The sequence below is a fragment of the Elephantulus edwardii genome, unplaced genomic scaffold, assembly GCF_000299155.1.
Source record: "Elephantulus edwardii isolate Elephantulus edwardi_28Jun2011 unplaced genomic scaffold, EleEdw1.0 scaffold00171, whole genome shotgun sequence".
Classification (NCBI taxonomy): Eukaryota; Metazoa; Chordata; class Mammalia; order Macroscelidea; family Macroscelididae; genus Elephantulus; species Elephantulus edwardii.
Window position 1 is genome coordinate 5724494 of NW_006399921.1, and position 144179 is coordinate 5868672.

The following is a 144179-nucleotide window of genomic DNA, read 5'->3' on the forward strand; positions in this document are numbered from 1 at the left end:
TTATCTCTAATGCCCATCACCCTCTTTTCTACTCCACCCACCAGACCCCTAGTCACGATTTCTCTAGGATATCAGCTACCTGGTCCCTTAGTAACTCACTTTACCCCTATAATCCTCTGTTCCCTCGTGTTTTTAGTGTTTGTAGCTACCTTCTCTCTCCACTGGAAAGTCTGCGTGATTTCTGGAGAGCACTGTACAGTCAGCGTCAATTTAGGGGAATCGATTGTTACACTTCCAGCAATTTTGCAAGCTGTTTGATAAATGCAACCATTATTACAAATTAAATTATATTAACTTACAATTAAGTAAGTTATATTAAACACAAGGGTAATAAATACCCAAAGCACATCACTTCCTAATTATTTTATTGCATTTATCTATGTGCTTGAGATTATTTACATCTATTACATGGGCATATTGGAAAGATGATACACCGTAATTTTGCCTATAACATACCCACACCAATAACACACACATGCATATAATGTGCACAACTTAATACAAACAGTGTGCCAAGGAAACTAATGGTCCAGGGAGCTGCAAAGTTTGCAAAGACTGTATGACTCCATTTTTGCATAAATCACAGTAATGGCATGCTACTGCTAGAAGCCTACTAGGTATCACTTCTTAACTCCATATTCAGTGATATCTCTCATGTTGGTACCTAAGTTTACAACAAAAGAACTGGCAGATGCTAGAAACCAAGACTTCATCTATTGTTTTGTTGGTTTTCTAGTTTTTAAAGAGTTAGAGCCTATCTTAATAATGCAGATTAAATTTGAAATTGTGTGTATGAGGCTGTTACATTATAAACAGCACAGAAACCTGGTAAAAAAAAAATTAAAAAAATTCTTTCAGTAACTGAGTTTACCAATGCAGCAACTAAGAAGTTGCTCAAACTATTGACAAATGAATGAAGTGCTAACATTCGAACATCTTTGGTCGATTCACTTTTACCTTATCTTTTAATGTAAATGAAACTATGAACCTCATTCCTGTTGGAGTTAGAATGCCACTCATTTGTCAACTGGAATAAATTGGCAGCAGAGTCAACAGTTCTGCAAAAATCAAGGTACGTATGCTATGACAATCTGTTTGCTCTACGGAATTAGCAATGAAGTATTGTTGTTGTTGTTAAGTGCCGTGGAGTCGCAGGTGACTCATAGAGACCCTATGAAGGAGAGTCCTCGACACTTGGGTGCCTTTCATCCTCTATCCAGGTTCATAGGGTTTCCGGAGGCAAGCTATTATGGAAGTGGATGCCACTCCTCCTTCCAAGCTTGTTTTAATTGGGGAGCTCCACTCCACTCCACTCTCTGTCTGCATTGGGTAGCCAACCATTAACACATTTGACACATCAGTGTCACAGTGTTCAGCCTCATAGCAACCAAAAGTGACCGCGGGATGGCAACTTGTACACCAGGACTATACGACCTAGAGGAATGTCTGAACAGAAATAATGAAAGACTTTTGGACTTGAAGCTGCCTTAAACCCTAGGCCAAGTCTGGCTTGCCTGGCTCCTGGAGGCAGAGTAGTCCTTCACGTCTGAAAACTGCCACAACACCTGCGCACACAGCCAATGAAATATAGTATACATTTTATTATCAGTGTACATTTTATGCTCTGTATTATTTTATAGGGAACAGCGACGGCATTTAACAACAGCAACAACACGGTGGCCTAGTGGGTTAGGAGCTGCACTGCCAACCTGAAGGCACACAGTTTGAATCTACCTGTCACTCTGTGGGAGAAAGATGGGCAATCTCTTCCTATACAATTAAACTGGCTCTGAAAATCTGTTGGAGGGTCAGCTATGGGTTGGTTCCAACTCAACTGTATATTAACAAGAACATATCTTTCATATGAATAAATTTACATGCACAATAAAATGATAGAGACAGCAAACTTATATGCACACATGCATTTGGTAAAATAAAATTTTATTTTAATTGTAGAAAAAATATTTTCATTGTAATTTTAATGAATGTTTACAGGGAAGTTAAATTTTAATTTAACTTGTTGCACCTGTATTTTTACCCAGAGAGCCAATTGTTTAACAATTGTATCACTGGCTTGCTCATGGGAGAAACCATGATAGCTTTCTTCTTAAGTGCTTCCAACCCCAGCTCCAGGACTTTGCATGGTGCAATCAGCATTTATTGTCAGCACTAAGTATTGGATGGTGATATTAAAGGCACCAATGACAGCACCCACTAGAATAAGATTATTTCCTTGGTGATTCTGGGAAAGCAATTATTCTTAAGTTTCTTCCCGATATTTATATATATTATGTGTTTGTGTGTGTGTGTATACACACACACACACAGCCATTTATATGTGTATATTGTTTACCATGGAGTTAAAATCGACCCATAGCTGACCCTCCAGTGGGCTGCAGATTTTCAGAGGCAGTTAATAATATGGAAGGGGACTGCCCATCCTCCTCTCGTGGGTTTTGCATAAGCACATTCAAGTGTTCTGGGATTCCCATTCTTCTCAGAGTTAGCCACAGCTTGTTTTGATCCACACAGTTAAATGTCTTTGCATGGTCAATGAAACAGATAGATATTCCTCTGGTACTCTCTGCTTTCAGCCAAGATCCATCTGACATCATTAGCTATAATATCCCTACTACCACAGCCTCTTCTAAATCCAGCCTACACATCTGACAGTATTTGTTGATGTGCTGTTCCAGTCACTTTCGGATAATTTTCAGCAGACTCTTGCTTCCAGGTGTTAATAATGATATTTTCAATAACTTCTGCACTCTGTCGGGTCATTTTTCTTTGGAATGGGGACAAATATGAATCTCTTCCAGTCAGTTGGCCAGGTGTCCTCTAGATTTCTTGGCACAACTTGGTGAGCACATCCAGGGCAGCGTCTGTTTGTTGAAATAGGGCAATTGGTATGCCATCAACTCCTGGGTCCTTGTCTTCGCCAGTTCCTTCAGAGTAGCTTGAACGTCTTCCTTCATCACCATAGGCTTTTGCTCATACGTTGTTTTATGAAATTTTTCTGTGTCTGCCAATTCTTTTTGGTTCAGTGACTCTGTATACTTCTTTCATCTTCTTTTAATGCTTCCTGGATCATTTAATATTCTTCCCAAAGCATCCTTAAGTATTGTAACTTGAGGCTTGAATTTGTTCTTCAGTTCCTTTAGCTTAAGAAATGCCAAGCAAATTCGGTCCTTTTGATTTTTTGAGTCCAGCTCTTTGCACATTTCATTATAATACTTTATTTTGTCTTCCCATGCTGCCTTTTGAATTCTTCTGTTTAGCTCCCTAATTTCTTGATTTCCTCCCTTTTGGCTTCTCAGCGTTCTAGTGCAATATTCAGAGTCTCATCAGGCATCCATCTTGGTATTTTCTTCCTCCTCTATCTTTGAAATTACTTTTTGCATTCTTAATGAATGATACTCTTGATATCCTCCCACAGCTCATCTGGTCTTCACTCATTAGTGTTCAAGTCCTCAAACCTGAGTGGTTCTGAAATTCAAGTGGGATAGAATGAGGGTCATACTGTGGTTCCTGTGGATTAGATTTCATTTTCTTTAGCTTCAGCTTGAACTTGTTTATGAGTAGTTGGTGGTCTGTTCCACAATCAGTACTTGGCATAGTTTTCACAGCTGATGTGAAGCTTCTCCAGAGATTTTCCCCCCACAGATGTAGTCTATCTGATGCCTATGCATACCATCAGGTGAAATCCATATACACACAAAATTATCTAAGGTGTTGTCAAGTCTGCTACTATTCATTGCAACCCTGCACACAGCAGCTCTGAACCTTGCCCTGTCCTGCGACATCCTTACAGTCTTTGTCACGCTCAATCCAGAGAACCCATCATTTGACTGTGGCCTGAAGGGCCATTGTTGAAGTCAATGTATCAATCCATCTAATTGAAGGTCTTCTTCTCTTTCACTGGCCCTCTACTTCTCCCAGCTTGATGTCTTTTTTCTAAGGACTAGAACCTCCTGACAACATGTCTAAAGTGAGATGAAAATTCACCATCCCTGCCACAGAGGAGCACCTGGGTTGTAGTTCCTCCAAGACAGATTAGCTTATTCTCTTGCCAATTCCATGGTACATTCAGTATCTTTCACCAACACCACAGTTCAAAAGTATCACTTCTCCTATGATTTTCCTTATTTTTTAATTGGCTTTCACAAGCATATGAAGCAACTAAGAATACCTTGGCTTGGATCAGGTGCACCTTAATTTTAAACCAGCGTCCTTGCTCTTTAGCACTTTAAGGAGGTCTTTGACTGCATATTTGCCCAATATAACACTTCTTTCGATTCCTTAACTGCTACTGCTGTGGGTGTTTGTTGTTGATCTAAATAAAATTACATCGTTGACAGCTTCATTTTTTTCTCTCCATATAGCATGATGTTGTCTATTATTAGTCCAGTGGTGAGAACTTCTGTTTTCTTGATGTTGAAGTGTAACCCATAATGAAGGCTGTAATCTTTGGTCTTTCTTATTTAAATACCTCAAGTCTTTTTTACTTTTTGCAAACATGTTTGTATTATCTGCATAACATAGGTTGTTGATGAATCTTCCTCCAATCCTGGTGTCATAGTCTTTTTCATGTAATCTAGTTTCACAATTTATTTACACAGAATACATATTGAATAGGTATGAAGAAAGGATACAACTGTGACACAGAGCATTTTAAGCCACACAATATCTCCTTTTTTTTCTATTTGAATGACTGCCTCTTGGTCTATGTACTGGTTTCTCCTGATACAATTAAGTATCCTGGGACCCCCCCCCCCATTCTGCTTAGTATTAGCTAGAAATAGCTCATATGCTTGTAGAGGAATTGTAAGCCCCAGGGTTTTGGACCCAGGAGAGGAGAGGTGTCTGGTGAGGCTTAAGGGTGCACAATCGGGGCCCCAGATCACTGGCTTTGGAAACTGATGGTTGGCAGGCAGTGCTGCCTTTGGAAGATAATAAAACTAAAGTCAACAAGTATGTTCGAGTCTGGAGGTGACAAGTCAAAGGCAGGACTGGGCCCAAAGCTAGCTAAGTTTGCCTGAGTCCACACGTAGATTCAGTGCAAGCCACACACCTTAAGAGAAACTTCCCATATGTCAGATCAAGACGATCACATCATTATCTAACTACCTCTAATTCTTCCTTGTTAACATCATAGAGGCTAAGATTTTATATAGCTACATTATCCTGAATGTCAAGGTCACGCTGACAGGTACTATTACCCCTCATATCAGGTCATGACAATCTCTCATCTACTTTCTGTCTCTTACACACTTGCTGGTCCTAGATCCTTATCGAAGTGAGATCATGCAATCATCGTCTTATTGAACCTGAATTCTCACACTTAACATAATGTTTTCAAGGCTCAGCCAATACCATGACATATATCAGAATGTCATTCCTTTCTTTGGCTAAATAATATTCTGTTGTTTGAATATACCAACCCCTCTTCCCGCAAAACAACAACAATAGCAACCCAACCCATAAAGAACAATCCAAAGCTTTTTGCTGTAAAGTCAATTCAGCCTCCTAGTGAAAGAGTAGCCCAGAGGGTTTCCAAGTCTGTCTTCTCTATTAGCAAAGCTGTTGGTGGTTTGAACTGTCAACCTTTTGATTCACAGCTGAGCACTTTAACTGTAGCTGCACAGGATTATTTCTCCTTACAATTGGATTTTGACAACAGCTCCAACTGGTGTCTGCTTCTATTCTCACTCTGCCTGCACTGCAATTTTCAACAAGTATCCAAAAAACTCCCAAAAAACCAAACTTATTGCCATTGAGTCAATGCTGACTCGTAGTGACCCTGTTGGACCGAGTGAAATTGCCTTGAAGACTTTCCAAAATTATAAATCAGTCTGGAAGTTGACTCTCATACCTTTCTCCTGTGCATTGGCTGATGGGTTCGGAGCACTGACCTTTTGGTTAGCACCTGAGAGCTTTAACCACAGCATCACCAGTTCCCGTTCATTACAGCATTAGTAAATACAATGGAAAAGGCCCATAAAGCGTGATCTGGGAGGGTTGCCAGTACTCAGCTTCCATGTTCCCAGCAGGGATTCATTCACTCTCACTCGCGCTCTCTCTCGTTATTTTCCTGTGCCTTTCAGTGGTTTCTTCCTCCCAGGAAGCCCATGGAGCTTAGCACTCCTTACACAGTCATGATTGATCAATTGAGCTCCAGCCTTCATCTTAGTCCCTCAGTGGCATCATCTTTCAGGTATGATCTGGAAGTATAGATGACAGAGGCATCTTAGTTATTCCAAAACTCCCAAAGCTGGAGTGCTACCTTTCAGGAATCAAATTACTTAGGGTAAATGAAATTATTTTACCCTGCAAAGGGGATTAATTGGACCCCAAGCTTCCTTACTGTCTGAAGTACGCTTCTCTAGCCCATCTTTTCTTCCTGGCCCAATGTGGTTGGGAATTATAAATGAGAAGGCATTGACCTTGGACCAGATTCCCTTCCTTGCCCCTCTTGTCCCCTCTGCCCAGTCACTGGCAAAGACAACATTCAGGTAGAAACTTGCCCTGCTGGATTGCCAAGACACCACTGCCGTCCACTGTCTGGCTCTGAGAGGTATTTGGCACGAATGGGTATGAATGCCTATGCCATGACACTGGGTGCTGAAAGCACAGGGTGTTCACAGCACAGGGCCTCTCAGGAATCACAGGACTAATGGGAAAGCTGCACTGGGGTGGGGAAAGTAAATACCCAAGAGGTAGGCAGGCGCACAGTCTCGTCCTTCCATACCACGCCAGTGGCACAGGGCATGAGCACACCTTGGGATTGCCACACCCTGAGTCTCATCCTTGGCAGAAGTTTGTGTTGGGGTGGGGAGGGGTCAGGTCAGGGGGTGAACAGGAAGCTGCTTGGTTTCATGAACCTTTTATGGTGGGACTGGTTCATTTACTCATGCATTGATCTGATAGTTAATTATTGAGAACCTGCACTGTCCTTTCTAACACTTTAGATGTGAAGTCCCAAGCATCCACCAGTGCTGCAGTGGAGTTCACACTGTGCTGGAGAGACAACTGCCTACATGTGAGCAACTGGGAAGAAGACAATGCATCTGCATTTTGACCTCAGATGCACCACTTAGTAGCTGTGAGTAAGTTACTTAGTTGCTCTGATCTCATCTTTATAATCAGGAGAGTAATCATACTTATTTTATAGGGCCTTTGTGAGAATTGTTTGAGAATATAAAGTACACAATAGAGGGTTTGGCTCAGAGGAGATGCTGAATGAGTAGATGGACTCATAATTGTCATCATTATTATTACTGATGTTGTTGTTTGCCAGTGAGTTGATTCTGACTCAGTGGCGAGCCCATGTGTGTCCAGTAGGACCACTCCTTAGAGTTTTCAAGGTGGTAATCTTTTGGAAGCAGGTCTCAAAAGCTGTTTCCCAGGACACCTTTGGGTGAATGCAGTCGTCAGACTTTCGGTTCATTTGTGCTAAGCCAGGACTCCTCTTGCTAATGTTACATAGCCATAAATGGAAGCAGCAGAGACCAACATGCTGCATCCAGCAAGATGACACTCTGGGAGAGGTGACTCAAAATCTGTTTCATACAGCCTCACAGCCTCTGGTTGATAAAAACGTCAATTCAGCCAACACCGTAAGTGTTTAGTCAACACTATCTCTAGCAACTAATTCCCCGCCCCGTTAGTGGGATCAGGTGGTTGTTTGAATTGGATGAGCTAATTGGTTGCTCTAACTGGATGAATCAATTCATTGTCCTGGCATTTGGGTGACCCAATTGAAAATTGGTCACAATTTCACCCAAGGCCCTGAGTGCTTTCTCTTTCACAATGAGCCTTTTGGCCTGGTTCCTTCATTATATGATTGTTAAGAATATATAAGATTGAGCATAAGGATACGCACACACAGAGAGAGAAATCAAGCCAACTTACGATTCTCCCTGTAGAGTTGAGACCAAGAGAACCCAAACTTCATGTTTTGCCAAGAACTTGTACCTCTTCTCAGCCAGTTCTTTTCCGCAGTCGAAGCCAACAAACCAAATGGCGTCATCACAGTTTGGTCACTTTCCTGCCAGCCACTGAGCAAGGCTCTGGCTGCTGGCAGACAGCTCTGCTGCCCATTGTGAGAGAGCATCAGCTCTGTCTGGCATGGAAAGGAGAGAGTTGGCACTGCCCAGTGTAGGTGCCTGGGGAAGAGGAGGTAGAGGATGTTGGGTACTGGCAGGAAAACCTGTTGCCACGAAAACTTGGCATGTGTGAGCCGCTTAGCAGCCCAGATAGAATTAGTATGGAGGAAGGGCCTCCATGGCAAGACCCACCTGGCTCCGTGGTGCTGCTCATGCAAAGATGTTCTTCCTTGGCAGAGAGCTTGGTATATCCCAGAGGTGGTATCAGTGGTAGGATACGTCTAAAGATAATCCTGGAATGGCTGTGACTGCATCATCCAGGAGAGGTTCGCTTGGCTGCTTTTGGCCTTATATATGAGGAATCTGACTTTTTCTTGTCAAGATAATAAATATGGTTTCTGAGCTCTTGAAAAAGGTCAGGTGATGATGTCTTAAGCATTGTTGCTGCTCGCTGTGGGGACACTGTATCACATCACCCTCATCCTGAGCTGTTGGTGGAGAGAGGTGGGAAAGAAAGAATCCTGTAAGGCCTCTGCATTTTGTAGCTGTTGGTGGACCCCCGGCTCAAGGAGGCTTGATGTTAAATGGAGCAAAACTTTCCAGTGTGATCAGATCATTAGGATTCAGAGGTTTTTCAGCCTCTTAGTCTAGAAGTTCTATTGAAGTCTGCTTATTGTTGTCTACCATAGAGTTGGAACCAACCCACAGCTGACCCTCCATCTGGTTTCCAAAGGCAGTTAATCACACAGGAGGAAATTGAAATTGGCCATCCTTCTCCTGTGGAGCAGCTGGTGGCCTCGAACTGTGTGTCTTTGGTATTGCAGTGCAGCTTCTTGCCACTAGGCTACCCCTTAAAAAAACCACCCCAAACCCTCACTGCTGTCATCACCCTCCAGCAGGTTTCTGATGCTATAAATCTTTAGAGGTGGAAGCTGTCAATGTTTCTGGTGGGTCTGAACAGCTGACCTTTTAGGTAGCAACCCAACACATTAAATACTATACCACCAGGGCTCCTTATTAGCATAATAAACAAAACAAAACACAAAACTCAAGCCCTTTGCCCTTGTGTTAAAATGGACCCAGCTGACCTCCATCAGATTTCAGAGACTGAATTGCACTGGAGGTAATCACCCATTTTTCTCCCTCAGAGCAGCTGGTGGGTTTGAACCTTTAGCTTGGCAGCACATTTCCTTACCCTTCAGGCCACCAGAACTCCCTTATCAGCATCATAGCCACAGGTCAACATCCACTGACAGGTGTTGACTGGGAATTGAACCTGATCCTGCAAGAGAGGCAAGAATTCTACCTAGACTGCTTTCCAGAAACCTTTCTTTCCCTCTCCCGACAACTCAAGAGCTCTGGCTGCGGATCCTGCACCCAGGCTTCCGGAATCCACAGCGCCTTTTATCAAGCTGTGGATGTCACCCCACTTAATGCCACTTACCTTCCTGGGCATCCACCTGCCCATCACTGAGAGGATCAAATGAAGGACAGCAGGTGAAAGCACGCTGCAAACTGACAAACCTAGAGCAAATGCAAGCTATTGCATGAATGATGCTCTCTGCACAGCGGTCCACCAGCATAGCTGCCCGGGATGATTTTTCCCCCATTCCATCTTGTGAGAAGAAAGCTGCTTACTTGAACCAAACCCTCAAGAGAAGCAAGAAGTCCATCTTGGGGGCCCTACCTTCCCCTCCCCCCACTCCGGTCCATCGGATGTGTCTGATCTCCAGCTGTGTCTGATCCCTACTTGTCTTTCCATTGGGATGCTTTCCTCCTGCTCCAAAGCCAGTCCCTGAGCAAGCCTAGACTTGAGGAGGTGAAGGCAGCCCAGGTACAAGCGCAGAAAAGAAAGATCAAGGATTCTCTTTCTGTTCCTCCCTTGGTTTCCTGTTCTGCAATGGGCACAGCTGCTTGATTTATTTTTGACAAACATATCTGCATTATGAATTATATCGGGGATGGAATCGTTCCATTAAATCAAAGTTAATTTTCAACTTCTGTTCAGGGCGCCATCAATAATCAACTCCAGGGTAAGGTTATGGACTGAAGTCGGCCAAATTATGCTAATGAGGATGATTAAACTTTTGAATTCTAAGTTTCTGTAAGAATAACAATCAGCTAGCATTTACATTTCTGCCATGCCCTAGGATCTGCGGCTTTTTCTGCAGCAGCTATTAAATATAAATAACAATACCATTTTTTAAAAGCCAAGTTGAGCCCTTTGGGGCATTTTCTATTCTCTTTCGGGTTCTCAGCTCCTGCAGATGCAGAGCTGGGCTTAGGCTTCTTGTCTGAGGCAACCAGAGGTGAACGGGAGGGTAGGATAGATTGTCACAGAAGCTGTGCATTTGCATTTGTCTTATAACTGCAAAGGGATTTTGAAGTTCTAACTGAGACAGTAATTAAATTTTGCCTTGGTCCATTTGGGAAGGAATGCCAGGAACCTTGTTGAGGAAGGTGTGCAGCCAGAATGCTTATTTGGAAGTCAGGATGGTGAGCCATGGTTTGGGTGTGTTGGCCAATCCTTGGGAAAGGATGACAGGCTTGGGACAGTGGAAGGTCAACAGGGACATTATGCTGAGTGAAATATCTCAGTCACAAATGGACAAATACTGCACAGCACCATTGTTAGAAAGTAGGATTGATATGGGGACTTGGGAGGAGAATAGCATAAGAGTGGATAGATAATGAACACTGCATTGGAACAGATGAAGGAAAGAACTGTTTAAAGGGAATATATGGTTAAGCATTATAAGTATGACAAGAGCCCAGAATAAGAGATCTGTTGCAAAGAGGACGGAGGGAGGGAGGTAATTGTGCAACACTGAATAAATATTTTTTTTAAAAAAGTGAGCTGGTGGAGGGGGAAGGGAGGGAGAGATGGAGAGAATGTGCAACAATGAATGAATGACAATTCAACTTTTCTGTAAGCTTTCATGAAAATCACAATTAGAAAAAGAATTTTATTAAAAAAAAAAAGAAGGAAGACTGTCAATGAGATGACAGCAAAGAGGTCAAGCACAGCATCGACTGTGAGGATTGTGCAGGGCCAGACATGAGCTTGTTTGGTGGTACATCGGATTGCCATGAGCCAGAATTATCTGGGTGGCACCTAGCAACAACAGCAACAACATCCCCCGGGGCACCATGATTCCCAGGGGACTCTGAGTTTGGGATGAGGAACTGCTGATGGCTGTGTGTTCTTGGGCCCACGGTGTTAGCTTTCTGTCCTCTGCCTCCTCCACTCCATCGTTCAGCTCAAGAAGGAGGGGAAAAGACCCAGTTGGTTTCCAGCTTCTGTTCTGCCCCCTGTTATCAAAGGCTGCCCTGGGAGATGCTCATCTCCGGACGTCTTCGGGAGGCCTGGGCAGCTGCTAGCATAATGACAGGTCAGCGGAGAGGTTAGGATGCTGGCTGAGTGGCTATTGTTTATCCCAGTTTCAATTTCATCGTCATGACAACCCACACAAGTCATTGTCCGAGTGGGTGCCTCGTGGGGGCTCTTGAAGGTGTGTGCTGAGCTGTCCTGGTCCCCCGCTCGCCCCTCTACTATCGCTGTCCCTGCCTGATGGGATGAGGGCCCCTCGTTGTGCTCCCGTGGCTGCTCCTTTCTTCCCTCCAGGTGCTGAGGGTGTTCTTATTTTCTCCACCACTTACCCGGAAATTGTTTTTCAAAAGTGTCTCATTTCAACTGAATTTGGTTCGGAGTGGCTGATGCGTGGCTCAGTGAGGAGTTCTTCTCATGTCAAGTCTCCCTCCTCTTTTGTATTCTTGCAGGCCTGCCTGGCTCCCCTGGGATTCCAGCACTGCTGTGCCCACTGCAGAGATCGCGGGGGCAGGGCGGGAGTGGGGGAGCTGCCTGCTTCATGCTCCCAGCAGCCACCACAAGCCCTTGAGAAAGTCCTGCTTCCACAGCTGCAGGTGTCTTAAATGCAAAACTCTAAGGTGTCTTTAAAGGTAAGGGGTGGCCCCCTTGCTTGGAAATTTCAGGAGACAGATGGCTGCTGTTTCTGTTTTGCTCTATTGCTCAGAGAAACCCTGATGTCTGTCTACACGGCTGTGGAGACACCAGCTCTGGATGCTAACATCTGTGAGCCTTGAAAGAATTGCCTGGGAAGAATGGGACAGGAGGGTATTGGATTTCTCTTTCAAGTCTTTATGGGCTTCATGATTCTGAAAAGATCTGTTCCAGTGATTTAGGGAGCAGACTAAAAAGATAGACTCCTCTCCTTGCTGGTGCAGTGATGAGCCAGCGGAGAAGAGGCCTAGGACCAGGTTTGTACTGTTATTAAGAGCTAAGAGGCCAGATAAAATGGCCCTGTCTCCAACAAACCTTCTATTGGAGGATTTCTTCATGCCGTCACCTATTTTACCCAAATGAATGATTTATTTACCTGAACATAATAGTATAGAGGGGTTTTGGGTTGGGTTTGTTTGGGGTTCTTTTTGTTCCCCCCCCCCCCAATTAAGATATTGGGATTGCTTTGTCTGAAAGAGGTAGCTGGAGGTGTTGGGAAACTAATTTAAAAAAAAAAATCAAACCAGTGACTGCTGAGTTGCTTCTGACTTATGATGCCTGTGTGCTGTTGTATAGAACTGTGTTCCATTGGGTTTTAAAGGCTACAATCTTTTGGAAATAGATCACCAGACTTTTCTTCCAAGGCACCCCGTGTGTGGGGGTTCTAATCAACCCCTTTCCATTGTCGGTCAAATGCTTCATTGTCTGTGCTCCCCAGGAGCCCCAGGGGGATGAATTGTTGTTATTGTGTGTCAGCAGGTCAAACTTCTATATGCTTGTGACAGAGGAGAACTGCTCTGTAGGGTCTGTGGTTGTTGTGAGGTGTGGATGGGTCAGATCTGAGTCATAGTGACCCAGTGTACAAGAGAAGAAAGCGCTGTCTGATTTTGTATCATAATTGCTGCTGTGTGTGAACCCACTTTTGCAGCCTCTGTGCCAATCGATTTCATTGAGGATCTTCCTCTTTTTCCCTGACCCTCAGCTTTCCCAAGCACGATGTCCTTCTCCAGGCACTGGTTCCTCCTGGTAACATGTCCAGAGCATACAAGGCACAGTTTTCACTATCCTCGCTTCTAAAGGGCATTCTGGCCATAGTTCTTCGGAGACAGATTTGTTCATTCTTCTGGAAGCCCATGGTATATATAGTCAGTGTTCGCTGCCAACACCATAATTCAAAAGCATCATTCTGCTTTGATTCTCCTTATTCGCTGTGCAGCTTTTGCATGCTCACAACGTGATTGAAAACAGCATGGCTTGGTCAGGCACACCTTAGTCCTCGACAGTGCACTTGCTCTCACCCCAATGATTGTGCACATGGCACAGGCCTGGTCAGTTTCATTCTGTTGTACATGTGATGACCATGTGTTGGCGCCAACTCCACAATAATTAACAAAATTCTTGTCTCTCTCCAAGGGAAGAAGGTGTTTACAGGCTGTGTCACGGAAGCCTGGCCCTTTAAGTAAACAGCTCTTTCCTCTAAACTTGAGGGTCTAACCCAGGTCTTCTCATTGTCCAGGGATGTCACCTGTGGGACCTTCCATGTCCAATGGAGCATCCCAACTTTGGACATTAGCAGAACTTATCTCCTTGGCTTTACTGGGAATTTTAATTCAAGAAGTTCAAGGCCTACCCATCAGACCTAAGGGTGCTTTTCATTGCTTGTTCCATGACCTCAAAAGCTAGGAATGTTGGTTCTACGCCCCAGGAACACATCATCCTTGTTCAGACTTCTGCTCTACAAGGAGGAAGGGAAGATGGAATCAAGAGAGGGCCTGTTGGGTGGGTACCTAGGTCTATAGGACCCTTCCCTCTTTAATATTCAGTGAGTATATGTGAGATCACTTGTGGGTTTCAAAGAATGGGAATTTACTCTCCTGTTCACAGATGCGGATCTGGAGGTATATTTAAGGACCCTCCAAAGGGAATCTTTTCCACATCACTGCCAGCAAGTCTTTGTGAGTTCCCGACTGAGGAGTGATCCGAGCTGGCAGTATCAAAGGAAGCAGGTTTAGGAAAGGATCCAAATTGCATTGAGGACGATCCCACTGCTGTTCCGAGCAGTCCAATGCCTCCTTTTGATTGCATAGGCTTGTTATTAAAAATGCATTTTAAAAAATGAAATTGAAAGCAAATCCCTTCAAATAAGATTTCAGACTGGTCTCAAATCCGGGGGTTTATTCACAAGGTCCGTCTTCTCACACTGTACTCAGCTGGGCTGTGGAGGTGACAGCCTCCAATCCAGAGCATGAAGAAGCATGAAGACAGACAATAGCCATGCTTGTTGAAACGAACACGTAACACCACTCCCGTGGTTATTTTCAGGGTTATTTATGCAGAGGTGGAGGTCACTTGGTGTCACGTTGCCCGTATTCTCATTTCTCTTAGGCCTGAGTTAATGTTGAAATGGTGAGTCACTACCAGTTTTCTGCTACCCCTTCTGTTCTGCCCCTACCCACTCCATCCCCTAAGTTTGGGCCAACCTGTTGCTTCCTATGTGTCTGCCCCATTGCCTCCTGTCTTGCCAGAAAACAACAGAACTGTGTGCACCGCTTGTTTTCAATGATCAGCCTTTTAGATGCAGATTGGGAAGCCTTTCTTTTGAGGTACCACAGGTACATTTGAATTTCAGCCCTTTTGGTTAACATAATTTTTTATGTTAGTCATCTGCACCCTCCAGAGTCTCCCTCTCTTCTCCTGCAGCCTGAGCTGCAACCCTGAGACACGATGGTGAAAGTGGTCGGAGTAAACTGATTTGGCTGCATTGGACCCCTGGTCACCAGGGCTGCATTTAACTCTGGCAAAGTGGATGTTGTTGCCGTCAATGATCCCTTCATTGACCTCAGCTACATGGTCTATATGTTCCAGTAGGATTCCACTCATGGCAAGTTCAATGGTACTGTCAAGGCTGAGAATGGGAAGCTGGTCATCGATGGGAAAGCCTTCCAGAGCAAGATCCCACCAACATCAAGTAGGGTGATGCTGGGGCTGAGTTTGTTGTGGAGCCCACTGGTGTCTTCACTACCTTGGAAAAGGCTGGGGCTCATTTGAAGGGTGGTACCAAATGGGTAACCATCTGTGCTCCTTCTACTGATGCCCCCAAGTTTGTGATGGGCATGAACCATGCGAAGTGTGACAACTCTTTTAAGATTGTCAGCAATGCCTCCTGTACCACCAACTGCTTGTCCCCCATAGCCAAGGTCATCCATGATAACTTTGGCATCATAGAGGAACTCATGATCACAGTCCATGCCACCACTGCCACTCAGAAAACTGTGGATGGCCCCTCTGGAAAGCTGTGGCTTGGTGGGCATGGAGCTGCCCAGAACATCATCCCTGCATCTACTGGTGCTGCCAAGGCCATGTGCAAAGTCATCCCTGAACTGAATGGGAAACTTCCTGGCACGGCTTACCCTGTCCACACCACCATGGTGTCTTCTCTCTAGACCACTTCCAACAAGGAGCTTTTCCCACTATGTTTGAAGAAAGATCAATCTGCTCTTCTACAACTTGTAACTGACTCATTTATCGCGTTTGAGTCAGAACTCCCATGAAGTAGTTGGTGGATTTGCACTGGCTGCCTTTGGGTTGGCAACACAATTCCTCATCACTAAGCCACGACAGCTTCCTACAATGTGTACCCACCCTTAATCCTCTAACCCTTAAAGACAGGAAGGAGCCAGGAAGGTATGTTAGCTAGGACAGTGTTAACTTTAATCCTGTGTAATACCAGTTCTACAATGAAAGACTTACTTTGAGATTTGATTGAGGTGAGTTTAGGTCAAATAAGAAGAGGTTTCATTCAGTCACATACTCATTTATTCATCAAGCACCCATACAGCCAGGCACAGAACTTGGGCTGAGAATCAGAGGAACAATACTTGGTCCTTCTCTTTTAGGGAGACAAATAGAAACAAAAAGAAAATAATCACAATACACCCAATCAGTTCTGAAATAAATTCTGAAGAGAATAAATGAGGGACTGCTGTGGCTCTGAGAGAGGGCATAGAGGTGAGAGGGGTTAGTGAAGAAACGGACTCTGGAGTTGGGTTTCAAAGGCTGAGTAATGAACTCATAGAAACAAAATTATAGAACTCTTTACCTCCTAGTGAAATTACTAGCAGGAGTCGTAAATAGATACGGATGTGGAGAATGTGTGTAGGTGTCTCAGGAGAAAACCTTGGCTTGATGCTGGAGATGAAGGTCAAGTTTTGTTTGCCAGGATGTGACCCACGGCAAGTGCCTGATTTTCTCTGGGGCTCGACTTTTCCCCAACTGCAAAATGGTTAATATGGTCACCATACCTGCACATGGTGAGTTGGTCACCATGCCTCATCTGCCCACCTCATGCTGGGAGGCTCAGAAGCAGCAATGCATACAACATGCAAACATGCCAAAGTCAAGTGTGAGGCAAATGTAAAGATATCTTAAAACGTCTAATTAAGAGCTAATTTCCAATTTGTAAGAAATAATAAAGCTAAAAATAGTACCAAGCATATCTGTATACATTTTACGTCTACTACCTACCAGCTATAGATTATCTTTTGTTTTTTATCTTTCCTGTACATATATGTTTTTATATACACCCCCCAACCATCTGTGGGTAAATTACTCTTTTTTTTAATCGCTCTTTATCCTGAAACATAAGGATATTCTCTTGCAAATCTTTAATATACTTATAAACTTCATCGATTTCCATTGATATATTACTGTTATCTTCTATTTGACCCATATTTCAACTTTTCTTGATCAAGTAATACCCTTCACAGCGTTTTACTGTCCAGTTCAGGCTCAGGTTTAAGGTTCTAGATGTATGTTATTTTTAAATTTCTTTAGCTTCCTTTAACCGGAAACATTTCTGCAGCCTTTTGTTGCCTTTTATGATACTGATATATTTGAAGATTACGGTCTCCCGTGTTCTACTAGAATGCTTTTCAGGTTGGGATTGATGTTTCTTTGAGATTAGGTTGGGGTTGTACATTCTCAATTAACATTACAGCACAGAGGGCTCAGCACTTCTTAGGATATCACATCTGGGAGCCAAAGACCCTCTCTGTCTGAGGTGATCTTCAGACCTTGATCAGCCTGTCAAGGTCTTGTCTGATTTCTTTACCATTAATTACTGTATTTTTCTTCCCTTGAAACTAGTAAACAGTCTATGGGGAATGTCTTAAAATCATGAAAGTATTCTAATTCTCATAAAAATTTCCTGCTATATTTAATAAATAACTATTGGTTATTCTTGACCGATATAATCCTTACCCAAATGGTTACATTTCGGTCTTCCAACTCCAACATTCTCTACACAATTTGACTAGTTAGCCCTCTGCATTCTGAAAGCATGGGTCTTTCATTTTTACTTATCTATATGTTGTTGTTGTTATATGCCGTCAAGTCGCCTGCGACTCATAGCAACCCTATGTACAACAGCTCTAAACCCTACCCTATCCTGTACCAATCTCACTGTCTTCGACACACCTACCCCCATAGATTTATTTTTGTTATGAACTCATGAATTCCTATTTTTTGATAGTCTACAGTTCATTATTGTAGATAATTATTTTGTGCTCAAATTGTCCCAGATTGGGCCTCAAAGGAGCCCATCCAAAATAACTTCTCTGTTGTGTGACATTCCTTATCAATTTGTTTTTTAGTAATTCTTAATTTCCTGGCACACACACAAAAAAAGACGTTTCAGGCTTGTTTCTTATCTAATTTGCCTTAGTCATAAAACCTGACATTTTTCTGAAGACTCTTGGTTCCTTGCAGCAAGAAACGGTGTTAGAGACCAAGCTTCAGGTTCTTTGTGGATGCATTGTTAATAGAGTATCTTTTATATTGGCCCTTTCATTGGTCAGAGCTAGGAAATATATGTATGCATGTTGCTGTTTTTGTTATTTGCCATCAAGTCACCTGTGACTCATAGCAACCCTATGTACAAAAGCCCTAAACCCTGCTCTATCCTGTGCTAATCTTATTGTCTGTCACACACCTACCCCTGTTACCCCTGCCACTGAATCAAACCACTTAATCAACGGTCTTCCTCTCCTGCACTGTCCCTCCACCCTCCCAAGCATGACATCCCTCTCCAAGGACAGGTCCCTCCTTGTAACATGTCCAAAGTATGTCAGACAAAACTTAAGAATCCTTGCTTCCAAGGAGCAGCCTGGCTTCACCCTCTCCGGGATGAACCTGTTTGTTCTCCTAGCAGTCCACGGTTTATTCAACATTCTTTTCCAACACCGCAGTTCAAAGACATCAGTTCTTCTATCATCCCTAGTCATTGTCCAGCTCTCTGATGCATAGTGAGTGATTGCATGCACATATGCAAATATAGCCCTAGTGGCTCAGTGCCATACATATTGAACTGTCAACCGAGAGTGTATTGGTTCAAATCCACCAGCTGCCTCCTGGGAAAAGATAGGCAGTACCCTCCCATAAAGATTTAGAGTCTCAGAAACCACTAGAAGTTGTCATGGATTACAATCCACTTGAGGTCAGTAGGGTGGAATAGGAAAATATACATATACATTTACCTTAGAAAAAAAGTATGGCCAGAGAAAAGACTATTTCCACCTGCTACTCCCACACGAGTATCTGGGTGGTCAAAGAGTTTTTCCTGCCTGTGCTTATTTTTGTAAAAATAGATATAGGTATAATTTTTTAATCACCCCATTTTTTATACAAAAGGTAACATCCATATACATATATGTTCTTGGCACTTAGCATTTTTTTTTTACTCAGTAACATCTGGAAATCACTCTCTATTAGTTCAGAGTGAGTTCCCCTGCTGTTGCAGCTGCGTGTTACTCCCCAGAGTGGTGTACCAGAGTACATCTGGTCATCCTGTATAAAGGTGTTTTCATTTTTGAGATGACAACAGTCATCGAGAAACCTTGATCTACACCCATAACTATGATCCCAGCTGCAGTCATTGGCTTATCTAAATGTACATCATACAACTGGACTTTTCTTTAACTTCCTGGCTGAGCTCTCCCAACAACTATGTGTTTATTTGCGTTGGTGTTTGGCCATTTCTTAGAACTGGACAAGTTGGGTAGTACTTCCTCTAACAGCATCTTCTGACTTACAGAAAGATGGGAAGCTTCCCAGGAGAACAAACTTAAAGCTTTGTCCACAGTTGGGACATGATCACAAAAATGGCTAATGCATGGGGGTGGGCTCCGTGGGAGGGCCAGAATACAGAAAAACCCAGGCACCATGGACTCAGTTCTGACTCAAGGAGAAGCATCTGTACATCTTGTTACTGCAACGTTGCTGGTGGATCTGAATCAACAGGGATGCACAGCCTTCAGGTTAGGAGTGCATCTCTCTATAGGCTCCTCCACCAGGCTCCTTACTCTCATAAGAAGTATTGACACTTCACATGGTCCTGACCTCCAGTCACCAGGTAACATGTACGTGCCTTGAGATAAATGAGCTCTGTGCCCATAAACTGACACATCTGTTGATATTGGGGGACACAAGTGTTTCTGCTGAGTGCCATCGAGTTGACCCCCACCATAGCAACACCAAGGGAAAGAGAAGAACTTCTCTACAGGGTTTTCTTGGGTATAATCTTTATTGCATTCTCCCATGGAGTGATTAGGGAGTTTTAACTGTTGATGATTTGGTTAGCAACCAAGCACTTACCCACTGCACTACCCGGGGGTGATGGATGCAGACTTCTGCTGAGGTGGGTCAGTAGCTGTGCTTGGAGAAGAAGCAGGGGTGACTGCACTGAAGTATTACCTATCCTGGACTAAAAGCACTGGCCTGGCCACCAGTCCTGGAGGTAATGAGAGCAAGTGTTGGGCATCACCAAGGGAGCAAGTGGCCTGATCAGTGAATCCACTTTAGGGCCCCAGCTTGACTCACCACAGAGGGTTTGTAAGAATTGTTTGACTTAACTGCATGTTATTTTGAGGTGCCAACATTACTTCTAAGCTATAAATATTTTCTCCATCTCATTTTGCAAGAAGGACAGTACCAAATTTCAGATTTCTAAGTGATGACAAAAATCATCTGCAGCAACATTTCTATTCTCTGTGTTGGGCTGTCCTGCATTGGGAATGGACTGCCAGGGACAAGACCTGGCACTAGAGTGAATCTTGGTAGTGGCACCTTGGGGATGCTTTTGGAGCTGGGACTGCAGTGATAAGAGTGGACAAAAATGCCAGGCAGGTCCACATGTGACCTCCTCAAAGTATCTTGGAAATATCGGGAGCAATGACTCCCTAAAAGTCTGCACTTTCTGTTATCACGTAGATAGGGGCTTGGATCACCAAGACCCAATGATAAATGTTAATGGGGCCTTTTTCCTTCTTGGCTGGTGAAGCTGAGGACGATTTGTGTTTGTACAGAACCATTGCAAAGACTGCTGTCCTCTATCCCTGATGCAGCATCCCCTGGTAGCACCCTGAACAGATGGCCGGTTTGCATCAATTAATTGACATTTTTTCCTCTACGCTGAGTACATGCCTGTGCCCTTTTGTGTTCTCATTCCCAGTCCCTGAAGGCAGTGGCTGTCTCATTGCTGTTGCTAGTGCTTCAGACATGCCTCTGAGCCAAGGAGAGAGTTGGGTTGAGGACCTAACAAATCCACCCTTTTCCCAAACTCCTAGTAATCAGTGTTCACTGGATTAGAGTCTTTGTGTTTCAGACAGTAGGTGGCCTGGACATCCTGAGCAAAGGAGCTATGATGTTGGGCACTCAACTCCCATGTCACCTCTTCACAGAAGCCCTCCTTGATACTATGCATTGAACTGTGTCCCTCCAAAAGATGTGTTGAAGTAAGAGCTCTGGTGCTGTAGTGTGTAGCATTTTGCACTACTTACCAAAAGATATGTTGAAGTTCTCACTCCTGGCATATGTGAAAGGTTTAACGTTTGAATCTACCTAAAGATCCCTTGAAGTAAAGGCCTAGTGATCTACTTTTTAAAACACACACACACACACACACACACACACACACACCCTAGCACCACCTCAGTCATTGAAAACCCTAATGAAGACAGTTTGACTCTGACAAATAGGAGGTCACCATCACTCAGAGTTGACTTGACCACTCCAAGAGGTACCAGGTGCAATTTGAAACTCTTACCTTTGCAGTATTTCATATTCTTGTGTTCAAACAATAGAATCTCAATCAGAGGTGACAGCATGGAGGGCATAAAGCAGAAATGAATCTTGAGTTATTTCCTTTATGTCATTAAATGGAATCACTTGGAATTTTTATTTGTGTTTACAATGTAAAACAATTGAACTAAGAAGCTGTGCTGCAGTCCCAAAGGCAAGCAGCTCGAATCCACCAGCTGCTCCAAAGCAAAAGGAAGGGCAGTCTCCTCCTAATCAATTAACTGCTTCTGAAAGTCCAGCAGGAGGGTCAGCTGTGGGTCAGTTCTGACTCGACGGTTTTCTAACAACAGTAATGACAATGTTGTTGTGAGGTGCCATCAACTTAGCTCCCACTCATAGATTTCACGACAACAGATCTGAACCTTGCCTTGTCCTACATCGCCCCTGTGACCTCTGTTACGCCACTATGTAAGTTCATCTTGTTGAAGGTCTTTCTCTCTTTCACTACAAGCAACATTGTGTCATCTGCATAATGCAAGTTGTTAATGAGTCTTCTTCCAATCTTGATGCCACATTCTTCTTCATGTGGTCCAGCTCCTTGAATGATTTGCTTTGCATACAGATTAAATAAGTATGGAGAAAACATACAACCTTGACACAAACATTTATTGATTTTAGTATTCCCTTGTTCTGTTCAGATAACTGCTTTTTGGTTCATGTCTAGGTTTCACATGAGCATAACTAAGTATCATTCTAAGATTCCCATTCTTCTCAATATTAACCATAATTTGTTATGGTCTACAGAGTCAAAAGCCTTTGCATAATCAATAAAGCACAGGCAAACGTTTCTCAGGTTCTCTGCTTTTAGCCAAAATCCATCTGATATCAGCAATAATATCCCTCATACCACAACCTCTTCCGAATTCAAGTTGAATTTATGACAGTTTCATGTGAATGTATTGTTTTTTTTGCAAGATTTTGCTTTCAGATGATAATAATGATAGGATTCAATCTTTTCCAGTCTGTGGGATTATATTTTTAGGGAATGAGAACAAATGTAGAACTCCTCCAGTCAATTGGCTGGGTCTTCCATGTTTGTTGACAGAGACTGGTGGGCATGTTCAAGGTTGCGTCTGTTTCTTGAAACACTTCAGTTTGTATCCCATCACTTCCTGGGGCCTTATTTTTTGCTGATGCCTTTACTGTAGCTTGGACTTCTTCCTTCTGTACTATTGGTTCTTGATCATTTATTGCTTCCTGAAATGATTGCATCATCTAATTCTTTAACTACAATGACTCTGTATGCCTCAGATCTTCTTTTGAGGCTTCCTACATCAGTCAAGATTTTGCCAAGAGAATCCTTTTGTGTTGCAACTCTAAGCTTGAATATATTCTTCAGTTCTCTCAGCTTGAGAAATGCTGAGCGTGTTTTTCCCTTTTGATTTTATAGTGGCAGGTCTTTGCACATTTCCCTATACTTTGCTTTGTTTTCTGAAGCTGCTGTTTGAAATATTTTACCTCACCATGCCTTTGTCTAGGCTTCTTTGCTTTCCAGTGCAAATTCAGTGTCTGTTGACATTCATTTTGGTTTTTCCTTCCTTCCTCTCTACCATCTTAGTAATGACCTTTTATTTTCTTAATATATAATGTCCTTCCACACCTCATTTGGTCTTCAGTCATTAGTGTTCAAGTACATCAGATCTATTCGTAATATGGTTATTAAATTCAGTCGTGATAAGCTCAAAGTCATATTCTGGATCTTACAGACTTGTTTAAATGTTCTTCAACTTCAATTTGAACTTATATTTAAGTTCTAAAGTCAGCACTGGGGTTGGTTTTGATTGTTGATAATGAGCTTCTGCAATGTCTCCTTCCACAGATGTAATTCACAGATCTGATTCCTGTGCAGTCTCTCAGATGAAGTCCATGTGTACAGTCATTGCTTATGCTTTTGTAAGAACATATTTGAAAGGAATAAATCATTCGTAGTACAAAATTCTATCATTTGATCTCCAGCCCCATTTCTGTCACCAAATTAATCTTTTCCAACTACCAGTCCTTCTTTGTTTCCAACTTATGCATTCCAGTCACCAGTTATTATTAATATATCCTGATTGCCTGTTCAATCACTCTCAGACTACAAAAGTTGGTGAAAATCCTCAATTTCTTCATTTTTTGCCCTTTGTGGCTGATAATAGTTTTGAATAATAGCTGTATTTCTAGGACTTCCTTGTATGTATTTGGAGAGTATCTTATCACTCACAGCATTGTATTTCAGAATAGATCTTGAAATGCTTTTTTTGAAGATGAATGCTACCTCATCAGCAAACTTTAAAGCATAAGGTCTTTGTTTGACACATGTAAATTTTAGTTTATACATGAAATGTTTTGTTTAGTTTGAATATTGTTGTTTCTTCTATGTGCCATCAAGCTGGAATCAACTTGTAGGTTACCTTTCATCATGTTTGCAGTGGCTGTAAATTGCATGGGAAGACATTCCTATCTTTCTCTTAGCTGGTGGATTTAAACCATGATGGATCTTGGCTGAAAGCAGAGCAGACCAGAGGAATGTCTATCTGTGTTTTATTGACTATGCAAAGGCAATTGACTGTGTGGATCACAACAAACTGTGGCTGACTCTGAGAAGAATGGGAATCCCAGACCACTTGATTATGCTTATGCAAAACCTATACTTGGACCAGGAGGCAGTCATCAGAAAAGAGCAAGAAAACCCTACATGATTAAAAAATTAGGAAAGGTGTATGGCAGAGATGTATCCTATCTCCATATCTTTTCAACCTATATGCAGAATAAGGGATAGATCATCTGGGAGGCTAGGCTCTATGATGAGGAACATGGGATCAGGATTGGAGGGAGACTCATCAACAACCAGAATTATGCAGATAACACAAGCTTGCTTGCTGAAACTGAGGAGGATGTGAGGCATTTGCTGCAAAAGGTCAAGGAGTATAGTCTTCAACATGGATTGAAGCTCAACATCAAAAAGAAAGATTCTCACCACTGGGCTGATTGGCAGCATCATGATAGATGGTGAAGAGACAGATTGTTAACAGCTTTAGTTAGTTTGCTGAGCTCCACAATCAACATCCTTGGTACCAGCAGCCAGGAAATCAAAAGATAAATTGCACTGGGAAAGTCTGCTGTCAGAGACCTTTCCAGAGTACTGAAGAGGAATGATTTCAGTCTGGAGACTAAGGGGTGCCTGATTCAGGCAATGGTCTTTGCAATTACTTGCTATGAATCAGAAAGCTGGACAATGACTAAGGATGATAGAAAAATCAATGCCTTTGAGTTGTGGTACTGAAGGGTATTGAATATACCATGAGTTGCTAGGAGAACAAACAGATTTGTCGTAGAGAGGGTGAGACCAGGCTGTTCCTTAGAGGCAAGGATTCTGAAGCTCTGTTTGACATACTTTGGGTATGTTGCAAGGGAGGGACCAGTCCTTGGACATCATGCTTTGGAGGGGTGGAGGGACAGCACAAGAGAGGAAGACCCTAGATGAGACAGATTAACTCAATGATTGGGATAATGGGGGTCAGAGACAATGAGATTGGCTCAAGATAGAGCAGAGTTCAGAGCTGTTGTACACAGAATCACTATGAGTTGCAAACAACTCAATAGCACATAACAACAACAAACAACACTTTTAATATTAAAATGTGTTGTTGTTTTGTGCCATAGAGTTGCTTGCGACTCATAGCGACCCTATGTACAACAGCCCTAAACCCTGCTCTATCCTGTGCTAATCTCACTGCCTCTGACACACCCATCCTGATTACCCCAGTCACTGAATCAATCCACCTCATAGAGGGTCTTCCCCTCCTGAGCCATCCCTCCACCCTCCCAAGCATGATGTCCCTCTCCAAGGACCTGTCCCTCCTTACAACATGTCCAAAGTATGTCAGACGAAGCCTCAGAATCCTTGCCTCCAAGGAGCAGCCTGGTTTAACCCTCTCCAGAATTATTCCTTTAAATTATTAATAGTTGATTGATTGATTTAAAATGAAAGAATCCAGATGATAAAATATAATATCGTTTTTACAATTTACTATTTGCTCAGATTTTGCCATTTGTGTTTTGGTTTTATTGAAATGTCTTTGTTAATTACTTACCAATTATTTTAAAATTTTTATTATTTATTGGAATGATTATATATGAGGTTCAGTAAAACACATTGTCACTGTTTGTGTTTCTTATTGGCAGTATTATTATTGTTTGTTTCATCCCATGATTATTATTGAAATAGTTTAGTCAAATGGAGGAAAAAGTTTTTACAAAAAATTAATATGCTAGGATGCAACTGTCTAAGGCTTTGAGAGGCAGCCTGCGCTTCTGCTTTTGGGCCCCAGAGACAACGATCTGTGAAATACAGGACCTGCTCTTAGAGTTAGATGAGGAGTCATTGAGCCTTGTCATGAGGTGGGACAACTTGTAGGTAGAGAATAGGGAAGACATGAAAAGTTATTCTGTGGAAGAATTCCTGTCCCGGAAAGGTCACTGGCACCATGCCCATCCAGTGACATCTATTCTGAAGGAAATAGCTCCAACTGTTGGACTGAACCTGCCCTGGGGCTGGGGAAGAATAGAGGGAGGAAGAAATCTGTGCAGCACTATCCCCAAATGGGCAATTTCCCTCTTTTTAAAAAGCATTAATATTGCACATTCAATTCAACAGGCTCATGTGGTTAAATTAAGGGAGAGGAGAATACATCAATGTTATGGATTAAACTATGTCCCTTGAAAGCATGACTTTTAAAGTCTCATTCTGAGAGAGGATATGGAAATGGTAACCAGAACAAACTCTTCCACCCGGGAGAGTGCAGCTCAGGAACAGCCAGTGGGGTAGGTCTCAGTCCCACCTTGTCCAGTCACCTCTCCTTCTGCTCCGGCAGCCACCAGCCACGCAGCCTTCTCTGCCTTGTACACGTGGTGCACGAATGCCCAGATCCACAGAGCTGCTCTGGAAGAGTTAATAAAAGGGATTATGATCCACAAGTCCTCTTATTGCGATGAAGAAATGGACATGATTGAGTCTCCCTACCTGTTAGGAAGAGAGAGGAAACCAATCGGAAAATGTTCTTGCCAGCCACCGTCGGAGTTGCAGTTCCCCATCTCGCCGCTGTGGGGAGCTGCTACCAGGCAGCTGAGAAGCAAGCTCCAGCCAGGTCTCGCCCAGGTCTGAGTCCTGCCCTCACAACACCCTTGCCTGCTCCAAGGCTGGCAACAAGTGTCGGTCCTCGCCTCCCTGTAGACAAGCAGGGCGATCTGTCCTTCCCAGCCCATTAACACAGTGCACGCAGAGTGAGGTTAATGGAATTGAGATGGAGCTGGCAGGAGAGGGAGTGCCCGGGGGACACGCAGCCCACAGCCCACGGATCTCTCAACTCACGCCCTCCCTCTTTCCCTGGCTCAGGGCGCATCCCAAGCCTGTGTCCATCTCGGCACCTCTGCTTCAGAGAGACTGAGGTGGGCGGTGGGGAGAATGGAGGAACATTCAAGGGGAGCAGGGTCCTCCGTCTCCAGCACTCTCACCCACAGGGCCCCAGGGAGGGCAGCCATCAGCTCAGTTAAGAGAGTCATTAGGAGAGAAAATCAGGTTTTTATGACCACAGACAGGGCTGCATGATTGAATTGTGGGTGAAGACAGAGGCAGGCTGCATAACTCTGCTTGTGGGAGCTTCTGTGTTTGCCAGGCGAGCTCCCCGAAGGGCAAGAGAGAAGGAGTGACACCCGCGTGTGTGAGCATTGCAATGCCATCAGCAGCCCCCCCCCCCCCCCCCCCCCCCCCCCCCCCACCCCCCTGATTGACTCCTGAGAAAGGCAGACTGGGCGAGGCCCGTGGCACAAGCAGACGCAGAGTTAATCCGAGGTAGGAGGCGAGAAAGTTCCCCATCTTCAGAGGGGACTGGAGGGCAGTGGGTGCAAGTTTCACAGATGAAAATGACATCTTTTATAACCTAAGTTCTGGGTGGATTTTTACACCCATTGATTTGAAAAACATTGAAGCTACTCAGTCTGCTTTCCTTTGACAAGGAAAGTGAAGAAACCTTCCAGTAGTCTCACATCACGCTGGCTTTTGGGCTGTGGGGAGGGTGGCTGTTTAGAGCGTCTCATGGCCCAGACAGGGGCTGGGAGTGTGTATGGGTGTGTGTGGGGGGGTGGTGGTGTGGGGGTGGTGGTGATGGTGGTGTGGTGTGTGGGGGATGGGGAGGGCGACAGAGAACTTAGCATGTTCTACCCTTGCTTCCCACATTCACACCCTCCTAACAGTGGTCCCACTCTGAGCAGAAGGGATAGACTGGCTGTCACAGAGAAATAAACTCAGGTCCACTTAGGATCTGTGACATAAAAACCGTTTCAGAAGGACTTCAGTTTGGATACCAAGAAGGATTTTCCCAAGAGTTCTGAGACAATGGCAGCTGTATGGGGAAAGCACAGAACTTCTGGCTTTGACAACAGTTACAAACAGGGTTGTGAATGACACCAATCAGTTGCTGTTGAGTCAATCCCAACTCATAGTGACTCCTCGTATGTCAGAATAGGACTGTGATCCACAGATTTCCAGTGGCTGATTTTTTTTCTGAAGTAGATGGCCAAGGCTTGCTTCTGAGGAACCTCTTGGTAAACGGGATCCTCCAGCCTTTTTTGATTAATAGTCAAGTGTATTAACCTTTTGCCAAGACCTTTAATGTATCACCTTTCCTAGGCCTTTGGAATTTATGAAACATTTTTGAAACTGGGCTGCTCCTTGGAGGCAAGGATTCTGAAGCTTTATCTGGCATACTTTGGGCATGTTGCAAGGAGGGAGCAGTCCTTGGAGAGGGACAACATGCTTGGGAGGGTAGAGGGATGGCGCAGGAGAGGAAGACCCTCGATGAGATGGATCGATACAATGATGGGGTGATGGGAATAGGTGTGTCAGAGACAGTAAGGTTGGTACAGGATAGAGCAGGGTTTAGGGCTCTTGCACAGACAAGAGTTGCAAGCAACTTGATAGCACATAACAACAACAATAACAACAATAATCCTCTTTGTTCCTATAGGGAAGACATATTTGGTTAACTTTATTTTAGGAGGCTTAGAAGTTTGTTGAAACAGTAGCTTGGAATCTAGGATCACAGCTAAACTTTCCATACTCTTGATTCTCTGGACATCTGATACTGGCTTTGGCCAAGAGCTGCCCTAGACTAGGAACTGTGAAGTTCCTGCCTGACATAGGGGATGGGAAACTGGTGTCTTGTATTAGCATTTTCCCATCCCTTTGGTTCTTCATTGCCCACCATCACCACCAGTTGACACTAATCCATGGTAACCCCATGTGTCTCAAAGTGGAACTGGCCCCAGACAATTATCAAAGGATGATTTTTCAGAAGTAGATCACTTGGTCAGGCCTCCTGCTGAGTCGCTGGGTGAACGTGAACAATCAATGCAGTCCAGTGCATTAACTGTTTTTCTCCATCCAAGGACTCTGTTCATACCCCAGGGCCCCGAACTGAAATGAAACCCAGACCTGGATTTGGAACCACCACTGTCTTGAAATTCTTCTAGGTAAGCAGTTGCAATTGTTTCGTATGCATCAGAAAGTTAGACAATGAAGAAGCCCGAAGAAGAATCGATGCCTTTGAATTGTGGTGTTGAAGAATAATACTAAATATCCCGTGGACTGTAAAAAGAACAAACACATCTATCATGCAGGATGTGCAACCAGGGTGCTCCTTGGGGCCAAGGATGGTGACATTTCAGTTTATTGTCAGGAGGGGCCAGTCCTTGGAAAAAAGGTATGAAAAGGTGGGGTGGAGGTGATGAGTTGGCTTGACCCAGAGATTGTAATAATGGGCTTGAGTATGACAGAGACAAGAATGGTGAGGATAGAGCAAGGTTTCCAGCTTCTGTTCATAGGGTGGCTATGAGTTATGGTCCACCTGCTGGCACCTAACAACAACAACAATAACAACAACAGGCCACAGAGGAGGAGGCTGCCAGGATGCCAACTTCCTTGAGTAGAAACAGCATTTTGCTTGCTTCTTCGCAGTTTCTGCAAGTTCTTCCTTGGCTGCCCTTCTTGGGCCATTTCTCAGCAGATAGTAAGTAGAGATGATAGAAAAAGTGTCCCCTAACTTTTGGTGCTTGGGGCTGTTGCATCTTCAGAGTTTGGAGAGGTATTATATTCAGAGTTGGTGGTGGGGTGTGTGGATGCGCCTGTGTGTCTACGTGTGTGATTTAGGAACAGGCCACCTCTGCTACCTAATGAAAAAACAAAAGCTTAAAAGGGATTTGTTAAATCAACGCAACAGAAGCTCTGGGATCTCTACCTCTCTTAGGCACAAGCCCTCTCCCAGAGTGTAAACGCTCCAGGAACACATGGATCCGATTTCACTCAGAAACTCTGTTGGCTTATAAAACCCAGAGAGGAAAATCACCAAGGGCCAAGTTTGTTTTCATCTTGTCCACAGCTCCCCAGAAGCTTCACCCAGCCTTCCCACTCTTGGGGGAGGTGCAGTGTTTGCATGTTTGGATAGGAGGAGGCTAGAGAACTCCCATCAAGAATCTATCAATCTCAGGCCATAGGCATGCTGGGAGTATCTGGGACTAGGTACCATATTAACCCAAACAAGGGCCAGACCCTGCCCCTCAAAGATAAAGTTCAATCTGGAACATGTAGAGGAAATAGATGCTTAAAATCTAGAGAAAAAGAATTCCAAATAGGCAGGATGGTAACTGTTAGGATTGAAGTGTGCCCTCAGAATTGATGTGGAATCATAATCTCTGGTACCTGTGAATTAGACACTGTTTGGAAACAGAGTATTTGAAGATGTTATCAGGTCAGATTGCGATGATGGCCCAGGATAGGGCAAGATTTCCAGCTGGGAATTCCATACGATCACTTTGAGTTGTAGGGGATGGTACCTAACAATATCTGTTAACTTGACACATTGGAATAGTATGTTGTTGTTGTATACTATCAAGTCAGACTGATCCACAGCTTATAATCCACCAGTGAGTTTTCAGAGGTAATTTAATTACATGAAAGAAGATTGCCCATATTTGAACTGTGTGCCTTCAGGATTGCAGCCCAGCTCCTTACCACTAAAATACCAGAGCTCCTTAAGCAGGGTAGAGTGGGTCCTAGTGTAACCTGGATGGTATAAGAGGAGGCAACACCGACAGAAAGATAGACAGAGGGAAGATGGACGTCTGATGCCGATGCCAGCAATTGCAAACAGAAAGGATGCCTGGGAATCTCTGGATGGCACAAGTGGTTAACACACTTGGCTGCTGACCAAGAAGTTTGAGGTTCAAGTCTACCCAGTAACACTGCAGAGAAAGGCCTTGCTGAAAAACCAAGCAATGAGCGCCCCGAGGAGCACATTTCTACACACTTGGAATCATCATAGGTTGAAACCATGGCAGCAGCAACTGGGTCTCCTGGAGCTCAGTGAGACAAGAAAGGTATTTTTTTCCCTGGCTCTGACAGTACCCTGAATTTGTGTCTAGCCCCCAAAGCTTATGCGAAGATAAATATCAGTTGTTTAAAGCTGCACACTGCATGGTTCCTTGTTGTGGTGGCCCTAAGCCTTTAATCCAATAGCCCTACCCTCCTTTCCCTCTCTCTGGGTTCCATCCTCAGGGCTGAACATTTATCAATGGGATGTGCAGTGTGAGGCTGTCCCAGAAAATACTTCACTCAAAGGAACCCAGCATCTGCCAAGTGGCCCACACTCCTGATGTCCATCAGGGGAATCTTGGAGTCAGAAACCCACGCTCAGCCTAGCTTTTTAGCCTTACCCTCTGAAGGCCATAGAGGTGACCTTACAGGTTGCTAGACCTTAGTCCTGTCAGGATCTATGTACTACTGACACTGACCTAAGCACGGATAAGTTCCAGAGAATGACTCATTAGATGAGTGGACACCTTAGAAAGGGCAGTCACGAAGGTCTCCTGCAGGTGGTAATGTCTGAACTAACACCAGAATGGAGAAAAGAAACTAGCCACATGCAGATAGAGTCAGTGTAAGAAGTTTCCAGATAATAGAGACAAAAAGAGCAAAGGTTCTGAGGAGGAAATGAGGTTTGCCTGTTCACGGACCACCACATAGAGGCCACTAGGGATTCAGTGAGGTAATGGGAAGGGGTATGAGAAAATATTGGAGAGAAGAGTCTGGTGGGTCAAATTGAAGAATTAAGATTGGAGGAGATGCTGAGAGAACAGTTTGCAAGTCACTACAATTGTTCCTTCCGGTCTACAGCTACTGAAGGATGACTTCAGGGTTATTAGCAGAAGTAGTGAGAAGAATTAGGAGCCATTTGGAAGCTAAAACTGGCAGACGTTTCTGGAGGACTAGAAATGAAAGCTGAGGGAGATGAGAACATCATGACACACCCTGGGGTTTCAGACCTGTTGGAACCATTGGAAAGAGCCTGGTGACTCAGTGATTAAGAGCTTGGCTGCTAACCAAAAAGATTGCGGGTTTGAATCTACCAGTTGCCCTGTGAAGAAAGCTGTGGTGTGAAGATTACAGCCTGCGCAAGCCTGTGGAGTGGGACTGCTTTTCCCCACACGATGGACAGGAGTTGGGATTGACTTGGTCGTGATGGATTTGGCTTTTGTTTTTGATAGAATTCTTCAAACAATAAAAAAAATTCCTAATTTAGAAACATAAATCAAGGTTTGGAGGGATTAGTTTGTCACCCTCTATTGTGGTTGTTGTTGTTATGTGCTGTCGAGTCACCTACGACCCATAGCGACACTATGTCCAGCAGTCCTGAAGCCTGCCCTGTCCTGAGCCAGTCTCACTGATTACCCCTCATTGCCCCAGTTACTATATCAATCCATCTCATCCAGAGTCTTCATCTCATCTTAGAACAATTAAAAAGTTATTCTTAGTTTAGAAAAATAACCCGAGGTTTGGGGAGATTCGTTTGCCACATTCTATTGTGGTAGGCAGAATAAAGGCCACCCCAAAATATCCCTGTCTTATCCCTAGGACCTATGAATATGCTATGCTACCCACCAAGGTTTCAGATGGAATTGAAGTGGCTAACCAGCTGACCCTGAGATGGGGAGATTGTTTTAGATTGTCCAGGTAGACCCAATTTAATCACAAGTGCTCTTCTGAGTTAGAGTGGGAGGCTAGAGAGTCCGAGAGCTATCTGAAGATGCTTTGCGGAGTAGGCAACCCCGCAAAGCTGAAAGGAGCAAGGAAACCCTCTGGAGCCTCAAAGGACACATGCCTGCTTATCCCTTGATTTTACCTCAGGGAGACCAAGTTGGTCTAACCTCCACCCTGTAAGTAATAATTTGTGTTATTTTAAGCCACTAAGGTTGTACTAATAGGAAGAGTGAAGAAGAATCCATGCTGTTGAACTATGGCATTAGAGAAGAGTGTTGAATATCCCATGGACTACCAAGAGAACAAACAAGTCTGTCCTGGAGAAAGGGCAACCAGGATGCTCCTTAGAGGCAAGGATGGGAAAACTTCATCTCATGTACTTGGACATGACGTCAGGAAGGGCCAGTCCTTGAACTAAGATACCATGCTATGAGAGGTGAAGGGTCAGAGAAAGAGAGGAAGACTCTGAAAGGGATGGATTGACACAACAAGGATGACGCTGGATAGGACAAAGTTTGTAGCTGACTCATAGCTACTGTGTAAGATCGAGTAGAACTGCCAAGGGGGTGGCTTTAAGTCTTTCAGTTAGCATCCTAAGGCTCGAATCACTCCTTGGGGCAGTACACAAAAAACTCAGAGTCACTGCTGTTGAGTTTGACCCTCTGTGGGGTTTCCAAGGCTGTACATCTTAATGCAGGAGGATTATCATAATCTTCCTGTGGTAGATTCGAACTACTGGGGATGTGGGGCCTTTTGACTGGCAGAGCAACATGCTGCAGACTTCACCACAGAGTTCTACGGGGGAGGGGGGGTACATAGTAGGTGCTTAATTAGCTCTTACTAAGAAAAATGGCAACTCCTGGAAAGCAGAAACATTGCCAATTTTCAACCTACTTCTTATCTTGTGACTCAGTTTCCTCATCTGTAAAATGGAGATAATAGTTGTTTCTATGTCTTAGGTTTGTGATACGAAGAAAAAAATGTTCATTGTTATAATGTGGAATGTTTAGAGCAGAGGCTGGGTCAAAAGTAGGTCTGACTGAGTGCTGGTGTTTGCTGTTCCCTTTTCCTTTTTGACGTAAAGTGTTCAGAGTGACTCTCTGTGGGACAAAGCCCCTTCCTGAGTGGTGTTTAAGTTAAGGAAGTGGGGAGGAGTGAGCAGGGAGTCAATGGTATGGGACTCAGGCTTGATAGGGCCTGTCCTTGGCCGGCAGAGGCTGCAGAGGGCGGGCTAGCTTGCCTCACATAGTGAAGGATGTCTGTCTTCCAGAGGGAAGCAAAAGTCCCCTATACTCAGCCTTGCAGGTGCCAAGACACCAGCCACATCTTCACATTTGGGAGAGAGAGAAGGCTTGATGACGGCTTTGTCCTTTCTGCCTCTGCCTGTTTCTCAAGCCTTCTTTCAAGAGAAAAGCTGAAGCCCAGACAAGTTGCACAGATAGCTTAAGATTGCCCAGCCATGGTGGCTATTTCTGGGAAGAAAGTCCATGTCTCCTGTGTCCTGAAAAAGATCTTCACTCTTCTCTGAAGAGGATGGAATCCTGACACCATGAATCTCCCTCTCCCCACCTGCCTCTTTCTTTCCTATGTTGAACCTGGGGCCAGGACTTTGTAAGGTCCCCTAGAAATGCTTGATACCTAAAAAAAAACCCCAAAACCCACAAAACAAAAACCCAGTTAGCTCTAAGATGCAAAAAAGAAAACTACAAAATCAAAATTAATGAATGTTTGATTATATGTCTACAAAACATGTCAACCAGTCAACCACCACTTGACTCAATTCCTAGTTATATCTAAATGATAATGAGTGTGGAGTGGGCGTGCAGTTTAAGGTGATTGACACTGTGCATTGTGGGGCCTCCAAACACCAGAATGAAAAGTCCACGAAACTTGTCAAGTTCCTTGTCCTCCTCCTCTTTTCCTCTGAAGGAGGACAGGAAAGGTGAGGCACCCCAGGGGGTGAGACGCAGGTCTGCTGTGGGTACAGAGACACCTGGTTAAAGCCTCTAGACTCGCCATTCTATCTTCCAGGTTGACAGAGTTATTGTTGTCTTTAGATTCTGGTGAACAGACCAGAACCTTGCGCTATCCTGCACCATCCTCAGAATCGCCCACATGCTTGGGCTCCTTGTTAACGTCACTGGACCAATCCATTTTGTTGAAGATCTTTCTCCACTTTGCTGACTTTGTACCTTTCCCAGCATGACATCATTTTCTAGGGACTGACCTCTTCTGACAACATGCCCAAAGTATGTGGAGAGAAATTTCACCATTCTTGCATCTAAGTGTAATCGTGTTTGCACTTCTTCCCAGAGAAATTCGTTCATTCTTTCGGAAGTACATGAATTGTCACTTTTCCTTGCCAGCACCACAAGTCAAAGGCATTGATTCTTCTTCTGTCGTCCTTAATTCATTGTCCAGCTTTCTGATGCTTGGGAAGTAATGGAAAAAGCCCTAGCTTGGCTCAGGCCACTTTGAAACGATGGCCAGTCCAGCATCATTCTCAGGTGTCTTTGGAGAAGGATTGCACACTCTTGGTTTGGACCTCCAGCATTCTCAGGCTCAGCCTCTCTGTGAATGGTTGTTGATTTCTAGGATTGTGAAGAATCCACATGAATGAAACTATTTTCACCCAGTAGTTCTGTTGGACATTTTGTTATGTGCTGGAGGGGAGAAAGCACAAATCCTTGGGTGGTGTCAATGGTTAACACGCTTGGCTGCTAACTGAAAGGTGGAAGTTTGAGTCCGCCCAAAGGCACGTTGGAAGAAAGACACGGAAATTTATTTCCCAAAATAATCCCTCAAAACAAAAACGCAAATGCCCACATTGCCATTGTGTCAGTTCACAGATGACACTTCGTGGGAGGAGACCGCCCTTTTTTCTTCCTTAGAGCCAAAAGTGAATGCCAACCACCATCAGCCAGAGAAGGGTGGCTCTTGGGTTAGCAGTGTGGCTCCTTGTGCGGTCGGCCCCAAGAACACCCCCCCACACACACACACACAAGTCAATCATCCCTGTGGAGCACAGCTGTGCTGTGACAAACACAAGGACTCTCCGTGATTGAGAATCGACTCCATAACCGCGAGTTTCAGTGGTTAGTGTCTAATGACTAAGCTCATGGACGTTAGAGTCTAATGAACAACACAATTGTCAGTATTTGTACCATTGACTTTTCCTAGAGTTTATCTCACAAAGCCTTAAAAGGAGTCAGGGCAGGCCTAAGGTTAGTCTCATCTTATTATTTAGCGGAGACATCCGGCTCTCAGAGAAACCATTTAAAGCTATCTGTCGTGGCCGCTACAGGGTTGCACTGAGACCGCAGGGTTGTCTTCCACACGCCGTGCTCCTGCCCTGACGCCACAGCGCCTGTCAGAGACCTCTCCACACACCACCACGTAGAAACATTTGGGCGGCTTCCCAGCCTGAGCCCCGTGCACTCTCAGCGGGTCACCGTCTGTCCCATGGGAGGAGAGCCGCGTCCAGCAGGGGTGGCTGGTGGCTGCCGGCCTACTGCACTGCTCAGCACGCTCCCTCCTTCCAGCTTCTGATGCTATCTGGAACTAATTAGCTATTTATTTCAGCCAATTCATTATGTTCTCTTTGAACCACGCTTCCCTTTCCCGGAGAAAAGCTGCCCTGGAATTTGTTTGAATGTTGCAGGCAGAATGTGCTTGCGGGCTGCATTCCGGGCAGGCTTTATGCTCCCGCGCTCGCCGCCCCCTCCTCCCCGGGCTCCTCCGTCACCGCCTTCAGCGCGGAATGGATGGGAGCAGCCCGCGGCTTGGCCCCTCAGCGCAGGTCCTGCCTGCACTGTCTTCCAGGGTGCTAAATCACCCTCCGCCTCCACCCGGGCCCTGCCGCAGCCCTGTATCTCCTGCATCAAAGCGTCCCCCGCGCTCCATCAGGGCTCTGGGCTCTGCAGCAAATCCTTTGTCTCGCGCTTCAATCCCTCTCGAGCCTCTGTTCAATCATCCCCCTGCTCCCGGCTTAGCCAGGCTCCAGCCCTCTCTGTGGGCCCAGTCACCCCATCGCCCTGCCCTGATCCTGTCATCTGTCCATCAGCCCCTCCTGTCACTTCAGCCACCCAGATGAAATCCTGCTTTCTCCTGTCACTTCCCCCTGACTGTCCTAACATCAGATTTCTTCACTCAGGGTGCCTGGTTCGCCTGACCCTAGTTACTCTTTGACTCTGGGAGGGGACAGTGAAAAGATGAAGACAAGAGGACATTCTCCTTTTCTGACTCTTGTCAGGGTGCTGGCCAAGGTGATGACCTCACCAAATCAAGCGGTGGTGTTGTATGCCATTCAATTGGAGCAAACTCATAGCTGACCGTCCAGTGGGTTTTCAGAGGGAGTAAGTCGCACAGTAGGAGACTGCCCATTCTTCTCCCATGTAACTGCTGGTAGATTCAAACCACATGCCTTTGGGATTGCAGTGCAGCTTCTTACCACTAGGCCATCAGAACTCCCTAAAGTGGGGAGATCTCCAAGACCTTTCCTATGCCCCCAATACATCCAAACCAAAGAAGGCTTTCCTCCACAGGGTGTCCTGTCCTTCCAGCTTCAGTAGTCCTATGCTGGAACGCCACCATCAGACTTGGGAGAAATAAAGCAATCTTAACAACATATGCAGCCAGCAGAGCCCCACGATGGTGGCCAGGACCCACAAGCCGGCCTTGGGAATCCAGTTGCCTTGGCCACAGGAAAACCTGGCCCACAGGTTGCCAGGGTGAGAGCTGGAGAGTGCAGAATCACGCAGTTCTCTGTGCTGTGCCGTTAACACTTTGCCCCATCTAGACAGATGGCTGTTCTAGTGCACAACTCGACAGGTGACTAGAGGTAAGTAAGGAGGCCAAACCAGGCTTCTCTTGGTGGGAATGGTGAGAAATGGTGGAGAGGTACCCCTAGAAATTCAAGCAATTGTTGTGGGAAGCCTTGGGATGCAGAGCACAGAAAAGGAAAAATCATTTCCAAGTCCAGATCCATGATGCATCTGTGTGGCCAATGCCTATCTACGCCAGCTGTGAGTTATCAAGATATTTTTCTGAGAAAGGCTTTACCTTAGAAGCTGTCACTCTTGGAGTTAGGATTGCACCCTGACATCTGCCACTTCCTTAACAGCCCCTTAGAGCCATCATTCATGAGCATCTTACTCTCCTGTAGCCTATTTATATGTTCAGACTGTGACACCTCTTAGGGAAATGAGCTCCCTGAATCTATTACCAGCTGCACCGAGAAGCATTTCTCCGTCTGCCTTACAACTGCCTGATGTCAGCTTGAAGGGAATCTCCCAGTTTCAGTATTTTGAGACTTGAGAAACGTAACTCTTTTCACTCTATTCTTACAAACTTCATGGTATCATATTGTTGAATTTAAAAAATGAAGAAGAGGACCCTTAACAAGATGATTGGTAACAATGGGCTCAAGTTTGTCAGAGATAATGTTGATGGCATAGAAGAGGGCAAAGTCCAGATCTGTAATTTATAGGTTGTTGTGAATCATAGTTGACTGGATAGTACCCACCAACAACAACAACATTGTGTACTATCTGGAACCTTAATGGCATTGTTGTTGTTATTATATGCTGTCAAGTCACGTACAACTCATAGAGACCTTCTGTACAACAGCCCTAAACCCTGCTCTATCCAGTTCCAATCTCACTGTCACCGATACACTTACCCCAATTACCCCAGTCAATCAAACCATCTCATCGAGGGGCTTCCTCTCCTGCGCTGTCCATCCACCCTCCCAAGCATGACATCCCTCTCCAAGGACTGGTCCTTCCTTGCAATATGTCCAAAGTATGTCAGACAAAGTTTTAGAATCCTTGCCTCCAAGGAGCAGGCTGGTTTAACTCTCTCTAGGATGAACCTGTTTGTCAGGATGTACCTGTTTGTTCTTTTAGCAGTCCGTTATATTCAGTACTCTTCTCCAATACCACAGCTCAAAGGCATCAATTCTCCTTCTATCATCCCTCGTCATTGTCCAGCTCTCTGATGCATAACAAGTGATTGCAAGGACCATGGCCTGGATCAGGTACACCTTTGTCCCCAGACTGACATCGTTGCTCTTCAGTACTTTGGAGAGGTCTCTGACAGCAGACTTCCAAATACAATATATCTTTTAATTTCCTGGTTGCTGGTGCTAAGAGTGTTGATTGTGGAGCCAAGCAAACTAAAGGTGTTAACAATCTCAATCTCTACCATTTATCACAGTGCTGCCAATTAGCCCAATGGAATAGTAGTTTATAAAGTGTAACATATCAGGCTGCTAACTGAAAGGTTAACAGTTCAAGTCTACTGGCCTCATTTCAGAACAAAGATGGGCAGTTTCCTCTTGTAAAGATATACAGCCTCAGAAACCTGACAGAGGGCCACTCAGAATTGGTTTGATAGAAGTAGGCTTGATTTTGTTATGCTACTGAAAGACCAGTACTTCAAATGTACCTGGCAACTCTTTGGGAGAAAAGACCTGGTGATCTGTTCTTATAAAGATTATAGTAGTTCTATTCTGGCACCCGGAGTTGCAATTAGTGGAAAAAATCTACTCAGTGGTACCTAACAAAAACGACAACTGCAAGCCAGTTGATTTTTAAATATTGTTTTATCTATTTCTTAAAACTCTTTGAGCCAACAATTATTATCCTCATTTCAAAGATGAGGAAAGAAACTTAGAGGGAGGAGTATACTTGTGTACCCTGCTAGCCCATGGCAGAGTTGGGATTTGAACCCAGGTCTGAAGTTGTTGTTGTTGTTCTTTGGTGCTGTGGAGTCGTAGATGACTCATAGCGACCCTATGAACGAACAGCCTGAGCACTATTTGTACATAGAGTTTCCGGAGGCAAGCCATTTCAGAAGTGGATGCCACTCCTGCTTCCAGGCTTGATTTAGCCAGGAAGCTCCAGCTAACACTGTATACCATGGGTACCCTTTACCATGACTGACACATCACTGTCACAGGCTTCAGCATCATAGCAACCATGAGTTACCTCTGTACAGCAACACTCAGACCAGTGTTATACCACCTAGAAGAATGATAGGAAAACAATTTGAACCTGGCCGAGGGCCACAGATGAAAATCACCCACCTTCGCGGCTTGGTAGCATAACTTCCTTTCTACTAGGCCAACGTAGCTCTCTCTTTGTCGTTGTTATTGTTGTTTGGTGCCATCGAGTCATAGACGACTCATACCGACCCTATGAACAAACAGCCTGAGCACTGTTTGTACATAGTTTCCGGAGGCAAGCCATTTTGGAAGTGGATGCCGCTCTTGCTTCCAGGCTTGATTTAGTTGGGAAGCTCCAGCCAACACTGTCCACCATGAGTACCCATTACCACAATTGGCTTCCTCTCCCAGTTGCCTTTGGGCGTAAGGCCTCCTTCTGGTTCAAACCCTAGGCCCAGGCTGGCTAGCCTCACTCCCGGGGACAGAGCAAACTGCACATAACAAACACATGCCCGGAAAATCAGTTGACTCCAAAAGCTTGCCACGATTCCTGTGCTCACACCACCATGCTCCTTCTGGCAAGGAGACCTTCTGAAGAGGTCAGTGATTTTTTCTGTAATCAACCAGCTTCTTCTGAGCTTGTTGGTCCCTGCTTTGTCTCTTTAAGAATAAATTACAGGGTTTTGTTGGGCTTTCCCCCCCCCCCCAAAAAAAAAAAGACAACCACGTGACACGCGGGCCCCCGCAACCGGCACGCCCCGGTCCGGCCCCCACCGTAACACCCCCATGCTCCTTCTGGCAAGGAGACCTTCTGAAGAGGTCAGTGATTTTTTCTGTAATCAACCAGCTTCTTCTGAGCTTGTTGGTCCCTGCTTTGTCTCTTTAAGAATAAATTACAGGGTTTTGTTGGGCTTCCCCCCCCCCCCAAAAAAAAAATCTTTTTAGAGTCCAGTCTTTTAACTCTGTTCTTTTCACCCTTCACACTTTCTTGAGGACTTCAAACTCTCAGACCTTCAGGGTGCTGCTCCTCAGGGCAGGCCTTCCATTCTGAACAGAGCCTTGCTCATGTGTCAATGAGGAGTCCCGGTGGTGTAATGTGTTATGTGTTGTGCTGTCACCAAAATGCCAGTGGAGGGAGATGGACAGTTTCCTCTTTAAGGTTTATAGCCTCAGAAAAGTCAGAACCATCTCAACGGTAGTGGATTTGGTTCTGGTGGGTTAACCACCTCCAGCCCCTGAATAGAGTTGACTTGGTAGCAAATGGTGGTGGTGGTGTGTTAATAATGGCAGACTGTTGGCCCATCCAATGTTTGAATGTAGGGTTCAACTTTAGTGCACAGAACTGCTGATTTGAGGAACCTTAATTGATTACATACTTTGGGCATGTTGTCAGAAAGCATCATTTCCTGAAAAATAGGGCATCATTCTGGAAAAGGTACAGGGTCAATGTAAGAGAAGAAATCCTGTAACCAGACAGCCTGACACCATGACTCAGGCATGGCGGAGATGGTGAGGATGACAGGAAGGACCGGGCAAAGGTTTGATCTGTTGTTCTTAGGGTCTCTTTGAGTCATACTTGACTCAATGGCATGTGACGATTGGTCAGTAGAAGAATTACATGAGAATGTCTAGATATACGGATGTCACATCCATCTTCCAAAAACCTTCAAAGTCAGGAGATAAAGCCAGAACTTAATCATTTGGAGACTATACATTGGCACTTCCAGCTCAGGCTCTCACTTTCCTTCTCATTTATCTCTCCTCTTCCTGTCCGACATCATCACTAAATGATGCATCTGGTGAGCATGCACCAGCTCACATCATTCTCTCCAAGCCTGCAATGCTTCCTCTTCAAGCCTGACTCAAGTGACTCTCCTCCTGGAAGACTTCTTGAGCTGGAAGCACCTCCAGTGCAGACCACCTTGGCATAGCCCTCGTCTCACCACTGGGTCTCAGTTGTTCTCTGCAGTACACTTTGTTTTTTTTTTAGTACACTTTGTTTTGAGCACATGACCCCACCATCCCTCGCTGCCCCTTGCACAGGTCATACCTGACCACTGAAGACAATTTTCAAGCAGTAGCAGCCTCAGCGCTCCACAATGTCTGGCACTGGGTTTCTGGGCCTAAATTTCCCCAAAAAGGAGTAGCTGAGAGGCTTGGTACTCCTTATTCCTCTGCTATTGGAGGACCACTGACCCTTTCCCAGCTAATCATCAGGTGGAAATGTAGCTGTCCCCACTGGGCCACCCAGTGCACAAGCCCTTCTTGCTCTCTTTCTTGCTCCAGAGTAATAAACAGAGTCGTTACCTGGTGCCTCTTGCAGCCTCTCGTGCTGGCAGGTTATTTATATGCAAATTTGCCTGTCTGTGGTTGTGGAGCCTCATAAACATGATAACAGAAGCTTCTGTAGGGGCTGGGACGTGATGGAGGGTGGGGAGAGGCCCTCTAGCTTCTGCAGGGAGAGTTAATATGGGATTAGCCACAACCAATTAGATGATATCAAACCCAAAGGGATCCAGCAGTTTAACTAAACAGAAGATCAATCAGGCTGAGGGAGGGAATGGCTGTTGTCAGGAGGGTCTTGGACACAGGCAGAGCCACTCTTAGGAAGCCAAGCTTGGGGGCCACGTCCCCAGACAGGCCTTTCTGGGCACTAGTGTAGACTTGGCTCTGAAAGTGGTCAGGGGAGGAGGCATCCCTGACCTTTGCACTAGCCTTGGCATCTGCAGTTGCTGGGAGGGGGAAAAACCCAAACTACACTTGTACCTCCCTGTACTTCTCACTTTTCCCAAAAAAATCCAAATAAATTTCCCTCAAGTTGATTCTGACGCAGGAAAATCCCAAGTGTTTCAGAGTAGAACTGAGCTCCACAGCATTTTCCTTTCCATGGGTTGTGACTTCTGGATGGGTTCAAACCACTAACCTTTTGATTGCTAGTCAAGTGCTGAATAGTTTGAGCCATCCAAGGACTGTTTAACTCCAGGAACCTTTGTGTTTAGTGACTCTTTAGCCAGTATATACTTCCTCTACCTTCCATTGGTAGGTGCCGTTGAGCTAAGTATGTCTCATAATCTTGCCCTATGCTGTACCATCCTCATCATCTCTGACATAAGAAAGCCCATTGCTAAAGTTACCATGTCAATCAATCTCTTAGGGGTCTTCCTCTCTTTTACTCACCCTCCACCTTCCCACGTATGATGTCCCTGTCAAAGGAATAGCCTTGCTTACTTACATGTCCAAAGTATAAAAGACGAAGCCATATTTGCCTCCAAGAAGCACTCTGTCTGCACCTTTTCCAAGTTATATCTATTTGTTCTTTTGTCAGTCCATGGGATGTGCAGTGCTCTTCTCCAACAGTACAACTCAAAGGCATCAATTTTTCTTCTGTCATCCTTCTTCAAATCCAGTGTAGCAGGTGATAGAAAAGACCTTAGCCTGAATCAGATGCACCTTAGTCTTAAAATTGATATCATTGCTCTTTAGCATTTTGGATAGAATTTATCCTCTGACACTCCCAGGGTTGTCTCTTGAAGCCTGTTTCTGGTTTATAAAACAATGAGTTTGTGTGATGACAACAATGGACTGGAGCATGGCAGAGTTTGTCATGATGATGCAAGATGGGACAAGGTTCCAGTCTGTTGTTCAAAGGCTCACCATGAGTCATAATCAACTCAATGGCACCTGACAACTGCTTTGTATACAGGAGGACTCTGACCACTTGTCACAATGTTTGCTCACTTGTCTATTGTCCGTTGAGACTGCAAACACTTGAAAGTGACAGCACTATTTCACTCATCTTAGAATTCCCAGTGCTTGGTTGTGTTTTATATAAAATAAAATAAAGCATGAAAGTAAAGACAAAAAAAGCCAAGAATATTTGGTCTTAAATCTTGACTTACATTGCTTTTGTGCTCTCGGCAAGTTATTACGCTTTTTGAGACCCAGCTTTCTGGTCTATAAATTGGGGCTAACAAGACCTGTGGTGACTTTACCCAAGGCATGGCTACTGTGAAGCCTGACCCTTAGCAGGTGCTCAGTAATGTTAGTTATATTAGTTATTAACTGCTTCTGCACGCCCTCTTCCCAGAGTAATAGGCTATTGGTCAAACATGATCTTATCTCTTAGGGGATTCCATCTCTGGGGATGGTAATCAGGAATGTTGAAGTTAGGTAACAGGAAAGAAGAGTGTGTGTGTGTGATACAGAGTGGAGACAGAGATTTGGCTGGAGAAGGGAGAATGAAACACTGACTTGGGAATCTCCATTCATTGTGAGACCTCCCTGAGAGCAGTGGGAAACATGCAGATATGCTCGGTGCTTAGCTTAAGAGAAGGCATGTTGAGTTTGGCATCAGGTACAGAAATGCTGGTCTACAAATTCAGTGCCTCCTGGGCCCTTCACCTTACCAGGCAGCTGTCTTAGACACAATGAGCAACTGAAGAAGAGGCTGCTGGGGAGTGGTCGCTGACTTCAATATATTTACAAACCAGGGACCCACTGCTGGCTCAACACAGTCATTGTCACTCTGCTGTATTAGGGGTAGGTAACTTGCATGTTGCTGCGATACTGCCTGTTTTATAGTTTGTGTTTGCTTGCATGTTTACAGTTTGCTCTTATGAGTATAGCACTTGTCTGTCAATTTGCTGTTCTGGGATGACTTGTGTGTTGCTGTAATACTGGAAGCTATACCACTGGGTGCAGTGGGACTTTGAGACCAAGACAGACTAAGAAGCAAGACTGGAAATCCATGAACATAGTTGGATACAGTAGTGGAAGTAGAGCACCTCAGACTGAAATACACTAAAAAAGGGAGGAGAAACAATGGGAATATCCTTCAGTTATTGAAATATGGCATGCACAAAACATAAATCTAGGAAAATTGGAAGGTATCAAAAGAAAATGTAATGCAAAAATGAATGGGCATCCTAGGCATTGGTGAGTTTAGATGCACTGGTCTTGATCACTTTGAACTAGACAATCATATGAGCAATTATACCAGGAATAACAAATTCAAGAGGAATGGTGTCACATTCATCATCAGAAAGAACATTTTAAAAATCATCCAGAAGTGCAATGCTATGAGTGATAGAATACTACCCATACTCATATAAGGAAGAATCCATTTCCTAAGCAACATGCCTCTGGAAACTCTATGAACTTTGATAAATGTCTATAGTTGTAGAGGGGCTTCAGGACTTTTGTTCATAGGATCGCTATGAGTCGTGCTCGACTTGAAGACAATCAACAACAACAACGATATTACAACTAATATATATACACCAACCATGAAAGTAGAAGAAGAAACTGAGGCCTTTTACCCAACTTATGCAGTCTGTAATTGACTGAACATGAAACTAAACAGCATTACCAAAAACTGGTGACTGGAATGAATAAGTTGGAAATAAAGAAGGACTGGTAGTTGGAAAATACAGACTTTGTGACAGAAATGAGGCTGGAGAGCAAACAATTGATGTTATGCAATCAATTATTTATTCATTGCAAATACTCTTTTTTAAAAATGTAAATAGTGACTATATACATGGACTTCACTTGATGGACTGCACAGGAACCAGGTGGATGATATCTGGGAAAGAGACATTGGAGAAGCTCAGTATCAGCAGTCAAACCCAGGCCTGGTGCTGACTGTAGAATGGCCCATCAGCTACTCATGTTGTTATTGTTGTTAGGTGCCATTGAGAGATGTATGACTCATAGCAACTCACATGCAAATTCAAATTGAAGTTGAAGAAAATGAAAACAATTTCATGAGAACTAGAATATGACCTTGAGTCTATCCCACCTGAATTTAGAATCACAAAGAATAGGTTTGAGGCATTGAACACTAATGATTGAAGATCAGATGAAGTGTGGAATGACATCAAAGACATTATCCAGGAATAAAGAAAAAGTTCATTACAAAGACAGAGGAGAAAGAAAAAGGCCAAAAGGGATGTTAAAAGGGACTGTGAAACTTGCACTAGAATGCAGAAAAGGAAAAAAAAGGGTAGGAAATTGTGAAGTAAGAAAAATGAACAGAATATTTCAAAAGGCAACTCTAGAAAACAAAGCAAAATATAAAGAAAAGTGTAAAGATCTGGAGTTAGAAGATCAAAAGGGAAGAACACAGCATTTATCAAGCTGAAAGAACTGAAGAATAAATTCAAGCCTCGAGTTGCAGTACTTTAGAATTTTACTGACAAAATCTTCAGTGATGTAGGGAACATCAAAAGGAGATAGAAGGAATACACAGAGTCACTGTTCCAAAAAGAATTGATTAATACGGAAACATTTTAGGAAGCAGCACATGCTAAAAATGGTAATGAAGGAAGAAGGGCAAAAAAGGAGACCCCAGAAATTGATGGGATACCAATTTAGGTGTTTTAAAAAAAACTTTGCAGCCCCAGATTTGCTCACCAGATTATGCCAAGAAATATGGAAGACAGCTACCTGGCCAAGACAGGAAGAGATCTATATTTGTTCCCATTTTCAAGAAGGGTGATCCAAGAGACTGTGGAAATATATTGCTAAATAATATATTAATATCACATGCAAGTAAAACCTTGAAATTATTTTAAAATGGCTGGAATTTACCATTGACAGAGAACGGTCAGAAATTAAAGCTGGATTCAAAAGAGGCTATGGAACTAAGGGTATCATTGCTGATGTCAGATGAATCTTGGTTGCAGGCAGAGAATGCCATAAAGATGTTTGTTTACTTGTATTTTATTCACTAACTCAAAGGCATTTGACTGTGTTGACAATATAAAATTATGGCTACCAAAGAGAAGAATAAGAATACCAGAATACTTAACTGTTCTCAGGTGAAACCTATACATAGACCAAGAAGTAGTTGTTGAAATAGAAAACAGCATGGAAAGTAGAACAAGGGAGTACAGCATGGTTAAAAATCAAGACAGATGTGTGTCAATGTTGTATCCTTTCTCCATACTTATTCAGTCTGTATGCTGAGAAAATCATTCGAGAAACTGGACTGTATGAAGAAAAATGTCACATAAGTATTGGAGAAAGACTCATCAACAGCCTGAGCTGTGCTGATAACATAATCTTGTTTAAAAAGAAAATGAAAAAGACTTGAGGCACTTCCTGCAGAAGATCTGACTATAATCTTCAATATGGATTATATCTCAGCATCAAGAAAACAAAAATCCTCGCTGCTGGACTCATAGGTAGCATCATGATGTGGTTAGGTGTCATTGAGTCACAGTGACCCTATGAACCTTATACTAGTTTATGCCAGGAAATTTGTAGCACAGCTGCTTAGCCAACTCACTGGAAGAGATTTGTATTTGTTCCCATTCCCAAGAAAGGTGCTCCAATAGAATGTGGAAATTATCAAGCAATGTCATAATTATCATATGCAAGCAAAATATTGCTGAAGATAATCCAAAATGGCTAGAACAGCATATGACAGAGAACTGCCAGAAGTTCAAGCTGGGTTTAGAAGAGGCCATGACACCAATGATATCATTGCCAATGTTAAATGGATTCTGTCTGAAAGCATATAATACCAGAACATTGTCTATTTTTGTTTTATTGACTATTCAAAGACATTTAACTGTATGAATCATAACAACCCATAGGGTTGGGTTTTTTTGTTTTTTTGTTTTTTTTTTTAAGATTGAGGATTACAGAACACTTGATTATGCTCAAATAAAGCCTATATCTAGGTCAAGAACTGTCATCCTAAAACACGGCATAGTTTAAAATCAGGAAAAGTATATGTCAGAATTATATCCTTTATCTATCCCTATTTGATCTGCATGCTTGGCAAATCATTTGAGAAGCTAGACTCTGAAGAAGAATGCTCCTTCAGCATCGGAAGAAGACTCATCACCATCATGGTGTTATTGTTAGATGCCGTCTGGTCAAGTACAACCCATAATGACCCTAGGGATAACAGATCTGAACTCTGTCCCATCCTTTGCCATCCTCACAGGTCCCGACACACCAGAGCGCATTGCAGTAGTCACTGTGTCAATCTACCTGGCTGATGGTCTTCCTCTCTTTTGCCCACCCTCCACCTTTCCAAGCATGACATTCCTCTCCAAGGACTAGCTTCTTCTAGCAACATGAGAGAAGTATGTGAGATGAAGCTTTATCATTTTTGCCTCCAAGGCAAAAATGTCTCCAAGACATACTTGTTTGTTCTCTTAGCAGTCCATGGGATATTCAGTACTCTTCTCCAGCACCACAACTCAAAGGTGCCAATGTCAGATGGATCCTGGCTGAAAGCATAGAATATCAGAAGAATGTCTCTTTGTGTTTTATTGACTTTTCAAATACATTTGACTGGGTGAATCATAACAACATCATGATCGATAGAGAAAAGATTGAAGTTGTCAGTGATTGCATTTTACTAGGATTCACAATCTATATTTGTGTTAACAGATTTCATTTCATTAGGATTCACGATCTATATCTGTGTTAACAGTAACCAAGAAATCAAAAGATGTGAAAATCTGCATTGGGAAAATCTGCTGTCAAGGACCTCTACAAGATGCTAAAGAGTAAGGATGCCACTTTAAAGACTAAAATGTATCTGCTCCAAGCCATAGTATTTTCAATTACTTTGTATGCTTCTGAAAGTTGAACAAGGAATAAAGAACTGATATCTTTGAATTGTGGTGTTGGAGATAAGTTCTGAATATTCCATGGACTGCAAAAAGAACAAACAAGTCTGTCCTGGAGTTAGAGCAACCGTGTTGCTCCTCAGAAGCAAAGATGGTAAAACTTTGTCTCATATACTTTGGGCATGTTGTCAGGAAGGACCAGTGCTTGTGAAAAGACAGTGTACTGGGAAAAGCAGAGGGTCAGAGGAGGAGGAAAACCCTCAGTAAGATGAACTGACACAATGACTATAATAATGGGTTCGAGTGTATCAGAGGTCATGAAGATGGTGCAGGATAGGTGGGCTTCAGATCTATTGTTCATAGGGTGGCTGAATTGTAGTTAATTCAAGATCATCTAACAACATCAACTATAACTATTGGCTCCAAGACTCTTTCCCTGATGCCCCCTCTGGATCTGAACCCTCACAGCTACTGTTGTCGCTGTGACCATGTGCTCTTCTCCCTCTAGCGCAAGTGTGTCCTCACGGGTTCGCAGATGTCTAGGCCAGAAGGAGTCATATGGAACATCAAGTCCAGAGCACTCCTTTTACCAAGGAGGAGAAAGAGGCACCCTGGGCACTCACTGTGTACCTCAGCCTCTTAACCTCACTTGGGAGCTCGCTCTGTTTCCCACCTGGGGAGTGTTCAGCTAGCCCCTATCCTAGTTTCCAGGGCTGCGCTCACATCTCTGACTCAAGTAGGGACTCTAAAGGACATAAATTTATTTCCACATAGTTCTCCAAATCACATCTCAGCTGTGTTAACTCTTTCCTAACTGGTAGTCTGGATGTTTGTTCCTTGACTTTTGGACTTGTAGATGATCCTTGAGCAGCCTCTGTCTTCTGTTTGTGCAGATTTCTGTGTCAATGCTCTTCTTTTTATAATTCAGAGGTGGTTAAGGTTCAGAACCACCCTATCCAGGTATGACTTCAACTGATGGAATTATATTCTATTAGATAGAATATGGAAGGAGGTCCCATGGCCTTGGATTGATTAGATTACATACACAGCTAAGGAGTTAGGATTAGAACACATATTTGAGTGGAACACAATTCAATAACTCTCTCCAACACCACCCTCAGCAATGTTCTTACTGGTGAAGGTCAGGACAGGAAAGAACAAAAGCAAGGTAGACACGAGATTTCTGTCTCCCTCCGAAGATTGTTGAGATGCCAGTTTGATGCTCAGATTTTTAGAAATTTGTTCTTCCTGAGAAATAAACATCTCTCATCTATTCTATGACTAACCACCCATCTTTCTAGCTTTTCAGTTAGAAACCTGGCAGACATTTTTAACATCTTCTCCTTACCCTCATAGCTAACCAGTCACCAAGTCCCGATGACCTCAGTATCTCCTGAGGCTACACCCTTCCCATAATCTCTCAGAGTCTAATAATCTTTGTCTTCAGTAATCAGTCCAGTCCAATATTCCATGGTTGGAACAATCTTCTGAAACAGACAGACTCACTTGGCAACTTTGCTCGATTTTGCCTTAAAACACTCAAAAACAATGTTGGTTTTCTCATAATCAGGAAAATCCCAGATCCCACAGATATAAAGACTTGGCTCCCTTCCTGGGATGGGAGGAGGGGAGAAGGAGGAGTGAAATACTTATCATTCTTTACTGAGGAGCTTATAATGGAGAAGCAAGACACAGCTAGTCTCTCAATAGGCTACTCTGCCACATTTCATTCTTAATAAACCACCCTGTTACATTTCCAAAACAAATCTGATCATGTCTCGTCTCAGTTTAAAATCTTTCAATGGCTCTCTATTGCCCTCTGGATAAAACCCAAGCTCTTTACCACATAAGGAATGCTAAGATCTGATTGGAGCTTCCTTCTCCAGCCTTGGAGTAGCCACCTTCCTCCCTCTCTCTGTTTTGGCCCAACTGATCTAGAATTTAACCGTGTTTAAACCTGATGACATGTGGTGCTTTCTTTACCTGTTTCCTTGGACGTGTCATCTCCCAGTCTGGAATGCTTCTTGCCCTTTCCTCTGTTGTTGTTGGGTTGTGGTGTTTTTGTTGTGTGGTTTTTTGTTTGTTTGTTTGTTTTTAATTTCCTACTAGTTTATTTACAAAAGTCAAATACATTGTTTTCAAGAACAAATTACTTCAATTTCCTTTAACACCCCCCCCCATCAAATTGTACAACCCCATGATTAATCCCCCTCTCTCTGCACATCTTCATCCCTCTGCTTCCAACCTCTCCCACCACTCTTGGATCCTTACTCATTCTACAATAATGGTTTTAAACAATATTCATCCTTGTGGGACTGACTTAGTTTACTCAGCATAATGTTCTTCAGTCCCTCCCAAGTTAGGTAATAATTTACAAAATCATTGCTCCTGCGTGCTGCATAGTATTCCATTGTGTGAATGTATCATGATTTCTTAATCCATTCATTTGTGGTTGGACATTTGGGCTGTTTCCATGTTCTTGTGATGGTGAATAATACTGCTATGTGCATTGATGTACAAGTATCCATTTGTGCCTCATTTCTCATTTTCACAGGGTATATTCCAAGTTGTGGAATAGTTGGGTCATATGGAATTTCTATGTTCAGCTTTTTGAGGAAGTGCCAAACTGCCTTCCAGAATGGTTGTACCATTTTACAATCCCACAAACAATGTATAAGAGTTCCTTTCTTGCCACATCCTCTCCAACATTTATTACTTGCTGCTCTGTTAAACTTTGCCACTGATACTGGAATGAGATGGTACCTCATTGTAGTTTTGATTTGCATCTCTCTTATAGCCAGCGATTTGGAGCATTTCTTCATGTGTATGTTTGCCATTCGAATATCATCCTCTGTGAAAATTCTTTCCATGTCTTTTGCCCATGTTGTAATTGGGTATCAATTCTTTTCTTGTGGAGGCCCAGGAGTATTCTGAAAACTTTTGTTATAAGACTCTTGTCTGAGCTGATATAACCAAATGTTTGTTCCCAGTCTGTAGCTTTTCAACCTGTTGGAAAAAGATTTTTATGCACACATGGATTTAATCTTTTGAAGGACCCATGCATTAATTTTATCCTCTTCAGATTGTGCATTTCTGGTTGTATTTGGCAGTCTCTTTAATCCCAATCCAGATACCAAATTCATTTTTCAAGGAGATTGAAAGGGAAATTATCAAATTTATCTGGAGAGGTGAGAAACCCTGAATAAGCAGAACACTTCTGAGTAACAAAAATGGTGTTGGAGACCCAGCACTCCCTGATCTCAAAACCTATTACTCAGCAGTAGCAACCAAAACAGCATGGTACTGTTACAATGACAGGCCCATACACCAATGGAACAGAATTGAGAAGCCAGAAATAGACTCAGTTATCCATGGTCAACTGATACTCGACAAGGAAATAAAAGCTATCAAATGGAGAAATGGTGCTGGCAAAACTGGACTTCTACCTGCAGAACGCTGAAACAGGATCCATATCTCACACCATACACAAAAATCAACTCAAGGTGGATCAGAGACCTGGGAGTAAAGCCCAAAATCATAACGATCCTAAGAGACAAACTGAGATCAAACTTAGAAGCACCAGTCCAAGGTATTTCCTTTGTTGTTAGCTGTTGTGTGTTTGACCTAGAGTGACCATGACTAAATTATTATGATCCATACATCATTGGCTGTTTCTCAAAAGTCTATTGCCTACTTTCTTCTAAGTCTCTGAGTCTAGAAGTGCTGCTGAAATGTCTACAGCATCATAGCAACACACAAGCATTCACCGACAGATGAATAGTTGCTGTGCATGAGGTCCATTGGCCACTAGGTCTCCTTCACTAGAGAATTCTACCAAAAAAATTCAAAGAATTCTACCAAACCATCACTTTCCTTGTTGTTGTTGTTGTTAGGTGTGATCGAGTTGAGTATGTCTCAACTATATTAACAACAGACCTGAATCCCATCCTTTCCTGTGTCATCCTCATCATACACTTGAGGCCATTGCTACAGTCACCAAGTCAAACTACCTTGTTAGGGGTCTTCCTTTCTTTCACTGACCCTCCACTTTTCTAAAGCATGATATCCCTATCCAAAGAATAGTCTCTCCTAACAACATGCCCAAAATATGAAAGATGAAGCTTCACAAGCTTTGCTTCCAAAGAGCACTGTGGTTGCACCTTTCCTAAGACGTATCTATTTGTTCTTTTGACCATGCATAGGTTTTTCAGTATTCTTCTCCAACACCACAACTTAATGGCATTAATTCTTCTGTCATCCTTATTCATTGTCTAGATCTCAGAAACATAGTAATTGAAAAGACCATGGCCTGAATCAGGCACATTTTAGTCTTCAAACTGACATTGTTGCTCTTCAATATTTTGGAGAGATCCCTAACAGCAGACTTGCCCAAAGCAATATGTCTCCTGACTGCTGGTACCAAGAGTGTTGCTTGTGGATCCAAGTAAGATGAAATCATTGACAGTTTCAATCCTTTCTCCATCTAATTTTTTTAAATTAGTAAGTTTGTATACATTCTTTTTCACACTAAAACTTTCTCATTTCCTTAACCCACCACTCTCTCCACTCATCAAATTGTGTGACCCTATGATTATCCCTCTCCTTACCAATTTGCTCCCCCTCCTCCCTTTAGATCCTCATATACATTTTACTATTTATCTATTTCTACAACAATGGTCTCATACAGTATTTGTCCTTATGGGAATGAGTTAGTTCACTTAGCATTATGCTTTCCAGTTTCTCCCAAATTAAGTAGTTATTTATAAAATCTTTGTTCCTGCATGCTGCCTAGTATTCCTTCGTGTGAATGTACCATGATTTCTCAATTTATTCAATTGTGGTTGGGCGTTTGGGCTGTTTCCATGTTCAAGAACATGGCAAATAACCTACTATGAACATTGGTGTACAAGTCTCCATTTGTGCCACAGTTCTCATTCTTTTGGGGTATATTTCAAGCAATGAAAGAGATGGGTCATGAGGAATTTCTATGTTCAATTTTCTGAGGAAGTGCCAGATTGCTTTTGAGAGTGATTGTACCACTTTACAATCCCACCAACAATGTGTAAGAATTCCTATCTCACCTCATCTTCTCCTACATTTGTTACTTGCTGCTCTGTTAAACTTTACCACTGCTAGTGGAATAAGATGGTATCTTATTGTGATTTTGATTTGCATCTATCTTATTGCCAGTGATTTTGTGCATTTCTTCATGTGTCTATTGACCAATCGAATATCTTCCTCTGTGGAAATTCTTTCCATGTCTTTTGTCCAGTTTGTAATTGTGTCATCAGTCTTTTTCTTGTGGAGGCCCTTTAGGATTATCACTTATGAACATAGATGCAAACATCCTTAGCAAAATCCTAGCCAATAGAATCCAAAAGCACTTAAAAAAAATCCATCATTACCAAGTGAGATTCATAACAGGTATGCAAGGATGGTTCAACAGAAGACAAACAATCAAAGTAATTTAACATATTAACAAAGCAAATAACAAGAACCATATGATCTTAGCAATTGATGCAGAAAAGGCGTTTGACAAAATCTAACACCCCTTTCTGATAAAGACACTAAGCAAAATTGGAATAGAAGGGGATTTCTTCAATATAGTGAAAAGTATATATGCAAAACAAGAGCCAATATCATTCTCCATCTACGTTGGTGTTGCCTATTGACCCAGTGGTAAGCATCTTTGCTTATTGATGTTGAGCTGTAATTCATCATCACTGTGCCTAATCTTTGTCTCCTCTTTATCCTTCAAGACTCAGAGCAGTCCAACAAGGTATAAAGAAAACTCACAGACTGGGAAAAAATATTTGGCAATGACATATCTGATAAGGGACTCAGATATAAAATTTGTATAATACCCCAGCACTTCAACAAGAAAAATAGTAAACAACCCAATAGCAAAATGGGCATAGGATATGAATACATACTTCACCAAAGAAGACATCCAGATGGCAAACATGTACATGAAGAAATATTCAAAGTCACTAGCTATCAGAGAGATGCAAATTAAAATAACTGTGAGATATCATCTCACTCCAGTAATGAAAATAAAGTTCAACAGGGTAGCAAACAACAGAAGCTGTAAGATGGTGGAGAGATTGGAACCTTATTCACTGCAGGTGGGTGTGTGAAATGGTGTAACCACTATGGAAGGTGGTCTTGCACTTTCTCAAAAATTTGGAAATAGAAATACCATTGACCCAGTAATTCCACTATTGGGAATATACTCTCAAGAAACCAGAGGTGCCCCTCAAACAGATGTATGTACATACACTTTTATTGCAGCATTGTTCACAATAGCAAAGAGATGAAAGCAACTCAAGTGCTCATCAACAAACGAATAGCTTGAAAAGCTACTGTGTGTTCACACAATAGAACACTACACGGCACTGAAAAACAATGAACTCGTAAAACATTACACAATGTGGGTGATTCTGGAGGACATTATGGTCAGTGGAAAGTCTTAGTCACAAAAGGATAAATACTGTGTATCACTATTGTTATAAAGCAGGACTAACATGGGGGTTGTGGGAAATTAGGAAGAGAGTGGCTAGATAATGAGCACTGCACTGGAATAGATGAGGGAAAGAACTGTTTAAAAAGAATAGATGATTAGGCATTATATGTATTACAACAGTCCAGAAAAAGAGGTGAATTGCAAAAGTGGACTTGGGGAGAGAGGAAATTATGCAACAATGAATGAATATTTAAAAAGAAATTAAATTGGGGGAGAGAGAAAGGAGGGGAAGGGAGAAAAATGTGGAACAATGAATGAAAATACAACTTTTTAAATTCAACCAAAAGTAAACGTTGGTTAAAATTACAATTTAATAAAAAAAGGGAGGAGGGGGGAATCTCAGAGTTTAACTCCATCAGGAGATGGGTTTCCTTCTAGATATGTTAGATGCCAAAACTCCCAAAGCACTTGTTCACTTTTTGTTGGGTTCATTAAATATCTATTGACCTGTCCATCTCCTCCACTAGACCACAAGTTCCATGATGCCAGGAACTAAGTCTTCCCAGCTCTGTCGTCTCAACATTAAGCATAGGGCCAGTTTGATGCATAGCAAAATCCACTGCTACTGAGTTAGTTCCAGCTTATGTTGACCCTCCAATCAGGTTTCCATTGGATTTCCAAAATGGTGTATCTTAACAGGAAGTGACCTTCTCATCCCTTCTCCTGTGTAACAACTGGTGAGTTCAAACTGCTGAGCTTTTGGTTAGCAGCACAACACTTATTACTGCAACATAACTTAGTGTTAAACAAATTCCATCTCTGAGATGGCCTAGAAATCCAGGATTTACCCCCCAAATCCACCCCAAGTCATCATGTAGCTGCTTTATTATAGTATTATTTAGTTCAAATGTCAGAAGTTGTTAAGCTCCATCTATGAGATTTAGTTTTTTATTTCATCTTTGAAGCAATTTTTTTGGAGGACAATATCTATTCAGAGATAGCTGATGGACCAGTAGTCCTTGTTCTTAATGACCGGGTAATTGATGTTCCCCTTAGTGTCTGCAGAAAAACAAAACAAAGCAAGATCTCACCATCACTGTTCAGAAGTCTCTCACATGTTCACACAGCAGCTACTGGCCTCGGAGAGCATCAGGTCCAGCCCAAAGAGTTTCTGGAACAGTGTTCCTGCCTCTTGGGACTGGTGGTTGTCTGAGATGTGAAAATAATGAGCCATTTCCAAAATCCTTTTCATTTTTCTTGTCCTGAAAATCAATTTCCATGCAAGCCAAGAGGGGACTAAATAAAAGCCTCCACGGAGGGCTTTGAGTGGCAGTTCAGCTTCATGATGACCAATAAACCAAGTAGATTAGAATCCCAGAGGGAGGCCTTTGAGGTAGAGTGCACGGGAAGGACATGACTTACAGACAGACATGTATTGCTGTTGGGAACAGCATCCTTCTTCCTAGAGTGCTCACTGAAATTCAGAATATTCTTTTTACTTAGACAATTTCTTGATCACCTTAACGATGGACAGTAAGCAAGGCATGATGGCCACACCCATAATTGAGGGTAACTTGGATGTGTGCTATGTGCCAGGATGGTTTGGAGACGAGCCACCACATCATGACCCCAGTGTGCTGGGCCCAGTGCCAGTTAATAGGATTCTTGAGGCTGATCTGGTCACTCAGGGATCCTGACACTTCATGGGAAAGAGAAGGCACCTTTGGGCTCAATTATTGTCTTATCACCCCCAGGCACCATATGAAAGCTGGCCCAGCTGACCATAGAGTCTCTGAGACAAAATTGAGTTATGGACGTATCTTAGGCACTGTGAAAGGAGAGGCGGAGATCTGAATTTGAAAGTTTGTACAGAGTTGGTACGCTGGCTGTAACAATGGGTTTAAGCATGGCTGAGGTGGTGAGGGTGGTGCAGGGTTGGGTTTGGCTTTGATATGTTGTTATAAATAGGATCACAGTGAGTGGGAGTCAATTCAATAACATCTAAAACCAAACAAATACACCTAGAAAGAGCCCTGGACATGTGGCCAGGCATTTTGGGACTGGCATTCCTGTATTATGTTCTTTAGGAAGCATTCATGGATAAACCTACCCACGGTACATTTATCTGTTCTCAAAATATCCCATTGCTGTGGAATTAGAAACAATTGATAACTGATCCTCCAGCAGTCTTCAGAGGTTATAATTTGCATGGAAAGAGATTGTCCTTCTTGCTCCCTCATGCACCTTGGTAGATTTGAATAATCTGAGAAATATCATCTTTGAGTCAACAGTGCAACTCCCTATGGATTAGGCCAACAGAGTTCTGTTAGAAATTCACAAAACAGTAGACTCAATGCTACTTCCACTCACCAACACCAATTTCTGTCTTGAGTTATTTCAGTATTTACTTTATATATTTGGGTGACTAGATGTATTGATGTTGGTTTAAAGACTAAAGTGCATCTGATTCAGGTCACAGTTTTTCTGTCACCTGCTATGCATCTGCGAGCTGGACAGTAAGTAAGAATGACAGGAGAACTGATGCATTTGCATTGTGGTATTAGAGAAGAGTACTGAATATCCCATGGACTGTCAAGAGAGCAAACAGATGTATCTTGGAGTAAGTGCAGCCAGAGTGTTCCTTGGAGGCAAAAATGTGAAGTTTTATCTCACATATTCTTAGGACAGGCTAGTCCTTGGAAAGATATCATATTTGGAAATGACAATGAAAGAGAGGATGAACCTCAATGAGATAGATTGATATAGTATCTACAGCAATGGACTCAAATGTGTCAAGGATGGTAAGGATGGCACAGGATAGGACAAAGTTCAGATCTATTGTTTATGCAGACCCTGTGAGTCATACTTGACAGCACTTAACAACTACTGTGTATTTTTGTGTTTTGTTAATTTATTGAAGGAAATAATTTTGGTTCTCTTCATATAAGTTTTAAATGTATTTTGTAAATGGTTACCATGAGGATTATATTTAACAGCTTATATTGATAATATTCTGTGGTATATATTCTATGATAGCACTGGTGGCCCAGTGGCAAGATGTGCTGCAATACCAAAGGCATGCAGTTCGAGGCCACTAGCTACTCCACATGGGAAGGATGGGAAATCTCCTGTGCTATTAACTGCCTCTGAAAACTTGCTGGAGAGTCAGCTATGGGTCTGTTCTGACTCAACGGTATACAACAGCAACAATGGGATGTTGGTACCATGCAGTTTGAATTCACCACCTGCTCCATGGGAGAAAGATGGACAATCTCCTCCCATGCTATTTACTGTTTCTGAAAACCTGCTGGAGGATCAGCTATAAGTCAGTTCTGACTCAATGATAAATAACAATAATAACTTTAGTAACAAACAAGACATTTTATATCTAAGCCATTCCCACCACCTACTATCTTGTTTTTTTGTTGCTATTATCAATAATTCTGTCTTTTTAAAACTAAATATTTTTTCATTCATATAATTTGTATTTAATGCATCTACATCGTATTTTATACAATCTTTCATTTATATTATCTTTTGTTCATGTATATTGTGGATTTGCCCCCTATAATCATCTTACTAATATCTACATTCATGCAAGTATGTAAGCTTTCATGCCTTATGCCATAATATCTCCCTTTCATATAGACAATTTCTTATTTGTTCATCCATATGAAATCAATTGGCAGCACCATAATAGATGGAGAAAAGACTCAGGTTGTTAACAATCACAGCTTGCTTAGCTCCACAATCAACACCTGTCACCAGCAGTCATAAAATCAAGAGATGAATTGCTCTGGGAAAATCTGTTATCAGGGACCTCTCCAGAGTACTGAGAAGCAATGATGCCAGTCTAGAAAGTAAAGTGTGCTTGATCCACAATTTCTTGCTATGCATCAGAGAGCTAGACAATGAGTAAGAATGACAGAATTGATGCTTTTGAGTTGTGGTGCTGAAGAAAGTCTTGAACATACTATGTACTGCCAAGAAAACAAATAGATCTTTCTTGAAGAGGGTGAAATAAAGTTTCTCCTTAAAGGCTAGGATTTTCAAGCTCCATCTACATACTTTGGGCATGTGGCCAGGAGGGACTGATCCTTGGAGGAGGACATCACACTTGGAAGGGTGGAGGGACAGCATAGAAGAGGAAGACGCTAGATGAGATGGATTTTTACAGTAACTGGGTAAACAGGGGTGGGTGTGTTGAAGTCAGTGAGACTGGCTCAGGACAGGGCAGGCTTCAGAGCTGTTGTACATGGGGTAGCTATGAGTTATAGGTGACTTGATGGCACATAACAACAATAACAACAACAATCAAAACCATACTCTGAGGCAACAATTATATCTCTTTTGCTGTAGAATCCTCTGTTGAACTTAGCAAATTTGAGCATCTTCATCCACAAGCAAAGTCCAATGAACAGCAAGTCATCAGGTTGCAGCAGTCAATAGTAGCTAACAGCATGGATCATCTTTCTTTCGTCTGGTTGGGTTGTGGTCAACTCATCCCCAACCATCCATAGCTAGGTTCAAATGGGCATCAGCTACAAACTTAGGAGGTCACACTATTCCCTGCATTTCAGACTTATTGGTCTCCTCACTCAAAACTAGGCCCCAGATGGGGCCAACTCAACAAGGCAGGGGTCTTTATGACTCCCTGCTCCTCAGGCCAACAAGCCTTCACTAATCATCCACACTTCTGTGCATGCTAGGTGGGCAGCACTGAAAGAATACGTCCAAGCTCAGCTTGTTTTGCCCTTGTATTTCTCTCACTTCCACCTCTGTGGATCCAGCTGATTGCTATGAATGAACGCACACCAACCTCAAGTCTTGGAAATGGGCTCAGATGGGTACGCACTTTACCTTGAGTAATTATGTCTTTACAGTTAATGTTGTACATAGGGTTTTCAGTACAACATTTCAGTGACTGGGGTAATCGGAATGGGTGTGTCAGAGGCAATGAGATTGGCACAGGATAGAGCACAGTTTAGGGCTGTTGTACATAGGGTCGCTATGAGTCTCAAATGACTCCACGGCACATAACAACAACAACAGTTAATGTGTCCTTTAATATAATCTTATCTTTGATTTGTGTACATTTGTCATGGAAAACCATGAAAAAAACCACAATTAAAATTAGTAAGCATGGATATCTCGAGCAAGGCCATGCTAATCTTCTCTGTATCATTCCAATTTTAGTATATGTGCTGCTGAAGTGAGCACTAAGCATGGCTATCTTAGTAGCCTTTATCATTGCCTTTACAATTCTCTCAGTTAAGGATTTTTATTTTCATATGTAGCTTTAGATTGCTTTCTAGTTAGTGTCTTTTCCCTTCCATCTTTAGAATTCCTATTAGTATTTTATGTAGGGCTTATCTGGTCAATATCACTGTTGCTAGTTTCTGGAAATGTTTCAATTTTATCATCTTTCTTGAAGGATATTTTTCTGGATATAATATTCTTGGTTGACGGGGTTTTTGTTTGATTTTTGTTTTGTTTTCCTCTAAGCACTTTAAAAAATATTGTTCTATTTTCTTCTGGACTCCAATGTTTCTAAGAAGAAGTCAGCATATATAGTCTTGTTGGGGATCCTTTATATAGGACCATTTGTTTTGTCTCACTACTTTCAAGGCAGGAGAACTCTCATGGTAGTTTGTAGAGAGCTTTCCTGCCAACTCAAACCTCTCTGGTGAGTTCGTTCTGACTTCGTAGCAATGACGTTGATGTCAGCACTCTTTTTTGATCCTTACTTTTTAAAAGCTTTATTTGATCCTAATCTTTGGATTTATTGTACTTGGAATTCTTTGTGCTTCTTGGATTTGTAAATTCATGATCTTTGTCTAATTTGGACCATTTTCTACCAATATTTATTAAATTATTCTTTCTGTGTCTTTCACTCTCCCATCTCTTCTGGAATTAGGTCTTTTGATGCCATTCTGTAATTTCAGTAAAATTTGTCTAGGCTACTTGAGCCTCTGTTTTTACTGCTCTTTAGCATTGAGAATTTAAATTGGCTTAGCCTCTACTTCTTATATTGCTTTTTCTACCTGATAGTATCCACTATTACCTCTTCCATTGTGTTTCTTATTTCAATTATTAACTTTTTCCATTGCAAAATTTCTGAATTTTTTTCTTTCTTTCCTTCTTTATCTAGATCTTAGTATTTTCTTTTATACTATTATCTTGTTCCTTAATTCTTTAATTATGTTACTCATTATATTATGCACTTTTATGATGTTCGTTAGGCCATTGTTCTCTTTATTTGTGTGTTTTATGTTTTATTGTTGGGGCACTAGAATTCTAGAGAGTGTTAACTTTCTCAGTTCTCCCCAGTATTTGAAATTTTTGTCAGTACTACTTTCTGCAGAGTAACTCTTAAGTAGCCAGAGTCTTCAACCATGTTAATAATTTCCTCTCCCTCTCTGTGATAGTTTCTTCTCCTTCTCTGGTTTAGTTAAGATTTACATATTCCAGCTCTTAGTTTTCAACTCTCAGTGCTTGCCAGATATGCCATAGAATACACCAGTGTTGAACTGTGCATCAGGCAAAGGCACTTAGGTGAGATATTGCTTACTAATTCGTCCGTCCACTGGAGGGACCATTCTCTCTTTAGTAATTGTTGCTGTTTTTATGTGCCGTCAAGTTGCTTGCGCCTCATAGTGACCCTATGTACAATAGCCCTAAACTCTGCTCTGTCCTGTGCCAATCTCACCGTCTCTGACACACACCCCCATCCCAATTACCCCAGCCACTGAATCAATCCACCTCCTAGAGGGCCTTTCCTCCTGTGCTGTCCCCCCACCCTACCAAGCATGATGTCCTTCTCCAAGGACTGGTCTCTCCTTACAATATGTCCAAAGTATGCCAGATGAAACCTCAGAATCCTTGCCTCCAAGGAGCAGCTGGTTTAACCCTCTCCAGGATGAATCTGTTTATTTTCTTAGCAGTATGGTACCTTCAGTACTCTTCTCCAACACCAAAGCTCAAAGGCATCAATTCTCCTTCTATCCTTCCTAGTCAGTGTCCAACTCTCTGATGCATAACAAGTGATTGCAAAGACCATGGTCTGTATCAGAGACACCTATTAATCTATTTCTAGTAATTCTCAATCATCTTCTTTCAAGTTTTCCATTGAAAATATGCTCATTGAGCCTCCTTATAGTGTGATTGTTGAAGTCTAGTTTCCCCCCAGGCTTCTTTCCTGGGTTTGTGGAGACTGTTTATATCTCAGCTAGAATTCAGGGGAATGATAGGTAAACATATTTTCTATTTCAGTAGGAAGAGAGGCAGGCACTACCAAGAAGAATCTGAGATCTGTCTTTTTTGTTTCAGAGCCTCAATGACCTCATGGCACGTAGGGGAGCCATCACACCTTACGTTACTTACTTTTTTGGTGAACTGTAGAAAAGGTTCTGTAGGAGTTCACATCAACCCAGCAACTCAGTTACTGGGTTATCACATTCCAAATGAGTTACCAAGGAGGTCTGCTGCCATCTGAAGCTCCCATCCCACTATAATATGATGGCTATGGATGTAACCTCCACCCAAGGCATCAGTTTCCTCACACATAGCACCCTCAGTGAGCAGTCATCAGCTCAGATGGTAAAAGGGAGTAGACAAACCTAAGGATCAGTCCTGTTGGTTTTAGAAACCTGAGCTATGGAGTGCTCAAGGAAGTGGATAGAGTTCTTATAATAGGAGCAAACACCACTGCTGGGTAGGGGTATATTGTGTAGTGATTAGTAAAACATCTGGCAGCTGCCTGTAACCAGTATGGTGGGTGGAGGTATTTCACACTCTGATTGAATCACTAGAGAGATCTATTTTGTTGTTATCTAAATTCCCTTCCTAGATTATAGGCTGTGAGTGCAGTCTCTACTCAACACACTTGTTTCGTAGTCCTCAGTACCAACCAGAAGGGGGGACACATAGACCCAAACTGACAGAGAGTGCTGTTAGTTTTTGGGGTCCTTATTTACGGTATGTGCAAAGAGGCAGGTAGCTTGCTTCCCATGGGAGAAATCACTACTACTGCTGGGGCCTACTATAGCACTTCACAGCAATCTGGTAACCAGCAGCCACCAAGTGAGAAACAGGTGTCATGTTCTGAACAGGCTCTATGGAAGGTCTGCCTTGTCACTGTCAAAACCTTCCCTATAGTATATTGGCTATAGTTTGGCCGCCATTCACAATGCCTTCCTAGCACCAGTAACCTTAGTAAGCAGTTATCTGTGTCAACCAGAAGTGGAGGCAGACAGACCAGAAATGACCTTCAGGGAGATTTGTCTTTTTGATTATAGAGGTCTGAACTGTGGTGATGAACGGAGAGGAAGGTAGATTGTTGACTGTGGGAAGAGATTCCACTGTAAGAGTCTTCTGTTGCAATTTGCAGCAGCCTTGGAAGTGACAGTATCTGATGTATTTGTGTGTGCTTGTACACAAGGTCTGCCTTGTTGATTTTATAGCAAAAGGTTTGAGTCCTGTCCCTTTATACAGGTAAGAAAAACGGTGAGTAGGGAAGCAGGCTTTAATGTTAGGATACTTTCTCTAGTTCACAGAGGCTAGAGACTATGTGACTGTGGGGAAGGAGCAAGGATGGCAAAACCCAAAACATTTCTTCAGTATGTGACTCATTGTTGATTTATTGATTCTTGACTGTCTACTGTTTATCCCTACTGTCCTCTACTTCCCAAGTCAGAGTCTGTCAAGACCAAAGGTTGCTCTTTGTTACATATGTGGGGGAGGGTTGGAAGAATGATCTGTTTATGTTACCATCTTTCCAGAATCCTCTAGGTATGTATGTTCTTGTGACCAATTGTTGAAATGTGAGCAGAAGTAACATACACTTTTCCAGGGCCTTTAAAGGGCAGGGTGTTACCTTCTTTTTGCCCAATTAATCCCCTTTTATGGCTTGAAATGCAGGTAATTGTGAACAATTTTGGACCATACAAGTGTAACAAAACAGTAAGAGCTTAGGCCCTGGACTTTGGAACTGCCAAAAAGCAGACCTGGATTGCTTCTGGTTTAGAGAAAAAAGGGGAAACTTCCTTAAGTCATTGCTATTTTGGCCTTGGTACACCAACTTAGTTTGTATATCGTGTCAAATATTAGTTTCATGGAGTACTCTAGTCTAGATTTCTCGAAACCATATACACACTCACCCTCTAAAACCACTACCAATAAGCTTGTGAGCCAGAATCTATTGTATATGCCCTCCTACCAAGAATTACCAAGATAAGGACGGGAAATCCTCACGTATATGATTAACTGCCTCTGAAAACCTTCCGGAGAGTCAGCTAGGGTTGATTCCAAGTTGATGGTATACAACAACAATAACTACCATGGATAACAGAAGAAGAATCAATGCCTTTGAGTTGTGGTGCTAGAGAAGAGTATTTACTATGCCATGGACTACCAAGAAAACAAGCAGGTCTGCCCTGGACAGAATGCAGTCAGATTGCTCCTAGGAGGCAAAGAGTGTGAAGATCCAGTTCATATAGTTTGGGCATGTTGCCAAGAGGAACTAGTGCTTGGAGAAGTACATCATGCTTGGAAGGGTAGAGGGTCAGTGAAGGAGAGGAAGACCCTGGTTGAGATGTATTAATACAGAGACTGTGGCAATGGGATCAGCTGTGTCAGAGATGGTGAGGGTGGCTAAGGTTCAGAGCCATTGTTCATAGGATTGCTATGGGTCATAGTCAAGTTGATAGCACACAACAAGAACAGCAACAACCATGGTTAGGGTGCTTTGATGGCCTACTGGCAAAAAGGTGAGTGGCAAACCCAAAGGCACATGGTTTGAATCCAGGAGAAGGATAGGCAATCTCCTCCTGTGCAATTTACTGTCTCTGAAAACCACTGGAGATCAGCTATGTGTTCATTCTGACTCCATGGCACACAACAACAATCATGTTTGATCCATTCCTTTCTTGTCGCTGGGCTTATAAGACTGTTTATCTGACACAGAACATAATTATTTACATGTTGTTTTTGTTGTTATGTGCTGTCAAGTCAACTATGACTCATAGTGATCATATGCACAATAAAGCTGAACCCTGCTCTATCCTGAGCCAATCTCACTGTATTAGATACACCTATTCTCATTACCACAGGGTATTAATTATATGAATGAAGTGTTTTGTTTTTGATTAATGGTGAAGGGGTAAAACTCTTTTTGTGCCAGTCAAGAGAGGTTGAAGAAGGTGATTAGGCAATGGAGGAAATGGCATAATGCGATGCCTCCACTGGACCTCTTGGGCTGATTTGGAGCTCTGATGCAGAGAAGGGTTGGGGGTTGATGCTAAAGAAGCTGTTTCTCTGGGCACATTGTGAGACTTTGGATACTGCTGAGATGCTTCAGACCTTTGTAATAGAGTGCAGGACAGAGGTGGAGGGTGAGTCTTCTTTCTGTGTATTCTCTGCTATGGAATTTCAAGGATGGTTGGAACAGAGCATCAGGTGAAGCATTTTTGGAATGGACATGATACTTTTGTAATAATCATAGGGTCATACAATTTGATGGGTAGAGTGGGGGTGGTAAAGGAAATGGGAAATATCCAGTATAAAAAACAATGTTTATGAACTTTGTAAGTAAAGCAGTATAAAATGAAAAACAAACAAAGAACATTGGTATTAGGGCCAAGTAGGAAAGATCTTTATGGTAGAAACAATGCTATATAGCATACAGGAGCACCATATTCTTTGTCCTTTCCATCTAGGTGAGACCATGTTTCCAAGTTATAATTAAGGAATGTGGGCAGAAGTGATATGCTAAACTTCCAGACCTTATCTCACTTTTACCTGTTCAAATACACCCTCTCTCTTTCCTAGGTTTGCTAGCTACATACAACTTTGGGGCTGTAAGATGGTCTTTGGAGGCCTTCTTATTCATCTTTTGCTCATTATTAAATTAGGCTGGGTCTCCTTTTATTGAGTTTTTTACATATTCTAAGTAAAAGTCCTTTATGAAATATGTAATTTGCAAATACTTTCTCTGATTATGGAGTTATCTTTTCACTTTCTTGGTGGTGTCCTTGGAAGCACATAAATTTTTAATTTTTACAATGTCTAATTTATATAATTTTGTTGTTGTTGCTCATGCTGTAGGCATCATATTTAGCACATTATCACATACTCTGTGAAATTCACACCTATGTTTTCTTCTAAGAGATTTCTACAGTTGCCAATAGTGCATAGATTTTTAGTTCATATTGAGTTAAGTTTTATACATGGCGTGAGGTAAGGATCCAACTGCATTCTTTTGTGTATCAATATCCAGTTCCCATTTGTTGAAAAAGTCTAGTCTTTCACCACTGAATTATCTTGGAAACCTTTTCAAAAGTCAACACACTACAAATGTTTGTTTCTAGAGTCCAAATTCAAGTCCATTGATCTATATGTTTATTATATTTTAGACTCCTTAAGGGAGGGCCATGCCTTATTCATCCTCACATTCCTGATATTTGCTAAGGTTTTGGTAAATGTCTGTTGAACTAAATTAGAAACAGGCAGGAGGAGTGCTTTCCTGGCACCTGTGAAGGAGAAGAGGCTACTACAGCTGAGCATCTGCTGCCTGCAACGCAGCTGCAATATGCCTGGCAAATGTGGGTCAGTCTGAGAAGTTAGCCAGGTCAAGTGAGGGACAAGAGGATAAGAGACAAAAGAATGCAGTGCCTGGCTGTTTTATTCCTGTGGAGTGGTGGTTATGACAGAGAGAAGTACATGTAAGAGGGTTCACTTCTAAGAGGCTGCGAGAGACGTGTGCTGTGTATACTTGAGTGGAGAATGTGTGAAAGGAAACATACTCCCCAGCACCTGAGAAAGCTGAGAGTGGTCTGGGTGACAATTATATTCCCTACAGTGATTTCTACTTATTGTTGTTAAACAATTGCTGTGAGAATTCATGGGGTAGCCTCAACAAACCAGGCCTTGGCAGGACACATATGCAGAGCTCCTCACACACAGATAGGGGTCCTTTTTGCAGGAAGGAGCTTGTACTGTAGGGACGCTGAGTGTTTTTTTGTGCATTCCTGGTAGTTTTCTAGGCTTTTATACATTTTCTATTTTCATTGTTCTGCTGCAGGCATAGGGCAGTGGAGCCTGGGAAAGTACCTCATAGAGATACAGCTTTGCTATAGAAGCATAAAATAATTGTCTCCAACTTTTCAGCCCATACACTTTTAAAGACCCTTAACTTGCAGTCTCAGTATGGAGAACAAAAGGGATGGGGGAGGGGAATTGGGGAGGCAAGCTGAGCCTGAGCAGATAAAAAAGAATGGGAGCAATCAAGTGGAAGGAATCTTCAGTGCCCCTAAAACTGGGACCAATGTCCTGTTATTATTCCTGGTGGAAGCCCAGACAACATTATTGCAATGCAATAACATCAGAAGACTCAGCAGTGAGCCATCAAAATAGTTTTCATTGATTACGCCTTCAAACACACTCACTGCCTTTTAGGAAGTTCATATTAGGGATAGGAGTTGAGTCAGGTAGAAGGATTGGAGGGCTGGGGAAGTATGTTCAGAACTTTGTGTAGTCCATTCTAAATGGACATGACTTGGACAATGGGATGACCCGGGGATCAAAGCAAATATCCCCCTTACACAACTCAGATGTTATGGTTAATTTCATTCCCCTGGGCCACAGAGATGGGCTGCAGGCCTGGAGTCCCACAGGCTGGAATGGATCAGAGGAACCTAATTTACCATCTCCTATTTCCTTTGGTGGTGCTCCCTGATTAAAACAAGCTCAGAAGCAGGAGTGGCATCCATTTCTGAAATAGCTTGCCTCTGGAAACCCTATGAGCTTGGAGAAATGAAGAAAGTTATACAAGTGTTCAGGTCTTTCGTTCATAGGGTCACTATGAGTTGTCTACAACTTGATGGCAATTAACAACAACTACCTGCTTCCTTGGGTGAGGGTGGGAGCTTTCTCAGCCTAATTTCTGCGTTCATCCCATGCTGTAATAATATGACTTCTGAAATGATTTCTCAATTCATAACACTCAGCTATAGGGAAGATATTTTATCACTTAGATCCTTCCCTTCTACCTCCTATCCTCTTCTTGGTGGATGGTTACGATGGCACAGAGCCGGGTGTGCTTCCTGCCATACATGTTTGGAGTGTTTGCTGCCTTTCATAATAGCATTTTCTCCTGTCCTCATGGCACATACTGATACCACACCACTGGTCTGATGATGGAGAAAACTGATTAGACTCTTCAGATCAGAAATCAAACTCTAGGCAACCAGTTTCTCCTTCTGCCAGTAAAATCCATTATGCAGTTGGGAATACATGCTATAAAAAAATCCCACCAAATCCTGTTCATTTTTATCCAGTCTTCATTCCTTGTCCTTCCCCTCTCCCACCAGTGGAGCTTAGCTGGGTTTTTAAGAATGGAGGACATACTGCTGGAAAGCACCTCCTTTGCAAGTCTTTCTTCTCATTCGTACTCAACTGTCTTTGAATTGGAAAGGGCACACAGCTGAGGCTGTAAATCATGTGGGAGGAGACTGAGCATCTTTTTCCTATGGAGTCACTGGTGGATTTGAACCACCAGAGAGGAGTGACCTTTAGGTTAGCAGAACATATTCCTAAGAACTTCCCAGCCTTTTCTTAGCAGTCTAGGATTTAAAGTAGCACTCTTCCTGTCTGAAGGGTCAAGGTTTTGGACAACATGAACATCAAAAAGAATGAGTGAAGTGATTGAAAGTGGAGCAAACGAATAGTCATTGGACAAAAATGATAAATAAGTAAATACCTGAACGAGGTGGGGAGGGTATTGATTGAGAGAATGGTGACTATTGAACCAATTCTTAGTTAGGAAATTAGTAATTAAAAAGGAAGAATTAAGCATTTACCTTGCTTTTGAAAGAGAAACTGTATCTCATTTCTGCTTTGTAAAAAAAAATTAAAAATATCAATAAACATAGAAGGAAAGATAGAATTAGAAAATCATTGTTCTTCAAGATCCAAGGAGATAATTGATTGAGGCAAAAGCATCAATGAATGTTAAAACCATGAGATAAAAGGTCACAGGGAAACAAGATGTTCTAAGAATCAAAGTATTGTCCTGTAGAAAACCTGCTGTTTGCAAACCAGACTGTGGACTTTTACAACAGTGACATCTGGATATTGTCATTTTAACTAAGTAAATAAGATATTGTGGTGAATATAGTTTCCAATGTGATGAAGTATGACATTCACAGCATTACTTATTTGTATTTGTTATCTATTATTGCAAAAGAAAATACCGTAAGGCTTTGTGGCTTAAAATAACATGCACTTTATTACCTCACAGTTTCTCTGGATTAGGAATCTTAGGGATAGGTTAGTGAAATATCTCTGGCTCAGAGTCTCTCATGAGGTTGTTGTCAAGTATTGGCAAGAACTGCAGTCTCATCTGAAGATTCACTCAGGGGACAAGCTAGAGGGGACGTCTGCTCCCCAGCTGACTCTGTGGGCCTGAGATCCCTCACCACATGAGCCTTTCCACAAGGATGTCTCCTCAGGAGACAGCCTTCCCTTGGGAAAAACAATCCAAGGGTGAAAGAGAGAGCAAGTAGCCAGCATAGAAGTCACAGTTCTTCATAATTTAATCTCAGAGTGACATCTCATCACTTCTGCCACAAAATAATCATTAGAAGCAAGTCACAAAGCCCAGACCACATTCACAGGGAGAGATTACAGGGACTGAGTTAAATGTTACTTACTGTACAAATATTACCAAATTTTTAAAAATGTGAATCTAATAAAATTCAAGATCTACTAATTTATAGGAAGTACAGGGATTAAAGGGACAGGTTAATAATATAATAATCTGAAAATCCCAGAAAATGAGATATTTTACAAGCCAACCAGCTTGATGTCTTAAAAAAGCCAATGCCAGGACAAGAAAAAAAAAAAATAAAAAGTACATGTGAGGAGGGAGACTTATTTTAGATAGAACAGATAAACACATCTGTTGTGGGGTAGACGTAACAACAAAATACAGTTCATTGCCTTTGACTGGTATCTGGTATTAAAAAAAAATCTGTGAAAGACATTTCTGGGACAATTGTAGCAATTTGAAGACTCAAATTTTATTAGATGATATTAGAAGAAGTTATTGTTAATTCTTTTTAGATGTGTGTGGTGAAATGAATTTCTTTATATGGCTTTTTACTTTGGGTCTATAGAAAAGAGAAATAAAGAAAACAGTGTGGGAGATTTCCCCTGGGCCCTTAAAGAGCTGTTATAGTTGCCCATGTGACAGTTACTCAGTCCCTATCAGCAGAAAATGTCCGTTATTATGTAAATGAAGCTACCTGTGAGGGCAACAGTTCATTTAGTCTAGCAAGGGGATTGGTCAGTTATTATGTAAATAAGGCTCATAAATTCCACCCAATACGATTGCACTACTTGCCTATATAAGCAGCCATTCCATAGATATTGAGTGGGGATCTCACTATCAATAAGAAGATGACTCTGTGTGCTTTGGTGCATTTACTGATAACTTCCTACAGAAAGAACTGTATTGTCAGAGTGATGGCAGCAGAATCTGGAGACAGGAGATACCAAGATGTGCTTCCTGGTCCATGTAACTGGGTGGTTACAGTGGACCTGCTCACTCGTAGAATAAGAGAGCTGAGCACTTTCAGGCAGGAGGGTTGGTGGTGGAGTGGGGTGCTTCTGAGCACTTGTTGGTGAAGCTGAATGAGTTTGTAACAGTTGGCTGAAGGAAAGTCTGTCATGAGTGAGTACAGTTCGGTCCACCTCAGGACTAGGAGAATGAGTGGAAAACCTGATCTACATGAAAGAAGGTAAGATGTGCTGTCTATTTTGGCATCCAGATCTTGCCTGCATGCTTCTTGATATTGACCCTATTCCTGATACTTCAAGGTAATCCTGATCCCATCTTTTCTAAGAAACCATAACTGAGTAGTCTGTGAGGTCTGTGTGGCCACTGCAATGAATTAAGAAGAGTCTGAGAGAGGGCAGCTGGTGTTGGAATTGGTAAAAGTTTTGGAGAGTGGAGTGATGTCTGACCTCTAATCTGAGAAGCAGCTTTGGGCTGCTGTACTTTCTTTTCTCCTATTCCCCAGAGTTAACATAACTGCTACTACAGTTACAGTGCAAGAATGGCATTTTTATTTAAGAATGTTCCTATTTTTAAGAGCTGTAGGGCCTGAAATACCTTGGAGTAAGATCTTGATGTCTGCAACTTGTTGTTGTTATGTGCTGTCGAGTCACTTGTGACTCATAGCAGCCCTATGTACAACAGCTCTAAACTCTGCTCTGTCCTGTGCCAATCTCACTGTCTCTGACACCTTCATCCTGATTGCCCCAGTCACTGAATCAATCCATCTCCCAGAGGGCCTTCCCCTCCTGCGCCTGCCCTCTACCCTCCCAAGCATGATGTCTTTCTCCAAGAACCGGTCTCTTCCTTACAACATGACCAAAGTATGCCAGATGAAGTCTCAGAATCCTTGCCTCCAAAGAGCAGCCGGGTTTAACCCTCTCCAGGATGAATCTGTTTGTTTTCTTAGCAGTCCATGGCACCCTCAGCACTCTTCTCCAACACCAAAGCTCAAAAGCATCAATTCTCCTTCTGTCCTCCCTGGTCATTGTCCAGCTCTCTGATGCATAACAAGTGATTGCAAAGACCATGGCCTGTACCAGACGCACCTTAGTCTCCAGAGACACACCGTTGCTCTTGAGTACTTTAGAGAGGTCCCTAACAGCAGACTTTACCATCGCAATACGTCTTTTAATTTCCTGGCTGCTGGTGTCAAGAGTGTTGATTGTGGAGCCAAGCAGACTAAAGCTGTGAACAATCTCAATCTCTTCACCATCCATCCTGATGCTGCCAATTGGTCCAGTGGTGAGAATCTTTGCCTTCTTGACATTGAGCCTCAATCCATATTGAAGGCTGTGGTCCTTGACCCTCTGCAGCAAGCGCTTCAGGTCCTCCGGTTGTGTCATCTGCATAACGTAGATTATTGATAGATCTTCCACCAATCTTGACCCCACATTTCTCCTCACAGAGCCCAGCCTCCCGGATGATCTGTTCTGCATACAGGTTGAAAAGGTATAGAGACAGGGCACATCCCTGGCATATGGCCTTCCTAATTTTGAACCTTGCAGTGTTTCCCTGCTCTGTTCTGATGACTGCCTCTTGGTCCAAGTATGTCGCATTAGCATGATCAAGTGTTCTGGGATTCCCATTCTTCTCAGAGTCAGCCACAGCTGTTATGGTCCACACAGTCAAACGCCTTTTCATAATCAATGAAGCACAGATAGACATTCTTCTGGTACTCCCTGCTTTCAGCCAATATCCATCTGACATAAGCTACAATATCCCTAGTACCACCACCCCTTCTAAACCCAGCCTGGACTTCTGTCAGTTCTCTGCTAATGTGTTGTTCCAGTCATTTTTTTTATAATCTTCAGCAGAATCTTACTTGCATGTGACATCAACGATATTGTTCTATAGTTTCCACACTCTGTTGGGTCATCCTTCTTTGGAATGGGAACAAATATAGATCTTCAAATAAAAAAAATTAACCAATGTTAATTGAAGAATATGAGTGTATATGGACTTTTATTAATGGACAATATTGTATTAATCTTGGAATTTTAGTTGCTGTGCTATTTTTTTTTCTTTTTGTAAAGACATTTGTCAAACTCTGTACAGCACTGTTTAATCTTCTGGGATGAACGTCAATGCATTTCTCATATGTTAAGAAAAGTGGCCTAATTTTTTTTTCTTATCTGTATACTTAGTGTTTGCTTATTTTCATTATGCCATGTTTTGTTCTAGAAAAGACTTAAGGTGACTTGTTCCCATGCTTTTTGCTTCTGGAAGGAAGAGGGGGCTGGTCAGAGTAGAGGCAGAGTGGAGAAAACTTGGATGGATCCACATTTGGGAATTGTCGCTGACTCTGCTGCCAACATCAGTTGGACAACCTTCCTGAGACCTTGTATTGCCAGCTGTTGTCAGGACACCATTCAGCATAGAGATGGTGGGGAGGGCTGGAAGGTGGCTATGGGGAAGGACATATGTAGATTGGTTGTCAGGGAAGGCTCTAAGCTCTGGTCTCTTCATAAAGGTTCATGTTCAAGCTTGAGGTTTTCAAGTCTGGCACTAGAATCAAACCTCTCTCTCTGGTGATGTGGCTGGAGAGAGGTGCGGAGTGGTGGAGGTGGTAGGTGACTGAGAGTGCCTCAAAAGTGGGGACTCAAAAGTATGAGATGAGGGGTCCTCAGTAGACAGGTGCCATGGGGGTGCTGGTGGTACAGTATATTAGCATTGCAGTGGTGCTCTGCTGAGATCAGTTGGACTTCATCAGATCCTGAGGAGAAAGATAGGCACAGTTTTTTCAGATGCAGAGCCTCAGAAAGCCCTGAAAGATTGCAATGAATGAACCACAGACTGGACCATAGGGAATTTTTTGAGTCTCTGGGCCCTGACATCAGCGTGTGTAACTCATGGAACTACACAAGCTACAAGACTATTCTCTTTCCCACTAGTGTTTTATTTTGGAATCACTTGTACAAGTTACACAATCATATTCACTCAGGATCAGAGGTGTTTGGACGCCTGTCACCCTCAGGCCTTTCTTGTGGCCAGCTTCTCTCAGAAGGTGGCTTGGCTGGGTTATAGACCACACCAAGACTTTTCAAAGCCAGCCAGCTGCTGCCCTTGTCTCGCTGAACAAAGCCTCTTGTGACAGAAAACACAGTGGGGAGATTATCTATAGAAGGGGATGCTCTGCACCTAACTGCTCATCAGCTCAAAATCCACAGGAGCGAGTCAGCATACCTCAGCCACAGGCAGCCTCCTCAAGACTCCACCCAGAGACACCATCAGCCTGGCAAAGCTCTGGAAGAGGCTGCTAAATGAGATACCCCAAGTCCATAGTTGCTTTCATCCATAATCTAGAAATCCATTAGCCTTGAGATGACAGATGAATGTAGCCTGGAGCTTCAAGTTTAGCTGGAAGAGGAGGATGGGAAAGGCAATCTTAGACTTTTCACGGAGAACCACTTAGAACACAGGCCTGAGGAGGCCAGTGTTTTCTGAATGGGAATGACAAAATGCCCCTCTTGGAGCATACAGATAACGAACCCCTGGCTATTTGAAAAGTTTCAGGAAGCCACCTCCAGCCATAATGTCTTAAGTCCCACTACTAACTGCTTACCTCTGGGTTACCAAGGAACCTTGGTAGCACTGTGGTTAAGTGGCCAGCTTCTAATGACTGTTCAAACTCATCAGCTGCTCCATAGGAGAAAGATGTGGTGATCTGCTTGTGTTAAGATTACAGCCTTGGCAATTCTATGGGCAACTCGACACTGTTTTATAGTGTTGCCAAACAAGAACTGACTTGATGGCACACGACAACCCCCACTTCTGGTTAAGGAATTGGCTTTAAAATTGGCAGGCCTTAAGAGTAAGGAATGATTGGGTTGTACAATTTGATGGGGAGGGGCATCAAGGACGACATTAGAACTAACCTGGAGGACTCTGGTGGGCATGGGTCATTCAGAGGGCAGCAAGGGTTGCAGCCTGCAGAGCACTTGGAAAGAAGGGAAATGAGGCAGTCTGCTGCAGGGTTCTTGCCAAGGGCAATCCCCTTGCTGTCTGGATAAGGAAGAGCCATCAAGTGGCAGCCTCACTCTGAGATCAGAGCTCAGGAAAATCTCCCCACATCAATCCTGACAGAGGCTGGCTTGATCCATCCTGGGCTTTCGAGAAATCCTACCTTGGATCAAGAGCAGCAATGGGGAGGACTTCAGGGCTGGGGTGGGGGAGGCGAGAACAAAAGAAGGTGGGGGAGGGAGTGCCAAGGATGGGGGCTGTGGGGAGACAGGATATGCCTCCTTTCTCCCTGAACACACATTTGTCGCATCAGAGCAGTGGTTTCACCCTTCCATGACCTCCTCAGCCTTGCCTTTGTTGCCCCCTCACACTGCCCACTCTGCTGCTTTTCCCCATGATTCCCTTTGAATGTTTCCCTGCATCCCTTTCACCTGTTCAAACTTTCCCCCTCTTTGAGTTCCATGTCTTCAGTGAAGCTTTCCCGTATAACTTTATCCTTTATTTTCAGTCAATCATTCGTTTCACAAAGTTTTTATTTTGAACCACCAGAGGCCAGAAAATAGAGATGAAGTAAAATCTTTGCTGGTACGGAACTCAGTCTAAAGAGGCGACTGATATGTAAATAAATAAAATTACCTGGCAAAGGTGGGACTCAAAGCAGTCCTGAAAGCTTGAGTGACTGGCTGAGGGAAGTGACACTTGGACACTTTTGGGAAATAGATCAGTGGATGTTCTGGAAGTTTTGAAAAAAACAAACTAAAAATAGTATGTCAGGGTAGAACTGTGCTCCATAGGGTTTTAAAAAAATTTTATTTTACTCTGTTGTTGAGAATACAAGCAGCAAAACATGCACCAAGTCAGTAGCAATAAATGGTATGTGTAGAGCTTGTCACTCTTATCTCTCTTGTTCATTGCTGATGAGTCAGAACTGACTCGTGACTGACCCTCCAAGTTTCGAGTGGAGTAAATCTCATGGAACGAAATTCACCAACTTCCTGCTGGTAGTGGAGTCGAACTGCCGGGATAGCGCCACCTTTGGGTTAACAGCACACGTCCTAGGAACTATGCCACCCACAGATCCCTGTTATTTCACACAGATAGTTCTAAAAAGAGCATGATCACTAAGGCAGATATATTTTTACTAGTCAAGCTACATTATCGTTTAATTTTTTGGAAGATTTCAGGGGATATTTTTGGTTTAAATTTTTAAGATTGCTAAGTGCTGTCAAGTCAACTATTTCACAGCTACCCTGTGGACAACAGAGCAGCTCTCCTGCGCCACCCACGTGATCTTGGCCATGCTCGCGCCTGTCGTTCCAATCAGTGTGTCAGTGCAACTGGCTGAGATTTTCCAATTTCACTGAGCCTTTTCCTGAGATAAAGAATATCAGGGACTCATACAACCTTCATGACTCCTGATGATCTCATTTTGTTTTCTGGTGCCACTAAATTACCCACCACTCATAGTGACCCTTAGAACAACAGATCAGAGTCTTGCCCTATCCTGAGTCGTTGTGATTTCTGCCACCTTAAGAGCGTTCTTGTAGTCTTTGTGTCAGTCCACCCTATTGAGAGTCTTCGGCTCTTTCAGTGACGCTCTACCATTGACATCTTTTTCCAAGGACTGGCTCTTCCTGACAGCATGCACACACTAATGAGAGGACACATCACCAGCCTGCTCTCTAAGGAGCAGCCTGCTTGTACTTCCTCCAAGACAGATTGGTTTATTCTTTGACACCACAAGTCAAAGGCATAGATTCTTCTTTGGTCTTTCTCATCCGTTGTCCAACTTTCAGATGCATGGGAAGCAACTGAAAAGATTTCATTGAGGTCTGGAGTTCATCAGTGGGTGAAATTCTGTTCTTCATTCCTCATCCCATCTCACTTCCTAGTTAGTCATAATACTTTTATAGAATCTTTAGTCAAAATATTAAAAATGGTGATTAATTTAAATAACACAGTGTATGGGAATGATTGTATGAAACATAATGTCAATGCAGGAAAGTGTGAAACACATAACAGACACCCGTCTGTGGATATGAGTGAAACAATGTTTATGAATAATTATACCAATTAAAAAAAAAGATTTAAAAATATTCAGAAACGGTGGACACCATCTAATTTTTTGATCTATTTTTTTTTGTCTGAAAGGAGGCAATTGTTCATGAAGGCAATTAACCACATATTTCATATCCTCTTTCTATTCCTGATTATTATTCCTCCTTTGGTGCTCCAGGTGAATAAAGATAAATTATTATGTTGTGAATGATGGCTTGGACTCTTTTTTAAGACTTCAGGAACTAATACAACTAACATGGAAGTAGAATTGAAACCTTAAGCATGTTATTAGGACGATTAACTGGTCTACTCCATGAAACAATGACTATAAACCTCCAAACTAAGAAACAATTTTGTACATAAGCAGCCTTGTACTTTATCTGTGTGTGCCAAATTTTAACTGTATCGCGTAACTTATTTTCATAAGTCTATTGACAGCAATTACAAGAATGGTTTATGTAGCCCTACCTTTAACCAATGCAGTGTTTTAATGACCATTAATATTTCCCCTGTGTCTCCTATCCCTAGTAACCACTAGTGAACTTTGTTCTTTTTACCTTTTTCTTTTCTAGTCTTTTCAGATAAATGAGGTCATGTAATATTTGTCCTTTCGTGATTGAATTCACTTGGCATGTCTTCCAGCTTCCTCCATATTAAGCACATATTAAGACTTTGTTTCTCCTACTTGCTCAGTTGTGTTCCACCGGATATTGTTGTGTTTATGTGCCACAGAGTTGGCTGTGACTCTAGTGACTTTATATACAACAAAATGAAACTCTACTCTGTCCTGTACCATCCTCATAATTGCTATGGCCTTGAGCCTACTGCTGAAGCTACTGTGTCAATCCATTTTGGGAAAGGGCTTCCTCTTTTTAGCTGACCCCTTTGATTTGTCTAGTATGATGTCCTCGCCAGGGATTTGTGCCTTCTGATAATATGCCCAAAGTATGTGAGGTGAAATCACATCATTCTCACTTCTAAGAGGCATTTTTGGCTGCACTTCTTCTAAGACAGATTTGTTTGTTCTTCTGGCAGCCCATGGTGTATTCAATATTCTCTGCAAACATCACAATTCAAAGGCATATTTCTTTATTCAGTCTTCCTTACTCCTTACTTCCTTCACGTATAAATGAGGTAATTGAAAATACCAAGACTCAGGTCAGGTACTCTTTAGTTTTATAAGTGATATCCCTGCTTTTTAGTATTTTAAAGAAGACCTTTGCAGCAGACTTACCCAAAGCAATGCCACTTGATTTCTTGACAGCTGCTTCCTTGGGTACTGATTGTGCATCAAAGTAAAACGAAATTCTTGATAATTTCAATATTTCAATTTATCATAATGTTGTTTATTGGTCCAGTTTTTAGGACTTTTATTTTTTCTCTGTTGAAGAATAATCCATACTGAAGATATTGTAGTCTGATTTCATCAGTATATTACTTCAATCAGCAAGCAGATTGTAAGTCTTGCTACATTCATCTGTTGATGGGCAGTTAGGCTGTGTACACATTTTGGTTATTGTGAATAATGATGCAATGAATATTGGTGTACACATCTCTGTTCTAAAGTCTTTTGTGTACATACCTACGGATAGAACTACTCAGTCAGAGAGTAGCTCTGTTTTTAGGAGTTTTTTTGTTTTCCATAACAACTATACCATTTTGTGTTCTCATCAGCAATGGGTTAGGGTTCTAATTTCTCCATATCCTTGACAATATTTATTTCTTCTTTACTTTCATTAAAAAAAAAACACCAACCTTAGCTTATCCTATTGAGTAGAATGGTGCTCTGTAGTTTTGATTTGCATTTCCTTACTGGTTTATGACACTGAAGATCTTTTCATGTGTTGGTGGCCATTTCAATGTCCTCTTTGATAAAAGATGCTTCTTTCAAGGCCTTTGTCCATTTTGTAATTGGGCTATTTGTCTTTTAGTTGTTAAGTTATCAAAGACCTACTTTCGTTAGATTTAAGTATTCACATATTAAAATATAATTTTATTATTAGATTATTATCAGAGACAAAATCCTAAAAACGTTTTGATGAAAAAGGTTTTTTAGTTTTTATGAGGACCAATTTATTGATGTTATATCTTGATATTGTGTCATTATATTAGACAAGCCATTGTTAAAAGTTAGATCTGATAGTGCTACCCCTCTTTTTAAAAATTTTATGATTTTAATTTGGACAACTGGGTCCTTACTCCATTTTGAATTTGGTTTTGTGCATGCTATAAGATAAGAATTCTGTTTTATTTTGCTCTCTGTGGAAATCTAATTTTCACAACACCATTTATAGAAGAAACTCTTATTTTCCCATCAAAAAGACTTGACCTTTCTGTTAAAAAATCAGGTGATATGTGTTGTTGTTGTTGTTATGTGCCGTCGAGTCATTTGTGACTCATAGCGACCCTATGTACAACAGCCCTAAACCCTGCTCTATCCTGTGCCAATCGCATTGCCTCTGACACACCCATCCCTATTGCCCCAGTCACTGAATCAATCTACCTCATAGAGGGTCTTCCCCTCCTGCGCTGTCCCTCTACCCTACCAAGCATGAGGTGATATATAGATTAATATATATTAATAATATATAATATTAATAATTATATAATTATACAATTAAATATATATATTATTCCATTGGTATACTGTTATAACAATATTAGGCTATTTCATTATTATAGTTGTTAGTGGTCATTGAGTCAATTATAATTCATAGCAAGCCCATGAACAATATTTTAAGCCTTGCCTTATCCTGCACCATCCTCACCCCCTCTGATATGCTTGACTCCATTATTACAACCACTGTCTCTTATCCATCTTGTTGAGAGCCTTCCTCTCATTCTCTGACCTTCCACCTTTGCCAGCATGATGTCTTTTTCCAAGGACTGGCTGTTCCTGACAAGTCCAAATCGTGTGAGATCATCCTTGCTTCTAAGAAGCATATTGGTTGCACTTCCTCCAAGACAGACTTTCTTGCTCTTTTGGCAATCCTTGGGTTATTCATAGCACATTTCAAAATTAGGAAGTATAAGTGTTCCTATTTCATTCTTTCAACATTTCTTAGCTATTTGATACCTCTTGCTGTTCCATATAAGTTTGGTTTTTCTATTTCTGTAAAGAAGGGTGTTGTAATTTTGATCAGGATTGCATTATAACCCTGGCTAGGTTTATCAGTAGTTTACCCTCTTGGATGTTATTATAAACAGAGTTAATTCTCATCTAGACTCTATTGGTAGTATATAGAATTCTGACTGAATTATTTATGGACTTTTGCTAAATTTTTCTATTAGCTTTAGGAATTGTCTTGTGAATTATTTCATGTTTTCTATAACTTGGGCAATGGTGTATAGGTGTGTCAGAATCAGAGAAACTGGCTCTGGATAAGGCAGGCTTCAGAGTCATTGTATGGAGGGTCGCTATGAGTTATGGGTGACTAGATGACACATAACAACAACAACTACTACAGATTTAGAATCATATAATCTGTGAGTGAAAATTGTTTTACTACTTTGTTTCCAATCTGGATACCATTCATTCGTTCATTCATTCATTCATTCATTCATTTACTTATTCTTGGTAAGACTTCTAAGACAATATTAAATAGAAGTAATGGTGTAGACACTTGTTTTCATATCAATTTCAAGGAGAAAGCACTCAGTCTTAAGTGTAATGCTGTCTGTCGACTTTTAAATATATATATAATATAATATTTTATATATATATATATATTCTGACTTAGTAATGAGGAACTTCTATCCCCATTTTCCTTAAAAAAGGTTATTGTTGAAGTTTATTGAAACAATGTTTTTCTCTATCTATAGAGAAGATCATATACTTTTCCTTTGTTCTATTAATGTGGATGTCTTATGTTGATTATCTATTGCTATAGCATTCCTACATTCCTGGAATAAATTCCATTTGATCGTATTTGATGATCTATTAATATGCTATTATTGTTTTGTTTTCTTCTATTTGTTAGGCTTTTGCATGTGCATTCAGAAGTGGTTATTGACTTGTAGTTTGGGGTATTTTTGTGTGTGTAGTGCCTTTGTCTAGTTTAGGGAGCTCTGGTGGTGTAGTTCAGATTTGTGCTGCTGATCTAAATGTGGCACTTCTTTGGCCATTCAAAGCCACCAGTGACTCTGAGGGAAAAAGATGGTTACTTTCCTTCCATCTGCTTTACAGTATCTTAAAACCCACTAGAGGGTCAGCTATTCTGAGTCCTTAGCAGAGTCTGAGTCTGAGCTCCCCAGTTTGAGTATCAAGGTTATATTTGTTTCATAGAATGAATCAGAATGTCCATTTCTTCTTTCTCTGTCTTTTGGAAGAGTTTATACAATATTGGTGCCAATTTTTATTTGAAATCTTTCTCCATGTAAGCACTTAGTGCTGTAAGTTTCGCTCTGAGTATTGCCTTTATTTCAGCCCATAAGTTTTGAGATGTGCTTTCAGTGTCACTTGATGCTCACTGGTTTGTTTAGTGTTTGTTTAATTTCTATATCTTTTTCTGTTACAGATTTCTAGCCCCATTGAAGTAAAAATGTTTTGTATGATTTCACTCTTGTCAAGACTTTGTGGTGTAATGTGTGGTCTATTCTGGAGAATGATCTATGTGTAGAATGTATGCTGTGCTGCTTCTGTGTGGATTGTTCTGTACCTGTCGGTTATGTCTGGTTGGTTTATAGTGTCATTTAAATGTTCTCTTTCCTTGTTGCTCTTCTTTCTAGATGTTCTATGCATTATTGAAAGTGATGTACTGGGTTCTCTAGCTGTTATGGTAATACTGTATTTCTCAAATCCTGTCAATGTTTGCTTTATATATTTAGGTGCTTTGATATTGGACACATCCATAATTATGACTGTTCAATCTTTTTAAATTTTTTAAAAATTTTATACTGATTTATTTACAAAGTTTGAATACAATGTTTTTTTACACCAGATCTTTCCCATTTCCTTGATTCGCTCTTCATACATCAAATTGTGTAACCCTATGATTCATGTCTCCCCTCCTCAGAAATTCTGTATAATCCAGCTCTTCCACTGCATGGAATATACCCTGAGAAAATGAGAACTGAGGCTCAAATGGAGACTTGTACACCAATGTTCATAGCAGTGTTATTCACCATTGCAAGAACATGGAAACAGCCCAGATGTCCAACCACAATCGAATGGACTGAGAAATTATGGTACAGTCACACAAGTGTTCAATTTTCTTGATGTGTTAGCGTTTTATTACTATATTATGCCCATCTTTGTCTTTTTGAGTAGATTTTTTTCTTAAAGTCTACTTTATTTAATATTAAATATGTCATCTAACTTTGTTTTGGTTGTTATTATTAGTATGAAGTTTTACAATTTCACTTTGAAAATATTTGCAGTCCTGGGGCTACTGTGTATCTATTTTAAATATCATAGCTGGATCTTGTTTTGTTGATTTTATTATTTAATGCATTTTACTGCTCTTTTCATTGAAGCATTTAGGTCATTCACATACAGTGTTAATTACTGATAAGCTACTTATTTCTGACATTTTGTTGGGGTTTGTGTATGTGTGTTTATGTTGTAAGCCTATTTTGTGATTGTCCTATACTTCTACATGTTTTTGCGTTTTGTTTATTTATTATAGTTAAGCTCTTTTAGTCTTGTCTTAGTTATTCAGTGTTGCTGTAAGAGAAATGCCATAGATGGATAGCTTTCACAAACAGGAATTTACTCTCTCACATTTACGGAGACCAGAAGTCTGAGTTCACTGTCCCATCTCTTGGGAATGGCTGCCTCTCCTCTTAGCTCACAGTTTAAGAGAAAGGTCCTGGTCTCTTTTAAGCATCTGTAAACCCAGTGTTTCTTGGAGATCACTACATGTATTGACAATAATCTTTTCCTGAATCTAGGTGGTTCTCAGTGTAGGGACCGGGGTCCAAAAGACATGCTCTATCCTGGGTTTTCTGTTTTGGTGGTAATAGGTTCCTCTCGGCTGCTCATTTCTCACTCCTTTTACATCATGTAAGATAAAGGCATTACAGGATACCTCTGCGGGGAACTCTGCTTACATCAAATCAGGGTTTTGATGGAATTAAAGGCGTTTTTCACTCCATAATTCTGTGTGTGTGTTTTGTATCCCCAACATTTTTATCCTTATTTTTTATATATTTGTAATGGAAAACATGAACAAACCATCATGAAAGTTTTATTAGTAGTCCTTATGCTTTCTGGCCTGTATCAGGCACACCTTAGTCTCCAGACTGACACTGTTGCTCTTCTGTGTACTTTGGATGGCACATAACCACAACAATAATAACAACAAGAAGTCATTATACTTGCCCATGAATCCCACTTTGTTGTTTTATGTGCTGTTGAGTCTCCTGCGACTCACAGCTACCCAATGTATGACAGCTCTGAAGCCTGCCCTGTCCTGAGCCAGTCTCACTGACTCCAACAAACCTACCCCTGATGTCCCAGTTACTGTATTAATCCATCTCATCTGGGGTCATCCTCTTCTGCACAGTCCCTCCACCCTTCCGAGTATAATGTCTATCTCCAAGGATTGGTGTTAGGTGGCCAAAAGCCCAAAGTATGTGAGAGGGAGCTTCAAAATCCTCGCCTCCATGGAGAAACTTGGTTTCACTCTCTCTATGACACACCTATTTGTCTCCTTGGCAGTCTGTGGTATGTTCAAGACTCTTCTCCAGCACCACAACTCGAAGACATCAATTCTTCTTCTGTTATCCTTAGTCATTATTCAGCTCTCTGATATATAGCAAGTAATTGTGTAGACTATGGCCTGGATCAGGCACATCTTAGTCTTCAGACTGACATCATTGCTTCTCAGTACTCTAGAGAGTTCCCTGATAGCAGATTTTCTCAGTGCAATTCATCTTTTGATTTCCTGACTGCTGGTGCCAAGAGTGTTGATTATGGAGTTGAGCAAGGTATAACTGTTAACAACCTCAATCTCTTCTCCATCAATCATGGTGCTGCCTATTGGCTCAGTGGTGGGAACCTTCTTGATGCTTAGCTTCCATCCATATTAAAGACTATAATCCTTGACCTTTTGCAGCAAGTGCTTCAGGCCCTCCTCAGTTTCAGCAAGCAAGCAAGCAAACATAATGTAGGTTGTTGATGAGTCTTCCTCCAATCCTGATGCCACATTCTTCTTCATAAAACCTGGCCTCCTGAATGATCTGTTCTGTGTATAGATTGAAAAGGTATGTAGGCAGGATGCATCTCTGACACACTGTCTTTCTGACTTTGAACCATTCAATGTTTCCTTGCTCTGTTCTGAGGACTGCTTCCTGGTCCAAGTATAAGTTTGCATAAGCAAAAGGAAGTGTTCTTGGGATTCCCATTCTCCTCAATTTGTTAACCACAATTAGTTGTGATCCTCACAGTCAAATATCTTTTCATAGTCAGTGAAATATAGATAGATATCCCTCTGGTACTCTTTGCTTTCTGCCAAGATCCATCTGACATTGGTGATAATTTCTCTAGTGGCATGGCATCCTCCAAATACAGCTTATATTTCTGGTAGTTCTCTGTCAATGTACTGTCCAAGTCTTTTCTGGATAATCTTCAGCAGGATTTTACTAGTGTGTGACATTAGTGATATTATTTGATAATTTCCACTCTGTCAGGTCATCTTTTTTTAGAATGGGAATAAATATGGTCAGTTGGCCAGGTATTTGTTTTCCAGATTTCTTGACACAAACTGATAAGCATGACCAGGGCAGCATCTGTTTGTTGAAATATGTCAATTGGTATTCCATCAGTTCCTGCGGCTATATTTTGTGCCAAGTTCTTCAGAGCAGCTTGAACTCCTCCTTCATCACCATTGCCTCTTGGTCATATGTTGTTTCTTGAAATTCTTCTGTTTTTGCCAATTCTCTTTGGTATAGTGACTCTTTATACTCCTTCCATCTTCTTTTAATGCTTCCTGAAGTCATTCAATATTCTTCCCATAGCATCCTTAAGCATTGCAACTTGCAGCTTGAATTTGTTCTTTAGTTCCTTCAGTTTAAGAAATGCTGAGCAATTATAGCCCTTTAGATTTTGGGACTCCAGTTATTTGCACGTTTTATTATAATATTTTGCCTTGTCTTCCTGTGCTGCCCTTTGAAATCTTCTATTCAGCTCTTCAACTTCTTGATTTCTTCCATTTGCTTTGGCTTCTCAGTGCTCTAGTGCAATATTCAGATTCTCTTCTGACATCCACTTTGTTCTTCTCTTCTTCTGTCTTTGTAATGACCTTTTGCATTCTTCATGGATGATATTCCTTATATACTCCCACATTTCATCTGGTCTTTGTTTATTAGTGTTCAAGGCCTCAAACCAGCCCCTGAATTGGTTTTCAAATTCAGGTGCGACAGACCCAAGATAAAAGTTTTATCCCTGTGGATTTGATGTGACCTTCTTTAGCTTTAATTTGAACTTGCATACGAGTAGTTGATGGTCTGTTCTACAATCAGCACCTGGCCTAGTTTTCACTTCTGATATTGAACTTTTACAACAATTCCTTCGACAGACGTAATCAATCTGAATCCTGTGCATCCAATCGGATGAAATCCATGTGTAACGCCTGTGTTTGTGCTTCTTCTAAAAGGTATTTGCCATGAATAAATCATTGATTTTGAGGAATTCTATCATTCCATCCCCAGTCTCAATTGTCACCAAATCCATGTTTTCTGACTACTGATCCTTCTTTCTGGTTCCCAACTTTTGTATTCTAGGCACTCAGTTTTATTAATGCATCTTGGTGGTATGTTTGATTGATTTCTGACTGCAAAAGTTGGTAGAAATCATCTACTTCCTTTACTTTGGCTTTCTTTCTTTTTAGCTGTAACTTTGAATTACTTTCTAGTGTATTTTCACATTTATACCTAGAACTTTTTTTTTTAAGAATTTTTTAATGAGTTTCAATGCTCAGCTTTTGTTTGTCTGGGAATGTTTTAATTTCACCTTCATTCTACCCCATCTCAGCCTTTAAGAGTGGTTCTCTGAATAGAGAGGTTTTTTAAATGGCATTGTTTAGTTCTTTTAAAACTTCAAGTATATTTTAAATTATTATCATCTGGCCTCCAATAGTCCTGAGGAGAAATCCACAGTTGATCTTTTGAAGGATATTTTGCATGTGACTGCTTCTCTGTTATTGTGTCCAGGGTTCATTTTATCTTTACTTTGTGTGTGTGTGTGTGTGTGTACCATCAAATCAGATCTGACTGGTACAGGAGGAGATTGCCCTTCCTTCTCCAGCAGAGCATCTGGTGGATTCGAACTGCATACATCTGGGATTGCAGTGCAGCTTCTTGCCATTAGGTCACCAGGTCTCTTTATTTTTGAAAGCCTAACTATTAAGTATCTTAGTCTATGATCTCTCTGTGCTTTCCCTGCTCTGAGTTCCTTAAGCTTTTTGGATTTTTGTACATTGATGTCCTTCCTTGTTGTTGTACACGGTCAAGTTTACATTTTCAGAGACAGTTAACTGTATGAGAAGAGCCTGTCCATCTTTCTCCAGAGAAGCAATTGGTGGTTTTGAACCATGTGCCTTTGCATTGGAAGACCAGTTCGTTACCACAAGGCCACCAGCGTCCCATTGTCCTTCCTTCATTAGACTGTGCTAATTTTCTGTCATTGTTTCTTGAAACATTCTTTCTCTCCTTTCTCCTTTCTCATTCCCTTCTATAATTCCTGTGGTGCATATTTTAGGTCACTACAAGTAACTCCCTGCCTTTCTCACACGCGTCTTTACCTCCACCATTTGACTCTGTAGATCATAACAAACTATGGCTGACTCTGAGAAGAATGGGAATCCCAGAACACTTGATCGTTCTAATGCGAAACTTATACTTGGACCAGGAGGCAGTTGTCAGAACAGAGCACGGGAACACTGCATGGTTCAAAATTGGGAAGGGCGTACGCCAGGGATGCATCCTATCTCCATACCTTTTCAACCTATATGCAGAACAGATTATCCGGGAGGCTGGGCTCTGTGAGGAGAAATGTGGGGTCAAGATTGGTGGACGAGTTATCAACAACCTGTGTTATGCGGATGACACAACCCTGCTTGCTGAAACTGAAGAGGACCTGAAGCGCCTGCTGCAGAGCGTCAAGGACTGCAGCCTACAATATGGATTGAGGCTCAATGTCAAGAAGACAAAGATTCTCACCACTGGACCAATTGGCAGCATCAGGATGGATGGTGAAGAGATTGAGATTGTACACAGCTTTAGTTTGCTTGGCTCCATAGTCAACAGTCTTGGCACCAGCGGCCAGGAAATTAAAAGGCGCATTGCCATGGGAAAGTGTGCTGTTAGGGACCTCTCCAAAGTACTGAAGAGCAGTGGTGTCTCTCTGGAGACTAAGGTGCGTCTGATACAGGCTATGGTCTTTGCAATCACTTGTTATGCATCAGAAAGTTGGACAATAACCAAGGAGGATAGAAGGAGAATTGATGCCTTTGAGCTGTGGTGCTGGAGAAGAGTATTGAGAATACCATGGACTGCTAGGAAAACAAACAGATTTGTCCTGGAAAGGGTTAAACCGGGTGACTCCTTGGAGGCAAGGATTCTGAGGCTCCGTCTAACATACTTTGGACATGTTGTGAGGAGAGACCGGTCCTTAGAGAGGGACATCATGCTTGGGAGGGTGGAGGTACAGCCCAGGAGGGGAAGGCCCTCTATGAGGTGGATTGATTCAGTGACTGGGATAATTGGGATGGGAGTGTCAGAGACAGTGAGATTGGCACAGGACAGAGCGGAGTTTAGGGCTGTTGTACATAGGGTTGCTATGAGTCGCAAGCGACTTGACGGCACATGACAACAACAACATCAACAACAACAAGAAGTAACTCTGTAATTCCATTAAAAGATGCTTAGTCTTCTTGAACCTTTTTCTTATTGTTGCTCAGTAACTTTAACTTTTATCCTGTGGTGCGCTGATTCTTTCTTCTGCCTGATTAAATCTGCTGGTAAGTCCTTCTAGTATGTTTCTTATTTCAATTACTACCTCTTTCAACTATTATTTCCTTTTATAAAAATCTTGGTTTTTATTCTTGTATTGTTTTCCTTATCTTATTTAGCTTTTTATCTATATTTTTCTTAGTTTTAAAATGATACTTAATGTTGTTTTGTATTATATTTAGTTTTAAAAATTATTTGTTCTTCCCTAGATGCACTTTTACTTCCTTTGTCATGTACCTTTGGATGGATCATTGCTTTTTTGCTCTTTGCGTGTCTTGTGATTTTTCAAGAAATTCTCAAAGGTGCTAACTTTCTCAGTTTCCTTCAGTATTTGGAGAGTTTTCCAGTACTGTGGAAGGGGAAGACCCTTGATGAGTTGGATTGACTCAGTGACTGGGGTAATGGGGGTAGGTGTGTCAGAGACAATGAGGTTGGCTCAGGATACAGCAGGGTTCAGAGCTGTTGTACACATAGTCGCTATGAGTCTCAAGTGACTTGATGGCACACAGCAACAACAACAACAACTGTTTACTGCAAAACCTCCCTTCTTAGATGGGCAGAAATTTTGGAGTTTGCCATTTCCTCTCTCTTTCTGTAAAAGCTCTTTCTCCCTCCTTGGTGTAATTAGGATTAGAAAGTTCCAGGTGTTTCTTTACAACTTTCTTTCCAAAATGATTAGAAACACACTGTGGTCAGTCTGCCAGTCAGTGGGCAGAGTCACTCTGGTGAGATACTGTCTACTAATTCATCTGTCCACTAAGAGGTGTCTCTCTCCTTTCTGGTTATTACTCCTATTGATCTTTGTTTCTATAAACATGGTTTTAGTGGGAAAACTCACACCCAAAATGTTCCCTTCAGGGTTGGGTTAAGTGTTCCTTTGGGCTCTGTCCCAGGCTTCCTATCATTTTCTTTTGGGGCCACCTTTATGGAAGCAGAGATAAACATTCCTCTACTTCAGGAGGAGAGACTAGCAGTTCACAGAGGGCCTTCTGAGAGAACTATCACATTTCCAAAGCCCCAGTGCCCTGTGGTGTTTGGGCAAAGAATCTCCAGTTAGATTACATATGTCCTGATTCCACTGTAGGGAATGTTCTGTAGGATTTAGTACCTTTCCAGGAGTCAGTAGATACTTGTTGTTGGAGGGGTTGCCACACTCTGAACAGCCCATGCTGGGGGGGGGGGGGGCGGGTGTTCTGCTTTGTTGTTGCCAGAACCTGCCTGTAGTACTTTAGCTGTTGGTGAAGCCTCTGCCCAAGATGACTGCTGCTTAGCACGTAGCCACCCCCATTGATAATCTTTAGTGCTGATCGGAAGGGAACAGGCATCCCCAACCCGATCCCCAGGAAGTCTGTCCTGTTGCTTTCAGAGTCCTGGCCTGTTCAAGACACAGGGAGTCAGATAGAGAAACACTGGGAATAGAGTCCACTGTGGGGACTTCTTGTAGTAATTTGAAACAGCCTGACAACCAACAATTGCCAAGTGGCAGAGGTGTCACTCTCTGGTCAGTGCCACAGGGAGGTCTGCCTTGTTACTATCCAAGTTCTGCAAGTAGATTACTTGTTGTGAGTGCAGCCTCTGTGTGAGAGTCCTGCTGCCTAGCACACAGTAACCCCAGTCAGCATTCTTCAGTGCCAATCAAAAATGGAGGTGGACTAACCCTGATTGATCTCCAGGAAAATTGGTTTCACTGATGTCAGAGACCCAAGCTATGGGGTGCATGGAGGAAGTGGACAGATAGAGTGCTGTCTATGCGAGTGGACGCCACTGTAGCAATTCACAGCAGGCTTGTCTTGGTGTAGAGGAAGTGCTAACATATTCCACATGAACTCCTGTGAAGTTCTGCCTTGTTGATTTTTAGAGCAGATGCTTGATACCGTGTTTTTTCACACAGGCAGGCTCCTTTCTTAAAGTTACCTTCCCAGTTCACAGCAGCAGTGGCCTGTGTGGTTGGAGGTGGGGGGGGCAGTAGAGATGATGGGTTTTCTTACTCTTTGTGACATGCAGTTGATTTGTTGATTCTTGCCAGCCTGTGGTTCCCTGCTGATTTATTTTGCCCCTAGAAGCATTTGCTGTGTAAGGACTGTAGTCTTCAATATGAATTGAGGCTCAACATCAAGAAAACAAAGATTCTCACCACTGGGCCAATTGGCCGCTTCATGAAGAGATTGAGATTGTTAAAAGCTTCTGCTTGCTTGGTTCCACAGTCAACACTCTTGGCACGAGCAATTAGGAAATCAAAAGACGAATTGCATTGGGAAAGATCTGCTGTGAGGGACCTCTCCAGAGTACTGAAGAGCAACGATGTCAGTCTGGAGACTAAGGTATGCCCAATCCAGGCCATGGTCTTTCTCCAATTACTTGTTATGTGTTAGAGAGCTGGACAATGACTAAGGATTATAGAAGAAGAGTTGATGCCTTTGAGCTGTGGTGCTTGAGAAGAGTATTGAACATAACGTGGACTGCTAGGAGAACAAACTAGTCAGTCCTGGAGAGGGTGAAACCAAGCTGCTTCCTGTAAGCTAGGCTTTTGAAGCTTTGTCTCACATACTTTGGGCACATGGCCAGGAGGACCAGTCCTTGGAGAAGAATGTCATACTTGGAAGGGTTGGGGGACAGCGCAGGACAGGAGGAGCCAGGATGAGATGAATTGACATAGTGACTGAAGAAGTGGGATTGAGACTGTCAGAGATAGGACAGGATTCAGAGCTGTTGTACATAGGGTTGCTATGAATCACAGGCTGTTCAATGGCACACAACAACAATTCAGACCTCTTCAGAGCTGACCCTTGTTCTGTTATATTTACCGGGGAGAGATGGGATGATGGCATTTATATGGCCATCTTCCCAGAATTCTTCCATAGGGTTTTTGTTTTCTTTTTCTTTTTTGCTTTGATGGTGTTTTGAATGAACGTTTATAGAGTAAATTGGTGTTCCATTTGGCCATTACTACATATTTTGTTTTAAAGAAGCCCTGATGCTATTCTTCTGATCTTCTCCTGTGATTCTCATTTCCACTCATCCTTCCATACCTTCATGCCTTTATTGGATATTCCCAGGGAAAATGCTTTTGACCTCATATGGTTGGTTGTTCTAAGGAATGAGTATTATTCATCTTATAAACTTCGTTGTTTGGCTGAAAGTTGAGCATAGCAGTTTAGTGCCAGGCTGGAAGAGTGACAAAGGGCCATAGTCATGGAGGCTCAACCAGTCTCTATTAGACTGTAAGCTTGGCCATTTTTATGATTTTAAGTTTTGCTCCACATTTTTCTCCCTTTCAGCCAATGACCCTCTTCTACGATCCCTTCAAGAGTGGTCAGCAGGGGTAACCAGTCACCATCTAGTTCTTCTGTCTTCAGGGTAGTTAAATTTGAAGTTCACTTGGACCACCAGTCCTTTAGATTAATTGTTTCTATGGATCATTGATTTTCTTTGCTCCTCTTTTTCTTTCAGACACAAAGAGCCCATTAGTTGCACCTTAGATGGACCCTCACAAGTTCTGGGGCGCTCTCTATGGATGATTTTTCAGAATGAGATTGCCAGTGCTTTCTCTGGAGGTGTCTCTGACTGCACTTAAATATCAAACCTCTTGTTAGCAGCTGAGTGTGTTAACTGTTCACACCCATGGACTCCTCTCTGGATGTCGACCTGAGATATCAGGAGAGAACATCTGGTACTTAGGAGAACTTGTCTGAAGGAAGGCTGAGCAGAGGGCAGTCAGCAAGAATCTGAGGTCTGCCCCAGCCCGTGGACTTGGATCGGCATGTTAACTGGGGCACAGGGCAGCAATGACATGGGAGTTTGGGAGCCAGCCTGGTCCCTGATGTGGGCTCTGGCAGCTTCTGGTGTGCCTTCCAGCCATGGGGCATTTAAGTCTCCACTGCCAGTATTTGGCTGAAACCCCTCCTCTTTAGGCCCTAAGGGCTGGCATCGTTCTTACCCCCTACCTTCTCCTTTCAGTGCCTGAATGTTGTCCTGAGCACACAGATGCGATTTGACAAATTAGTGTTGATGGATTTCTTCCTAATCCCTTTTCCAATGCTCTGTTTATCATCACTATAGCCTCAAGACAGAGTGAACAAGTCTTCCCATTTGTGCAAGATGAGTCAGTCATGGGCCTGCCCGGCTCCCAGGCCTTTCTAAGGCAAGCAGTGTTTCCATCCCCACCTCCACAGCTCCTGTGGGAAGGGCACTCTGGCTTGACCATGCTTTAGATCATGTGACTCCCTCCTCCCTGGCAAGAACTCCTCTGAAAGTACCAGGCCAATCACGTTGTTTTTGCAGATGAGCTGAGAAATCCAGGAAGCTTCAGGCAAGGAGCCTAGGCACAGAAGTACAGCTTCACAGAGAGCAGGAGGCTCTGGTGTAGAGGCAGGATGGATCCGAAGCTTCCACTGTGGATGAAAGAGAAGTGGAGAGTGAAGGACAGGCATGGGAGAGTATGAAGGCATGGTGGGCAGCCAGAGATATGGAGCCCACACAGAGTTCAACTGCAATGGGAAAACGATTTACAGAAGCCCATGTTGAACACTCTCAACTGTCCCATGATTGGTTGCTCTCCCCTTTTACATATGAGGAAACTGAGGTGCAGACAAGTTGAATTGCTTTCCCACATTCATAAAGCTAGTTAATGGAAGAGCCAGGATTGAGGGACTAGTCAGGGCAACTGGGAAGCCTCACTCTTCAATAACGTCTGGGTTCTCCCAACCAGCGGGCATGTCTGCACTTTGAGGATTTCTTTGGGATTCCGCCTCCCTTATTTATTATTCTATCTTAGTCCTAATAATACACCCTATACTCTCCCACGTAGATGCTCGAGATGCTCTCAGGGAGTCTCTGTCTCTTGTGTAATTTGCTTTATTGTTGAGGTTTAATTCCATTGGGTATAAATATGAAAAACTGTTATGATTTCCCCTCTCAAGTAACTGCTTTAACTTGTGCTAAGTTGAATCTCCTTTTTCTGTCCCTAGATGATATCTTGGGCAGATTCTCTAACTTCCTTACAGCTATTAAATAAGTCAACTTTAAATGTCATTCCACGTCTGACTGCAAGCTTGCCTTCATCACCAGGCAGGCCTGTGGCTCGGGGCCTGAAGGTGAGAGGGAGGGTTGTTGTTTTTCCTCTCTTCTTCCTCCTTTCCCAGACATAAGCATCTTCCCTGAGGACATGCTCCCCATCCCTCCTGGGCGCTTCAACTGCGAGGTGATCAAATATGGGAAGGCAGGAACAGGTGCCCTGAGCTTCACCAGGGACAGTGAGGGCCTCTCTCTGCTGGGCGCTGCTGCTTCTTTGGTTAATGTTGATTCATCATCAGATGATCTCCATAGTAAAGAGCGTGTCAGCTCCTCTGCTTCCAACTCCTCTATGCTCTTAGAAACCCTTCCTTTCCTTCCTCTCAAATGGTTCACCAACAAGATGGCTCAAACCACTACCTTTGACAGTGTCGCTTGGCCCACAGAAAACGCACCCATCTTTGCCATAAAGCTCATTCATCCTTGTCATCTCAGCTAATGGGGTTGCAAGTTTCTCCTTGCTGTCCTTCACCCTGCCCAGCTGTCTCCTTCCCCTTCCTGAGGCCAAGGTGAGTCTAAGCGCCGATCTAAGTCCTGCCAGGGGGAGGCACCGGCATCCCCGTCTTTCAGGTTCTCTCGGTTTCTAAGTTAGGCTCTGGGAACTGCCGCCCCAGCTTGGACATCAGACTGGACATCTGGGAAGCAGCCCTTTCACCCTTCCCCAGGAGAGAGCTGGTGGTGGCTGGCTGCAGGAGAAACCCTTAGAAAATCCAGCGGAGGGTTCCAGCTAACTGATTTGGAATGTGAGATTCCTGTTGCTTCTATTTTCCAGATTTAAATCATTGTTGCCTTCTCTAGGGTGACAGGGCTCTATTGACTTGTGGCCCAGATATCCAGTAATATTGTCTACAAAGAGGTCCTGGTGCTGGGGACCAGTTGGCTCCTCCTGACACAAGGATGGTCCTGGTTCACCACCTGACTGGACTTGCCTCTCTCTGGACTTCTGAGGACAGAGGGTTCATTTTGACCTGCTCTCCTTAGATGAACAGTAATAGAAGCAACATCACAAGAAATCTACTGGTGACAAATTTCCACAAAATCACTAAATGCAGATGCTGGAGGGAATCTTTAGAGATTATCCAGCTCTGCCTTGTCACTTTACACAGGAGAAAGTCAGAGGAGAGTCCCCATCCCTCAGCCTTCCTGGATGTGTGCACACTGTCCTCTGCATTTCTGTCTGTAACACAGGCCTGTTAGGTGTTGTAAGTTGGGGTCTAGGTCCATCCATGTTGTCTTCTTAACACACAACCCACCCAGTTCCTTTATTTGCTTTCCTGCAGTGCAAATTTGGATTCACCTGCGTAAGCCTGAGAGCAGGGCCTCCTTAAACTCTGAGCCTGAGGTATCTCACTTGAGTCAACCCAGTCCAGGGCCTGATCGTGTGCATGTGCACACACACGTGCCCAAGCATGAACATGGATGTGCAAAAACACACACAGCTGGTCAGCAGGCAAGTCCTTGCCACTACAAAACTAAAAACTCAAACTCCTTGCCTTCAAATTCTGACTCACAGCTGACCCTCCAATGGGTGTTTTTTTTAAAAAAAAGTTTTTTTACTTTGTGATTTTAACAAGTTTGTAGAAAAGTTGGATTTTCATTCATTCATTGTTGCACATTTCCCTCCTTCCCCCTCCCCTAGTTAACTTACTTAAAAAAAAAGATTCTTTCATTGTTGCATAATTTCCTTCCTCTTCCCTTCCCTCTCCTTTCCTCAGTCCTCTTTGCAATGTCCCTCTTATTCAGGATCATTGTCTTACATATAATGCCTAATCATATATTCCTTTTAACAGGTCTCTCCCGCTTCTGTTCCAATACAGTGTTCATTATCCATGAGGCTGTAAATCACATGGAATAAGATTGCTCATTTTCTCCCACAGAGCAGCTAGTGGATTTGAAATACCTGTCTTTGGGTTGAAAGCATAACTCCTTACCCACTAAGCCAATACTGCCTCTTTGCCATCCCCCAAATCCTCCCTGTTGTTGCCTTGGCCGCACCTTTCCCCGACCCCTCCCTCATAGAACCTTCCATGTCACTCCAACCATCAGGCCTTCCACACTCAGCCTCATTTCAACATGCAGCTCCACAACAACTCCTGCTGACAGCCTCCCCCGTTCCAGGCACCCTAAGTCCAAGAAGAAAAGAGCAGAATTCTACTTCTCTGCAGAAGCCACCACAGAAGAATGATTGTGTTATGATTTTCAGAGGAAATTGAAATCCCCTCTTTACTGCTCTCTAAATGAACCTTATAATTTCTTTTCCTGTCGACAACTTCCCTGCTTGCTGCCTCCTTTCTCTCTCACACACACAGACAAAGAGAGAGAGAAAGAAAGAGAGACTAAGACCAAGACTGAGAGAGACTTAGCATGTGAATAAGCTTAGATGTGAGTGACAGGCAGGTCTGAGGAAAAGGGCTGGTGGCCCTGACAGGATTGAGTATGTGCGCCATGGTGAGGAGTAGTGGACCACATGGACTAGCCTCTTCTCACTCACTCTCAGTGTTGTCAAACTGGAAACTGTTTGGTCAAGTTCTTTCCTGGATTGGCCTACCTTAGTCTGGTAGAGGGAACTCAGGGCTAGAGGTAGGTGGCAGCAGGGAGCTTCAGAAAGTGATACCTGTGGGACTTAAAGGATTGGAAGCCTTGGTTGAAAAGTTGCAGAAGGGTCTAGTAGAGCAAGATTGGATCTGGAGAAGAAGAATGGGAGAAGGAGATCAGGTTCCAGGGCAGCATACACTCTTTCTCTGAGACCTTGCTGCTCATCTTGGAAGGGTGAGAAATCAGATACTCACTCTGTTCCAGTGGTCCAAAGAGTGGTAAATCCAGTCAGATGGTGAACCCAGGTCATCCTTGTTCCATGAAGAGTCAGTTGGTTTCCTAGTGCAGGACCTATTTCTGGGCGCTGTTGTTGGCTGTATGGATGGCATGTCTATAGTGCTGAGTGAATGTAATATCCTCATCTCAGGATCTCTAATTTAATCACATATGCAAAGTCCCTGTTGTCATGTAAGAGAATGTGTTCCCAGGTCCCCTGGATTAGAATGTGGATATCTTTTTGCTGGGTGAGGGGGCATTCTTTTGTCTATTCTACCTCATTGTAGTCTCATCTCTTATTCTTCCCTCCTCTCATCCTTATCCTTTTCCTTCTCTTTCAATATGGGCTAGAAATAATCATTAGACATGCATCCATAGTATAGTCGCTGTAGAAAAAGTTTGGCTGTTCAAAAAAGTTCAAAACACAGAACTTCTATTAAACTCAACAACCACAATTTTAGGGATTGACTCAGAAGAAGTGAAGGCAGGAACATAAGACAGGAACTTGTACACCAGTGTTCTTGGTAGCACTTCTCATAATAGCCAAAGGGTAGACAAAATAAAAATGTCTGTATTGTTTGATATTGTATGTCATGTGGTCATGATCCTCAGAATAATGTAACTATCCTATGTGTTATAAATTCTAACCTTTATAATATTAATAAGGCAGAATTAGAAGTGGATCTGTAAAGACATGATCAGCCTAATTTGATTAAGGGGAGGTCACCTATAAAATATAGCACAGGCTTCAGAGCTTTGTACATAGGGTCACTATGAATCACAGGCGATTCGACGGCACACAACAACAACAACAACAATAACATTGATATTAGGATTGGAGGAAGACCCTTGTTTGAAGAACTTAGACATGTACTGAAGAAAATGAAAAACTACAGCTTTCAATATGGATTACAACTCAACATTAGAAAAAAAAAAAAGATCCTCACTGCTGGATCAACAGGCAACATCACGGTATATGAATAAAAGATTGACAAGGATTGTCATATTGTCAAAGATTTCATTTTATTTTAATTGTGATTTTAATGAAAGTTTATGCAAAATTTAGATTTACTATTGCTCAGATCCACAATTAGCATCAGGATAGCAGAAGTCCAGAAATAAAAAGAGATGCTGTGTTGGGAAAATCTATTATCCAGGACCTCTTAAAGTGATCAAGAGTAAGTTTAAAGACTAAAATATGCCTGATACTAGTCACAATATTTTCAATTGCTTCATAGACATCTATGGAATCTGGAGAACAAATAAGGAAGTCTAAAGAAGAATCAATGCCTTTGAATGTGATGGTGGTGAAGAGTATTGACTATCCCGTGGATTGCCAAAAGAACAAACACATCTGTCCTACAGGACATGCAGCCAGGGTGCTCCTTAGAGGTATGGATGCTGAATCATCTCATATACTTCAGGCATGCCACCAGGGGTGGCCAGTCCACAGGAAAAGGCATCCTACTAGGAAAAGTAGAGGCTCAGCAAAGGAAAGAAGACCTTCAAGGAGATGAATTGACACAGTGGTAGAGATTGTGAGGTTGGCAAAAGATAGGGGCAAAGTTCCAATATGATTTTCATGGGCCACTATGCCATAGTGGACCCTCCAGCAGGTTTTCAGAGGCAGTTAATGCTCATTTCAAAGGAGAAAGAGTGTCCATCTTTCTCCTGCAGAGCAGCTGGTGGCCTTGCACTGCATGCCTTTGGAATTGCAGCACAGCTTCTTGCCACTAGACCACCAGAGCTAGCTCCACAGATACAGATGATCTCTGTCTCTCTCTCTCCCCCTGCCCCCTCCTTTCCTCCATTTTCTCTCTCTCATTGGTTTATCTTCTCTAGAGAGCCCAGCCTAAAATAATGTCCATAAGCACAGAACAAAATGTGGCTTATTATACATTGCTCAGCCATAAAGAGAAATAAACTCTTGACACATGACATAAATTGGATGAATCTTGGAAACATCATGTTGAATGAACAAAATAAGTCAGTTGCAAAAGGACAACTATTATGTAATCTCACTTTCATAAAATAAGCAGTATGTAGAAGCTAAAGTTATCGGTAGTTGCTAAGGCTGGAAGAAGAGGGAAATTGAAAGCTTTTGCTTAGGGGGTGTTGAGTTTATGTTAATGGTGGTGAAGTGATTTGGGAAAGAATAGCTAGGATGGTGGCACTACTTGAAGGATGTGGTCTATGTTACTGGATTCTACACGCAGGAATTGCTGAAATGCTGTATGGTTTTTAAATGCATATTTTCACCCCAGTAAAGTTTGAGGAAAAAAATTGTATCTGGTAAAGTAAAGGCAGCAAGCTGAGAAAATATCTATCCATTAGTGACTAAAGCTTATTATGAATGTTGACTCCATAGAGAGAAGTGGAAGTGGTTTGAGTTACAAATAGATGGAATTAGCTTTGAGACCAGCAATTGTTAGGTGCCATTGAGTCTACTATGACTCAGAATAACCCTATGAACAATAGGTGTGAACGTTGCCCTATTCGGTCATCCTCACAGATATGCTAGAACCCAATTTTAACAGCACTGTGACAATCCATTTTGTTGGGAGTCTTCCTCCCTCTCTCTGACCCTCTACCTTTCCTAGCATGATGTCCTTTCCCAAGAACTTGATACCAGATACCAGAAGGCACTTATACTGAGAACAGCCCAACAGTACTGTAGGTACTTGTTTAAAAGGTCATGAATAACAGCCTCTGGTTAAAAGAAACCAACTGTAAACCCAGACAGATGTAAACCTGAACCTCTACTGCTTAGCAGGGTGACCTTGGATATGTCACTGGATCACTCTAAGCCTGACAAAAACAATAAAGTGGATGGGTTTGATTGATGAGGTCCTGCTAGGAAGTGTTAAGATTCTCAAAATATCAGAAAGAGATCCTTCACAGATATGGGATTGGGGGAGATGAACTTGGATTAATCTGTGGACTTCTTGAAGGTAAGACCATGTCTATACATGTTGGATCCCTGAGTGTCTGTTTGGCTTCCTTTTGCACGGCTGGAGAAAGCCTTCCTGTCTCTGAGCTTTTAGACCAGCTGAGAAGGAAGGTCCCCTGGGAGGGTGTGGATAGCATGCTGGGCCTCTGTCCTCCTCCACTCCCCGCTGGCCTGCAAACAGTGCTGGACCTTGGCCTTGAGGGCCTGGAGTGGATGCAGCTCCTGACAATTGAGGACAAGACAGCAGCACCTTCCTGCTCAGCAGTGGAAAAACACCCAGCTCCTGTGCGAGCACACAGGCCAGCTCCACTCTGTGTCAATATGCTTAATGATTTGTGACGTGATTGATAGAGAAAGCGAACTTGCTATAATCCATCTGCTGAGAAGGAAACGGTGGCAGAACAGCACATTCGGAGGGAAAATGAGGACACAGCGTAGTCCTTACTGTGGAGGCCTGGGCTGGGTGGAGTAGGAGGGCAGAGGCCAGCTAGAATCACACCCTGCCTCCAGCCTGCAGCTGAGGCGTGGACTCCAGGAAGCCCACATAGCAGGATGGGATGAGATGGGGGGATGCACAAGGGGAAAAAAAAAATCTAAGTTTAAGGAACCTAGTGGACTGGAGACCATGCTCCCCTGCTCTGCCTCCTGTGTGGCTTGGGGCCATGAGTTAACAGCTCTGTGCTGTGCGCCTGTCACTGATGGCACCCTGTCTAGGTCCCCATGTCCCTCTTGCCCCCCTCTCCAAGTCTGCTTGATGTGCTGCTCCACAGCTTGCCTGGTCGCCTTCAGAGGACTGATGCAAGCAAGAGTCTGAAGCCACCTCAACATTATCCCACGCTCAACCAACATAATGGGAACAAGAGTGCCAAATCCCTGTTTTGCCTCGGATGGGAAAAAAATTCTTTGGTGGCAATCATGCTCCAGAACCTCCCATGGGGTCAGGCTGAGCCTTGGGCTTCACCTGGATTGTCTCCTCTCTTGACTTCTTCTCTTTCCCTATTCTAGTCCCTGCTCCTCCTTCCCTGACTTGTTTCTCTAGGGACTCCTAAGAAATATCTTGCACAGACATCCTTCAGTTAGGATCTGTGTCTGGAAGCCCAACCTACCCTGACCCCAAGCACATTTGGAAGAAGTGCTGAGACAGCCGTAGTAAGCACACATTCTAGCTTAGGTCAGATTAAACAGTCCTTCGAGACTGACGTGTCCCAGTGTCGGTGCCCATGGCTGCAGACAATTCCAAGCTCCATCTAGAGTGTATACTCATACGCATGAGGGTCACATCCAACCGCTCGTGTCCAGCTGTGGGAGAATTCTGTGATCTCTCACCGAGCTCTACTCCCTGCCTTCCTCTGCTTGCCAAAAGCAGATTTGGTTTCTGATGTCTGCTTTGCTCAAGCAAGCATTAAAGGGAACTTATATTCCCTGAGTATACACTGTCTGATGGCCAGAGAGCAGCGCAAAGCTGGCAGAATGAAGGAGCCTTCAAAGTAATTGAGTTTGGCGTTTGAGGCTCTGCTTGAAACCGGGCAGAACTAAGGCCCCCTGACTTCAATGAACACTTGACCTGGAGAATCCGGAGAGAATCTGCTCCATGCAGATCATCCAGAATTCACCAAAAGTGCACACAGGATGCATTATTGTTCGGCTGGCTTAGACTTGCTTGTGTAAGGAAGAAACATGATGTCATACTTCTTTCCAGAACACCTCCCAGACTAATGCTTGCAGGATCATCCACGCCTTCCTCATTTCCATCATGTGTATTTATTTATTGAGCATCAGTTGTAGGGGTTCTGTTGTTCTGATTATCTGGCATCTCTTCTATGTGTGGTAGCTGTACTCGTTTCTCTCAATTCCTTTTTCCTCATTCCATTTGTTTTAGTAGCTGTTAGGGGCTGAAATATGTCTCCTCAAAAAATATGCATTGGAATCCTAATCTCTCTATCTATGGATGCAATCCCATTTGGGAGTGGGCTTCTTTGTGATGCTAATAAGCCAGACCCATGTAGCAAACCCCCAAACACACTGCCTTCAGTCTACTATGAGTCATAGGACCCTCCATTGGGTTTCTGAGGCTGTAAATCTTTATGGCTGAGACTGCCAATCTTTCTTCCAAATAGCAGCTGGTGGATTCAAACCACTGACCTTCCCATTAGCAGCTCAACAGTGTATGAAGTATGCCACCAGGGCGTCTTAAGTCAATGTATTGTTGTTGTGTATCATCGAGTATCATCAACCATAATTGAAATTCCAGGAGGTTGTCAGAGGTAGTGAATTGCATAGGAGGATATTTTATCCCTATGATTATCTCATATTTTCTGCCCATCTTTCTTCCATGAAGCAGCTGGTGGATTTGAATCATGTACCTTATATACAATTCCTTAAGATATTGGTAGTGCCATTCCTTACCACTGAGCCACCAGAGCTCTCAGATGTCAATGTAGGCTGTGTCATAGACCTAGTCACTTCTGAGCTATAAAAAAGAGCAGGTTAGCAACAGGAATATGCACAATAGGAGGAGTATAGATGTCGCATGAAGATTGCCAAAGAGCTGAGGAATGCTGGGATGACAGAAGCTAAAGGATCTTTACTCAGACCCAGTAGAGAAGGAGATGCTTGCCAAAGAGCTCATGCCCTGAATTCAGGCTTCTAGCTTGCTGAAATGTAAGAAAATACATCTGTCCTTGAAAGCCACCCACTTGTGGTAGCTCTGTTATGTTGTTGTTGTTATGTGCTGTCGAGTCACCTGCAACTCATAGCAACCCTATGTACAAGAGCCCTAAACCCTGCTCTATCCCATGCCAATCTTACTGTCTCCAATATACCTACCCTCTTTATCCCAGTCACTGAATTAATCCACCTCATAGAGGGTCTCCCTCTCCTGCACTGTGTCTCCACCCTCCCAAGCATGACGTCCCTCTCCAAGGATTGGTCGCTCTTTGCAACATGTCCATAGTATGCCAGATGAAGCTTCAGAATCTTTGCCTCCAAAGAGCAGCCGGTTTAACCCTCTTCCAAGATGAACCTGTTCCTTTTCTTAGCATTCCATGGTATATCCAATACTTTTCTCTAGCACCACAGCTCAAAGGCATCAATTCTCCTTCTATCCTTTCTTGTCATTGTCCAGCTCTCTGATGCATATCAAGTGATTGCAAAGACCCTGGCCTGCAACATGTGCACCTTAGTCTCCAGAGTGACACCATTGTTTTTCAGTATTTTGGAGAGGTCTTGTAACAGCACACTTTCCCATAGCAATACGTCTTTTAATTTCTTGGCTGCTGTTGCCAAGAGTGTTGAGTGTGGAGCCAAGCAAACTAAAGTTGTTAACAATCTCAATCTCTTCACCATCCATCCTGATGCTGCCATTGGCCCAGTGGTGAGAATCTTTGTCTTCTTGATATTGAGCCTCAATCCATATTGAAGGCTGCAGTCCTTGACCTTCTGCAGTAAGCGCTTGAGGTCCTCCTCAGTTTCAGCGAGCAGGGTTGTGTCATCTGCATAACGCAGATTGTTGATGAATCTTCCTCCAATCCTGATGCCACAGTTCTCCTCATACAGCCCAGTCTCCCGGTTAATCTGTTCTGCATATAGGTTGAAAAGTTATGGAGATATGACACATTCCTGGCATATACCCTTCCCCATTTTGAACCAGGCAGTATTTCCTTGCTCTGTTCTGATAAGTGCCTCCTGGTCCACCTCTCAATCCAGGGAAAGCAGGTGATCTGGCTTGGCCAGGTCGTTCCCAGGCAATCGAACTGATTTAAAGAATTTTGAACAGTGAGAATGGAATTGAATTTATATGTGAAGGTCTCCAATTTGAGTTTGAGTGTTGGAAAAGAAAGGTATCCTCTGCTGGTCCCAACAATTAACGTCCTAGCAGCTACCAGACAGACTGGAAGTGTACCTCTCCCGAGCTGCAGGGCAGTTGTACTGGTAACACAAGGGCCAGGCCTCTCTGGTGGTTTCAGTGGCTCCCCGAGAGCATCTTCTCGTGCAATTTATAACCTCAGAAACCCGCTGGGGGGCCAACCTTAAGTTAGTTCCCACTCAATGGCAATGAGTTTCAGATTTCTTTTGTTTTTTGTTTGTTTTGAGGGATGCCTCAGAACAACTGTGTAAACAATGATTAGACATTATATGTACAACAACGGCCCAGAATAAGAATAAGAGGTACATTGCAAAAAGGACCGGTAGGATGGGGAGGAGGTAATTATGTAACAGGGAATAAATATTTTTTTTAAAAAAAGTGAACTGGTTGGGGGAGAAGGGAGGAAGATGGAGTAAAATGTGCAACAGTGAGTGAATGAAAATCTAACTTTTCTGTAAACTTAATTAAAATAACAAAAGAAAATAAAAAAATTCTATTAAAAAAGAAGAAGAAAGCTGTGGTGATCCGATTCTGAAATCCGAGTCACTGACCAGCCTTCAGAGCAGTTCCACGCTGCCACACGTGGGCTGCGGCGAGTCATGGTCCAGTCTGTCGCAGCTGGGTTGGTTTGTTCATTGGGGAGAAATAAGCTCTGACTTTCACCTGGTGGTCTGTGAGGATATGGGTCTAGAACTGTGGGCTTCCAACTTGCTAGCCATGAGGAATGCAGGAGCAAGTGAGAACAGACCCAAGAAACAAAGAAGACATTGGTGGAGCCAGGTGCCAGATCCCAGGCTCTTCAGGCATAAGAGAGAATACACAGATTTTGGCTGAGGATAATTTAGGGGCTTTTGCTCTTGATACTTTTAAACAAAACTGATGCAGATGTTAGTTCTAGGAGTGGGATGGACAAAGGACAGACCACAGAGGGGGCACTGGTGGAGGTGAACTGGGGTGCAGGGCAATGAGGGCCACTGTTCTGGGCTAGACTGGAGAGACTCATTAAATACAGGTGACCTTCATTAAAGCCCCGTTAGAAAGTGGCATGTTTGGATGGAGAACGACTTGTTTGAGAGCAGAGGGCATCTTCATTAGATTTCACTGCAAATGTAATTTTTGCCTCTGACCTAAAATTCAGAATAACCGAGAATTCAGAAACTCAGAGGACTGCAGGTTTGGAAAGTTAAATGATCTTTCCAAGCTTCAATTAGTGTGGGTAGGTAGAGGGGAGAAAACTATAGAAATCATGTTGAGACTTGGGCACACACTCTTCACTAGGCCTTGCACGGCTCTCTGTCTCTCTGTGGTGAGCTGCTTGTTTAATGAAGGAGGTGTTGCCTGCCATCAAGGAGCCAAATAATCTCTTCCCATTTCCCCGGCCTTTGTTTCTGATTATCTCTTGAAGGTGGAGGCCAGCAAGTGGTTGTTGAGGGGGATAAATGAAACACTGGCCTGGTTCTAGATCCAAAAACTATATACTTTATAGTAAGATTTCTGGCTTCAGTTACTTGGCTGAAGAGCAGGCCAGAAGCAAACACCAACATCCTATCAAAGATTTAAGAGAATTACTCTGTAAGAGAACCACTGATTTGACAGATAAAGATCTTGAGTGAGTGACATCTAAGGCCTGCTCACATCTCCACTGCACCATCAGGTCTGCTACCTAGAGGCTGCCCCTTCCTCAGTGCCTGTCACAGTGGCTAGTGGCCAGGAAGATCCAACTCTCGGAAAAAATCCAAAGGAAGGAGAATCTCACGCTCCATCAGGCGTTGGGAGCATTATGTGCTATAGACTGGCACCCTCATTCTCATTTTTGCTGCAGTTACTCTGTTCTCTTGTCACTGTTATAACAGCCAGTTGTAACTGGGTTGATGCTAATTCCCAGTGGTCCAGGCGTGCCAGTGCAGACCGATGGTCCACATGGTTTTCAATGGGTAACTTTTCAGTAGCTCTTCAGGCCTTTCCACCAAGGTCCCTGTAAATGAACTTGAACCTCCAACCTTGGAACAAGCAGCAGAATGTACTGTTTCAAAGCCCAGAGACTCCTCTCTGCCAGTACTGATTTTGTCTGAAAGAGGGGTGATTGCATCATTTAGACAAAGGTGACCTGCCCATAAGAGATCACATCTGCACTTGACCAAGAAAAAGGCATGTGATGAGGACCAGAACTGGGCTCTGTTTAATGCACAGCTCTGGAGGCTGACTGCCTCTCTGCAGTCCTGGCTCCTTCACTTCCTGCCTGTGTGGTCTTGAGCAACTAATTCATTCCTTTGTGTCTTCTTTTCCCCACCCATAAAATAGGGAATGTAGGGATATGTACATATACAAACCTTGGCCATGTTGTGGCTTTGATCCCAGATCATTGCAATAAAGCAAGTCATCTGAATTTTCTGGATTCCCAGGACATATGTAGGTTTTATTTGCACCACACTGTGATCTATTAAACGCACAACAGCATTATGAGACAGTTTGAAACACTGCAAGAATTACTAAAATATGACACATACTTTTGGAAAAATGGCACTGAAAGACTTACTCAACATAGGGTTGCCACAACATTTCAGTTTGTAAAAAAAAATGTGGTATTTGCAACGCACAGCAATATAATGTGCCCACATGTTCTGGATTGTTTCTCTCTGGCTGCCATGCTGCTGACCAAGTGAATGTGGAGATGGAGTCAATTTGCAGAGGAGCATGGGGCTGGGAAGGATGGTTGAGCTGTGATCCAGTGCTATGCTGGAACCCAGTCCTACAGTCACTTACACAGAGAATAAATGCCATTTTTTTACTTAAGCTTGTCTGATAGTGTTTCCATCACTTGTAATAAAACAGCAAGTTGATATACTTACCACATGTATTAATAACTGGACACTATCTTTCATTCCCAAGAGTTCTCAGCCTAGTGTAACAGAAAAATAAGTGACAGACATGGTTTAGTCTCAGATAAGAGGAACATAGGTGCCATGGAAGGACACATGAGGAGTGTCTGGTTTAGGAAGAGGAGTCAGGGAGAACTTCCTGGAGGAGGTTATGCCATGGCTAAGTCCTGAAAGATCTGTCAGAGTCAGAAAAAGGAGACAGAGGAAAAAGTGCACAGTTCTATGATAGGATGGTCAGTCTCCTACTTTCTGAAAGTTTTGAGGATGAGCTGGAAAACAACTTGCCAGAAACTGTGAATAGAGATTTTGTACCTTGATGAGACAGTCAGAATAGGTCTTTTCAGTCAATGAACATAAACTACAGCATTCTAAGGAGCTCCACCGGCTTAGTGATAAGGAGTTGCACTGCCAACCCAAACTATGACAGGTTTGGAAGCAGGAGTGACATCCACTTCCTAAATAACATGCCTCTAGAAACTCTACGAACTTCGATAAATGTTGATAGTTGTAGAGAGGTTTCAGGCCTTTTGTTCATAGGGTCACTATGAGTCGTGCTCAACTCGAAGGTAGTCAACCAGCAGCAGCAGCAGCAGCAGCAGCAGCACATTCTAGACATGATAGAGATTATAGACTTCAAGTGTCCATGGTCTCTGCCCCAAGAGGATGTTAGTTAGCTTTTACAACAGTGTTACAATTTCATAGTTTTTCACTTATTTTGTATGATTCTTCCCCTGCCCCACCCTACCCCAAATGTGTTGGTAATATTTACAATTGAGTCTATTCATATAATAGTCTAAATATTGGTCTTTCTAGAAAAATCAGAAGGCCTAACAATGCTAGACCCACATTCCCACATGATGGTAACAGTCTGGCTCTGAGAAATGGTGCCCATTTGACACAAGTCTCCTGGGTTGCAGTCCCCACCACTCTTTGCTGTCTCATGGTGAGCCTGCATCATTCAATTCTTCATCTTCTTTAGAGGCCCCTGTAGGAATTAGAACCTGTCAACTCAGTTTAAGGATATGGAAAATATTGCACAAGAACTTATCGTAGAATCAGTATGAGGATCCAAGGAGGGGGGAGGGTGGGAGTAGAAGGGTGAGGATGGGTGGGGCGCTGGGGGGTTAATCATGTTGTTGTTGTTGTTATGTGCCATCGAGTCATTTGCGACTCATAGCAACCCTATGTACAAGAGCCCTAAACGCCATTCTATCCTGTGCCAACCTCGCTGTCTCAAACACATTCATTCCCACCACTCCAGTCACAGAATCGATCCATCTCATCGAGGTTCTTCCTCTCCTGTGCCGCCCCTCCACTCTCCCAAACATGATGCCCCTCTCCAAGGACCAGTCCCTCCTTGCAACATGCCCAAAATACGTCAGATGAAGCTTCAGAATCCTTGACTCCAGGGAACATTCTGACTTCACCCTCTCCAGGACAAACCTGTTTGTTCTCCTAGCAGTCCATGGTATATTCAACACTCTTCTCCAGCACCACAACTCAAAGGCATCAATTCTCTATCATCCCTATTCACTGTCCAACTCTCTGATGCATAGCATGTAATTGCAAAGACTGTAACCTGGATCAGGTGCACCTTAGTCTCCAGCCTGATGTTGTTGCTCTTCAGTACTCTTGAGAGGTCCCTCACAGCTGACTTTCCCAATGCAATTCGTCTCCTGATTTCCTGGCTGCTGTTACCAAGAGTGTTGACTGTGGAGCCAAGCAAACTAAAACTGCTAACTATCTCAATCTATTCACCATCCATACTGATGCTGCCAATTGGCCCAGTGGTGAGAATCTTTGTTTTCTTGATATTGAGCTTCAATTCATATTGAAGGCTGCAGTCCTTGACCTTCTGCAGCAAGCACTTCTTCAGGTCCTCAGTTTCAGTGAGCAGGGTTGTGTCATCTACATAACGCAGGTTGTTAATGACTCTTCCACCAATCCTGATGCCACATTCCTCCTTGTACAGCCCAGTGTCTCGGATGATCTGTTCTGCATACAGATTGAAAAGGTATGGAGACAAAATTCATCCCTGATGGACCCCTTTCTTGATTTTGAACCACCCAGTGTCTCCCTGCTCTGTTCTGATGACTGCCTCTTGGTCCAAGTATAGGTTTCGCATTAAGCACGATCAAATGTTCTGGGATTCCCATTCTTCTGAGTCAGCCATAGCTTGTTGTGATCCACACAGTCAAAAGCCTTTCACACAATTTGATGGGTGGAGCAGAGGTGGGTGAAGCACATGGAAACGATCTGATGTGAAAAACAATGTATATGAACTTTGTAAATAAACCAATATAAAAAAATTAAGGAAATATTTCACATGGATGAGAGTGTATGTTGGGTGACACAATCCTTAAGGAATAAAATAGACCAGTACAGGTGAATGTGCCATTGAAACTTTTTGTATCTGGTGCTGGTGGGTATGGTTCGTGTGGGAGGGAGGACAGGCTCACATAGGAAGGGCAGATTTTGAGCTTTGGATCCAGTCACTGGGGGCGATAGGAGATGTAGTTGTTATGTGCCATTGAGTTGAGTGGGCTCAAGGCTACCCTATGAATAACTGGTCTGAGCCTGTGCTATCCTGTGTTATCCTCACAATCTCTGTCACACTTAAGCCCATAGCTATGGTCACTGTTCAATCCACCTGGCTAAGGCTCTTCCTTTCCTTCACCATCCCTCTTCCTTCCCAAGAATGATGTCCTTTTCCAGGGAATAACCTCTCCTAGCAACGTGCCCAAAATATTTGAGATGAAGCTTCATCATCTTTGCCTCCAAGGAGCACTGGCTGCCCCTTCTCCAAGACATGTTTGTTTGTTCTCTTGGCAGTCCATGGAATATCCAGCACTCTTCTTGAACACCATAGTTCAAAAGAATCAATTCTTCTCCTGCCGTCCTTATCTATTGTTCAGCTCTCAAGTGACTGAAAAGACCATGATCTGAATCTGGTGCATCTTAGTCCTCAAACTGATATCGTTGCTCCTCAGTAATTTGAAGAGGTCTTTTACTACAGACTTATTTGGATTTAGATAAGTCAAACCACCCTGTTCTAGCAAATGGAAACTTTGACATGGCTCAGTGTTGTGAATTCCTGGAGTTTTGCAATAGGGGCAGAGCTTTGGCTCATCTTGTTTTCCTCCTTTATATATAGACTCATCTCTGTGAAGACTCTTGGAAGAAACTCTTGTTATTCTGGGTCCCTGTGACCGATTCCATCGTTAAAGCATTATTGGATGTCTGTGTGTTCTCTTTTGAACACTTATTTGGTAATATGTTCCTTTTAATCTAAATGTGGGTTACCTTTAAATAGAATTAATTTGAGGTTGACAATTTAAGTCCAAATCAAAAATTGTTCATAGTACTCTTAAACATGGTATGAGATAGGCAAGTTTCAGATCTGTTTACAAGAGTTTATAAGAGTTGGAGTTGATTTGATGATACCTAGCAACAACAACAATAACAACAACAACAACAATGATCTTATAAATATCCTTTTCTCAAATTTGCTGAGGTATAATTTAGACATGTATTTTAAGTCTCTAGAATTCAGTCGAGACATGAAACATTCCTGTCATATCTAAGGCTCACCTGTGCTCCTTCCTAGTGAGTCTCGGATCTGATTCCTTTCCATTATAGGTTGGGTAAAGATTCCTGTGCCTCAGTCATGAAGTGCTCAGTTCCTAACTGCAAAGCTGATGGTTTGAAACCACTGGCTGCACATCAGGAGAAAGATAATGGCTTCCATAAAAATGACAGCCTCGGAACCCCGCAGAGAAGTTCTTCTCTGTATCATGGGGCTGTTAAGGGTTTAAATAGAATTCTCAGTAACAGGCTATAGATTAGTTTTGCCATTCCTAAAGTGTCCTGTAAATGAAAGTATGTGTTCATCTTTCAGTATTTTATTTTGGGGATTCATCCATGATGTTACAAGTGGTTCGTGTTGTCATTTGTGCCACTGATTGCATCTGACCCTATGAACAACAAACCAGAACCTTGCTCTATCCTGTGTCATCCTAATGATCACTGACATGTTTGAGCCCATTGTTACAGTCATTGCGTAAGTCCATCTCATTGTGGTCATCCTCTCTTTTGCTGACCTTCTCCCATTCCCAGCAAGGACTAGCCCCTCCTGACAACCTGCTCAAAGTAAGGGAGATGGAGTGTCACCATCCTTGCCTCTATGGCACATCTTAGTAGCACTTTCTCTAAGACACGTGGGTTTGTTCTTTTGGCAGTTCATGGGACACTCAGCATTTTTCTCCAACACCACAACTCAAAGACATCAAGCTTTCTTCTGTCATTTTTAGTCATCGTCCAGTTGCCAGATGCATAGCAAATGACTGAGAATAACATGGCTTAAATCAGGTGTACCTTAGTCTTCAGGCTGCCAACACTGCTTTTCAGTATTTTGGAGAGGTCCCCAGCAGCGGACTTTCCCAGTACAATTCATCTTTTGATTTCTTGACTTCTGGTACCAACGTTGTTGATTGTAGACCCAAGGAAAATGAAAAAGTTGACAGTTCAATCTTTTTCTTGGGTAAAAACACAGGTGTGGGGTTGTAGAGTCCTAGCTCCAGTGGTGGACTGAATAACGTATCGGGCTGCTAAGCCAAAGGTGCATAGTTTGAATCCATTAACTGCTCTGTGGGAGAAAGATGGTCTGTGTCCTCCTACAGAGATTTATAGCTGTGGAAGTCCAGTTTGAGGGTCACTCTGAGTTGGAAATAACTCAGCAGCAGAGGATTTTTTGTATGATAAGGGTATGCTTAACCTTTTAAGAAATTTCCTATTTTTCAAAGTGCCTGTGGTTGTGTTTTACACTCTCACGTGTGGTGAAGGAGAGTCCATGGAATGGGGTTGTGCAGAGCCCGTGGAGCTGTTCCAGGCCTTGCTAACATTCAGAATCTCACTCTTGTACATTTTAGCCATTCTAATGAATGTGTAGTGGTATCTAATTGTGGTTTTAATTTGCATTTCCCTGACGACTAATAATGTTGAGCATCTTTTCATGTGCTTATTAGCCATTTGTACATCTTTTCCTTTTTTTTTTTTACATAATAAGATCTTAATACCAACTCTCTCAACCTCTAATAGCTGCGATTGGAAATGTCTATGGAAAAAATTAATACATGGCGTAGCAAATCAGCTCCATGAGAGAGGACTGACAAAGAGCTGTGGGTGTGAGAGCAAGGGGCACTCACATCTGGCCTCTGAGCTCAAAATCGGGAATGGTGTAATTTTGTTCTAGACTAAGCAGGTAGCGCAGGTGACAAGCAGGGCCCTCAGATCCTTTCCTGTGATCTAATTACTCCACTGGGTAGTGGATACCCCTTTCTTTTGGGCTCTTCAGTTGGACAAATGCTTGTAGGGTGGACAGTTGACAGAGAGAAGGTGAACCCAGGGCCTCACTTTTGTTTGTTTTATTTACTTGTTCCTGGGCATAAGTTCTGAGCCTGCACAGCCTCTCCTAGTTCATTGAAGCTTGAAGTTTTTGACTCTTGCCAGCAGAATCAATACGGAGAGAATGAACAAAGAACTTCTGAGTCAATATAAAACCTCTATCCATTTTGGGGTGTCATGGCTAGGCGTTGTGGTACCAATATGCCCCACTCTCTCTCTTGGTCATGGTCTCATGCAATTGGGCAGCAGGGGAGCAGGTCCATGTTCACCAGATTTCTAGACCCATTTTTGCCTGATGTCTGCTGCTGAGTGTGCAGGCATAATCTTGACGTCACTCAACCTGCATCCATTGAATTAACAGCCTGGACGAACCATTTGACCTGAACCGATCAAGCCCATCAGTGATCAATCAGATCAATCTGAAATGTGCTTTGATTCTCCCATCATTAGGATTGCTGTCTGCACCAATCAAAGTGAATGCTGGCTTTAGGAAGGCTCAGCTTACACATGGAAAGCCTTGTTCTCTTTGTCAGTTTGGCTTATCTTGTATTCCAAAAGTCCACAGATTTGTCATGTGCATCAAAATGCTTAAGTCTTCTGCAACTAATTGGCTGTGTTATCAATATGACACAAGGAAAAGGGCACTGGCTTTGGAATGTGCTGGAACCTGGGTTTAGTCACAGCTCTGTCATTTATAAGCCTATGGCTTTGGGCAAGCCAATCTTAAGACCCAAGTTTCTGAGCATTGTGAGGATGGTAAAATTCACCTCACAGTATAGCTTTGATGATTGAATTTGACAATAGACATGATATTGAGGTATACTTGTAGCTGATACTGTACTGAGACTTCAGCCTCTGTCCCTTAAAAATGAGTAGGAAAGATCAGATGATCTTCCAAGCCTTGCTTTGCTCTGACATAGGATTCTGGACAATAAAACAAAATGATCTCACCCTCACCCCAGTGTGCTGTGAGTCTCAAGAGAGCAAACGCTTGACCAAGGCAAAGCCAACTGTTAAACTCCTTGCAGATGCAGCCATGACTCAGATGCTGCTCCAGTTGAGGGGCCCATCACGTGCTGTCTCTGCTCCCTTTTCATTCCACAAGTTCTGCAGGCCTCCTCACTTCTTCGCGGGCAGCAGAGCTGTGTGTTACCATCACTCTGCTTTACCCTCCCCAGTGCCCTCTGCGGTCCTCCAATGCGAGTTGGTGGGATGAGCAGCAAGAATTCTTATTAATTAGTGAAAATATGTGTAATCACATAATTGGAGTGTATAATTGATGCTTCACTGCTGCAGGCAGAAATGAATGGATACATAGATGAAAGCCAGGGAGAAGGAGCCTGCCACGTGTCCCAGTGGCTGTGAAAGTATGTGAAATGTAGAGAGTTTGTTGATACTCCCGGTAGCCTGCAAAACATGGACAGAATAATGGCTGGATGCTAGGCCAACAACACCAAGAGGCCGTCGACGAAGGAGCCCTTGGCATTGGTAGTGCCATAAACAAAGCTGGCTTCCTCTGGGAGATCACTTTATGATTTCCACATTTTGAGCCCATTTGATATATATTTCTCAGACAGCAGTATCAGATTTCTAATGGAAAAGCCCAGCTGGTATCTGTAACTGCAGAGTAAGAGCTATACAATCTCCCTTGTTAGCCAGGCTTTCTGGGCTATTCCCTTGCATCCTTCTATCCCGAAGTTCTCAATGCCAACACCCATTCAGTGCCCGCACCTCTCTCTGGTCCCGGGGTCCTGGGTTATTCCAAATGAGTCGTGACGTCTGGGATCTAATTGTTTCAGGGCTCACTTGCTGGAAGAGGAGCAATAAGATAGCAACTGAAGAGCGTCTTCTCAGTGTGCTGCACTCCGATTTGCCTCTGCTAGACTGAGGATGTGGAAAGGAGGTGTGTGCTGGGGGCACTGGTGCAGGAGTAGGACAGGAAACAGGTGGAAGGGGGATATAAAAGGAACAGCAGCTGGCATTCCAAGTTGGTGCTTCTAGTCTGTGCTGAAGGTGTGATATATGCAGTCATTCATTCATTCATGTCATTGACTCTTGCCTCCTGGATGTGGCCCCTGAAAGTGTCCTCATTTCATAGTGAAGGAAGCGAAAGTCAAGGGAGGAGAAGCCGCTCACCTGCCCAAGGTTTCCCAGCTGGTAAGTGACAGAGCCAGGACGCCACTCCAGCTCTGGCTGCACAGCCAGGGTTCCACCGCCACCTGCTCCCCCGACACACAGTCTCGTTGCCACTGCCACTGCCACAGCCTCCTCCACACGTGCTTATATTTCCCCAGAAAGTCCCACCCCCCCGGCAGGCTTGTTGTCAGCATCAAACAAGCTGACATTTATTAAGCACTTAGGACAACAGTTGGTCTTTTGTAAGCATGAGATCAATAGTGGTTATTATGATTATTTTTTCTAATATGCTGTTATTATTTCCCTGTGCCAGACACTCTGCTGGGTGCTCTGGGATTACACAGTCCCTGCCTCCTGGGACTGCACACCTTAGTTGGGAAATAGGACTGACTCGCTGCTAACACTATGATTAGGCAATGGTGAATGTGTGCGGTGTGCATAGCATGCACGGGAAAGGTAAGAATATGAACTAGTCACTACTGAGTCTGCTCTGACTCGTGGAGACCCCGTCAGTGTCTAGGCAGAACTGTGCACTGTAAGGTTTATAAGCGTTCGGTTTTTGGAAGGATCACCAGGCTTTTCTTCTGAGGTACCTCTGTGTGGACAGGAACTTCCAACCTTTTGACTAGCAACCAACCCCACCATCTGTTTATCCCACTAGTGAAAACTGAGTAAAGAAAAGACAACAGAGTTTCAGAGTGAGGAGTGTCCCTGCTTAGGATGAAGAGAGAGGACTTCCTGGAGGGGCTGAGGTATGAATTAAGGCAATTTAGGTTTAAGATGAAGCTTGTGAGGCCAAAGGCATTCAAAGAAATAATGCCAGCAGAGCTTCTCACCAAGCCCCTGAAGAACGAGGGCAGGGGCTTTTGTCTGCTGTGTGTGCTGATGCGTCCCCAGTGACTAAAGCAGTGCCCGACACAGAGGAGCATCCCAAAACACACACATGGAACAAAGGATGAGAGAGAGTAGTGGGAACCAGAAATCATAAAATGTGTTTGGGTAAGACCGTCGGCAGACTGCGTTAGCAATCTCGCCTACACTGAGTGGCTGGTGGGAGTTGATGGGGAAGAAGGCTGGAGGCAGCATTTAAATGGACCTTGAAAAATCAGTCAGGTTTTGACAGATGGAGAGAAATGAAGGCAGAACAAGAAGGCCTAATGTGGCTTCTGAAGAACGCCAAGGAGAATAAGTGAGAAAGTATATCATATACAAACGTGGCATTTTCTTTCTCCACCTTTGGTACCTGGAGATAAACAGGGAGCAGGGAACAGAACACGGTTCCTGGGGCCATGTGGCTCACAAACACCCAGTTCCATTATTGCGCGTCCCACCAGCACACATGTCTTCCCACCATTTGCATTCCACAGTGTTGATGTGCTTTGGGTTATGGCAGTGTCTTCACTGTGCCAAAGACTGGTCTCGCTGACTCCTTCAACTGACTGCTTGGCATCTTGAACCTAAGCAACTGCTCGGCGGACTCAGTGTTCTACTTTCCAACAGCTTGCTTAGGGAAGATGCGAGACCAATCTGTTGTTGTTAAGTGCCGTTGAGTCGCAGGCGACTCATAGCAACCCTATGAAGGAGAGTCCTCGACGCTTGGGTGCCTTTCATCCTCTCCAGGTTCATAGGATTTCCAGAGGCAAGCTATTACAGAAGTTGCCACTCCTCCTTCCAAGCTTGTTTTAATCGGGGAGCTCCACCCCACTCTCTGTCCGCATTGGGTAACCAACCATTAATGCATTTGTCACATCCGTGTCACAGTGTTCAGCCTCACAGCAACCACAAGTGATCGCTGTATGGCAACTTGTACACCAGGGCTATACGACCTAGAGGAAAGTCTGAACAAAAACAATGAAAGACAGGCCGGAGGGCACAGATTAAAAGTCACCCACCTTCGGCTTGGTAGCATCGCTTTCTGTCCATTGGGCCAGCTGATCTCTCTCTCTATGTTGATATTGTTGTTAAGTGCCTTCGGGTCGCAGGCAACTCATAGCGACTCATGGGGAAGATGCGAGAACAATCTGTATATGTTTTTTTTTTTTTTAGTTAGAAACATGCATACCCAGCTCCCAGGTTAGACCTTTCACTCTCAGAAGAGGAGAACGCATTTTTTATTTTCTCAGCTCCCAGGTGCCTGTTTTCCTGCAGCAGACTTGAAATCAGTGATGTTGAACAATTTCTTGAAAGTTTTCTTTAAAAAAGTTCCTATGGTCACAGTGGACCCATTAACTGTTTTAACATTAACTGTTTTCAAATTGAATGTGGGGAAACTTAGAGAGCAGGAGTCAGACTTGGAGCGAGCACAGCAATCCATCACTAGATCTCAATGAACCAAAGAGGAATTAGGATTTGGCGTTGTTGCCATTCAGTGAAATGTGACACGCGGTGACCCTAAGAACAACAGGTTAGGACCATCCTGCACCAGCCTCATGATCTCAGCCATGCTTGAGCCCACTGCTAGAGTAATGATATTATTTCATTTATTGGAACAGGTAGTTCTTGCAGAGGAGAGTAGAAAGAAAATTCTTTGGAGATTGACATATCTGATTTTAGTCTCTCTTCTCTACACGCTCAGAAATCTTTGGAGAATCTCCCTGAGCCAATGCATTTCCCCATAAAGGACATTTGATAACATCGAGGGACATTTTGGGTTTTCACAACTGAGCATGGGGTGTTATTGCTACTGGCATCTTGTGGATGGAGGTTGGATGCTGCTAATCATCATGCAATCATTGGGACCATCCACCCCCACCAATAGGACTACCCAAGCCTACTTCTGCTAAGTTGATCCCAACTCGTAAAGACCCTGAAGGACAGATAAGAGTTACTCCACAGGGTTTCCAAGGCTGCAAATCTTTACAGATGCAGACTGCCACATCTTTCTCCCGAGTTGCTGCTAGTGGGCTTAAACCGCTGACCTTTTAGTTAGAATCCCATTACTTAACATCACTTACCACTGTACTACTCACCACTAGGCGACCCAATAGAGGATTATTTGCCCCCAAATGTACCAAGGCTGAGAAGCTTTGCCAAATGTATTGAGCCTCTCTTTTCTTATCTGTAAAACGGGGAGATGAGCTGCTACTTTGTTGAGTTGCTCTGAAGATCAGAGGCAGCGGGGGAGATTTCTTGGCACAGGTCAGGTCCTCACTCCAACTCCTTCCTTTCCCCTCTGAAGCCCCTTCTTAATTCTGGGAGTGGAAAAGTTGGAGAGAATTCAGATGTATTGCCAAGATAATTACAGGGCAAGGAATGACATTTTGAAGGAACATGAAAAGAACTGGGATTATTTAGCCTGAAGGAGAAAGGTGGCTCAAAGGTGATTTAATAATAGTCTTAAAGCCTAAGAAAGGTTATTATTTGGGGGAAGAAATCCACTGCTTTCCTTCTCCACTGAGGAATGAAAATGAGCTACAAGCAGGGTGGAATTAGGCTAGATGTGAGGCAGAACTTCCTGTTTACAAGGGTCACAAAAATGCTTTCATGTACCTGAGGGCTCTATCATACCTGAATTCAGTGCTGCCATCCTATTAATGAGGGAGACTAGTCAATATAACCTGCATTATGCGGATGAGATAACCTTGCTTGCTGATAGTGAGTAGAACTTGAAGTACTTGTTGCAGAAGATCAAAGAATAAAGCCTTCAATATGGATTGCATCTCAACATTTGGTAAGAAAAAGATTCTTACCACTGGCGGATAGGCAGCATTGTGATAGGTGGAGAAAATATGGAAACTGTCAACAACTTCATCTTACTTGGTTCCTTAATTAACACCACTGGTACTAGCAGTCAGGAAATCAAGAGACATATTGCACTGGGAAAATCTGCAGTTGGGGACCTCTCCAAAGTATTGAGGAGTAATGATGTCAGTTTGAGGACTAAGGTGCATCTGATTCTAGCCATAGTCTTTTCGATCACTTGGTATACATATGAGAGCTGGATAAGGAATAAAGATATAGAATAAGAGCTGTGGTCTTGAAGAGCGCTGAACATCCTGTGGACTGCCAAAAGAACAAATGTGTCATGTAGAAAGTGCAGCTAGAGTGCTCTTTGGAGGAAAAGATGATGAGCTTCACCTCACATATTTGGGTATGTTGCTAGAAGAGGCTATTGCTTGGAGAGGTACCTGACTCCTAGAAAGGCAGAGGTTCAGTGAAGGAGAGGAAGACCATTGACCAGGTGGATTGACACGATGACTGCCACAATGGGCTCTCTCTAATGTGTCAGGTAAGTGAGTGTGAAGCTGGCACGGGATAGGACAGGGTTCAGATTTGTTGTTCATGGGGTTGTAATGGGTGACTTGACGGCACCTAACAACAACAACAACAACAACAACAGTAACAACAACAGCAACAACTACATTCTAAAAGCACATGGTTCAAATGCACCTTTTGCTCTGCTGGAGAAAGGTAGACAATTCCCTCCTGTGTGATGAATCCACCTCTGAAAATCCACTAGAGGGTTGGCTACAAGTTGATTCCAGCTCGACAGTATATCACAACAACAACAACCATTACTTCTCAGGAGAGGCCAGTCCCTAGAGACTGTTACCATCCTTGGAAAAGTAGAGAGTCATTGGCCAAGAAGAAGCCATCAGCAAGATGATTGACAAAGTGGCTGTAACAGTGTTCTAAGGACAGCGGAGACCATGAAGATGGCACAGACCTGGGCAGGGTTTTGTTCTGTTGTCCACAGGGACACTGTGAATCAGAGTTGAATAGGTGGCACCTAACAATAACCTTTATTAACAACAGCCTATGTGACTTGTGAGGGAACTCTGGTGGCTAGTGGTTAAGGAGTTGCATTGCCAACCCACAGGCGTAGTTCAAACAGACCAGCTGCTCCGATGGAGAAAAGTGGACAGTCCCCTCCTGTGTGATTTATAGCTTCTGCAATTGCACTAGAAGGTCAGCTGTGAGTTGGTTCCAACTTTACAGCATTGAGTTTGAGTTTTTTGGTTTTTTTTTTTTAAATGTGGCTAAGGAGCTGCAGGAAATAGAGGGGTAGTGTTGACATTTGGAAGTACAATGAAGACCCTACAGAGCCTGCCCTTAAGGACCTTAAACATTAGCTTCAGCAGGTTGAAGGCTGCAAGAGGTGGAATCAGGGGTAGCACTTGAAATGGATTTGAAGGTCAGTCCCATTTTGGCAGATAGATGGAACCAGGTAAGGTGGGTCTGGGGCAGGCGGCGGATGGAAGATGAGAATGGGCAGGTGAGAATGGTTATGGTACATGGGGGGAGGGGCAGCAGAGAGTCTTCCAGGAGGCCTGAGTGGGAGGGGAAGGCTAAGCCAAAGCCTGGGTGTCCAGGGGTGCCAGGCGGAAGGGCCAGCCAGCAATTCAGCACGCCCTGGGACCTGGATGGGAAGAGTGCCTGAGCCAAGCTGGACTTGGGAAGTCAGTGTGTGGTGCTGTGAAGTCTAGGCTGCAGCCAGTCTGAGAGCCAGAGAGGTCAGTCAAGGTAACTCAGATCAGGTGAGAGGTAATGAGGGTGGTGGCAGCTGGGAGGGGCAGGAAAATGCTTTCCCAAGCCCTCATTTCCTGGACAGATCTAGTCTCTTCATCTGGAGAGATGGACTGGTTCCACACTGGGCCATTTCATGATCTCACCACGCTGGAATCCATCCATATTGGGTCCTTCTGTATGATTGGGAATCTGGAGCAAGGCAGTTGCCTGCCTACCAGCCGCTCTGCCCTGGGGGCTGGGTTGGCCTGGGGCCTTTTTCTCCCCATGGTGTTCTCCATTCTCTTGGTTTCCTGATGAGGGATTTCACTCCTCAGTGTTACTAGTGGAAAGGGAGGGCTGGAGTAGGTTCTGGTCAGCTGCTAAAGGTATGCTCCTGCATACAATGGGGATACAGATCTATCCAGGCCCAAGTGTCAGTTAACAAAGATCCCTTGCTTGCCTGTCACTCAGACCCCCAGGCAGTGTCAGCCCCCTCCCAGCACCGCTCTGCATCCCTGTAGCCACAGACACAACTGACCTCTCTCTGGATCTCCCCAAGCACCAACCCTGGCAGCAACACAGCTTGGCAGTCTGCACAGCCCCAGGCAGGAGGCTCCTACAGTGAACTCCCAAGGAGCACTAGGGTTCAAACCCTGTAGCAGCTTTACAGGAGAAAGATACGGCAATTGGCTTTTTGTAAAGATATAAAATAACAGAAAGCCTGTGGTGTAGTTATACGCTGTGCTACAAGGTTGTTGAGTCAGAATCAACTCTATGGCATGAGATTCAGGTTTGAGGGATTAGCCCAAGACTGATAAAGAGCAGTGAGATGCTTTGTTAGGTGTTGTCAAGTACAACTAATAGCAACTTTTTAATTTTATTTTTTAAAATAATTATAGAAAAAAAATTTTTTTTAATGGTTGACTCTGAGAAGAATTGGGAATACCAGAACACTTGATCGTGCTAATGCAAAACTTATACTTGGACCAGGAGGCAGTTGTCAGAACAGAGCACGGGAACACTGCATGGTTCAAAATTGGGAAGGGCGTACGCCAGGGATGCATCCTATCTCCATACCTTTTCAACCTATATGCAGAACAGATTATCCGGGAGGCTGGGCTCTATGAGGAGAAATGTGGGGTCAAGATTGGTGGACGATTTATCAACAATCTGCGTTATGCAGATGACACAACCCTGCTTGCTGAAACTGAAGAGGACCTGAAGCACCTGCTGCAGAGGGTCAAGGACTGCAGCCTCCAATATGGATTGAGGCTCAATGTCAAGAAGACAAAGATTCTCACCACTGGACCAGTTGGCAGCATCAGGATGGATGGTGAAGAGATTGAGATTGTACACAGCTTTAGTCTGCTTGGCTCCACAGTCAACAGTCTTGGCACCAGTAGCCAGGAAATTAAAAGGCGCATTGCCATGGGAAAGTGTGCTGTTAGGGACCTCTCCAAAGTACTGAAGAGCAATGGTGTCTCTCTTGAGACTAAGGTGCATTTGATACAGGCCATGGCCTTCACAATCACTTGTTATACATCAGAGAGTTGGACAATGACTGAGGAGGATAGATGGAGAATTGATGCCTTTGAGCTGTGGTGTTGGAGAAGAGTATGGAGAATACCATGGACTGCTAGGAAAACAAACAGATTTGTCCTGGAAAGGGTTAAACCGGGTTCCTCATTGGAGGCAAGGATTCTGAGGCTCCGTCTAACATACTTTGGACATGTTGTGAGGAGAGACGGGTCCTTGGAGAGGGACATCATGCTTGGGAGGGTGGAGGTACAGCCCAGGAGGGGAAGGCCCTCTATGAGGTGGATTGATTCAGTGACTGGGATAATTGGGATGGGAGTGTCAGAGACAGTGCGATTGGCACAGGACAGAGCGGAGTTTAGGGCTACTGTACATAGGGTCGCTATGAGTCGCAAGCGACTCGACAGCACATAACAACAACAACAAATAATTTTCTACTACAGGTTGGGAGGCAGGAGTGGCATCCACTTTCTAAACCACATGCCTCCGGAAGCTCTAGAAACTTGGAGAAATAATGATAGCTATGGAAAAGCATTAGGTCTTTTGTTCATAGAGTTGATATGAGTTGACCTCAACTCTATGGCATTCAACAACAACAACTAGTTTATTTACACAATTTGAATACATTGTTTTCAATTTCCCTCACCCCCTACCCAACAAATTGTACAATCCCATGATTAATCCCCCCTTCTCCCAGCACATCCTCATCCCTCTGCTTCCAACCTCTCCCACTCCTCTTGGATCTTTATACTAACTCTACAATAATGGTTTTATATAATATTTATCCTTGTGGGACTGAGTTCATTCAGCATAATACACCATTTTGAACAAATGATCTGAACTCTGTTTTATCCTGTGCTAGCCTCACACTTTTTGACACATTAGAGCCCATTGCAGCAGTCACTGTGTCAATCAACCTGGTTGAGGGTCTTCCGCTATTTCCCACCCTCCACCCTTCCCAGCATCATGTCCTTCTCCAAGGAATAGCTCCTCCTAGCTGCATGTCCAAAGTATGTGAGGCAAAGCCTCACATTCTTGTCACCAAAGAGCACTCTGGCTGCACTCTCTCCAAGACTTCTGTTTGTTCTCTTGGCCATCCATGGGATGCTCAGTGCTCTTTTCTAACACCACAGCTCAAAGGCATCAGTTCTTCTTCTGTCATCTTTATTCATTGTCCAGCTCTCAGATGCAGAGCAAATGATCAGAAAGACCATAGTTAGAAACAGACACACCTTAGTCCTCAAACTAACATCATTACTCCTCAATAATTTGGAGAGATTCCTAAACTATATATTCTTCCAGTGCAATGTGTCTCCTTATTTCCTGACTGCTAGTACCAAGGGTGTTAATTGTGGATCCAAGCAAGACGAAGCTGTTGTCAGTTTCAGTCTCCTCTCCATCCATCATGATGTTGCCTATCGGTCCAGTGGTAAGAATCTTTGTTTTCTTGACATTGATATGCAGTCCAAACTGAAGGCTCTATTCCTTGATCTTCTGCAACGAGTGCTTCAAGTTCTACTCTCGACAAGCAAGGTTGTGTCATGAGATGCACAGAATTTCTCATCTCCAGTCAACATATTGGACTGAGATTCCCAGGTCACAGTTAAACCTCTGGAGTCAGGTTTTGGGGGTATTAGGTAAAGCACTACTTGTCCTCTGTGTATGTAGAATGGGGAAGCCCTCTGTCCTTCGTGGGGTACTATGGGCCTCCTGAAATGCCTCTAGCCTCCACAGAGTCCCAGGAAGCATCAGATACCCCAGCCTGATCCAGGACCAGCAGCAGCGCATGGTCCTGGAGGCAGAGTGGTGTAGTGCAGCACACAGGACTTCTGGATCAAGCTGAGTTGGAATTGGAGTTCTAGATCTCTGAGTTCTGGGGCCATTTCTAAGGTACAGGGCTACACAAAGCTCCTACATCTTCTTGCTTAGTGTGGGGATGTTGTTATGTACCCTGGAGTCAGATCTAACTCATATCTGACCCTCCAGTGGGTTTTCAGAAGCTGTAAATCACACAGAGGAGATTGTTCATCTTTATTCCACAGAGTAGCTGGAGGATTTGAAACTTCTGCCTTTCGTAGTGAAATTCCTTACCACCAAGTCTCCTCAGTTCCCTGCTATAGTATATTGTTTATCGAGGTCCAGCCTCGATATATCAAAACAGTTCCATGAGAGAAGGGGCTAGGATTGAATGAAGACGCAGAGAGGCTATGACAAATAGCAAAGACTTTTATTTTTTGAAAAGCATATATAGGTTTTTAGAAGCACCTCTGCAGTAGCAATCACATTATCTCTTTCTGTCCGAGATGTTGACTCTCAGGTCAAACATTAACTCTCACAGACCTCAGCACAATACAAAGATGGTTTCCAGCATACCTTATTGTGAGCTCTAAGAAACAAAGAGTTTCCATAGATAACATTCCCTAAGGTCTGAGACCTTTGGTCACTCCTATTCATGAACATCCTGCTTCCTTGAGTTGTTTATTGACAAACAGATGTTCTAGCCAAGATGGAATTAGTCTTGCTGGTTTTACAGTACAGGGCTAATCTTGCTTTGCAAGTTAGCCAGCCCTCTGACAACTGTTGTTGTATACCACTGAGTCAGAATCAACCCTCCAGGAGATTTTCAGAGGCAATTAATCACACAGAAGGTTACCCATCTCTCTTCCTGTGGAGCAGCTGATGGACTTGAACTGCAAATCTTTGTGTTAGCAGCCCAATTCCTTCTCATTAAGCCATCAGAACTCTCCATGTATAGGTATGTTGTTATTGTCGAGTAGCATACAATCTGAACTAACCCATAATTGACCCTTCAGCAGGTTTTCAGAGGCAGTAAATCGTATGGGAGGTGATTGCCCTTCCTTCTAGTAGTACCAGTTTTGAGGCATCTTGGAGGAACAACGGTTAGTGCTCAGATTCTAAATGAAAGATGAGGAGTTCAAGCCTTCTCTATGAGAGAAATAGGTGGCAGTCTGCTTCTATAAAGGTGGTGGTTGTTATGTGCAATTGAGTTGACTACGACTCATTGCAATCTCATGAACAACAGATCTGAACTTGGCCTATCTTGTATCACCTTCACCATCTCAACTACACTTGAAGCCATTGTTAGAGCCACCACATCAATCTATCTTGTTGAAAGTCTTACTCTCTTTCGCTGACTTTCCACCTTTCCTAGCATAATGTCTTTCTCCAAGCACCAACCCCTCCTAACAACATGCTCCAAATATGCGAGATGAAGTTTCACCATCCTTGCCTACAAGGAGCCCGTTTTTTTTCACTTTCCCCATGATCCTATGGGAAATTCTACTCTGTCCTATGTTGTTGTTTGATGTGCCATAGAGTCTCCTGCAACTCATAGTGACCCTGTGTACATTAGCTCTGAACCCTGCCCTATCTTGCGCCAATCTCATTGTCCCTGACAGATCTAATCCCATTGTTCCAGTCATTGAGTCAGTCCATCTCATCCTGGGTCTTCCTCTCCTGTGCTGTCCCTCTACCCTTCTAAGCATGATGTCCTTCTCCAAGACTGGTCCCTCCTGGCCACATGCCCAAAGTAAGTGAGATGGAACTTCAAAACCTTGCCTCCAGGGAGCAGCTTGGTTTCACCCTCTCCATAACAAACATGTTTGTTCTCCTGGCAGTTTACAGTATGTTCATCACTCTTCTCCAGCACCAAAACTCAAAGGCATTGATCCTTCTTCTATCATCCTTAATTACTGTCGAACTCTTGGGTGCATAGCAAGTAGTTGTGAAGAGCATGGCCTGGATCAGGTGTACCTTAGTCTCTAGACTTACATCATTGCTCTTCAGTACTCTAGAGAGGTCCCTAGGGTCACTGTATTCAGAATCAACTCAATGGCAAGAAATCGAACCTATTTTGTAAGGCTGTTCTGAAACAGAAATAATATATAGTGTCCTTATTAGTTGGTTCTGAACAATTACCTGTGCTTTTCTTTTCCACGGCCCTGGGCCAGGACAAGGGAAATCTATCCCGTGATCTCGGCACTCTAAGGTGCTCATCTCGAGTGTCGATGTGGTGCCTGAGTGTACAGTGATGCATCTTAAAATTGTGCACCTTGGACACTTAGTGTTCTCATCATAGTCCCATCCTCACCCTGCTCTTTAGCAATTTGTAATCTCAGGTGCAGACATGTTTATTTAACAAGTCCTGGGGAATATCCCCAAAGAACTCCATCTATTGGGTGAGATGGAGAAGAAGCAAATGCAGATTTTTAAAAACCTAAAAAAACCAGAACCTGTCACCTTTTCTGGCTCTTGGCAACCTGGTTTGTTACATGGCAGAACTGAGCTTCATGGGGGTTTCTGAGTTGTAATCTTTTTGAATAACAAATTCTGGATAACACTAAGAAGAATGGGAATCCCTAAACTGTGCTTATGTGAAACCTATACATAAAGCAAGAAGCAGTTGTCTGAACAGAACAAAGGACACTGCATGATTTAAAATCAGGAAAGTTGTGAACCATGCTTATATGCTTTCTATCCAGTCTACATGCTGAGCAAAACATTCGAGAGTTTAGACTATATGAAGAAGAATGTGGTGTAAGGATTGGAGGAAGGCTCATCAACAACCTGTGTTATGCAGATGACACAACCCTGCATGTAGAAAATGAAGAGAACTTGAAGCACTTGCTATACAACATCAAAGCCTATGGCCTTCAATATAGATTACATTTCAACATTAAGAAAACAAAAATCCTCACCACTGGACTAATAGACAACATCATGATAGATAGAGAAGTTGGCAAGAATTTAACTGGATCCCCAATGAACATCTATGATAGCAGTCAAGAAATAAAGACACTTCTTTTTTTACTTAAAGATACAGTTTTGTTTTGTTTCTTTTTTAAAAAAATCTGGTATTAAGGACATTTGAAAAAAGCTAAAGAACAATAATATTAGTTTGAAGACTAAGGTGTGCCTGATCCAACCTATAGTATTTCCAACTGCTTCCTATGCATCTGAAAATCTGACAACAAATAAGCATGTTAGAAGAAGGATTAATGCCTTTGAGTTCTCACAGGCTGCCAAAAGAACAAACAAGCCTGCCTGAAAGGAAGTACAACCAGGGTGCTTCTTAAAGGCAAGGATGGTGAAACCTGGTCTCACATACTTTAGACAGGTTGTCAAGAAAGATCAATGCTTGGAAAAAGACACCATACTAGGAAAGGTGGAGGGCCAGAGAAAAAGAGGAAGACTTTGAAGAGTTGATTGATACAATGACTGTAACAATGGCCTCCAGTATATCAGATATAGTGAGGCTGGCTCAAGATGGGGCAAGGTCCAGATCTGGGTCCATAGGGTTGCCGTGGGTCACAGGCAACTTAATGGCACCTAACAACAACAACAAAGATCTTCATGGAATTAGATCTCCAGGACTGTCTTTCATGGAGCTACAGATTTGAACCACCAGCCTATCTAATTTAGCAGATGGAGTGAGAACTATTTTTCCATCTAAGGACTTAGACACAGCTCCCCAAAGCCCACTGCTGCCGAGTTGTGTCTGACTCCATAGAGACTCTCTACTGGGTTTCTCAAACAAAATCTTTAGGAAAAGTGACTTCTGAAGAGCAACTGATAGATTTGAACTTCTAGCCTTTTAGTTAGCAGCACAACACATTATACACTATGCCACCGGGACTTCTTTAGACACGGACAGATAATGTGGTGAACAAGATGATGGAGAGGATCCTGGAGGATGAAGTGCGCAGAAGTGGGCATTTAACCCAAACCAGAGAGCAGGGAAGCAGGGTGACAGCTGAGCAGAGTTTGAAGGATTAGCCAGCAGGCATGAACTGCATCACAGACCTTCCTGTAATAGGATCCCAGCCCAGTTAATCTTGTTATTCCAACCATCAGGATGACAATCTGGCCTGAGCCCACTCTGGAACTCATTGCTTGTGCCCACAGGACATCAACCACCTGTACAGAAAGTGAAAGCTCGTCAGAGGGCTGGCATCGCTGAGAGCTGGCAGCACATGGTGGCCACGGGGGGTCTGGGAACGTCCCTGGCTGAGAGCAAACCCCAGGGGCCCTACAGGAACCTGTCAGCCTCCTGCTCGTCTGGGGAGCTGTGCTTGTGAGTCACGCCACTCTCCAATTATTCTGAAAGGAAGGCTCTGTAATGAAGGAGAATTACAGAGCAGTGCCAGCACGGGGAAAAGATGCCCGGCTTTCCTCCCCGCCACCATCACCCGCTCAGCTCCTTTCTCTTTGTTCAAAGTGTGCATGGTAGAAACCTCCAAGCATTGTAAGCGCCGACAACCTGTGCATGTGTTTGTCTGGGAATGACTTTCCTCTCCTTCCACAGAAACCTGTGGTCTGCACACCCCTCCCTTGTCAGCAGCTGGCGAGGCAGCTCAACAATGGAGCTGTGCTTGTTTCTCTGTTTCCAACTGAGCAGAACTCCCATGCCAATCTCTCTCCCTCCAATAAGTAGAGTGTATCTGCACGTTTTTATCAGTCCCTGGGCAACCGCAGGGCCTCAGTGAGGTTTTCGCAGCATGGTGCCCAACCTGGAAGCTTCTCTCCTTTCCACCTGCCACGATGGAGCCTACCACCACCTCTGGCTGAAGCTCTGCAGAAATCCCAGCCATTGCTAGTGGAAATTCCTGTGCTAGTGATAAGCAATCACATTGCCAGGCAGGGCCCCTTGGGGTCAGGGAGATTGTAGATAATAACTTCTGCGGTTTTCAGCAGACTTCATGATGCCCTGATTAGGACAATTGTTCCTAGACACCTTTGAAATTCCTTGCTGTTTTAAGCCTTTGTGCTTCTAGAGTTATGATCAGATTCTCCACGATTAGGCAGAACCTTAATGGTCCTCTGGTCAACCCTTGTATTTCTCTCCTCCAATAAGAGCTGTTCTTCGTTGCATTTGTGGCTTCTAGGAATAGGGAGTTCAGCGTGTCTTAAGGCACAATGGTAACTGGCTTCTCTTCTGTCACGCTGAAATCTGTCTGCATTGTGTTTGTATCCAGTGGCTCTCATTCTCCTGTGAGGCTATCGAGATGGAAGCTCATCTCGCTTCCCCTTAACAGCCTGGCTCATGCTGGATGACGGCTGTCAGGTACGCCTGTGACTCCTCTCCTCTAAGAGGGCAAGCCTCATTTCCCCACGCTGCTCTCCACGTGTGTAGTTTTAAATCCCTTTGACAGTGCTGACTAGAAAAGGACATTTGAAGTCTTTGTCAATTCAGATGGGCAGCAGTGAGCTACCACGTTGGTTCCCTTCGTGTGGCATAATGTGTACCATTCCCAAAGTAACCGAGGCCCATCAGCCTTCTCTGACTGGTGGTATTCCGACCTCCAGGGGCAGCTCCCTTGGAAGTGGGCAGCGGGTGGAACACTTCCCCTTGGCCCAGGACCCCAGGCTGGGAAATGGGTTCAGAGGAAGGAGGAAGGCCAAACAGCACTCCCACAGGTTTGAAAAAAACATGAGAAAGCAATGTGGTGACATTTACAAAGGAGCCCAGCCAGAGGAGGACAGTAAAGGAAATGCAAACAACTGCGAACAAGCCCAGGTGACCTGGGGCAGCAGTGTCTAGAAGAAGCAGGGTCACTTTAGAGGAAGAAGACACGTGCAAAAGGAAGAAGGAGATCTTTCCTCGATGCGAGTGGCAGAGGTCAGAGATCAGGCCATGTTGAGGCTGGACAGCCAGCGGAGCAGAAAAGTTCTACCAGAGGTGAAGTTAAGGGGTGAGTGAGAGGTGGGGGACTTGTCCAGTGGGCAGTTGTGAGGGGGGCCTCGTGAGAGGAGGTGGCAGTGGGAGCTGGGCTATATTCCTGGGGAACTCTGAAAGGATAATGCCTCTAGAGCTTTTGTAGAATCCTTGGAAACAGACATCACACTAGAAAAGGTAGAAGGTCAGAGGAAGGGAGGAAGACTCTCAACAAGATAGACTGACCTGGTGACTGTAACCATGGACCTGCACTGTGGCTGCTTCATTCACTACGCACAGATGTTTTGTTACAAGCTTTTTTCTTCAAGTCAAAATGGATATTGTCAAAGGTGCCGGGAAGCCCCTTATCTGCCAGCTGAACCCCATTTGTAAAAGGACTAGCCAGTCTCTTGAGGTCATCACACATTTCATGCAGATGAACAGGAAGACTTCCAAATCAGAAGTGTCCATGGGGCTTCTCTTGACTGGTGAAGAATCAGCCTAAGCAGCTGCCCCTCAGACTCCTTGCAAACGTGTTTTAGACCTGGGGGGGTTTCAGGTCCTTTCCAGAAAGACCAACTCTTTGGGGAACTGGCTTCCTGCCCGAGAGCATTCCAATTCCATCCCTCCGCCTTCTCCCCCTGATTTCCAATTTGTTGGTGTTTTCCATTTCATTTCCCTCTCACTCACCTTTCCTCCCTGCGGGATCATTTGGGGCTTTGAGTCGCTTTTGTCGGAATGAGCATTTCCTTCACATCACAACCGTCCCTCCCTCTTCCCACCCCCTGTTCATTGTTTAATTCAGCTGTATCTGCGCCTGGCTTTGCCTCACACCAAAGAAAAGAGGGAAGGACGCAGCCCCTGCTCACCTCCCTCCATAGGGACTGGGCCTCTCCGGTCACACTCGCCTCTGTTGGGAAGGGAATGGCCTTTAATTACAGACACTGCTGTGCCTGGAACAAGGGTTTGGAGAAGTCTCCTTACCATTCTTGGTGGTCTGCCCAGTATCCTGGCAACGGAATGCGAGGTTATTCCCATAACCCTCTGTCTGGTGGATACTGCAGTCTCCCCCCCCCCATCCCCCAGGGAGTGCTGTCCCACAGTTACTCCCCATGGACTGAGGAGGGATGGGGGTGTGAGGGAAGTGTAGCATCCCCCAAAACTGCAGAAAGGTCCATTATCTATTCTCTATGCTCCCAGTTTGGGGTTTTCGTGTGGGAATGAATTGCTCTTGAAAAGCTAAGCTAAATCCTGACCACTCTAACTGAGATAAAACCACTGTACTTTTTGATAAATTTGCTTTTAGAAGTGACTCATTTGTCTGCAGAGTTTCTGGGTGGTGCTTGTCCAGGGTTAACACACTCAGCTGCTAACCAGAACTTTGGAGAGGTCCAGTCTCCCCAGAAGTACCTTGGAAGAAAGGTCTGGTAATCTACTTTTGAAAAATCAGCCATGAAAACCTTAGGGAACCTGAGTACCCATCAGTGGATGCACAGTGAACAAACTCAGGTACATACACTCAGTGGACTACTATGCAGCAGTAAACAATGATCTGCAAAACATCATATAACATTAATTAATTAATTTGGAGGACAACATGCTCAATGAAATAAGCAGATCACAGAAGGGTAGATATTGTATGAGACCACTATTGTAAAAGCTAAGAATAGGTTTACATAAAGGAAAAATATCCCACCATTCTTTGAGGGTTAAAAGGGATGGGAGGGAAAGGAGAGGAGAAACAAAAATAATCAAAACTCTATGAAGCACAGTTCTTTTCTGACACACATGGGGTCACCAGGGTCATCATGAGGAGTGATTTGACCATAATTCTTTGTTTGACTCTGGTTGTGTTATCTCTTACTCCACTGGTCTCCATGGTGCCCCCAGCAGCCTGGGTGTCAGGTCCAGCGAGAGAGATGCCCTTTGTGACTTTATGCATCTCACTTTGGCTCCACAAAAGGTATGGCTTCTAGTTGGCATCTCCTTTCATTATGCACAATCCCTAGTGGTGATGAAATTGAGACAGCTTCTCAGAAAAATTACAGGGTTGTGAGATAACTGCTTATTAGATGTAGAGACTGTCATACTAATTCAACCAGGCCAGGATTCTGATCAAGAGAATGTTCTTAAACCTGTAGCCCATCGCCATTGAGATTTCAAAGTGAAGAAGGATCCCAGTCTGCTTAAGTAGCCCATTCATCCATTCATTGAATTATTCATTCAGCAAACATTTTCTGACTTTCTACCTGCAGCCAGTTGCTGTGGAAAGCACAGGGGAGACCGAGATCAAGAAAACACAGTCCTTTCTCTCAAGTCTCGTCAGTCAGGGGATGGCAAATATATAGACATAGCTGCGTTACAGCATCATGTGACAAACGCAACGTATGCACATGCTACCATGGGGACAAGGGACTGCCTGGGAGCTCAGGGAAGGTGACACACAAGACTGGGCCTTTCAAGAAAACACAGAAATTCTATAGGAAATCACGAAGGGGGAGGGAGATTCCAGTGTTAAACAGTTAAGATTACAAATGAATTTCAATTCTCCTTATGATGTTTAGGGAGCCTAGTGAGTAAGGAGTCATGCAGTCAAGGTAAAGGCAGGCAGTTTGAGTCCACCAGTTACCACATGGCAGGATGATGGGCAATCTCATTGGAGGATCAGCTGTGAGTTGGTTCTGACTTGATAACAATGCATGAAAGTTTTCCATGATGTTTGTTTCCGTGCAAATAATGAGTGTGCCAGTGTGCCCAGCTCTGTGCTCTGCATGCCACATTAGGTGCTGTTCATGAACTAGGGAGGCCTGGCCACACAAGAATCCCAGGTTGTGCAGGTCTGGAACCAGGACAAACTCCCAGACATCCTGAGGTGAGGGCAGCATTCTTCCAGGAGAGGTGTGAGGGCTCTGCTCACTGTCCGAGGCCCGAGGTCCAGGAGCTGCAGATGTGTTCTGATTCATGGTTTAGGCACCGAGAGAACATAAATCCATCCAACCACAGGGCCAGGGGAGTTCCAATTTTGTAGTCTGCTTTTTAATCGATAGCATTACACTGTCCAATTGAAGGGTCTTAATTTGATAGTATCCCAGAGGAGCCATTGGTTTTGACATGGATGTGTTACATAGCTTCCTGGCTGCCAGGGAGTCAGGGCTGGTTTCCCAAAGGAGCAAGGAGACTGTGCTCTTCATGTTCTCTTTGTTTCAGGAGCCAGGAATGAGCTTGGTTTTCATCCACAGCTTCAAAGCTCAGAGCTGAAGCAGACCTTGCTCCTAGAAAACCACACCAGACCCTGGTGGACCACCCTAGCCCAGGGAAAACACAGCCTGTTGTCAAAGAGAATTCATGATCTTCTCATCTGAGCAGCCTGAAATATCACCCTTAGTGAGGTTTAAATAATTCAAGCTGCCGTTTGGGTATTTCCTCACTTGTTGTTCTCGTGTTTTCCACCCTTGAGAGCTGACAAAGCCATCACTGGGGAGTCAGAAGATAGTGTTTCTGGGCAGGCTGGTGGATGGGCATGAGGTGGCGCTGCTGAGGAGTGAAGGGGTCAGTGTGCACAGGTTGCAGCTGGGAGCATTTCTCAGGGTAGTACAAATGGTTAACAGACTCGACTGCTAAGCAAAAGTTCACCCAGAGGTGCCTCAGAAGAAAAACCTGGAGATCTACTTTACAAGGAATGTGTCAAAACCCTACAGAGCAGCATTTAACAGTGACACCCATGAGGTTGTCATGAGTCAGAAATGGCTCCACAGCCACAGGAGGAACGAGGTCTTCCCTGATCACTTGGACCAGTGCCCCTAATGCTACTGGCTTGTTTTATTTCCTCCACAGTCCTGCTAGCAAAAATCAGAGGCATTATCCCTCTTCCTCCATGGGAAGAACATTGAAATGTAAGCTCCATAGGCAAATACATTGCCTTCATATGTTGCTGTGTCCTCTGGCATTGGTTAGACACTCAATTAACATGTGAATGAATAGTTGCTAAAAGATGCATGTGTAAAGCTGAGGCCTACACTCTAAAGTACAAACTAGATTCATGTGCTCCTGACTCAGAGTTAAAAGACTAAGTCCTACTCATTTTTAACACTTTTTGTTGTTGTGTACTGGTAAGTTGGAACCAATCCACAGCTGACCTTCCAGTGGATTTTCAGAGGCAATACTGCATGGTTCAAAATCAGGAAAGGAGTGCATCAAGAATGCATCCTGTCTCCATACCTTTTCAATCCATAAGTGGAACAGATCATTCAGGAGGCTGGTCTTTATAAGGAGAAATGTGGCATCAGAATTGGAAGAAGACTCCTCAACAAACTGTATTATGAGGATGACACGATCTTGCTCACTGAAGCTGAGGAGGGCCTGGAACGCTGCAAAGGGTCAAGGACTATAGTCTTCAATATGGATTGAAGCTCAGCATCAAGAAGATAAAAGATTCTTACCACTGGGCCAAAGGAAGGATCATGATAGATGGAGGAGAAACTGAGGTTGTTAACAATTTCAGCTTCCTTGGTTCCAGAATCAACAGTCAGGAAATCAAAAGACAAATTGCATTAGGAAAATCTGCTGTCTGGGACCTCCCAGAGTACTGTAGAGCAATGATGCCAGTCTAGACACTAAAGTATGTCTGATCCGGGCCATGGTCTTGGCAATTACGTGTTATGCATCAGAGAGCTGGACAATGACCAAAGATGAAAGAAGAAGAATTGATAGCTTTGAGTTGTGCTGGAGAAGAGTATTGAACATATATACCATGGATGTCCAAGAGAACAAACCTAAAGAAGGTGAAGCCAAGTTGTTCCTCGGAGGCAAGGACTATGAGGCTCCATCTCATATACTTTGGGCATGTTGCCAGGAGGGATCAGTCCTGGGAGAGGACTATCATGCTTGGAAGGGTGGAGTGAGAGCATAGGAGAAGAAGACCCCCGATGAGATGGATTGACACACTAACTAGAGTAATGAGATAGGTATGTCAGAGATAGTGAGATTGACCTAGAAAAGAACAGGGTTCAGAGCTATTGTGCAGGTGACTTGACAGCACATAACAGCAACAACAACAAATCACATTGGAGGATTGTTCATCTTTCTCCTGTGGAGCAGCTGGTAGATTTGAACCTTGTATTTTTGCTTTGGCAGTGCACTTCCTTACCACTAAGTCGATCTTTCTGTAGGTCATTTCCTTATCTGCAACCCTACTCCTCAAGGTTATTATGAGGATCACACAAGATAATGTGCACGAAACCCCTTTCTTAACTTTAAAACACTGCAGATAGCAAGTGTCACACTCGCTGCCAAGGAGTCAGTTCCCACTCAAATTTAGAGTTCCATCCGACGCTATAAATTGTAAGAGCAGGAAATCTTTCTCCATTGGAGCTGCTGGTGGATTCAAACTGCCAGAGACACTCAACCTTTGGCCTTAGCAGTAACAACTTGCTCTGGACTATTGAGAACTCCTAAATAGATATCTAATATTGAGCTTGTTATCCTTCCCTCTGGGAACTCCCAGAACCTCCCCCAGGCTCTAACAGGCTTGTCAATCACTCTAGTACAGCCAGGGGTAGACATGTGGCCCAGCGCTGGACAGTCATTCTGTCACTTGGAATAGTGACTTGAGTACAGGATTCAAGAATTGAGTGCCAAGTCCAAATAGGACCAACTGGAATTCTTCCTTTAAACCTGAATGTTTGTGCCAAAAGAATAAAAGCTATGAATGCTTTCTATCTTTCCTGTCACAAGGGAGGTAGGGAAAAGCCTCACTGCAGACAAAATGAGACACAGAAACAGAAACCTGAGGGAGGGAGGCTCCTAGTCCTCATTGTGGGGAAGTTCTTCAGTCTTTGGAATGATCTTTGTTCCTTTCTTTCCCACGGCAACCAATGCATTGCTTCATTTGAATGGGTTTTCAATCATATGCAACTGCAAAAGAGCATTGTTAGATATCCATTTATTCATGCACTCATTTATTAATTAATTTGGTCATGAATATATTTAACAAAAGACTTACTGAACGTAAAACACCATGATATATGATCCAGTCATTCCACTTCTAGGTAACTGCCCAAGAAAAAAAAAAAAAAGGAAATACATGTTTTTGATCAGTTCTGAGACTTATTTATGAATGTTCATAGCAACTCTGTGTGTCATAGTTCAAAACTTAAAACAGTCCAAATCAATAGATAAATAACCTATTACTATTGAGTCAATTCTGGCTCATAGTGGCTCTAGAGGACATCATAGACTACCTCATAAGCATGTTCAAGGCCCCGGTAGAACAGTGCATAACATATGCAGCTTCTAGCTGAAAGGTTGGCAGTTCAAATCCACCAGCTGTGTCGAGGGGGAAATATGGGCAGTCTCTCCTTTACAGTCTTAGGAACTTGATGAAAGGTTGCTATGAATTAGAGCTGCTTTGATGGCAATGGTCAAGCTTTTGATTTTAGTCTTTAAAATACGGACTGCCACACTTTTCTGCTATAGAGTGGCTGATGGATTCACACTGTTGACTCTTCAGACGGCAGTGGAGGACTTAACCATGGCTCTTTTAAGAGTTCTCCAGTAGATGATTAGATAAATTGTAGGATGGGTAATCCCTAGCTTAGGAACAAGATCTGTTCCTGTGCCTTCAAGTGGAATTTGTAAATGCAGTTTCTATTTGGTTTTTCTGTAGTGGGAGTGCAAGTTCAAAGCCTTTTCAATGATTTATAAGAAAAGCAGCACATGCCGCAAGTGAAGGTGATTGCCATGAAGAATATGGTTCAATTATTTAAAAATTGGGGCGAATTTACACAGCATCAAAAGGCAAGTAGGAGTTTTCTTTAAGTCAGATGCTGGTAACCCAAGGACTGCTAACATATCTCTTTAATGGAATACTACTGAGTAATAAAAAGGAATAAATGAACAGCACATGCAACACCATGGAGGAATCTTAAAATAATTATGCTGAGTGAAAAAAGTCAGATTAAAGGAAGAGTATATGCAGTACGACTTCATTTATAAAAACACTGGGAAATAGAAAAATATAATGACCAAAAATAGATGAATGGTTGATGTGAGGAAAGACAGGGAGGAAGAGATTAAAATAGGGCAGGAAGAATCTTTTTGAGGGGTTATGCATCTGTTCACTCAAAACGAGTTGCTTGACACTGAAATACTTCAGGAAGTAGCACATGATCAAGAGCCACAGGTAATGAAGGAGGAAGTTCAAGCTGAAGGCATTGGTAAAAATAAAGCCCCAGGAGTTGATGGGATGCTAATTATGTTTCAATTAATTGATGCAGTCCTGGATATGCTCACCAGTTTATACTAGGAAATTTTGAAGACAACTACCTGGCCAACTGACTGGAAGAGATCCATATTTGTTCTCATTCCCAAGAAAGGTGATCCAATAGAATGTGGAAATTATTGGGCAATATCATTAATATTGCATCTAAGCAAAATATTGCTGAAGATCATAAAAAATTGGCCATAACAGTATATAGACAGAGAACTTCCAGAAGTTCAAACTGGATTTAGAAGAAGCCATGGCACCAGGGATATCATTGCTGATGGCAGATGGATCTTGGTGGAAAGCAGAGAATACCAGAAGAAGATGTGTTTGTGTTTTATTGACTACACAAAGGCATTTATTTAAATGTATGGATAATAGCAGACTATGACTAACATTGAGAAGAATGGAGCTCTCAATGGTTAATTATGCTGATAGAAAACCTATACCCAGACCAAGAAGCTGTTGTGCAAACAGAGTAAGGGAACACTGCATAGTTCAAAATCAAGGGAGGTGTGTTAGGGCTGTATCCTATCTGCATACCAATTCAAGCTGTATACGGAGCAAATTGTTCAAGAAGCTGGATTTGATGAGGAAGAATGTGGCATCAGGATTGGAGGAAGACCCATTGACAACCTGCATTATGCAGATGATACAACTATTCTTGTTGAAAGTGAAGGGGACTTGAAACAGTTGCTGCAGAAGATCAGAGACTACAGCCTTCAATATGGATTACACATCAACATCAAGAAGACAAAAATCCATACTACTGGGTTAGTAGGCAGCATCATGATAGATGGAGAAAAGTTTGAAATCGTTAATGATTTCATCTTATGTGGATCCACAATCAACACACTTGTTATCAGCAGTCAGGCAATCAGGAACACATTGCATTGCGAAAATCTGTTTACAGGGACTTCTCCAAAGTACTAATAAACAATGTTGTGCATGATTCAATCACATGTCATGGATCAAGAACTGGGCATTGAATATGGATGACAGAAGAAGAATTGACGCTTTTGAGCTGTGGTGTTGGAGAAAAGCGCTGAATATCCTATGCACTTCCAAAAGGACAAACAGATACTTTTTGGAGAAAGTGTGGCCAGAATGTTCTATAAAGGCAAGTTTGGCAAGGCTTCCTCTCACATACTTTGGGCATATTTTTAGGGGAGGCTATTCCTTGGAAAGGGACATCCTGCTTGGAAAGGTGGAGAGTCAGTGAAAGAGACAAAGACCCTCAATGAGATGGATTTACACTGCAGCAACAGGCTTAAGTATGTCAGAGATGATGAGGATGGCACAGGATAGGACTAGGTTCAGATCTGTTATTCAAAGGGTCATAATGAGTCATAGTTGGTTCAAAAGCATCTAACAACAACATTTATTTTATTGGTATATTACATATACTCACACATATATGAAAACTTATCAAAATTGTACACTTCTTGCGTGCTAATTATATTTCAATAAAGCTGTCAAAAGCGCTACCACCCTGGTGGACTGGGGCTGGTCCATCCTGACATCTTACCAGCATCTCAAACTTAGTTTATCCCACATAGAACTCATCTCTCACTTAGTTTCAAGTTACTCTTACTCCTGAGGTATCTTTTTGTGATTAATGGCATCATCATTCACTCGGAACTTGAGTCATCCAAGACTTGTTCTTCCTCTTCTACCAATTGAAAATTAAGTCTGAGCAGTTCTTTTTCCTTAACATCACTGAAATCTTTCTCCTTAAAGTCTAATTTAGGTCATTATTACTTCCTGCCTGAACTATTATGATTGTCTCCTAACTGGTCTACCAATTTTTAGTCTTATCAAGTTGTCCTCATTCCTATCTTTTAAAAAAAAGGTTTTTCTTTTTCTTTTTTTCCCCCTGTTATCCATTCTCTCTACTGTTTCCAAAGTGAGCTTTCTGGACTTTGTATGTTATCTGTCAAAAGCTTTAGTATATAAATTTTTTCTTAATAAAAACTAGAAAACATTCTTTCTGCCGAAGGTCAAGGATTGTAGAGTTCAATATGGATTGAAACTCAATATCAAGAAGACAAAAATGGTCACTGCTAGACCAACTGGCAGCACCGTGATAGAGTGGAGATAGAGGTTGTTGACAATTACAGTTTGCTTGGCTCCACAATCAACACTCTTGGTACCAGCAGTCAGGAAATCAAAAGATGAATTGCCTGCCCCGGAAGAATCTGCTGTCAGGGACCTCTCCCTGAGTACTCTCCTAGCTCTCAGACTACTGAGAGAAGCAATGATGTCAGTCTAGAGACTAAGGTGTGCCTGATACAGGACATGGTCTTTGTGATTACTTTCTTTGCATCAGAGAGCTAGACAATGAATGACTAAAAATAATAGAAGGAGAATTAATGCCCTTGAGTTGTGGTGCTGGAGAAGAGTCTTGAACACAACATGGATAACCAAGAAAACGAATAGGTTTTTCTTGGAGAAGGTGGAAACAAGTTTCTCTTTGGAAGTTAGGATTTTGAAGTTCTGTCTGACATATTTTTGCCACATGATCAGGAAGGACTTGTCTTTGGAGAAGGGCTTCATGCTTGGAAGAGTGGAGGGACAATGTAGGAAAGGAAGACCGTGGATGAAATGGATTGATACAGTAACCGGGGCTATTGGGATAGGTGTGTCTGAGCCAGGGAGACTGGCTCAGGACAGAGCAGGCTTCGGAGCTGTTGTACAAAGATAGAGTCACTATGAGTGGCAGGTGACTTGATGGCACATAACAACAAAACATTTTTTCCTTATCTTTACCTAGTTAACTCCTGCTTATCTTTTAGATCTAAACAATGTGCTCTTAAACTCCATTCTAGCTATGCCCCCCATTAGCACCCTGAACTACTCTTTGACAGTAGTTTGTGCTCTCTTAAATACTAGACTGATTGCTAATTTATTGTCTGTCTTCCCACCAGACTTATACTTTGCATAAAAGAAGAAGCCGTGTTTATTTGTTTAATACTATTTTCCAATCCCTTGTTCAGTGTCTGGGATAGAACTTGAGTTTCACAAATATTGGTTACCATTTTAAGGAGCCTTCATTTTACTAGAACCAACAGTACAGGTGTACAAATAAACCTAATATTAGGTATATTATAGGTGCTATACGGGATGGCCGAAATGCAGCACTAGAGTGGAAAGGGAAGCAAGATCAGGCTGCAGAAATGAGGAAAGTTTCAAGAAGAAAAAAGCATTAGGGAGCTGGGCCATGTTATTTAGCAGGGCTTCAGACTGGTTCAGCCTTGTTCAGTGGCTTACGAAGCAAAACTAGAGCAGTCTCAAGATTTAAAATGTGGGGGAAGCAGAATACTAACTAGAACAGGAAAAATTGCAATTTTTAAGTCCTGCTAGAAACTTAATCTAACTCTTAGAAAACCAGGATATCATGTGTGTTCTACAGCCACCCAATGTCTTGACCAATGAGTCAGGTACAACAATGCCCTGCTTAAAACTGGCGGCCAAATATGCTGCTTTGACTACGTGTTGATTCCCATAGTCCAAGCAATAACTCAGTCTCTTTTATCAGGCTCCTGAAAGGGCTAACCATGCCTCTTCTGAGACTTCCATCCTAGGGCTTCAACCTGTAATTTTCCCTGTCCTTATTAGCATTCTGCATCACTCAAATTAAAAATTCTGGTCTGTTAGGGTTTCACTGCCTCAGCTATGCCTGGACTTGTTCAAACTAGTTCGAAGTTCTGCTTTCATGTATGAAGAGTGAATTTAGCAAGAGAGATGCAAAAAACGTCTACAGTGTATGTGGTGGCCAGAGAAACCTAGTTTTTCTGAAGTGTGTATTTGCAGAATGAAAAGAATGTTGAGAAGGAAGTCTGGGGATGCATTCAGATAGTGTCTGGAGGGCAGCGTTGTTACTTATTAGCTGACATTAAGTGTGCATCTCTCAAACGATGGAACGAAACCATGTTGAGCCCAGCACCGCTCCCATGATCATTGAGGATTGGACCGCTGTGGTCTATGCGGCTTTTATTGGCCGAGGTTTGGAAGCCGTTCTTCCCTAATCCATCTCAGTCTAGTCTGGGATCTCTGCTGAAATTTGCTCAGTGCCTTAAGCCTGAACACCTCCACTGAGAGACAAATGGTGGCTACACCACGGTGCTTCCGCTGGAAATCAAACTCAGGCCTGCTTCACGGAAGGTGAGAATTCTGCCATTCAACTAGTACTGCCCACTGCCTCCCACCTCCTCATCCTGCGTTTCCATTGAGTGGGAAGGCCTCATAGATGACCTGCCAGTGGTTTTCCAAGACTGCAAATTGCATATGAGGAGATTGCTCATCCTTAGTCCTCAAAGTCCTGAGTGGTGTTGAACCAACAGAGAGAGTGCGCACCTTTGAGTTAGTAGTGTAAATTCCTACAAACTCTGTCCTCAGAGCTCCCTCTGCTTCCATTAGAAGGTTATACATGATCAAGTATTTGATAGGCTGAGGGGAGCCGCTGAGAGTTTATGATCAAGTGCGTGACTTGATCAAATTGTATCGCTGCTGCTTCTCCTTTTGTTCTCGTTTGATGGAGCTGCAGGAGGGATGATTATTGGTGGGTGGCAATGAAACAAAACACAGGCAAGAAGGGGACAGGGAGTGGATGTCTATTACTTGACTGTTCAAATAGTTGGGCATCAACCTGGAGAATAAAGGAGAGGGGTTAGATTTGAGAGACATGGTAGAAACAGTCTTTACCGTAGGATTTGGCATCTGATTACTCAGGAGGATGAGGGAAAGAGAATGCTCAAAGATAAATCAGTGGTTTCAATGCTGGTTTACCTGGGGAGTGCTGGTACCTTTACTAAGTATCAGCAAAATACTGATTTGATGGAGCATCTAGACTGAGTCGGAGAGGGGAGAGAGAGAAGAGAGAAAGAATTTGGAATGAGTCTGACCCTTCTAGTCAGATGAAGGCAATCCCTGCCATTCTTTGAACAAGGAATTCCCAGGGCTGCTTTCCCACTGCACTGGGTCTTTAGGGAGCCTCTGCCAGTCAAGTGGATGGGAGATCCATCTTCACTAAGGTTTTTCTTTTCTTAATAAATAACAATGCTAAATTGCGAGTGTGTGTAGGAGTATCGGAACATCGCTCCTCAATCCTGCTATTGTGTTCGAGCTCCGGGTAATTAGTGTCTGATAGTTTTAAACAGATGGGTCTCTCTGGCAGCAGGGATTACAGCTTGAAATCAATCCTGAACAAATATTATATTAATTTCTCGACTCCCTTTCTCTGTGGACCAAATTCGTTCTTTTTCCTCTGAATACTATCATGACGAGAGCATTAATATTAGATCATTTAGAGATGAAATGGGGGTAGTGCTGGAGAAGGAAGGGGCGAGATTCAATAGCAGCTGTAGAGGAGGCAGATGCTCAAAGTTTCATGCAGCTCAGATGCAGGGAAAGGGTTCTGAAAGCAGGGAGGGGGTGGGGAGCCACAGGGGTCTAGGGTCCCCAAATTGTCCAGCTTGAGCTTGCTTTTGGCACTGCCTTGAATCACAGAGGGTTGTGTCAGGGGGCTGGGCTTCTCTGATGTTTACATGTCTCAGAAAGGAGACCAGTTTCACATAAATAGGTCTACAGGGGGTCTGGCTAGACTTCTGACTTTCCAATCAAACTGAGCAATCTACAATTCAAAACTGAGCCGGGCTGCCTGAAGCCAGGGGCTTCCCTCCCAGCCTGCCCGCCCAGCACCACCCAGGAAGCAATGCCCCTTCTCTGGACTATTAGAAGGGAAACCCTTCTTCCAGCCCACTCCTGTTCACGCTCTTGCTCCCAGGTCTTGGATAAGAACCTTGAATCATTTACATGCACGTGCAGTCAGCTCTGGATTATTAATGCTAATACAATTCCTGAACCATTTCTCTTTGGCTTTGTAAGATTTTTTTTCTTTCTTTTTTTACTTCTATCAGGCCTTACCTGCCTAATCATGCTTGGCTCTGCTTGACAGTAAAATATGAAAATGAGGTGCGATGCAACAGTGGTGTTGTGCAAAGCTTGCTGGCTTAGGAACAGATCCTATATTACTAGTGATCAATCTCAATTTCAGAGCCTCTCAGTTTCCTTGTCTGTAGAATGGGGATTACATCACAGACTCCCTCACCTTGACATCCCAGTGCTATTGTGAAAATCAAAGACAATGATTGAAGCAAAAGTCCCTAGTGATGGGTACAAGCCCAGCCTGAGTGGGATTAGGAAGATGACCTGCTGCCCCAGAGCAGCAGCTCCTAAGGGTGGGAGGTTGGAGAAAGCCCACCTGCAGGAGAATCTGAGGGAAGATGCTGAGAGCACTGCAGCAAAGCCCTGCAGAGCCTGTTGCAGCTGGCTAGCCTAAAGTGTCAGTTGCAGTGAGGTGGGTTCGAAAGGCATGTCTGACTGCCCTCAGCTGCAGATGCTTCATCGCTCTCTCTTTTCGGTCTTCATTGCTTAACATTTTCCTAGAATGCCGTGATGCTCAGACCAAGTGGATCAATGTCACCTGGAAGCTTGTTAGAATCATAAAGTCTTAGGTCCACGAGAATGAGAGGGAATTCTGGTGGCTGTTCTCACAGAGGTAAGCAGTTTGAATCCACCAGCTGCTCTGTGGGAGAAAGATGGGCAATCTCCTCCAGTGTGGCTGAGTGCCTCTGAAAACCCGTTGCAGGGGTCAGCTATGAGTTGGTTCCCACTTGATGACAATGAGAGGGAGAATAACAAACTTTAGCTATCAAGTTCTCCAGAGTTATTTGTGTTTAATAGACCCACTAAGTGATTTTTATATACTTTAAATTCAGAGAGCTGCTGGTCTTTCGTGAAGGTGCCTCTGGTAGGGAAGTCCAGAGTGAGTTGGGTGAGAACCCAAAGGCTGTGTGGCAAGAATCCACCAGCTGCTCCTCCTGGTGGTCAAGCTCTTCCTGTTGTAATTCACAGCCTTGGGAAACTCTTAAGGAGTGTCTTTTCTCGGCTACCGCTCTGTAGCCATAAAGGTTGGGATGTGGGAAATGGAATATGGGAGTGCGTTTGAGGTTTTGAGTGATCTTTCATGATCTTGTTTTTGCTTCCTGTTCCAGCCCCACCTTCCACCCCACTCCACTGACTAACACACTCCCATCAAGTCTATTTCCAGTTCATAGCTACCCTCAATCAGGTTTCCAAGACTGTAAATTGCAGCGAGAGGAGGCTGCTCAGCTTTCACTGGTTGGTTTAAACTGAAACTACTTGTCTAAAATTGGTCTTTATCTGGAAGGTCTATGAGAACAAAGATTGGGTCTATTTTTGCCATTTTTGTACCCCTAGTCCTGCCTGGAGTAGTTACTTAATTGAAATTTGTTGCAATAGAAGTTAATCAATTGTTGTTATGTACCTTTGAGTTGGAACCCTACTAGAGCTGACCGCTCCAGTGGGTTTTCAGAGGCAGTAAATCTCATGGGGATGAGATTTCTCATCTTTCTCTTGTACAGCAAATGGTGAATTCGAACTGTGTGCCTCAGGTTGGAAGCACAGATCCTTACCACTAGGCCACCAGAGCTCCCTAGTTAATTATGCCCTTTATTCTGGGTCAGCTAATCCAGTTGCCATGGGGTGTAGGAACGCTGGATCCTCCGCTCTTAAGTTTGACCTCTGGGTATTGTTCCCCAAAGCCTCCACATGATCCTCAGCAAACCTCTTAAACTAAAACTACTTCTCAACCGTGGCTATGCATTGGGATCACCTGAGGGAGCTTTCTAAGATGCTGATGCTTAGATTCCATTAAAATAAAAAATTTAAAAACTTTCTTCTTTTTTATGGCTGAGTACTATTCCATTGTGTGCATATACCACATGTGTTCTGCTTATCTATTCCTCTCTTGAACACTTGTGTTGTTTTTATGTTTGCCTTCTGTGAAGAACGCTGTAATAAATACTGAGGGGCAAGTGTCTGAGTTGCTGATTTAATGTCCTTTGGGGATATGCACATTGTTGTAGAGTTGTTAGGAGCTGTCCAGTGCACTACAGCTCAAGGAACAATAGATCTGAACCTTGCCCTGTCCTGCACAACCTCGGCCATGCTCAAGCCCGTGTTATAATCATTGTGTTGATCCATCTCACTGAGGGTCTTCCCCTCTTTTGATGTGTATGTGTTGCACAAGAGTGGAATTTCTAGATCATAACTTTATTAAAAGCTACCAAATTGCTTCCATATGGCTGTGCCATTCTGTGTTCCCATCAGCAATGTTCCAATTTCTCCACATCCTTGTCAGTGCTTGTTGTTTTCCTTCTTTATTGATTTTTAGTAAGAGCTGTCCCAGTAGATGTGAAGGGGTAACTCATGGCTTTGATCTGCGCTTCCCTGGTTATGTTGCTCATCTTTTCACGTGGTGATTATATAGCTTTTCGGAGAAATACCTGTTCAAATTCTTTGCTCATTTAAATTGGCTTATTTATCTTTTGGCTGTTGAGTTTTAAGGGTTCTTTATTTTGGATAATAAACTTCTGTCAAGTATATTATCTGCAAATATTTTTTCCTATTCTGCAGGTTGCTGGTTTCCCCCCTACATTCCTAATAATGCCCTTTGATACACAAAGGTTTTTATGTTTGATGAAGTTCAACTTATTTGTTATTGTTACTGTTGCTTGAGCTTTTTATGTCATACCTAAGAAATTATTGTTAAATTCAAAATCACTGCCATAGAGTTGATTGTGATAGACTGACTAAAACTGCCCCATTGGGTTTCTGAGGCTATAAATCTTTATGGAACAGACTGCTTCATCTTTCTTGAACTGAACAGCTGGTTGATTTAAACCATGGACCTGGAGGTTAGTGGCCATATGTTTTAACCACTATATCACCAGGGCCCCAGTTAAATCCCAGATCATTCAAATGTACGTTTATGTTTGTTTTCTCTAAGGGTACTATAGCCTTGGCACTTATATTTAGGCCAGTGATGCACTTTGAATAACTTTTTGTAGGGCTTGAGGGTAGGGATCAAACTGGATTCTTTTTTACCTGGAGGTACAGTTGTCCCAGCAACTTTTGTTGAAGAGCACCCCTGAGGTTTTTGTTTAATTGGTTTGGTATATGCCCTGGCCACTGGGACATTTAGAAGTTTCTGAGTTAATTCTAGGGTAAAAAGCCACTGAACTGGAATAAAAGTAGTGACATCCTATTTCTCTACCTTGAAAATATTTTGAGAAATAGATGGCTTATCCTTTTCATTGAGGGAGACACAATTTCACTATTTATCCAAAAAGGACTACAGAGAGGCACGTGCCCCTGGTCATGCACACCCTACAAGCTATTTTGGGTCAAGGGCCCTCATGGAATTCTCATATTTGCTTTTGTACTTTGCCAAACCCCAAGTATTCTATTTGCATGACAGTGGCCAAGAAAGACAGAGACAGAAGAGAAGACGACGTCCAGGCAGACAGCCACGTCCTGTTGGTGCACATCCTGGGTCCTGGACTGTAGCACGTCCAGGTGGGAACTGAGCTGCTCTCCTTAAGGACATGCTGCTAACCTGAGCCTGTGTAATGTGTGGGGCAGCTGGTGCATTGGGGCAGGGCCAGGAAGGACTTATTCACTCGCTGTTCAGTACTGAGCAGTGCACGTGGTCATCAGAACAGGGTTATGGGAGGGTGGTGGAAACTCCAGGGAGCAGAGCCCCCACTTTGGGACTGTTTTGGCCTGAGGTCCTCCACTCCAGCAACAGCCCATTGGCCACTCAGATCTGTACAACAAAGACACAAAGGGTTTAAAAATCTCAAGCCACAGCTCCCCAAAGTGTGTTGATGGGTGAGGACAAACTAAATCCCTATTTTCATTCCTTCCCCCAAATGGAGCTCACACAAAGCCTTTAAACCATCGGCTTTTATCTGTTTTTAGTGTCCAATTTAGGGCTTTGCAGGGGCTCCCTCCAGGGCTTTCTCAATGGATTTATATCGCAGTCAGATAGTGCCTTCGAAAACTCATCTGCTCTGGGAAACAGAGAGATATCCTTCTCCATTGTCAAGTGAAAAGTGGCGGCACCCAGGCAGGCTGCTAGAATGCACTGGGGATCCACTCTGGGGTTGGCCCCTGCCCAAGAAGGAGACCAGTCAGAGAGGGGAGCAGTCTCAGTAGGGGTCTAAGGGGCCTTCCCTTTTCTAGGTGCAGAGAATCCAGCAGAGAAGCTCTCAACAAAGCTCTGACTGTCCTCTCCGCCTGTCACCTGCAGGCACAGAGATGTGTCAGCTCCCCAGCCAACCACCAGGTGCCATTCA